This window comes from Eumetopias jubatus, unplaced genomic scaffold (genome assembly GCF_037043125.1).
Source record: "Eumetopias jubatus isolate StellerSeaLion01/CBP00866 unplaced genomic scaffold, mEumJub1_p1.0 scaffold_3, whole genome shotgun sequence".
Lineage (NCBI taxonomy): Eukaryota > Metazoa > Chordata > Mammalia > Carnivora > Otariidae > Eumetopias > Eumetopias jubatus.
The window spans coordinates 141,208,392-141,352,570 of NW_028274809.1; the positions used below are offsets into that span (position 1 = coordinate 141,208,392).

Genomic DNA, 144,179 nt, shown 5'->3' on the forward strand with positions numbered 1-144,179 from the left:
ATAGATTCACTGGTCATTCTTTATCTTCGTGTGTGTGTGTGTGTGTGTGTGTGTGTGTGAGTGTGTGTGTGTGTACAGCTGATTTGTAAAAGGTTTATGTAAAGATATTATGTTGTAAGTAATATAATTTTTATATATCTTTTAATACAGTATTATTTAACTTAGTATTGAGTTTTAAATATTTATGTATTTGGATCTCAATCTTTGTCCTTTGTGGTTTCCTCTTGGTATGATGTTGATAGTTTTTTTATTTTTAAAAATGTAACTTAATTTTTTATTTGAGTGTAGTTGACAAACAATGTCACATTAGTTTCAGGTGTACAACTGAGTGATTTGACAAGTTTATGTATTATGCTATGTTCACAAGTGTAGCTACCATCTGTCTCATTACAATGCTCTTACAGTATCACTGACTGTATGCCTCATGCTCTGCTTTTTATACCCAGTGACTTACTCTTTTATAACTAGAGGCCTATATCTCTTTCTCTGCTTCACCCATTTGCCCAACTCCATACCCCTACCCTTTGGCAACCATCAGTTTGTTCTTTATATTTATAGTTTTGATTCTGCTTTTTGTTTATTCACTTTTTAAACAAGATTTATTTATTTATTGAGAGAGAGAGTGAGGAGGGGGAGGGGCAGAGGGAGAGGGAGAGAAGCAGACTCCCCACTGAGCATGAAGTCAGACATGGGGTTTGAACCCACGACCCCGAGATCATGACCTGAGCTGAAATCAAGAGTCAGACACCCAACTGACTGAGCTACGTAGGCACCCCATTCACTTTTTTTTTAGATTCCATTTATGAGTAGAATCATATGGTATTTGTCTTTCTCAGTCTGAGTTATTTCACTTAGCATAATACCCTCTAGGTATATCCTTGCTGTCTCAAATGGCATGATCTCATTCTTTTTTATAGCTGTGTAATATCCCATAGTGTGTGTGTGTGTGGTATGCATATGTACATTTATAATATGTGTATCCCATTTGTGTGTGTGTGTGTGTGTGTGTGTGTGTATATATATACACACACACACACATCACATTTTCCTCATCCATTTGTCTATTGATGAACACAGTTTGCTTCCATGTCTTGGCTATTGTAAATAATGCTGCAATAAACATAGAGATACATATTATCTTTTAAGTTAGTGTTTCCGTTTTCCCTGGGTAAATACCCAATAATGGAATTATTGGATCATATGGTATTTCTATTTTTAATTTTTTGAGGAACCTTGATACTGTTTTTCCACAGTGGCTGCCCCAATTTACATTCTCACCAACAGTGCTTGAGGGTTTCTTTCTCTCTATGTCCTTACCAACACTTGTTTTTTCTTGTGTTTTTGATTTTAGCCATTCTAATAAGTGTGAGGTGATATCTGACTGTGGTTTTGACTTGCATTTCCCTGATGATGAGTGACGTTTAGCATCTTTTCATGTATCTGTTGGCCATCTGTATATCTACTTTGGAAAAATGTCTACTCAGGTCCTCTGCCCATTTTTACATTGGATTGCTTGGTTTTGTTTTGGTTTTGTTTTTTGTGGGGATTCTTTTTTTTTTTTTTTTTTGGTGTTGAGTTGTATAAGTTCTCTATATATTTTGGATACTAACCCCTTAGTAGATATGTCATCTGTAAATATCTTCTCTCATTCTGTAGGCTGTCTTTTTGTTTTGTTGATGGTTTCCCTTACTATGCAAAAGCTTTTTATTTTGATGTAGTCCCAATATTTTATTTTTGCTTTTGTTTCCCTTGCCTCAGAAGATATATCTAGAAAAATGTTGCTGTGGCTGATGTCAGAGAAATTACTGCCGGCGTTCTCTTCTAGAATTCTTATGGTTTCAGGTCTCTTATTTAGGTCTTTAATCCATTTTGAGTTTATTATTGTGTATGATATTAGAAGGTAGTCCAGTTTCATTCTTCTACATGTAGCTGTCCAGTTTTCACAGCACCATTTATTGAAAAGACTGTCTTTTCCCCATTATGTATTCTTGCCTCCTTTGTCAGAGACTAACTGACCATATAAATATGGGTTTATATCTGGGCTGTCTATTCTGTTCTATTAATCTATGTGTCCATTACATGCTGTTTTGATTACTATAGCTTTATAGTATATCTTGAAATCTGGAATTATGATACCTCCAGCTTTGTTCTTGTTTCTCAGTATTGCTTTGGCTATTCAGGGTCTTCTGTGGTTCCATACAAATTTCAGTATTATTTGTTCTAGTTTTGTGGAGAGATGTTGTTGGTATTTGATAGGGATTGCACTGAGTCTGTAGATTGATTTGAGTAAAATGGGCATTTTGATAATATTAATTCTTCTAATCTGTGAGCATGGGATGTCTTTCCACTTCTGTTAACTTCAATTTCTTTCATCAATGTTTTATAGTTTCCAGAGAAAAGCTCTTCCACCTCTTTGGTTAAGTTTATTCCTAGATATTTTATTCTTTTTGGTGCAATTGTAAAAAAATTTTTTTTAAATTTCTCTTTCTGCAACTTTGTTGTTAATGTATAGACATCCTATGAATTTTGGTATTAATTTTGTATCCTGCCATTCTACTGAATTTGCTTATTACTCTAGTAGTTTTTTTGTGGAATCTTTAGGATTCTATGTATAGTATCATTGTTGTCTGCAAATAGTGAGAGTTTAATTTCTTTAGCAATATGGGTGCCTCTTCTTTTTCTTGTCTGATTGCTGTGGCTGGGACTTCTAGTACTACATTAAATAAAAGTGGTCAGAGTGTACATCCTTGCCTTGTTCCTGACCTTAGAGGGAAAGCTCTCAGTTTTTCATCATTGAGGATAATATTAGTTGTGGGTTTTATATATGGCCTTCATTATGTTGAGGTATGTTACCGCTAACCCCATTTTGTTGACAGTTTTTATCATGAATGGATATTGAATTTTGTCAAATGCTTTTTCTGCATCTATTGAGATGATCATATAATTTTTATCATTTGTTTTGTTGATGTGATGTATCACGTTGATATGTGAACATGGAACCATCCTTGCACCCTAGGAATAAATCCCACCTGATCATGGTGAATGATCTTTTGAATGTATTGTTGAATGAGGTTTACTAATGTTTTGTTGAGGATTTTTGCATCTATGTTTATCAGGGATACTGGCCTGTAGTTTGTGTGTGTGTGGTGTCTTTGATTTTGGTATCGGGGTAAAGCTGGCCTCATGGAATGTATTTGGAAGCTTTCCCTCTTCTTCTACTTTCTATAATAGTTCGGGAAGAATAGGTATTAATTTTTCTTTAAATGCCTGGTAGAACTCACTTGTGAATCCATCTAGTCCTAGACTTTTATTTTTTGGTAGTTCTTTTAATTACCAGTTCAATTTTGTTACTTGTAATCAGTTTGTTCAGATTTTATATTTCTTCCTGGTTCAGTTTTGGAAGAAGATGGTATGTTTCTAGGAATTTATCCATTTCTTCCAGGTTGTCCAGTTTGTTGGCATGTAATTTTTCATAGTATTCTCATAATCCTTTGTATTTCTGTGGCATCAGTTGTTACTTCTCCTCTCTCATTTCAGATTTTATTATTTGGATCCTTTCTGTTTTTCTTCATTAGTCTGGCTAACGGTTTGTCAGTTTTATCTTTTCAAAGAACCAGCTCTTGGTTTCATTGATTTTTTTTTTTCTATTGTGTTTTTAGTCTCTACATCATTTATTTCTGCTCTGATTTTTATTATTTCTTCTACTTCCCTTGGGATTTGTTCTTATTTTTCTAGTTCCTTTAGGAGTAAGGTTAGATTCTTTAAGTTTTTCTTATTTCTTGAAGGAAGACTGTATTACTATATATGTCCCTCTTAGGATGGCTTTTGCTCTGTTCCAGAGATTTTTTTTTTTTTAAGATTTTATTTATTTATTTGACAGAGAGAGACACAGCGAGCGAGGGAACACAAGCAAGGGGAGTGGGAAAGGAAGAAGCAGGCTTCCCACTGAGCAGGGAGCCCGATGCAGGGCTGGATCCCAGGACCCTGGGATCATGACCTGAGCTGAAGGCAGACACTTAACGACTGAGCCACCCAGGTGTGCCCCTGTTCCAGAGATTTTGAACCACTCTATTTTCATTCTCATTTGTCTCCATGTATTTTTTTCTTCTTCTTTGATTGTTTCATTGACCCACTGGTTGTTTAGTATCATGTTGTTTAGTCTCCACATGTTTGTGTTTTTTCTAGTTTTTTTTCCTTGTGATTTATTTCTAGTTTCATAATGTTGTTGGAAAAGATTCATGGCATGATCTCAATCCTCTTAAATTTATTGAAGTATGTTTTATGGCATAATATGTGATCTATTCTGGAAAATGTTTCATGTGCACTTGAAAAGAATCTATATTTGGTCATTTTTGGATGGAATGTTCTGTATATATCTGTTATGTCCATCTGGGCCATTGTGTCAATCAAAGACATTGCTTCCTTATTGATTTTCTGTCTGGATGATCTATCTATTGATGTAAAAGGAGTGTTAAAGTCCCCTACTATTATTGTACTATCATCAATTTCTCTCTTTATGTCTGTTAATAATTGCTTTATGTGCTTTGTATTTAGGTGCTCCAGTGTTGGGTGCATAGATTTTACAACTGTTATAATTTCTTATTGGCTTGATCCCTTTATCATTATGTAATGCCTTTCTTTGACTCTTATTACAGTCTTTGTTTTAAAGTCTATTTTGTCTAATATAAGTATTGCTACCCTGGCTTTTTCTTTTTTCTCATATCCGCTTTCATGGTAAATGTTTTTCTATCCCTTCACTTTCAGGCTATCTGCATCTTTAGGTCAGAGGTAAGTCTCTTGTAGATACCATTTAGATGGGTCTTTTTTTTTTCTTAATCCATTCTGCCACTCTATGTCTTTTGATTGGAGCATTTAGGTCATTTACATTTAAAGTAATTATTGATAGGTATGTACTTATTGCCATTTAAAAAATTCATTTTCTGATTGTTTTTATAATTCCTCTTTGTTCCTTTCTTATTCTCTTTCTGTCTTTCTTTGTGATAGATGAGTATCTATAGTGTTTTGGTTGGCTTTGTTTTTTTGTGTGTGTGTCTCTATCACAGGTTTTGGGTTTGTGGTTACCATGAGATTTATATATAACATCCTAAGTAAATAGCAGTCCATATTAATTTGATGGTCATTTAAATTCAAACACATTCAAAAAAGAAAAAAAAAAGTAAAAATAAAGTAAAAAATCTTTTTTCTTTTCCCCTTCTCTTCCCTTTTTACTCCCTTCTTCACATTTTATGTATATGTTGTCATATTTTACATCCTTTTCCTGAATTTTCTTATGTATAATTATGGTCATTTCTTTTCCACTTAAAGAAATCCCTTTAGGGGCGCCTGGCTGGCTTGTCATTAAGCGTCTGCCTTCGGCTCAGGTCATGATCCCAGGATCCTGGGATCGAGCCCCGCATTGGGCACCCTGCTCTGAGAGAAGCCTGCTTCTCCCTCTCCCACTCTCCCTGCTTGTGTTCCCTCTCTCGCTGTGTCTCTCTCTGTCAAATAAATAAAATCTTAAAAAAAAAAGTCCCTTTAAATTTCTTATAAGACTGGTTTAGTGGTGATAAACTCCTATATCTTTTGTTTGTCTGGGAAACTCTTCTCTCCTTCAAATCTGAATGATAACCTTGCCAGGTATTCTTGGTTGTAGGTTTTTTTCCTTTCAGCACTTTGAATATATCACACCACTCTGTTCTCATTTGCAAAGTTTCTTCTGAAAAAACAGCTGATAGTCTTATAGGTTTTTCCCAGTAGGTAACTTTTTCTTTCTCTCTTGCTGCTTTTAAGATTTTCTTTTTATCTTTAACCTTTGACATTTTAATTATTATGTGCCATGGTGTGGACCTCCTTGGCTTCATCTTGTTTGGAACTCTGTGATTTTTGGACTTGGATGTCTATTTCCTTCCCTAGGTTGGGAGTTTTCAGCTATTATTTCTTCAAATAAGTTTTCTACACCATTCTCTCTCTTCTTTTTCTGAGACCCCTATAATGTGAATGTTCACTTGATGTTGTCCAAGAGATCTTTTATTATTTATTTAAAATATTTTATTTATTTGAGAGAGAGAGAGAGCGCAAGCAGGGGGAGTGGCAGAGGGAGAGGGACAGGGAGAAGCAGGCTCCTTGCTGAGCAGGGAGTCCTATGTGGGACTTGATCCCAGGATTCTGGGATCATGATCTGAGCCGAAGGCAGACGATTAACTGACTGAGCCAGCCAGGTGCGTGTCCAAGAGATCTTTTAATCTGTCCTCAATTTTTAGTGTTCCTTTTTTTCCTCTTTGCTCTTTTTTCTGTTCAGCTTGTGTGCTTTCCAATTCCCTGTCTTCCAGATCACTGACACATTCTTCTGCATCCTCTAATCTACTGTTGGTTCTTTCTAGTGTTTTTTTTTTTTTAATTTCTATTATCGTATTCAATTCTGATTTGTTCTTTTAAATGTTTTCTACCTCTTTACTGAAGGTCTCACTGAGTTCTTCCACTCTTTTCTCCAGTCCAGTATCTTTATGATTACCACTTATCAGGCATGATTGCTTATCTCTTTCATTTAGTTCCTTTTCTGAGGTTTTTTCCTTATTCTTTCTTTTGGAGTATATTACCCTGCCTCTTATTTTGCTCCACTTTCTGTATTTGGTTCTATGGACTAGGCAAAATGGCTACTTCTAATGGTGAAGGAGTGGTGGTGTGTATGATGTCCCCTGTGCAGAATGTGTGTGCTTTGTGATTTTTGCTGGCTGGCTGGAGCTGTGGCTGTATATGCTACTTATTCCTTTAAACTGTGGCTTTTTACAGAAAGAATAAAGAAAAAATAACAACAGGAAAGAAAAAAGAAAACCAACGACAAAGAGAACAAGAACAAAACCAAAAAAACCCCACCCAAACAATAAAAGACAAACTTTAAAAAGTAAAATAAAGTAAGGGAAAAATTTAAACACCCCACAAAATCACTGCTTGTTTTTTTGTGCCCTGGCATCACAGGGAGGCTGGTGTGGGCTCGTGGACCCTGGGCACGCTGAGGTCCCAAGCTCACAATGAGCTGGACCCTGCTCTGGTCTGCGCCTCTAAGGTGGGAGAGAATATTCCCACAGTTCTTCAGTCCTTTTAAACTCTGGCTTTTTTTCTAAGTTCCAGTGCAACTGGAGCCTGGTATGGGCTTGAAGACCCTGTGCTTACTAAGGTCGCCAAGCTCCCCGTGACTACTAGACCCTTTAATGATGGCATCTGAACCCGCCCTTTACAGTGGTCTCTGGCTCCAGTCTGGGCTTTTAAGGTGGGGGAAGAGGAGCACTGCTGCACTTCCTTGGCCCTTTTACACGCTGGCCTTTTCTCCTGTGCCACAGCACAATCGGGCTTGTGCGGGCCCGCACACCTTGGACTTACTGAAGACTCCCAGCTTTTTGTGAGATCGGACCTGCCAGTTATGGCGTCAAGACCCACTAATTATGGAGTCAGAGCCCGCCCCTTCTGGCATCCAGACGCTGCTTGGGTCTGGGCTTTTAAGGTGGAGGGGTTGAGAGCGTTCCAGCAGCTCCTGAGCCCTTTTAAACCCCCCGTTCTTTTTCTGTGCCCCAGCGTGACGAGGCTGGGGTGGGCTTCCACCCCCCCGGGTGCAGCGAAGTCACAAGCTCACCGAGAGGACCGGCCGCCCGTTGTGGTGTCCCCGACCCTGCTCCCGTTCTGGGCTTGTAAGGTAGGACGGGAATGTAAACGGTGTCCTTCTCCAGACCCTGTGACCTGGAGAGCTTTCCTGGGGCTCCTCCACTGCTTGGCGGAGATCTAGCTTTGTCTCTTTTCTCTGCTAGTTCTTTTAAACCCCAGCTTTTTCTTTTCCTGATCCCACCCGTACTTTCCCTCCCCACTGCCCTCCCCACTGCCGAGTGGGGATGAGGGTTCCCTTCCTTACCTGGTCTGCATCTCTCCGGCTGGGCTTTCTATGGTTGTTCAGTAGCTGTTCGGTTGGCTCTCAGTTCCGCTTCAGGACTGATTGTTCTGTCCATAGGTGTAATTTGGTGTGTTCTGTGGCGGAGGTGAGTTCAGAGTCTTCCTAGCCGCCATCTTGAACCAGAACCTAGAAGCAGGTGTCTGTGTGGATAGATTTTAAAATGTGCAAAGCAGCAGCCCATCCAGTGACTCATCGTAAGAAAATGAAAAACTGCTGGGAGTGGTTATGGACAATATGGGGCAGGTGATCTTATTCCATTCCTAGTATAGACCCGAGCACCCACATTCGTTTTATGTATTTTTACACTAGAGAAATTTTTCCTGTTTCCTGAACACTTTAAGTTGAAAAAAAAAAAACACTTTTTTTCCTTCGGATTGATTTTGTTAGATGTTATCAAAATTCTGTGAGCTTATTTTTAAGTTGAAGATTTGGTTGTCTTTCAGAAACCATCTTTGGGAAATTAATGTACGTATAGTAAATGTGGACGTATATTCCTCCAAAATAAAATTCTTGGCATTTATAAAACAACGAAGACGTTAAGTTAAAATCCAAAGTTTTAGTGACTAACTGAAAATTTGTAATTGACTTTAGTTAAACCAATAGTCACAGTGATAGCACCTATAGGCTTAATTTTAACTTCCAGGATATTAAACATGATTAGCTGGATCTATGAAAGAGACTGCCAGAGGAGGTGGCAGGCATTGTGTTAGAACTGTAATAGGTAGAAGGAAATCTTAAAGAGGCTGTGGATTTTTTGTTTTTAACCCTGTGAACTAGCGCATATAGTAGCTAGCTCTGTGCCGAAGTGCATGAAATAAGATTGGGTTGATGTGTAATACGTTTACACGAGGAAGAAAAATTATGCCTTTCAAGTTATTACAAGGATTACAGGCGAGTATGTTAGGCATTTCTTTCAGGAGGAAGCTCTGTGTGGGAATCCTTTTCTTTTTGAATAGTCCAACCTTTAACAGTGGAGCTTAAAAGGGATCAAAGAAAGATATTTTTTTCCCTCGCAGAATTATATGCTCAAAAGTGAGAGTTTTAAAGGCATATAAAGGCAGGGGCACCTGGGTGGCTCAGTTGTTAAGCGTCTGCCTTCGGCTCAGGTCATGATCCCGGGGTCCTGGGATCGAGTCCCACCCACATCGGGCTCCCTGCTCCACGGGAAGCCTGCTTCTCCCTCTCCCACTCCCCCTGCTTGTGCTCTCTCTCTCTTGCTGTACCTCTTTCTGTCAAATAAATAAATAAAATCTTAAGAAAAAAAAAGCATATAAAGGCAAATGGAGGAACATTTTTATTACATTTATTGCCACGTCATTGTGCCAATTTCTGGAGCAGAGGATACAGGGAGACTGGTGCTGCATCACTCACGCCCCCTAGCAAGCTGCTTACCACCCCTTTGCTTTGCCACTCAGAGCTGCATGCCTATGTTTGGGGCCTCCCTTGTCTTGTTCCCTGAAGAGCGCCTGCTACAGCCAACCTGTGGGAATTGTTCCGACCGTCCTCAGAGGGAAGACTCTTTCATCCTCTACAAAATGCTACATGAGTGATCAACACTGTATTATGAACTGGTTAGACATTTTAATTTTTATATTTTAGAAACCATAATGGTACTAAAGCAGAAATTGCGCTTTAGTATTGAGACAGCAGAAACAGATAAGAGGAAATTTTGAAATTGAACATTATGAATTAGGAAAAATCTGAAATCAACTTAAATACAGTATTTATATTCTAGTCTGTGGAGACATAAAGAAAAGTGGTACAATTTCTGTCCTCAGGGACCGGAGCAGTCAGGATAGACCAGGTAAACTTGCTGCTGGCACAAACCAAAGGGCTGGCAAAAAGGATGTTGTCAAAGCCTGTCCTTTAATGCCTGCTGATCACTAGCAATGCCTTCAGCTGCAGCATCTTGGAAAAGGAAGGAGAACCACTGGGTTGCTGGGAAATGTGAGAGAACAGCTCTGCTATCCACAGTAACAGTTGAGATGCTTTCTTCGTTCTTGCTCTTCTTTCTTTGAAAATGTTGGCTCTCCTGCTCCCTACTTTATCACCACTTTATAGAACACCTCTGACTGTAGAACACCATCATCTCTTGCAGGACTCAACAGTCTTCCTTTTGCTGATCCACACAGTACTTACTGGCAGGGCTTGTCAAACTTCCACAGTATCTTACCAATTGTCCCCTTTCTTTCAGTTTACAACCATCAACCTTATTCGGTCCCTTGGTATGTTGTAAAGAGACCATTGTCAGACAGAAGTACCTGGTTCTCCAGCCCCCTGCACCTCACTCCCATGGTAGCATGGAAGTGATGGGAGTCTTGTGAGGAAGTAACTGTCATTTTAGGATTTCTGCTAGCCAAGGAGGAAGAAAGCTTGGAATGCTAAGACAAGTACTCAACTTTTAGAGAAAGCAGATTTCAATGAATTCAAGAAAAGATGGTTATAATTCTACTGAAGGGGGGATTCAAAGGGATGAGTGAGCTGTCAAAATTATTGTGTATATTGAAGACAAAAAGAGAAGGCATCTAGAGCTAACATGGCAGCACTCTCTTCGAGAAACTCACATTTAAAAAGGGCATGTGCCAGAAAGTGGAAAGAGAGGCCTGTCGCCAAAGATTATGTGAAAGAGAGGCAAGGGAATAACAGAGAACAGAAAGAACAAAGGCCAGAGTGTGCTGAGGCTTTTAAGGAAAAAAAGATTAAGGGCAGATGATGGAGGGCTTTTGACTTCAGAGCAAGAACAAGAAGGAAGAGGCCGGTTGCTTCAGGCCAATGGTGTAATGTTGATGGATAATGTGAAGAAAGCAGAACTCCTGTCTTCCAGTTTCTCCTGTCTTCTCTGTTAAAGAGAGCTGTCTTTGGACTAAACAGGGTAGAATGAACATTGTTAAGAGAAGAATTGAAACCCAAGATGGGTGAAGAGATTCTGCAAAAGCATGCTTTGGCTGTAAATGAGCCCAGGGTTCTGGCTCTGAATGAATTACAGTGCAGGGCTCTGAGAAAATGTGCCAGTGAGCTTACCCACCTAAGGAGGGGGAGCTTTGAGGGTGGAGACAGGGAGAAAAGCAGGCTGGCTGGAGATAGGTAAATTCTACCACCTGGAAACTGTAGAATCCAAATTTGTAAAGGGCCTAAATATCTAGTTTAATCCATATCCAATGCATTATGACATGTACAAGTAAGTGTTTTATGGATATTCAAGGACACCTTTGATAGGCCCAGCTTATCTGTCTAGTATGTGATCCCCTTCCTTAGCACCATAATAAGCCCTTAATGTGGGCATTATTTTACAGTTGTCAAATAATCCATTCCTTTCTCCCTTTCTTTTCTCTTTCCATAAACATTTGTTGAGTGCACACTATGTTGTATTGTCTAGGGAGATCAATATGACATAGTTGCCCTATAGTTCTTACAGTTAGAGGAAAAAATAAGAATTTAGTTCGTTCTTTATTCAACAAATATTAAGTGGCCCACTGTGTGCTGGGCACTCTTCCAGGTGCTAGAGATCAGGTTTTGAATAAAACCAAAGCCCTGCCCTCATGAAGCTTATAGTAGAGGACAGATAGATGACTAGCAATAAATGTAATATTTAAATTATATAGTATACTCGAAAGTGCACATGCCGTAAGAGATGTGTCAACAGATGGGGGTGGTGATGTGTAAGGCTCTTTGTGGACAGTGGGTGCACAGAGGGAGGAGGAGTAAATTCTCCTTGGGTGCTTGAGGACCTGATCCATGAGCTTAATCTTGAAAGATGACTGCTTATGAAAATAGCTAGTTGCTTTAGGGGAGGAGTACAGCTCATATTCCAGGAAGTAGGAGATATTTAGTCAAAGAAGTGTAAATGGAAACAGTGGAATGTGTTAGGGGGACGATGTCTGAGTAATCAGCATCATTTCATTTGATACCAACAGCTAGAGGTAGGGATATTTTTTTCTTTTTCCTTTTTCCTTCTCCCTCCTCCTCCCTATTTATCCCCCTGCTCTTTCTTCTTCCTGTGATGATGAATACTGTTGACTCCTGTTGAGTTTACCATTAGCTAAAATCTTTAACCTTTCCACTCACTTTATTCCTGAGCCCTATCACCCTAATATTTATTTGTTGGAATATTTTGTATTCTCAATAACCTTGTATGAGTTTATGTTGTGTGGGTTTTATGTTTTGAAGAAGAATTGAAGTAACTAAAGTGATTAGGCTGGAGAAGTGAAAACTCCAGAAATGGATGACAGTTGCCTCCCCATATCTGAAGGTCCATCACAGGGAAGAGAGCTCCATTTTCCTTCTTTGTGGCTGTTCTTACTAGTCGGTGGGACTTTAGGGATGTAGATTTCAACTCCAAGCCAAGAAAAGCTTCTAGAAGTTGATCTGAGAATTGGCCAGGTACACTTCTCAAAGTGTGGTTTGGATCTCCAGGAATCTCTTGGAGAGATGGGGAGGTTTTGGGCAAAATACAGACTCCAGGGCCCCATCCTGGACTTTATGAACAGGGGGCAGGCATCTGCATTATAATAGGTTCCCAAAAAAGTCCTTATGTACACTGAAAACTTTAGGGAAGAGAGTTAATCTTTTCTTTGAGAGGCCTTCACATCTTGGAAGCCTTTGCTCCTAGAAGAAGACCTTAGAAAGGGGAGCCAGAGAACACTCATTTTCTTTAAAGAGCCTGATGACTCTGTAATTAGGGTGACCATAGAACTTACCATTCAAACCAGAACACCCTTGAGAGTGAAAGGAGGTACTAAAAATAACTATATATTTTTGAAATGTTTATTTAATGACTGATAAAGTAGTTTCATTATGTTGATGGACCCATAAAAGTTATATTCAAGAACTACTTAAACATAATTTTTTCCTAAAATGTATAATAACATCTATGTGTGTACATTAGAATAAACTTTAAAACTGCTTTATATTGAAAAGTGAACATTAAAAAAATTAGAATCATTATTCACTCCTTTAAATCAGTTCTTTAAAACACGTTAATCTCACATACCATGGCACTGTATTTTTCTGAAGATGTGGGCTTTTTTCTCCCATATGATCTTGCTATTTAAACTACAAAAAAAAATTACCGGAATTTTTCTTTAAAGTTGCATTTTTATGGCTAACAAATTTGAGATGAACTTTCAATTAACATTTCTGTAGACCATATTATGTTGGAGACTGTACTTTCTCTAGCATACTTAATAGGATCAGAATAAATTCCAAGTGGGTGATATTCTCAATTCTAACGTAGTTTCAAGGGTACTTTTGCTTCCTTTCTTCAGGAGGTATTTTTACGAGGCTGAGCTTGTCAAGTTAGCTGTCTCTATTTTGCCAAGTTTATATTTTGCAAAAATTTAATTCTTGATTTTATCCTAGTCTGGTACAATGAAAGATAGAAACTCTATAAAAAAATTCTTTCTACAAATTGAGATAGTCTAAATGCAATTCTGGACTTTAATAATTGAATCTTACACATCATTTGAATTGTCAGCATTTAATTTGTTCAACTCTTTTCTTGCTTTTGTGGGAACAAATTTTAGTGTCTTGCTGTTATTAAACCTTGTTACCGATAATCCCAGTTTGCTGAGATTCTGGGAAACTGAAGTTTGATCTTGCGTTCACTGAAAATGTTGATAACAAATTTTCTAAAACTGATTTGGAGAAATATGGCCCAAATTTAGAAGGCTCTTTTGTAAAGAGTTCAACACCATCATCAGACACTTAGATTGATTTACAAATTATTTTTTCAAAGCATCAAATTTTTCTAAAATCCTACTTATGGCAGCTGGCAAAAAGAGAAAATACATACTGCTTTGCATTCAGAATCAGACTTTTCACAATGTATAGTTATTCTAAGTGTATATGTATATACACACACTAATATTTGTAGACTCTTGTAGCCACTGCTATTCTTTTGAAATGAGTGCAAGTGTAAATTATGTTGCACTACACCTAATTCTGAGCACATTTATACTGCATAAGTTTTTTTTTTAGAGAAAATATAGTTTTACCATGGTACTCTGCTCCATCACATTTGTACTTGGGGTGCCTGGGTGGCTCATTCAGTGAAGCATCCGGCTTTTGGTTTACGCTCAGGTCATAATCTCATGGGTTGTGGGATCCATCCCCGTGATGGGCTTCATGCTCTGCAGGGAGACTGCTTGAGGATCCTCTCTCTCCCTCTCCTTCTGTTCCTACCCCTGTGCATGCGTGCATGCATGCGTGCGTGCTCTCTCTTAAAAAAAATTGTACTTACATTCTTATGCAAGGATAGCTTTATCTTTAGTTTGGACTAAGAACTGAATTTACAGCAGCAGTGATTCATTTAACTGAGTTTATTTTATTTATTTGAGAGAGAGAGAGAGAGAGAGAGCATGAGCAGGGGGAGGGGCAGAGGGAGTAGGGAGCCTGACATGGGGCTTGATCCCAGGACTCTGGGATCACCACCTGAGCCGAAGTCAGACACAACCAACTGAACCACCCGGGTGCCCCATTTAACTGAGTTTACAATGGCATCTCACTTTTAGTAATGTCAGATGTTCACCTTCAACAGAATAAAATCCCAAATGCTTTACTTTGGTACCATGAATTAAAATGTAAAAAAAAGGAATCATTATTGAAAATAACTGTTGTTTTTGAGTTTGTAGCATCTGATTATATTTATATAAAAGTGGCATCATTTAGGGTGCCTGGGTGGCTCAGTCGTTAAGCGTCTGCCTTCGGCTCAGGTCATGATCCCAGGGTCCTGGGATCGAGTCCCGCATCGGGCTCCCTGCTCCGCGGGAAGCCTGCTTCTCCCTCTCCCACTCCCCCTGCTTGTGTTCCTGCTCTCGCTGTCTCTCTCTGTCAAATAAATAAATAAAATCTTAAAAAAAAAAAGTGGCATCATTTAATTACTTGAAATTATTTTCTGCCAGGGGAGCCAGCACATTAATATCTATCTGCACTTTTTGTATGTGCACAAGAAAAATAGAATGAAATTAATATATTAAATTGATTAATAAATAGAAATCAATAAATTAATGATAATTAGTAGAATAAAGTTAATTTAGAACAGCAGTTATTTGATCTAAATGAAAATCTTGCTTTCCTCCATATTTTCTTGCAGCCCACTGAAAAGATGTCTCCCAACCTCACTTGTCTGCCCTATCAATATCTGGAATTGTCAGTGTGTGCTCACCCTTGGAGCACATTTTATGTCCAGGAGAATAGAGTTCTGTGATTAGTCAGACTGAAATACTGCTTTCACCATTCCCTCTTGTTATTCTACTAGATATATGTCCAACTTTTCCTCATGTTCTATGTTTCTTAATCCCTCCTGCATATTTTATATTCCTTTGTATTTGTGCTGCAGTTTGTGCAATTTCCTCAAATATATTTGGGGTTTCCTAATTTTCTCTTGAGCTGGTTGTCATCTGCTATAATTTATTCATTGAATTTTTTAATTGTAAGAAGTAAGTTTTTGAAATACAACAGCTTATTTTTTTATTTATTTTTTATTGTTATGTTAATCACCATATATTACATCATTTGTTTTGGTGTAGTGTTCCATGATTCATTGTTTGTTCATAACACCCAGTGCTCCATGCAGAATGTGCCCTCTTTAATACCCATCACCAGGCTAACCCATCCCCCTACTTGTCTCTAATACCTTTATTGTGGTTAAAAAACACATACCATGAAATCTACCCTCTTAGTAGAAAAAAATTTTTTTAAAAGATTTTATTTATTTGACACAGAGAGAGAAAGCACAAGTAGGCAGAGCGGCAGGCAGAGAGAGGGAGAAGCAGGCTCTCTACTGAGCGGGGAGCCGGACGTGGGGTTCGATCGCAGGACCTGGGGATCATGACCTGAGCTGAAGGCAGCCACTTAACCGACTGAGCCACCCAGGCGCCCCTCTTTTAGTAAAATTTTAAGTGCATAGCGCTGTATTGGCTCTTTATAGGCACAGTGTTGTATGGAAAATGCCCAAGAACTTTTTCATCTTGCATGATTGAAACTGTATAGCCATTGAACAATAACTCCCCATTTCTCCCTCCCTCAACCACTGGCAACCACCATTCTACTCTCTGCTTCCATGAGTTTGACTGTTTTAGATAACTTCTGTAAGTGCAGTATTTATCCTTCTGTGCCTGGCTTATCTCACTTAGCTTTTTGTCCTCAAAGTTCATCCATTTGAAGCATATGACAGGATTTCTTTCTCTTGAAAAGCTGAATAATATTCCATTTTTTTATATACCACGTATTCTTTATCCATTCATCTGTTCACAGACACTAGGTTTTTTCCACCTCTTTCATGTCGTGAATAATGCTGCTATGAACATGGGAGTGCAGATAGTCTCTTTGAGATGCTGATTTCAATTCTTTTGGATAAATACCCTGAAGTAGGATTGCTAGGTCCTATAGTAGTTCTATCTTTAGTGTTTTGGGGGCCCTCCCTACAGTTTTGCAGCTGCATTGTTTTACATTTCCTCTAATAGCACACAGAAGTTCCAGTTTCTCCATATCCTCACTAATGCTTGTTATTTTTTGTTCTTCTGTTTTATTTTTGAGAATGGCCATCTTAACAGGTGTGAGGTGCTCTCTCATTCTAGTTTTGACTTGCAGTCTTCTGGTGATGAGTGATGTTGAGAATCTTTTTCATATACTTTTATAATCGAATTAATGTCTTTTTTGCTAGAGTTGTAGGGGTTCCTTACATATTTTGGATTTAACCCCTGATCATATTTTTGGTTTGCAAATATTTTCTTCCATTCTGTGGGTTGCCTTTTTATTCTGTTGGTGGTTTCCTTTGCCTATTTATGTAGTCTCACTTGTCTATTTGTTCTTTGTGGTCATATCCAAGAAATCATAGCCAAGACCAATGTTACAAAGTTTTCCCCTATATTTTATTCTAGGAGTTTTATTTATAGTTTCAGGTCTTACACGTAAGTCTTTAATCCATTTTGAGTTGATTATTGTGTGTGGTATAGGATAAGAATCCAATTTTATTCTTTTGCATGTGGATATCCAGTTTTCCCAGCATCATTTGTTGAAGAGACTGTCCTTTCCCCATCGTATAGTCACGGCACCCTTGTCAAAGATCATTTGGCATTTTGTATGTGTGGGTTTATTTAGGGGCTGTTCTGTTCCACCACACTGTTTCAATTACTAGCTTTGTAGTATGTTTTGAAGTCAGGAAGGATGAGGCCTCTAGCATTGTTTTGTAGATTGTTTTGGAATAGCTATTTTTTTTTTTTAAGTTTGAAGGTAATATGTGTTTTGTTTTTGTTTTTCACTTGTCTCTTCTTTTTCCTAGTTCTCAGCTCTTCCATTTTAGTTTGGTTCTTATTTTATGATCTCTTTCAGAGTATTTTGTCAACTACCCTAGAACATGTGGTGTTAAATCTACTAATGGTTGTGTATGCTATTCTCCTTCAAGTAATTTCATTTCATGTGTGTTTTGTAAATTTTTACTGCAAGCTCCTGTTAAACTGGGATTGTTTTTCCCATATAAGTCACGTACTCCCTTGTGGCTCAATTTTTCCATTTACTTTTGCTTGGGCTTCAGGGGATCCCTAGTACTAGAGCAATTTTTATAATATTCTCTTGGTTTGAATTTATTATATTCCTTGGGCATTATAACTTCTGATACCATAGCTGGTGTTGGGTTTCAATTTCATGGAAGATTTTGTTTGTTTTCCACCCAGATTCCCAGCAATTTGTAAGCTTTTTTTCCCTTTTACCGAGCTGATGGGTGGAATTTGTCTAGTCCTCTGTCTCCAGAGAAGGAAGTCCTTCCTAGGACTTCACTCTATGCAGAATTATTTTCTTCAGTTTCCTCCCTCACATTGCCCCAGGACATTATCTCCTTTTCCCAGTGCGAGGTAAAGCCTCGGCTCTGTAGCTTCCTGGCTGGCCGTGCAGACCTAGCCTCCTGCCGGCTCTTCTCTCATCAGTGGTCACAATTACCACTTTGCTTTTGAGTTTTCTTTTCATCCTGCTCTCTTAAGGTTTCTCTCTCCTCTTTGCTCTCTTCTTTCCTTCTCTCCCCACTTCCCTTCCTTCCTTCCTTCCTTCTTCTGCATTGATTATGTATTCTATACTATTGCTCTATCCTTTTACTTGGCTTTCCTGTGTTTTCAACAGGATCAGTAGTGCCTGAGTGTGGTGGTAATGGCAGTGGAGGATGCAGCTGAATTCAGTTCATGTTGCCCAAGGATCGTGGGTGATCTTTTAAAAATGAAATAAATCTTGTAACTCCTGAGGTTAAAGCCTGCTGATGAGTTGCTATTGCATTTAGATAAATAAACTCCAAACTCCTGATTTTGGCCTAAAATATCCTATATGAGTTGATTCCTATCTCCCTTTGCAACCAGAGATCATGGTATTTCCCCTTCTCCCCTTAGTCAAACCAGCTTTCCCTCTTGCCTTAGTGTCATTGTTCCTTCTGCCTGGAATGGCTGGTCCCTAGATCTTTGCATACACATCTCCATCCGGACATCCAGATGGCAGAATTGTCACCTTCCTAAAAAGGTTTTCCTTGCTGCCTATCAAAAGTAGCATCCTTCTACATGGTTGGTGGGAATGCAAGCTGGTGCAGCCACTCTGGAAAACAGTATGGAGGTTCCTCAAAAAGTTGAAAATAGAGCTACCATATGGCCCAGCAATTGCAATACTGGGTATTTACCCCAAAGATACAAATGTAGGGATCTGAAGGGGTATGTGCACCCTGATGTTTATAGCAGCAATGTCCACAATAGCCAAACTATGGAAAGAGCTAAGATGTCCATCGACAGATGAATGGATAAAGAAGATGTGGTACATATATACAATGGAATATTATGCAGCCATCAAAAGGAATGAGATCTTGCCATTTGCAACGACGTGGATGGAACTGGAGGGTATTATGCTGAGCGAAGTAAGTCAATCAGAGAAAGACATGTATCATATGATCTCACTGATATGAGGAATTCTTAATCTCAGGAAACAGTCTGAGGGTTGCTGGAGTGGTGGGGGGTAGGAGGAATGGGGTGGCTGGGTGATAGACATTGGGGAAGGTATGTGCTATGGTGAGCGCTGTGAATTGTGTAAGACTTGAATCACAGACCTGTACCTCTGGAACAAATAATACATTATATGTTAAAGAAAAAAAAGAAGATAGCAGGAAGGGAAAAATGAAGGGGGGGAAATCGAGGGGGAGACGAACCATGAGAGACTATGGACTCTGAGAAACAAACTGAGGGTTCTGGGGGGGGGTGGGGGGATGGGTTAGCCTGGTGATGGGTATTAAAGAGGGCATGTACTGAACGGAGCACTGGGTGTTATACGCAGACAATGAATCATGGAACACTACATCAAAAACTAATGATGTAATGTATGGTGATTAGTATAATAAAAAATTGTGATAAAAAGGAATATAAAATATCTCATTGATCATACTTTGTATTAAACAGGTTGAAATGGTGATATTATGGATGTACCGAGTTACACAAAATATATTTAAAATGATTAAAAAAAAAGGACCTCCTTCCTCTCTTATTACCCTGTTTCTTAGTCTTCATGACACTTATCACTTTAATTCATATTGTTTTATGTTTTTACTTGTTTGCTGTTTATTTTGGAGACCAGCTATCTGGGATTGCTGATGGAGGAGGGAAGACATAATCAAGGATGAATCCTAGATCTGGGGCTTGAGCAAGTGAGCAGACTTCTGTAAAGAAATAAGTGTGAAATGGAAATCAAGAGATCTGTTTTCATATTTGTGCTTCCTTATGTTTGTGATTCCTAGTCTTCATCCTAATGGATAAATCAAGTGGGAAGTTAGGTATAAAAGTCTGGAACTCAAGCAAAAGTCAGAGATGGAGATATGCATTTGGGCATCATCAGCATATAGATAATATTTAAAGTCATGTGACTAAATGGTAGTACCCAGGGGAGGTGTGACGTGTCATTAGAAAAGAGAAGGTAATACGTCTTTTGAAATGATCACCAGTGTGGCATGGTCAAAGCTTCAAGGTAATACCATTGAACAAATATATGCAAGATGAGGGAGTGCCTTTTCATAAAGAAATTAAACAGCATGATCAAAACTTTATCTGATTAGCTTAACTCAGAAGTTTGATACATGGAACCACCAGTGATGGCCACTATGGATTTTCGGAGGAGGAGAAATAAACTTTCTGGACTCTCCCTCCAACATGACTTGACCTCACCAACAAATGTGCATAAAAATTTCACAAGTATGTTCTTCCATCCTTTTCCATAAGGATTGGTGTGGAGGGTCTGACAGAGATGACACGTGGGTGTTGTCCAAAATAAATAGTTATGTTAGAAATCTCTGGGGAGCTTCATCTTGGCTATATCCCCAGAGGCTATTGGGAATGGACCAGAAAAGCATTTTCTTCCCTCCTTATTTTGGGGAGACTAAGTTATGCATTTGAGCAACTTATTTGTACTTCAGAGGAACAGAGTGATATTGCTAAATTTCTTCAGACAATTTAGTCCAAGGTGGGAATTATGCTCTGATGTTTTGAAATATGTGATATGGTTGAAAAATTGTCAGCTGTGGTCCTGGTAATAGAATGAACAGGCTCTCTGCTCTGACTCCCTTGAGCTACAGATCACCATCTCGCTTTTAAATCTAACTTACTGCTCTCATTGTCTTCTAGACTTATTTAGGCTATAAAAGGTTTGCCTAGAGATATGGATTGTTTATGCAGATGGTGTGGCTGCAGCTCTGCCTTTGCTTTAGAATTTCAGTCAAAACAAAATTAAAGGCTCATAATCACCCTTGTTCAGGACGCAATGAGGAATATTTTAAAGTTCACATTTTCATCAATCTTTCATCAAGAGTAGGACCGAAGTTCCAAATGAGATGCATTTTCTATAATGCATGTGGTGCCCTGTCCTGAAATAGCAGTTGTTTTTGTCATTCTGATTTGCTGGGCAGACAGTTGGATATTAAGCAATAAAAAATAAGTTTTTGTACATGATATTTCACTTTTGGATAACCAGCAGCCCAAATTCCCAGGCATTAAGATTAGTATATTCATCTCCACAGGTGTCCAGAAATGAAATGTCACCAAAGCAGTAGACACACTTCGTTGCTATTATACCCCAAACTTCCTCCAGTAAAATATTTTATTAAAATTAAATGAAAAACCAAAATCCTCACGGTAGTTGTTCAAACAGCTTTAATGGGCTTTGGGATGGAGCACACCCCCAACCATGCTATAGTGGATATTTTATTATGCACAAGAATCTTAGACTGTTCTTTCCTCATCTTTTTGGCTGTGTGTGGAATCAATTAAATTGCAACTTATAAATTTTTGCTTAAAATCTCTGAGAAAATAGCTTTTGTTTCTATTTATAGATGCAGTATGTACTTCCTGAAAGTGTTTTCCTTCACGCTGAATCATTCTCTCCTTTCTCATCCTTTAGTTGTTCATTTAGCAAATATTTATTTATGGCTGAGTTACTGTGTTTGTTCTTAGGGTGACAATTGTGAGCAAGATAATTAAGGCCCCTAGGCCTTTATGAAGTTTATAATGCAGCCAAGTAGACAGGTAAGAGTAAAAACAACAGTAACAACGACAGCTTCTCATGTTTTCTCAGTGTTGACTGTTTGCTAGATACTGTTCTAGGTGAGGTCATGTATCACATCATGTGATCATGACAGTACAATGAGAGAAGGTTCTATGAGCTAGGTTCCATTATTATCCCTGTTGTATGGAAAAGGAAACAGATGCACAGGGAAACTTTTAAGTGACTTGCTCAAGGCCACACAGCCAGAAGTGGCACTAACAATACAAGGTGACAGTGTTTTGATATGGGAAGTTCAGAATATTGCGAAAGCCTGATTTAGAGACCCCTGACCTGGTGTCTTAGACTTCTTGGGCTGCTGTAACAAAATAGCACAGCCTGGGTGGCTTAAACAACAGACCTCTATTTTCTCGCAATTCTGGAGGCTGGCAAGTCCAAGAGCAAGGTTTCTGGGTTCCCGTTCCTGGTATGGGCTTGCTTTCTGGCTTGCAGATGGCTGCCTTCTCATTGTGTCCTCACATAGCAGAGAGTGAAAGAGCAAGCTCCATGGGGTGTCTTCTTGGGGACACTCGTCCTCTCGTGAGGGCCCCCTTCTCATGACCTCATCTAAACCTCGTTACCTCCCTATCTCCAAATACCATCACATTGAAGGTTAGGGCTTCAACATAGGAATTTTAGGGGTGGACATAATTTAGTCCACAGCAGCTGGGTTTAGAATTTTTCAGGTCAAGGATTACAGACCCCTCTCCAGATCAGAAATGATATTTAACAGCTATGAAAGAGACTCCTTACAAAATATGTATATCTCTGCTAGATCCCGACAGCATCATAATGGGTTACTATATGATGTTTAGCTTTCTGAGGCCTTTAAGCCTTGCTTTCCTATCTGTAAGTGGGGAGGAAAGTTGTGTTGCTGTCACACTTATGTATATATAACATTTGTATATGTGAATTGTGTATATTTCTATATGGGAATGTATGTGTGAATAGTGAGGTGCGCACATATGTGTGTGTGGGGGCAAGAAATCTTTCTGGCACTTCCAAATATAGAGCACTTTTTAAAGTAGATGCATATTATGTCATCTGATCATCACAGGTGAGGTGCTGTTTTTCTCATTTTTACATGTGTAGAAATTGCGGCCACTAGGTCAAGTTTCTTTTCCAAGGTCATGTAGTTGGTATGTGTATGAGCCAAGATAAAGTGTAAACAACGGACCTCCAGTCCCTGGGTCACTGCCTTACCTCTGCCCCATGACTGCCTCGAGCTAGTGCACATTCTGCCTGACACCTGGGCTCTGAAAAGGATATTCATTCTCTCTTGTATGCTCAACTGACATTTCATTTTATTTCCTTGCTATCCATGACTATACCACAGTGGTGAGTGTTTCAGTGTATTTTTGAAGCATTGATTTCCAGTTAGCCCCCATCCCAAACACTCTACCACATACCCATTTCTCCTTGCTTTGCTTCAGCTCACTGCACATCGCCATGAGGGCTCATGGTTTGTTCTCGCTCCTTACATGTAGATTTGCAGAGTTCCTCTACAGCCACCAGGCCCCAGTGCTAGGAGAACAGCTGAGTTTCACAAATGTGAGCAGATTTTGCTATTTTTTTAAAGTTAAAAACTTTCTTTATACATGTAGAAATACATTCATTTATATCATTTCATACAAATCCATGCATTGAGTCATAGCATTAATGCCTTTTTTAAAATTTAAATTCAGTTAGCCAACATGTAGAGTTCAGTTAATCCTCAGTTGCATAAAAACCCAGTGCTCAGTACGTCACGTGCCCTCCTTAATGCCCATCGCCCAGTTACCCCATCCCCCGACTCCAGCAACCCTCAGTTTGTTTCCTATAGTCAAGAGTCTCTCATGGTTTGTCTCCCTCTCTGATTTCTTCCCATTCAGTTTCCCTCCCTTCCCCTATGATCCTCTGTGCTGTTTCTTATATTACACATATGAGTGAAACAGTATGATAATTGTCTTTCTCTGATTATTTTGCTCAGCATAATACCCTCCAGTTCCATCCAAGTCATTGTAAATGGTAAGATTTCATCCTTTTTGATGGTTGAGTAATATTCCATTGTGTTTTTATACATACACACACACACACACACACACAACATCTGTTGTTTCCTGACTTGTTAATTTTAGCCATTCTGATTGGTGTGAGGTGGTATCTCATTGTGGTTTTGATTTGTATTTCCCTGATGCCAAGTGATGTGGAGCATTTTCTCATGCGTCTATTGGCCATTTGTATGTCTTCTTTGGAGAAATGTCTTTTCATGTCTTCTGCCCATTTCTTGACTGGATTATTTGCTTTTTGGTTTGATAAGTTCTTAATAGATCTTGGATGCTAGCCTTTTATCTGATAAGACATTTGCAAATATTTTCTCCCAGTCTATAGGTTGTCTTTTAGTTTTGTTGACTGTTTCCTTTGCTGTGCAGAACCTTTTTATTTTGACGAAGTCCCAATAGTTCATTTTTGTTTTTGTTTCCCTTGCCTTTGGAGACAGGTCTAGCAAGAAGTTGCTGAAGCCAAGGTCAAAGAGGTTGCTGCCTGTGTTCTCCTCTTGGAGAATCTTAATGGATTCCTGACTCATATTCAGATTTTTCATCCATTCTGAGTTTATCTTTGTGTATGGTGTAAGAAAATGGTCTAGTTTCGTTCTTCTGCATGTGGCTGTCCAGTTTTTCCAACACCATTTGTTGAAGAGACTTTTTTCCACTGGATTTTCTTTCCTGCTTTGTCCAAGATTAGTTGACCATAGAGTTGAGGGTCCATTTCTGGGTTCTCTATTCTGTTCCATTGATCCATGTGTCTGTTTTTGTGCCAGTACCATACTGTCTTGATGATGACAGCTTTATAATAGACCTTCAAGTCCAGAATTGTGATACCACCTGCTTTGGTTTTCTTTTTTCAACATTCCTCTGGCTATTCGGGGTCTTTTCTGGTTCCATACAAATTTTAGGATTATTTGTTCTAGCTCTGTAAAAAATGTTGATGGTATTTTGATAGGGATTGCATTGAATGTGTAGACTGCTCTGGGTAGCATAGACATTTTAACAATATTTGTTCTTCCAATCCAGGAGCATGGAACGTTTTTCCATTTCTTCCTCAATTTCTTTCATGAGTGTTCTGTAGTTTTCAGAGTACAGATCCTTTACCTCTTTGGTTAGGTTTATGCCTAGTTATCTTATGGTTTTTGGTGCAATTGTAAATGGAATCGATTCCTTGATTTCTCTTTCTTCTGTCTCATTGTTAGTGTATAGAAATGGAACTGACTTCTGTGCATTGATTTTATATCCTGCCATGTTGCCGAATTCCTGTATGAGTTCTAGCAATTTTGGGGTGGAGTCTTTTGGGTTTTCAACATGGAGCATCATGTCATCTCTGAAGAGTGCGAGTTTGACTTCTTCCTTGCCAATTTGGATGCCTTTTATTTCTTTTTGTCATCTGAATGCTAAGGCTAGGAGTTCTAGTACGATGTTGAGCAACAGTTCACCAAGGTCATTCTTAAATGAAATTCTTTTTTTGTTTTCTGCCAGTGCATGTGGATAAAGAATTCAGTGTCTCCTAGTGCAATTAGTGGTACTGCCTTGTTCCACACTAAGCCATCTGCAATTTCACCTACCACCACTGCTTCTGTAGCATCACTTCCAACGTCAACATAGTGAAAGAAGCAAAAGTGAAAGTAGCTTTGACCTCACAGAACACCTGAAAATGTCTCCAGATTACCAGGCACCCATGGATAATACTTTGATGTCCACTGTGTTCACATATTAATATAAAGACATGACAGTAGCACACTTGGCTTCAGGACAGAGCAAGGAGAAACAAGGGGGAGAACAAAGGGGTGGGGATCCATTTTTTAAAACACAAAGTTTCATCCCAGGCCCTAATATTCAGACATCTGGTTCTATAGTAGAGATACCTTGTATTTTTTCCTTGTCGTTAACAATTTTTAAAAAATTAGAGTATACTAGCTAATAAAAGGATATTACTATATGTTAGTTTCCAAGGGCTGATGTAACAAATGACCACTTCTGGTATTTCAAAACAACAGACTTTTATTCTCTAACAGTTCTACAGATCAGACCTCTGGAATGAAGGTGTCAGCAGGACCTTGTACCCTCTGAAAGCTCTAGGGAAGAATCCTTCCTTGTCTCTTTCTAGCTTCTGGTAGCTCCCCCAAATCCTTGGTGGTGCTTGGCTTGTAACTACATCACCCCAATCTCTGCCTCCATCTATACATGGCGTTCTCTCTGTGTATCTGTCTGTGCATCCTCTCCTTCTATAAAAACACAATCATTATATTTAGGGCCCACCCTAATTCACTAGGCCCTCATCTGAACTCAGTCACATCTGCCAAGTCCCCGTTTCCAAATAACATCACATTCATAGGTACTGGGGGTTATGACTGAACATATTTTGGGGGGGACCCAAAATAAAGGGCATGAATTGCTATTAATTTATTATCATTATGTGGTGTAATGGGTGTGTGTCCCTTAAACCCACTAGAGCGCATAATAATAATGAGTTAATACCACATAATGCTCCTCATTTGCTTTTGATCTTCAAACAAATATCAGGCAAGGAATTTTATTTTTTGAACAGCTTAATTGAGGTATGCAATAAACCACACATTTTTACAGTGTACAAATTTAATAAGTTTTGACATATGTATATCCCCAGGAAACAATCAAGATAGTATTTTATCCTCATCCTCAAAAGTTCCCCTGTGCTCCTCTTTAATTCTTCTTCTTGCCCCTCCCCATCCCCACCTCATGTCCCCAGGCAACCACTGATTCACTTTTTGTCACCATTGATAGTTTGCATTTATAGAGTTTTATATAACAGAATCATGAAGTATGTGCTCTTTTTCATCTGGCTTCTTTCACTCAACGTAATTATTTTGTGATTTGTCCATGTTGCCACATGTATCAGTGATTCCTTTCTTTTAATTCCTAAACAGTATTCCATTGTATGGATATACCACAATTTATTTATGTATTGGCCTCCTAAAATCTGGGTTGCTTCCTGATTTGGCTATTACAAATAAAGCTAAGAAAAAAAGCTTTTAAATCTCTGAAATGCAAGGCACTTCCTTTTACAATATGCTATGTACTGTATTAATTTATGGACCTAACGAAGTATTTGCTGCTCTAAGTAAAACTAAGCTTTTGTGGTTTCCAAGAAGGTTGGATTTTCCACTGGTATGGACTGGTAAGCCTTTTGTAAAGGAAGATGCATGATAAATCAAGAGCCAGAAAAAGCTAATTTTCTCCTTAGTAATCCTACTCTTAAGAACATAGCCTAAAGAAAAGATTTAAAAAAAAGAGAGAAAGAAAAGGTAAGCTGGTGAAGATATGTTCTTCAGACTTCTCTAAAATAGTAAAACTTCAGAAATGATCTAAATATGTAATAAGGAAATACTGAAACAACATGAGAGAGTGCTTCAGATATAACATCTATTTAAAAAAGCATAATATAAAATTATGTCTGGATTATGAGTGTAACCATATAAAATTCATATATGTTTGTGGATGAGGGAACTTAAAAATTATTAATGTGTGATAGTTACATAATTGTGAATTTTTTTTACTGTCTTTATTTTTGTCATAAAGCTTATATGATAATAAACTTCAGGAGGAAACAGTTGGCTGCTCTTAAATCACAAAACCTATAAGCTTCTTCTCCTTGCTGATATGCAAAGCTGTGTGTATCCATCTGACCCATTCTCTATCATCAGTGAAATAAAACAGGATGTTGTCAGAGGCCCAGTCTAATCTACCTCATATGTATTGCTACACTCAGAACCTGGAGGCTTGTACTAGCAAGTCTTCTCTACTATGGGAATCTTTTTTCAACTGAAAAGTATATACATATAAATGAAAATAATCAAGTTTTGGGGAGGTCTCACCCACCTGTTGGTGGGTGTATGATCAGTGTAGGTTCAGCTACTTTGGAAAATTATTTTGCATTATCTAATAAAGAACATACTGCATACACTGTGACCATAAATCCCCGTTCTAGGTCTATACCCAATAGAAGTGCATATGTATGTTCAGCAAAGATATGTACTAGTATGTTGATAGCAACATTATTTGTAATAGCCCCAAATTGGAAACTATTCAAATGCTCATCAACAGAGAGTAGATAAAAAAATTATGGTAGAGATACACAACAGAATCCCTTATGACAATGAGAATGAACAATTTACAATTACATATATTCATATGACTGAAAGTCACAAATGTTGAGAAATAAGCCAGATGCAAAAGTGTATATACTATACAATTCCATTTAAATAAGTACAAAGCCAGGCAAAATTAATCTATGCTTTTACAAATCAGGATAATAGTTGTCATTGGAGATAGAAGGGGAGATACTGAAAGGAGCATAAAGAGGCGTCTGGGGTGCTTATGATGTACTATTTATTGATCCAAATGCTGGTTATATTGAGTGTGTTCAGTCTGTAGAAATTCATCAAGCTGTACACTTATATGTACTTTTCTGTAATGTATATTATACTATAATAAAAGTTCTTCTGTAAAGTCAGTAAGTATTATCAAAAGCTTTAAGAGTGTTACCAGGATTTCTTTTTTATGTAGATACTGAAAAGAGGGCCAGTTGGCGGAGGTAGGATAGTGTTGTGAATTTACAATGAACTAGAAAATCAGGGTTATATAGCACAGTGCATCTGGGGAACTTTGTAACCAGCCAGGAATGGTTATTGCCAGTCACAGAGCTGAAAGCTCTCAATAAATTTTGTTTCCTCCATTGCACACTGTCTGATGATTGGCAAAGAAATAAAATATAGAATCGAGGAGGCCAGAATGCCCTCTGTGAGAATAAAATGTATTGCCAATATGACACACAGCTGCACCTCCATCCAAAGTTGTATGGAGCTGATGAGAGGTCCAAGCTGCTATATGACTTGGAGAGATAGTGTACATCCCTTTGCCAGAAGCACAGTTAGAAAAAGCAAGCAGAAAACATGCTTTCACTAAGATCCCCAAAGGAAGGAAGGAAAACTCTCCTCCAACCAAGAGAGGAGAGAAGGGAGGAAGGGTATCAGCTTCTCATCTGGCTAAAGATCAGCTTCGGGAAGCACAGGAAAAATTGTCTATCTGCTTGAAGAAATGTTATTTTCCCTTAGTCCTCACAGAATGCCCAGGAACTACTGGGTTCTTGGAAGTTTATACAGGGGAAATAAAGCTGACCACACCTGAAATTACTGATCAATTTCAGCATCCCTTAAAGTAGGCCAAGCAACGTCCTAGTCTTCCTAATGTGATGCGCCAGGAAGCAGGCAGCCACCAGCTGTTCCGTATTCTTATTCCAAGAACTGAACCAGAATCTAGTCAGTCCTTTATATTCAAGCATCTAAAAGAAACACAAGGTAGAAAAAGGTGTTAAATGATATTCTAAGGATACAATAAGCCAAATCTAGAAGGTGGGAAATCCTACAAGGAAATTAACCTTGTTTCTTCAATAAATAGAGGCATTAAAGGGGAAGGGAAAACTTGCAAATTTAAAAGAGATTTACAAGCCATATCAGGAAAATGCAATGATTGGCACTTGAATCCTCATTCAAACAAATCAACCATAAAAAAGACATCTTTGAGGAAATCAGGGAGATTGACCATAAGCTGGATATTAGGTGATTTTAACAAACTATTATAAATTTTGTTTTAAGTGATAATGGTTCTTCTGGTTATATTTTTCAAATGTCTTTAAAATACCAAAGTATTTATCTGATAAAAATAACATAAATTCTAGGTTTCCTTAAAAATATTCCAGCAAAAAATAAATGAAAATATTTTAAAGTCAGGCAGAATATATGAAATAAAATAAAGTGGCAATAATTGTTGAAGCCAGGTGGTTGGCAGTGGAGATTCATCATATTATTTTCTCCGTCTTTGTATATGTCTTAAATTTCCCATTTTTAATTTAAAAATAATAAAAGATTAAATTAGAGTTCTGACAATTGGCCTGGAGCAGTTTTCATGATTTCTTATTGAGTGAAAAGAACAAGATGAAGTAAAGTGAATATAACAATAACCCATTTTTGTAAAATGATGACCTATTTTGTAATATATGCACATAAACACTTATGTATATATGAACACATATATATGTATGTTTACATGTGACTTTTTAAGATGAGCACTGAGAATTACTTGGAAGGGCACAAGCTAGATTATAAACATGGAGTAGCTGGGGGTAGAGGCTGTTATGGGTTGGGAAAGAGTAGGTAAGGGCAGATGAAGAAAAATATTTCACTTAAAAAAAAAGGCGTTATGCAGGATTACCTTGATCCCAAAAGCAGACAAAGACCCTACCAAAAAGAAGATTACAGACCAATGGATCCAAAAATTATAAGATACTAGCCAATAGGATCCAATAGTACTTTAAAGGCATTATTCACCATGACCAACTGGGCTGCAAGGGTGGTTCAATATCTGCAAATCAATCAACGTGATATATCACATTAATAAAAGAGATGACAAGGACTGTATGATCCTCTCCATTGTTGCAGAAAAAAAGCATTTGACAAAACACAGCATCCTTTCTTGATTAAAACTCGATTAAAAATCCACAGTATAGGGATAGAGGGAACATACCTCAATATCATAAAAGCCGTCTATGAAAAGCCCACCGTGAATATCATTCTCAATGGGGAAAAACTTTTCCCCTAAGGTCAGGAACATGATAGGGACGTCCACTCTCACCACTGCTGTTCAACATAGCACTAGAAGTTCTAGCCTCAGCATTCAGACAACAGAAAGAAATCAAAGGCATCCAAATTGGCAAGGAAGAAGTCAAACTCGCACTCTTCAGAGATGACATGATGCTCCATGTTGAAAACCCAAAAGACTCCACCCCAAAATTGCTAGAACTCATACAGGAATTCGGCAACGTGGCAGGATATAAAATCAATGCACAGAAGTCAGTTCCATTTCTATACACTAACAATGAGACAGAAGAAAGAGAAATCAAGGAATCGATTCCATTTACAATTGCACCAAAAACCATAAGAAAGAGGTAAAGGATCTGTACTCTGAAAACCACAGAACACTTATGAAAGAAATTGAGGAAGACACAAAGAAATGGAAAAACGTTCCATGCTCCTGGATTGGAAGAACAAATATTGTTAAAATGTCTACACTACCCAGAGCAGTCTACACATTCAATGCAATCCCTATCAAAATACCATCAACATTTTTTACAGAGCTAGAACAAATAATCCTAAAATTTGTATGGAACCAGAAAAGACCCCGAATAGCCAGAGGAATGTTGAAAAAAGAAAACCAAAGCAGGTGGTATCACAATTCTGGACTTGAAGGTCTATTACAAAGCTGTCATCATCAAGACAGTATGGTACTGGCACAAAAACAGACACATGGATCAATGGAACAGAATAGAGAACCCAGAAATGGGCCCTCAACTCTACGGTCAACTAATCTTGGACAAAGCAGGAAAGAAAATCCAGTGGGAAAAAAGTCTCTTCAACAAATGGTGTTGGAAAAACTGGACAGCCACATATAAAGGGGGACCCTCTTACACTGCTGGTGGGAATGTAAGCTGGTATAGCGCTCTGGAAAACAGTATGGAGGTTCCTCAAGAAGTTAAAAATAGAGCTACCCTATGACCCAGCAATTGCACTACTAGGTATTTTACCCCAAAGATAAAAATGTAGTGATCTGAAGGGGTAGCTACACCCCAGTGTTTATGGCAGCAATGTCCACAATAGCCAAAATATGGAAAAAGCCCAGATGTCCATCGACAGATGAATGGATAAAGAAGATGTGGTGTGTGTATATAATGGAATACTACTCAGCCATCAAAAATACAAAATCTTGCCATTTGCAATGATGTGGTTGGAACTAGAGGGTTTTATGCTAAGTAAAGTAAGTCAATCAGATAAAGACAATTAGCATATGATTTCACTCATATGTGGAATTTAAGAAACAAAACAGATGAACATAGGGGAAGGGAGGGAAAAATAAAACAAAAGGAAATCAGAGAGGGAGATAAACCATAAGAGGCTCTTAACTATAGGAAACTGAGGGTTGCTGGGGGAGTCCGGTGGGGGGGGATGGGGTAACTGGGTGATGGGCATTAAGGATGGCACGTGATGGAAGGAGCACTGGGTGTTACTTACAACTGATGAATCACTAAACTGTACCTCTGAAACTAATAATACGCTACATGTTAATTAATTGATTTTTTTTAAAAAGAATGACTTTTGATAAAGAAGCCTATTAATCTTAATTCTTGACTACGTCTTTTTTTAGCGTTCATAAATTCATAAATTCTGTCACACACAAAATACCAAAAAAAGAAAAAAAGCACTTGTGTGTTTGAGTTGTGAGCTGAACCAGCGGCGTTTCCCAAGAACACCATTTTTATTTGGCAGACTCTTGGTTATTCAGTTTATTCAGACTTGGGTATTTGGCAGACATGCCCAGAGATTCTCCTTCAGAGACAACAATCTCAGAGATAATGTTTTCTTTATTGAGGATGACATTTTCTGTAGAAGCCTAAACACAGGTAAGGTCCAGGGAGCCATAGCAATTTACTTAAGGACACATAGCATAAAATAGCAAGTGTGAGCTTGGAAATCAGGCCCCCTTAACTTCGAGCCCTCTACCCTTCCCAGTCTGCTAAATGAGACAGGTGGCTTTCCATATTTCATGCATCCTCTCTATGAGATAGTTAGAGTTAATGCTGCAAAAGAAAGAAATGCCAGGTGGAAAAACTGACAAGTCAGATATTACATAGCCACTTAATTTTTATTTTGTAATCTTCACAATCTGAGCAACCAAGTAGAATACATAAAGAAGACACTAAAACATGGCATAATAAAATTCATTTGACCAGGAATATGGGTTTCCATGTTTTTGTCTCCAGCTCAGTATTTTTTTTTTTCATTTTTAATGTCAACTGTTTTTTTGGGTCAAGTGCTCACTTTGGCAAAAGCACTTTTAGCAGCAAATTGAGACATGGTGTATAGCTGCTATGATTAAGGAATTCAGAATCTTTACCCAATATTAGGCCCTGAGGGTAGAAAGAAATGCTGGGGGGAAAAAACCATTTCAACCTTGCCATGTACAGATAAATGCCTGAAATAAATATTAACTGTTATTTCTGCAAACTTTCCCACTGTTTTTTATATACTTCATTTCCCCCATTTGTGAGTCTACAACGTATTCTGGTAACATTATGGGTTTCTACTCATGATGAGTCTTCTCAGCGTGGGCTGGGTCAGTGTTTGTAGCTCAGCTGGCTGGTGCCAGAGTGGAGAGCTTGTCTGATTTAATTCCACCCCAGGCACTGAAGGATTTTCAAGATTTTCCTCTTAATATTTGGCTTTACTTGATAAACCTAGGGCATGCTGGGAGATCTCAGCAAGAGGAAAAATTTAGTAACCACAGGGAGGCCTTTTTGGAGGGTCGTGGGTAAGTATGAAACCTTATGAGTGTGACTACTAATGACCCTTGAATGTTCTGCTTTTCACAAGATTTTCTTTCAACAAAAAGTGTGTAGGCTTGTGACGACAGAGGGCTTGTAGAAAACTCAGCCATCCCCAGAAAGGCAAATGTATGATTGAGTCATTTCCCCAGAGAAGCCACTAGTATGTGGAACCATATGGTTCAGCATGCAATTTAGACTTTCAAAAGCAGGAGTTGGCAAAAGGTTGCCTAGGGTTTTAGCCTCTCATCTTTATCATCATTTTTCTTTCTTATTTGTTGAGTGCTGACATTGTTCTTGGCATACGCAGGATAGAAGGCATGCTGTCTGCCTCTGATCAACTTTGGAGAAAGTGATCAATTCAGAAATAGGTTCTATACAGCTGAGAAGGTGACCAAATCCCAAAGGCTTAAAGGTTTTGTGTGTGTGTGTGTGTACAAACCAGTTTCTTTCAGATTCTGTTTTTTCCTTTTTTGTTGTTTTTTGTTTTTATCCGGCCACTAAGGCTTTCTGTCTTGGAAAATATTTAATAGCCTAGAATCTCATTTTGCCTGAATGCTCCAGATGTCAGCTGGCCCTGTGGAGGAAGTAGTAGGGATGGTAGCTTTGCACTGTGCACTGGAAGAGGGAATATCACTGACTGGATGACAAGACTCTGAGGGAGTGCGTATTGAGAACTAGTTTTCTGATCATTCAGCAGTTGTGTGCAGCATCTGACAGTGGCTGATCTTGACATAGAGGGAATCTAACCAGACATAGTCTGTGTGCAGCATGTTCCAAAGAAGTATAAGCAGCCTTACCTCATGACCTTGTACAGGGATAACATACCATATCAGCTAGGATGACTCTGTGGTCCTCTATCTGCTGAAAATAACTTCACCTTAGTTTAATTGAGTTCAGTTCACTTTATTAGTTCAATGCATGAGACTTGAACATAATTAATTCTTGCGATTTAGATACAATTTTTAATTGTATCTCATTTTAAATAGTAGGAAACTGAGGCTTAGAGAGAGTAAGTGTCTTATCCAAGTTCATACAACTGGTTCTTCTCATCACATACCTTCATTTTGATGAGAGAGACAGCTTTCCTTTCTATGACAAAAATTCAATCTCATGCCCTGATTAGTGAGTCTATGACTTCTTTTTCTTTTTAAGGACTTATGTTTTTCAGAATACTTTTAAGTTCACAGCAAGATTGAGAAGAAAGTACAGAGATTTCCCATGTATACCCCCCCCGACATGCATGGTCTCCTCCATTGTCAACACCCCCTTCCAGAATGGTACATTTGTTACAGTCACTGAAGTTACACTGACACATCATAATCACTCAAAGTCCAGAGTTTACTTTAGAGTTCACTCTTGGTGGTGTACATTCTGTGGGTTTAGACAAATGTGTAATGATATGTATCCCTCTTTATGGTATCATATAGAGTATGTTTTATATAGAGTATTGCCCTAAAAATCCTCTGTGCTCTGCCTGTTCATCTCTGTCCAGTCCCACCCCTGGCAACCACTGATCTTTTTACTGTCTCCATGGGAAGACTTTTCCAGAATGTCATATAGTTGAAATCACATAGCATGTACCCTTTCCAGATTGGCTACATTTGCTTAGTAATATGCATTTAAGATTCCTCCATGTCTTCTTTTTGGGGGGGGCAATGAACAAATACATTTATCAATTAAAAAGTAATGCAGTATAAGAACAAGAAAAAAAAAAGAGGGAAGCAAACCGTAAGAGACTCCTTTTTAAAAAAGATTTTATTTATTTATTTGACAGAGAGCATGCACCAGCAAGGGGAGCAGCAGAAGGTTAGAGAGAAGCAGGCTCTCCACCAAACAGGGGTCCCAGGACGCTGGGACCATGACCTGAGCCGAAGGCAGACACCCAACCAACTGAGCCACCCAGGTGCCTCCATAAGAGACTCTTAACTATAGAGAAAAAACTGAGGGTTGATGGAAGGAGGTAGGTGGGGGATGGGCTATATGGGTGATGGATATTAAGGAGGGCACTTGTGATGAGCACTGGATGCTGTATGTAAGTGATGAATCACTAAATCCTACTCCTGAAACCAATTTTTTTTAAAGCTTTTATTTATTTGACAGAGACAGAGATAGCGAGAGAGGGAACACAAATAGGGGGAGTGGGAGAGGGAGAAGCAGGCTTCCCGCGGAGCAGGGAGCCCGATGTGGGACTCGATCCCAGGACCCTGGGATCATGACCTGAGCCGAAGGCAGATGCTTAACGACTGAGCCACCCAGGCGCCCCTCCTGAAACCAATTTTACCATATATGTTAACTAACTAGAATTTAAAGAATTTAAATCTAAGTCACCAAAACAGGATGCTGATTGTTGATGTGACTTTTCTTCTGTTGTAGGATCATCTCTACTTTGTATTAGTATAGGAAGTATGGGTGGTCTACAAGATATACCAACAGTTAAAAGTAAGCTTTTAACTAGTCTCCTCTCATCTATTCTTGTTCCATATAATTTATGCACATATTGCTATTGAAGTAATTTTGTAAAGACTCTTGAAACTTATGGATAAAGGTACAACTTCAGTAGCTTGGGTGAAAAGCTATTCCCAGTCCAGTCACAACCTGCCATTCTGATCTCACCTCCAATCCTTTATCACTACCTCTAGACACACATGTGCACACACACACACACACACACACAGTTTTAACCACAACAAGGTATTTGCTCTTTTTTTTGCATATCCTGTTCACACTGCCTGAAATACTCTTGACTCTTCTACCACTATAATCTCAGTACCCAGATTAAATATCACTTCCTCTTTGAAGTCATACTGAACCTGCCTTTCATAGTTGCTCCCTTCCCTGTGCTCCCAAAAAACACTAAATTCATCATTTTATGGAATTTACCAATCATAGTCTAGTAACCCATAAACTACAACACATTGTCATACAGGGAAAGCCCACAAAGAATTGCTGTACGGGGATTAACTTTGCTCTCCCAGATTACTCCCATTGCTCTTCTAACTCCTTACCTTGCTCCTTATTAGCTGGGGGGGGGGGGGAAGAATAGACTTGTTGGCAGTGCATCTTAGACTTAAGTAGTAATGGGGACTGTAAGAGGGGCTAGTACTAAGAAATGACAGCAAGGAGACCAGGGGGATTTCTGTGACCCCAGGGTGGTCTGTCTGGGCCTGCCATGCTCAAGTGACCATCCATATCTGGGGGATGTACAGAAAATAGGCATAAGCAAATCAAAGGTTACCAGGAAAAAGAACACATTCTGCTTACATCTAAGAAAAACTAGGATTGATTGAGCATGTGAAAAAAATAACCTTCTCCAAGTGCTGATATTTCTGTGAAATTCACATTGGTCCTACATCCTATTTTAATATAATGGTTAGACATATAAATACATGTGTATGCTGAGGTATTATAAAAATAGTTCCGTTTTTGCTTATAATATGGAAAAGTGTGATAATCTGCTAACTACATCTTTAGAAAGATGGGCTATTCAAGGCTATAGACTAGTCTGGTAATACTAGTTAACAGCTGCCATTTAATCAGTGCCTTTTATTTATTTTTTATTTATTTTTTATTTTTTTATTGTTATGTTAATCACCATATATTACATCATTAGTTTTTGGTGCAGTGTTCCATGATTCATTGTTTGTTCATAATACCCAGTGCTCCATGCAGAACGTGCCCTCCTCAATACCCATCACCAGGCTAACCCATCCCCCTCCCCCCCTCCCCTCTAGAACCCTCAGTTTGTTTTTCAGAGTCCATCATCTCTCATGGTTCGTCTCCCCCTCTGACATACTCCCCTTTTCTTCCTCTCCTGTTATCTTCTTCTTTTCCTTTTTTCTTAAAATATGTTGCGTTATTTGTTTCAGAAGTACAGAACTGTGATTCAACAGTCTTGCACAATTCACAGCGCTCACCGTAGCACATACCCTCCCCAATGTCTATCACCCAGCCACCCCATCCCTCCCACCCCCAACCACTCCAGTAACACTCAGTTTCTTTCCTGAGATTAAGAATTCCTCATATCAGTGAGGTCATGTGATACATGTCTTTCTCTGATTGACTTATTTCACTCAGCATAACACCCTCCAGTTCCATCCACGTCGTTGCAAATGGCAAGATCTCATTCCTTTTGATGGCTGCATAATATTCCATTGTGTATATATACTACCTCTTCTGTATCCATTCATCTGTCGATGGGCATCTTGGCTCTTTCCACAGTTTGGCTATGGTGGACATTGCTGCTATAAACATTGGGGTACACGTACCCCTTCGGGTCCCTACATTTGTATCTTTGTGGTAAATACCCAGTAGTGCAATTGCTGGATCGAATGGTAGCTCTAATTTCAACTGTTTGAGGAACCTCCATACTGTTTTCCAGAGGGGTTGCACCAGTTTGCATTCCCACCAACAGTGTAGGAGGGTTCCCCTTTCTCCACATCCCCGCCAACATCTGTCGTTCCCTGACTTGTTAATTTTAGCCATTCTGCCGGTGTGAGGTGGTATCTCATTGAGGTTTTGATTTGGATTTCCCTGATGCCGAGCGATGTTGAGCACTTTTTCATGTGCCTGTTGGCCATTTGGATGTCTTCTTTGGAGAAATGTCTGTTCATGTCTTCTGCCCATTTCTTGATTGGATTATTTGTTCTTTGGGTGTTGAGTTTGATAAGTTGTTTATAGATTTTGGATACTAGCCCTTTATCTGATATGTCATTTGCAAATATTTTCTCCCATTCTGTCGGTTGTCTTTTGGTTTTGTGGACTGTTTCTTTTGCTGTGCAAAAGCTTTTTATCTTGATGGAATCCCAATAGTTCATTTTTGCCCTGGCTTCCCGTGCCTTTGGCGATGTTTCTAGGAAGAAGTTGATGTGGCTAAGGTCAAAAAGGTTGCTACCTGCGTTCTCGTTTAGAATTTTGATGGACTCCTGTCTCACGTTTAGGTCTTTCAACCATTTGGAGTCTATTTTTGTGTGTGGTGTAAGGAAATGGGCCAGTTTCATTCTTCTGCATGTGGCTGTCCAATTTTCCGAACACCATTTGTTGAAGAGACTGTCTTTTTGCCATTGGACATTCTTTCCTGCTTTGTCAAAGATAAGTTGACCATAGAGTTGAGGGTCCATTTCTGGGCTCTCGATTCTGTTCCATTGATCTATGTGTCTGTTTTTGTGCCAGTACCATACTGTCTTGATGATGACAGCTTTGTAATAGAGCTGGAAGTCCGGAATTGTGATGCCGCCAGCTTTGCTTTTCTTTTTCAGTATTCCTCTGGCTATTCTGGGTCTCTTCTGGTTCCATACAAATTTTAGGATTATTTGTTCCATTCTTTGAAAAAAGTGGATGGTATTTTGATGGGGATTGCATTGAATGTGTAGATTGCTCTAGGTAGCATTGACATCTTCACAATGTTTGTTCTTCCAATCCATGAGCATGGAACGTTTTTCCATTTCTTTGTGTCTTCTTCAATTTCTTTCATGAGTATTTTATAGTTTTCTGAGTACAGATCCTTTGCCTCTTTGGTTAGATTTATTCCTAGGTATCTAATGGTTTTGGGTGCAATTGTAAATGGGATCGACTCCTTGATTTGTCTCTCTTCTGTCTTGTTGTTGGTGTATAGGAATGCCACTGATTTCTGTGCATTGATTTTATATCCTGCTACTTTACTGAATTCCTGTATGAGTTCTAGCAGTTTTGGGGTGGAGTCTTTTGGGTTTTCCACATACAGTATCATATCATCTGCAAAGAGTGAGAGTTTGACTTCCTCTTTGCCGATTTGGATGCCTTTGATTTCTTTTTGTTGTCTGATTGCTGTGGCTAGGACTTCTAATACTATGTTGAATAGCAGTGGTGAGAGTGGACATCCCTGCCGCGTTCCTGACCTTAGGGGAAAAGCTCTCAGCCTTTCCCCATTGAGAATGATATTCGCTGTAGCTTTTTCATAGATGGCTTTTATGATATTGAGGTATGTACCCTCTATCCCTATACTCTGAAGAGTTTTGATCAAGAAAGGATGCTGTACTTTGTCAAATGCTTTTTCTGCATCTATTGAGAGGATCATATGATTCTTGCTCTTTCTTCTGTTAATGTATTGTATCACGTTGATTGATTTGCGGATGTTGAACCAGCCTTGCAGCCCAGGAATAAATCCCACTTGGTCCTGGTGAATAATCCTTTTAATGTACTGTTGGATCCTATTGGCTAGTATTTTGGTGAGAATTTTTGCATCCATGTTCATCAAGGATATTGGTCTGTAATTCTCTTTTTTGATGGGGTCTTTGTCTGGTTTTGGGATCAAGGTAATGCTGGCCTCATAAAATGAGTTTGGAAGTTTCCCTTCCATTTCTATTTTTTGGAACAGTTTCAGGAGAATAGGTATTAATTCTTCTTGAAATGTCTGATAGAATTCCCCTGGGAAGCCATCTGGCCCTGGGCTTTTGTTTCTTGGGAGATTTTTGATGACTGTTTCAATTTCCTTAGTGGTTATAGGTCTGTTCAGGTTTTCTATTTCTTCCTGGTTCAATTTTGGTAGTTGATACATCTCTAGGAATGCACCCATTTCTTCCAGGTTATCTAATTTGCTGGCATAGAGTTGCTCATAATATGTTCTTATCATTGTTTGTATTTCTTTGGTGTTGGTTGTGATCTCTCCTCTTTCATTCATGATTTTGTTGATTTGGGTCATTTCTCTTTTCTTTTTGATCAGTCTGGCCAGGGGTTTATCAATCTTGTTAATTCTTTCAAAGAACCAGCTCCTAGTTTCGTTGATCTGTTCTACTGTTCCTTTGGTTTCTAGTTCATTGATTTCTGCTCTGATCTTTATGATTTCTTTTCTCCTGCTGGGTTTAGGCTTTATTTGCTGTTCTTTCTCCAGCTCCTTTAGGTGTAGGGTTAGGTTGTGTATTTGAGACCTTTCTTGTTTCTTGAGAAAGGCTTGTATTGCTATGTACTTTCCTCTCAGGACTGCCTTTGCTGTATCCCAAAGATTTTGAACCGTTGTGTTTTCATTTTCATTGGTTTCCATGAATTTTTTTAATTCTTCTTTAATTTCTTGGTTGACCCATTCATTCTTTAGTAGGATGCTCTTTAGCCTCCATGTATCTGAGTTCTTTCCGACTTTCCTCTTGTGGTTGAGTTCTAGTTTCAAAGCATTGTGGTCTGAAAATATGCAGGGAATGATCCCAATCTTTTGGTACCGATTGAGACCTGATTTGTGACCTAGGATGTGATCAATTCTGGAGAATGTTCCATGGGCCCTAGAGAAGAATGTGTATTCCTTTGCTTTGGGATGGAATGTTCTGAATATGTCTGTGAAGTCCATTTGGTCCAGTGTGTCATTTAAAGTCTTTATTTCCTTGTTGATCTTTTGCTTAGATGATCTGTCCATTTCAGTCAGGGGGGTGTTAAAGTCCCCCACTATTATTGTATTGTTGTCAATGTGTTTCTTTGCTTTTGTTATTAATTGCCTTATATAATTGGCTGCTCCCATGTTAGGGGCATAGATATTTACAATTGTTAGATCTTCTTGTTGGATAGACCCTTTAAGTAGGATATAGTGTCCTTCCTCATCTCTTATTACAGTCTTTGTTTTAAAATCTAATTTGTCTGATATAAGGATTGCCACCCCAGCTTTCTTTTGGTGTCCATGAGCATGGTAAATGGTTTTCCACCCCCTCACTTTCAATCTGGGGGTGTCTTTGGGTCTAAAATGAGTCTCTTGCAGACAGCATATTGATGGGTCTTGTTTTTTAATCCAATCTGATAGCCTGTGTCTTTTGATTGGGGCATTGAGCCCATTTACATTCAGGGTAAGTATTGAAAGGTATGAATTTAGTGCCATTGTATTACCTGTAAGGTGACTGTTAACTGTCTGTTGTCTGTGTTCGTTTCTGCTCTTTGCTGCTTTTAGATTCTCTCTTTGCTTAGAGGACCCCTCTCAATATTTCTTGGAGGGCTGGTTTCGTGTTTGCAAATTCCTTTAGTTTTTGTTTGTTCTGGAAGCTTTTTATCTCTCCTATTTTCAATGATAGCCTAGCTGGATATAGTATTCTTGGCTGCATATTTTTCTCGTTTAGTGCTCTGAAGAGCTCATGCCAGTCCTTTCTGGCCTGCCAGGTCTCTGTGGATAGGTCTGTTGCCAATCTAATGTTTCTACCATTGTAGGTTACATATCTCTTCTCCCGAGCTGCTTTCAGGATTTTCTCTTTGTCTCTGAGACTCGTAAGTTTTACTATTAGATGTCGGGGTGTTGACCTATTATTATTGATTTTGAGAGGGGTTCTCTGTGCCTCCTGGATTTTAATGCCTGTTTCCTTCCTCACATTAGGGAAGTTCTCTGCTATAATTTGCTCCAATATACCTTCTGCCCCTCTCTCTCTCTCTTCTTCTTCTGGGATCCCAATTATTCTAATGTTGTTTCGTCTTATCGTATCACTTATCTCTCGAATTCTACCCTCGTGATCCTGTAGTTGTTTCTCTCTCTTTTTCTCAGCCTCTTTATTTTCCATCACTTGGTCTTCTATATTGCTGATTCTCTCTTCTGCCTCATTTATCCTAGCATTTAGTGCCCCCATTTTTGATTGCACCTCATCAATAGCCTTTTTGATTTCGATTTGGTTAGATTTTAGTTCTTTTATTTCTCCAGAAAGGGTTTCTCTAATAACTTCCACGCTTTTTTCAAGCCCAGCTAGTATCTTTAAAGTCATGATTCTGAACTCTAGGTCCGACATCGTACTAATGTCCGTATTGAGTAGGTCCCTGGCAGACGGTACTACCTCTTGTTCTTTTTGCTGAGGTGATTTCTCTCGTCTTCTCATTTTGTCCAGAGGAGAATAGATGAATGAGAGAACAAAATGCTAACAGGTTTACAATGTCCCCAGCAAATATACTGTATACAAATCAGAAAAGACCTGAAACCAGGGGAAAAGAAAGGGAAAGAAAGAAAAAAGAAAGAGAAAAAGAAAAAAAAAGATAAAAAAAAAGATAAAAATAAAAACAAAACAATACAAAAAAGGCAGAATATGATCAAATATGATCAGGCTAGTGCATAGATCAGTTCCACACACTAGATTTTGGGCGTATTTTGGTCTGTTAGAAAAAAGTGCCTCCTAAAATTTTAAAAGAAGAAAGACATATATGTTCAAAATAAGGGTTGATACAATGAAGGGATGGAAGATGACTGTAAAGATGAAAATTATAAAAGATTTTATAAAAGGACTTGGTAAGATGTTTGAAAAAAGAAAGAAGATTTAAGAAAAAAAAAAAAAGGAAAAAGGGAGAGAATGTGATCAGGCAGGAGACTAGAACAAAGCCATACACTAGTGATTTAGGGTATATTTTGATCTGTTAGAAGAAACTGTACCTCAAAATTTTAAAGAGAGAACAACTTATATATATATGCCAAAAATAAGGGTAACTACTATGAAGGGATAAAATATGACTCTCAAAATGAAAAATAAAAAATGTTTTTTTTTTTTTAAAAAGGGATTTATAAGATGTTGGTTGAAAAAGGGAAAAATAAAAATAAAAAAAAAAGTTTAAAAAATTAACTTTGATGAAATAATGAATCATGGTAAAAAAAAAAAAAAAAAGGCCATGAATCTATGTGCAGTATTCCCCTAGCGCTGGAGTTCTCTTATTCTCCTTGATCGATCAACTTGGTCTTGGCTTGCTGGCTGTTTGTGCTGATCTTCTGGGGGAGGGGCCTGTTGCCGTGGTTCCCAAATGTCTTTGCCGGAGGCGGAATTGCCCCGCCCTTGTTGGTCCGGGCTAAGGAAGCTGCTCCGGTTTGCTCTCAGGAGCTTTTGTTCCCTGCAAGCTCTCGGTACAGCTTTGGAGGACCAGGGCAGAAATGGTGGCCTCCCAATCTCCACCCGGAGGAGCTGAGAACTCGGGGCCCTGCTCCTCAGTGTGCCCCCAGAGAAAAGCAGTCACTCCCGTCTCCCCGGTCTCCGGCCGCACTCCGTGCTCACCCGGCCTGTGATCGAGCGTTGCTATCTCTGGCACCCGACCCCGCGCGGAGTCTCCAAACCCAGCAGATCCCTGCAGTGCGTTCCCGCACCACTCCTCCCCGGGAAGGAAGGGGAGTCTCCCCGGCTCTGCCGCTTGTTGGGTCCCTGCTGGGGGAGCCGTGCCCCGACTGGGCCGCAGATCACAGTTTATGGCAACCCCGAGCTGAGAGCCTGCGACTCTGCTCCGTATCTGCAGCCGACTTCCCTGCTCTGATACCTGGGAGCTCTGGCGCACTCAGGCACCCCCGGTCTTTCTGTGACCCCTAGGGTCCTGAGACCACACTGTCCCGGGAGGATTCCACCCCCACTTAGCCACTGCAGCGACGTCCCTCCTCCGAGCCAACTTCTAAAAGGTCCGATTTTGTGCTCCGCGGCTCTAGCACTTGCCAGAAGCGGCCCACGGAGGCCCCTCCCCCGCCGTCTCTCCTCCCGAATATCCTCTCGGATTCACTTCTCCGCACGCCCTACCTTCCAGTAAGTGGTCGCTTCTCTGTTCAGAGAGTTGTTGCTACTCTCCTGTTCGATCTCTTGTTGAGTTCGTAGGTGTTCAGAATGGTTTGATCCCTATTCAGCTGAATTCCTGAGACCAGACGAAATCTAGGTCTCCTACTCCTCCGCCATCTTGCTCCGCCTCTCCTACTCAGTGCCTTTTAAATCCCAAGCACTGTGAGGGATGCCTCACAACTATATTTTACTTTCACATATTTTATTTAATTTAATCCACACAAAATACTTGCAGGCTTAGGTGCAATCATCTCCATTTTATAAAATAGACAACTGATGCCCCAGGAGGTTGAAGAACTTGATCAGTGTCACCCACTTTGTGAGTAGAGTCTGAATTAGAATTGCAGGCTTTTTGCCTCCAAAGCACATAGTCTTTCTGTCATACGAGGCTGCCTCACAAAGTAGCTTTTTTTTTTAAAGATTTTATTTATTTATTTGAGAGAGAGATTGAGATAGAGAGAGAGAGAGCATGAGAGGGGGGAGGGTCAGAGGGAGACGCAGACTCCCCGCCGAGCAGGGAGCCTGATGCTGGACTCGATCCTGGCACTCCAGGATCATGACCTGAGCCAAAGGCAGTCGCTTAACCAACTGAGCCACCCAGGCGCCCACAAAGTAGTTTTTGAGAAATAACATCTATGAAGAAATAAAGAGCTTCTCAAAAACTGGACTTGCAAACTAACACCTATAACTCAGTAGCAAGCCATTTCACGAGTTAAGAGAAATATATATAAGAAATCAATTTGACGTTCAAAAAAACATGCCTAGCACACCCAGTGACTACAAAAATACTCAAAATAAACGATTAGATGTAGTTATCTCTTGAGGGTTTTCCTTCACTGTCCAGCCCAACATGAGACCTTCTGACAAGATCTCCATGGACACCATGTAAAAGCCCTGACCTACGACCCTGTCTGTCCATCGCCCTGTCCCTGACCTACGACCCTGTCTGTCCATCGCCCTGTCCCTGACCTATGACCCTGTCTGTCCATCGCCCTGTCCCACACTCGTTCTTCCCTCTGTTTTTCTTGACTCTCCTCCTCACTGTATTCTCTGCCTTACACAGCGTTCTAGTTCCTCTGGGCACAGCCTTAGTGATTCTCTTGACCAAGTTTTGGGCTCTGTTGGCAGTGTAGACCCAGATGGCCTGGACAGATACCTCTAGGATGGTGTTTATCTGGGAGTGGTTTGAAGACGACTTCTATACAGATTACATTGGGAGGAGGCTTGTAGAATATCTGAGTTGACTGAATCAGGACCTCTGGGGAGTGGGTCCTGCAGTCTGCACTTTAATAGCCTCTCTCGTTCATTCTTTTGTGACCAATACTTTACAAGTACTGCCCTACATTTCGTGTGACCACTAGGCATCCCTACCCTTTCTGTCATCCTCTGTAGTGACTCTCTCACATGTGAGAGCTCACTGGTGTGACCTGAATATACGATTACTTTGTTCCATTTGTGTGTTTAACTGGGGGCTCCTTATATTGCCTGGACCTTTTAGGAAATCATATACTGAGAGTGACTGCCTGCCCTTTGCAATCACACATGTAATGTTCTCTTTGCTTCACATATAACCTAAGTTTCCCCAAAGCCTCATTCGTTTATGAGTACAAATAAAGCCGCTTAATGTTTATAACCCAAGTTTCACTGACTCATGCCTGTACCTACATAATACGAAACCTCAATTCCCTGCAAAATTCTCCCCCCGTATTTCTGGGAGCTGCCTCTCAGGTGCTGTCAGCCCTGCTGCTCTGTACTGTGCTGCTGGTTGATGTGTGTTGCTTTTGGAGTCATTTAGGCTATGCCTCTCCATGACTCCAAGACTGGTGCCCCACCCCGCAGATGCTGATCCGCATGACTAGGACTGGGTGCTCTCTCTCTGTGCTCTCATAGCCGCAAATCCTCAAGGAGCTGAGTGGTGCCTTGTTCCCAGGCATCCTAATGGGGATGGAGCCACTCTGTGCTAGACATACAAGCGGGGAGGGTGCTGTTTGCTCTGACTCTGTGTTGTATTTTTTTCCATCTAAGTAACACTGTTACTTCCCTGGGTCCCCAAAGTCCCTTGTGGAACTATTTCATTTAATTTGTGCATGCAGCCCTCCTCTCTCCCATATCCCAAACACTAGCCTGTATTTCCATCCACTTCTCCTGGGTGCCCACAAATAAACCATATACCCCCCACAAAACCTCTGTGAAAAATCTATTCCTTATAGACACTTCCACCTGTTCATCACGCATGCTCAGCCACAAGTCTGAATCTCTGAAGCTCCTTTAAACTTAGGTTGATACTCTTCTTCTCCCGACCCATAGCACACATGCGGTAAGTTTCTGATTCCAGTGAACCCAGTTTGAGAGCTACTAATGAGAATCTCTTGGTAAGAGACTTAAACTTTAGAGTGTGAGATAGGCTGTCAAGAGTGAGAGAGCCCAGAGAGTACTGATCTGGAAAATTTATTTCTTTTTCCTTTAAAAGAGAACATCTGATACATAGTTGTAGAATATGAAAGCAAGGGGAGAAGCAGAGACCTGAACCACATGCAGGATTCAGCATTCTGAATGGAACACATTCTTCCCTACCTTCCTCCTCCTTTACCATATAGTGCCAACTGTCATCAGAAGCTGTTTCCAAACAAGTTACCATTTCTTTATCCAAAAGGAGGATAAAATCTTAAAGGAACAGATGATTGTGTGCCATTGGTTCTTCTGACTCTGGAACTGCTTTAGAAAGGAAGTTACATCTTTGCAGAATTATTATTATCAATCAGCCTTTATTGCTTCAACCTTCTTTATTGCATTCTAACACACAAAGTAATGAAAACATATAATAAAGAGAATAAAACACGTAATGCATCACTGTGCAGATATTGCAATCATAGCAAATCCAATGTAAATGCCCTATGGGGAATATTTGAGCCTTCCAATACATTGCTAACAGTTTGCATGATACTACATCACATTATTTATCTACTAAACCTGTCATGCTCTGCTAAATATTGTGCCAGCATCACCCCAAATAGTAGTACTCTTTCCCATCCTCCAAACGGAAGGCATATTTCTTTGCTGTCACTGGTTTTAATGTTTGCAAAGAGTAGCTCCAGCTCCTGAATAATTAATGCGTAACGATTACTAAGCCACCGGTAGTTTACTATTCTAGCCCCTCTGGTCTTTGCAATCTTGCTTGCTTTAATATGCACTTCGAATTGGAACCAAGAGGTAGTAAAAGTCATTAAGACGGCATGAAGCTAAGTCAATAATGATTTACAGAGTTTGGATGCATTCCTGGGTTTTTCATTCTTGGCTCTCAGGCCCCATCTGCTGCTCATGTTCTGACTTGGTCTTCCTTTTGCAAATGCCTCTCTGATGACAGGGTTTCTTCCACTCTGTTTATACTTACTTAAAAGAGTCTACTCTCAAGAGTTCAGGTCAAGTACACACTTCCTCTGTGGTATTTTCAACTCTAGAAGAATACTGACCATGACTAAATACATTGGGAATACGTGTGTCAAATATGCGCATGTCAAGAAACTTCATGATCCCAAATGGTATGGGCACCTAGTAAATACGAAATAATAATACTTGCAAGGGTGATTCACCTTTTAGAAGGGTCTTGAAAGCTAGATAGGAGGACTTTAAAAAGAAGGAGTAGCACCTTGCTCATGGTGGGATTTGCAGAGTACTAATGTGAAAACTAACTCTTCTATGTGCTGCTTGTGGTTTCTGCTCAATGACATTCCTACAGATCAACTCAGGTTTTTGTAATTTCAGGGTGTGTAAGCTGTTCCATCTCAAAGGGCAGACATGGATCATTTTAGTGGACTTGCCACAAATATCTAATGAGAAGACTCGACTATGGCAGGGAAAATTCCCCTTGGGTAAGCATTAGGAAGAGAACTGGTTGCTTCTAGAATGCCAATGACTCAAAGTTTGTTCTTCCTGATGCTTGGTCTGGGGCTAAACATATAATATACTATAGAAATTTGGCCAAAATATTTGTGGGGTGGCTGTGAAGAGAAGAATGTGTTTTCAACACCGTGCCACATTAACCAAATGGAGGGCCACTTACAGCTTGGTGGCTCAGTGTTTTCCTTTTGTAGACTATTATGCCATTTCCCTTTCTTTTGGAGTGCCTCAAATGTCCCCATCAAATGACAGTTTTTTTTGACATTTTAGAAATAAATGTATACATGACTTGAGACTGGTTCTATAGATTGAAAAAATATCAGAATTTGCTTATGGTAGACTATATCGTTAATTTTTTTGTCATGGTTTAGAAAATGTCTTTGACTAAATGGACGCTGGTGACCTATGTGTTAGCTTAAGTCTAAAAGGGTCAAACTTGCTATTTCCTCCTCACCCAGCCAACCAAGCCTTATGTACTGTAATTGGTGCTTTGCCCTTTCTAGCTGTTAAGTTGTTGCTAGGTCTAGCACTAGGGTAAATGGATGGGACTCTTATCGTTGGTAGAGTAAATAGAAGTGAGGCTCAATGTGTGCATTGCTTTGTGACGGCAACTGGTTTGCTAATGAATCATTTGTTAGAGAAGAATGAGGTGGAAGAGAGATATCTGCAGGATGACCAAAGAAACTCCCGCAGTATGATGTATGATTAAATAACAGATTGAATATCACAATCTCTAAATACTTTGGAGAAATAGAAGATACAGAGTACAAATCAACATCACTTTCCATGACAGATTCCCAGTAGAAGAACCCTATTGAGTCAGGCTCCTCCACAGCTGATGATATGCAATGGGACCGTTGGATGCATTCTTGGTCTAGTTGGTTTGTTGCTGACTGCCATAGTGAAAGGGGGAGGTGGTGAGAGGAGTCAGAGAACCCCATGGAGTCCACAAAATGCTCTGATGCAGTCCTAGGGACTCTCCTTACCCCATCGCCCTATCCCTCTGGATGTCAGAGCCCCATCTTCCTTTCCATGCGCTTGTGGTTCCTTGTGTGAGTGACCCAAGCCATTGAAGGTGAGGGGAAGTGACTGTCCATATCAGGTGAGTTGAATGGAACTGCCCAAAGGCCATGTGAGCTTCACTCCTGCTTGTCAGTTGGTGGGTCACACCCAGACTGCCTTGGTCTGAGCACAGGCTCTGCCACCATGAAGCTCCTAGGTGTTAACTCTGAGTAGCTTCTCAGTGGTCCACTATTCCTGTTCATGAGATCTCTCCTCTCTCCATCTTGCCAGCCATGAAATCATTTCCTGGACTGAATGACACGGGGGCACCAAAGATCCTATTTTTCCAAATTTGTACCATCTTGTACCTGCACTTCAGCTTGTCAAACACGAGTAAAATATTTGACTCCATTGTTCTCTCCTGCTTTTGTGAGTAATTCATAATGTCTCAGTTGAGTTGGGGGAGACACCTTGTAGAACATATGAAGAAATTCCAAGGAGGGAGAAAGTGGATGTGGGAAGGAGATTGAACATGATTAAAACTTAGAAAAATATTATCCTGCCATTATTTATTTTTAGAAATGCAAATAATTTCTTAAAGAGTATGGGACTTTGGGTAAGTAATTTAACCTTTCTGTGGCTCCATTTTTTCATTTTTAACAGGTATAAAAATTGCACATAATTCCTAAAGTTGAGAGAATTGAAGGACGTAATGCATATGAAGTACTTCATCTAGTACTGGGCATGCCACATAAAGATATGTTCAATGTGAAGGAGTAAGCCACTTTTACCACTCTAGAAGGCTGAAAAGCTAATACAGCTTCCAAAAGCTCCTTGCCATAGCCAGGGATTGGGTCATGTTCTCAGCATCGTGGCTATGTGAAACAGGGAAACAGATTTGGGATTTAAAGTCAGAGGACCTGGATTCGAATTCTGGATGAACCTCTTATTACTATTTGACTTTAGGCCTATTACTCAATGTAGTGGTTTCCTGTGCTGAACAAATTACCACACACTCTGTGGCTTAAAATAACAGAAATTTATTCTATAGTTCTGGAAGCTAGAAGTCCAAAATTGGTTCCACTGGCCCCAAATCAAGGTGTCAACCGGCCGCTCTCCTCTGGAGGCTCTAGGGGACAATCCATTCCTTATCTCTTTCAGCTTCTGGTGGCTGCTAGTACTTCTTGGTTTGTGGTTGCATCACACCAATTTCCGCCTCTGTGGTCACGTTGCTTCCGTGTGTGTGTGTGTGTGTGTGTGTGTGTGTGTGTGTGTGTGTGTGTGGTGTGTGTGAAATCTCCCTCCAGAGACCTCCCTATAAGGATGCTTATTGATTACATTTAGGGCTCACTGGATAATCCAGGATAATCTTTCCATCTCAAAATCCTTAGTTTAATCCCATCTGCAAAGATCCTTTCTCCTTATAAGGTAGTATTTATAGGTTCCAGCGATTAAGACCTGATATTTTTGAGAGGTCATTATTCTGCCTGTTACCCCTGACTTCTCTTAGCCTTAGTTTTTTCACCTGTAAAATGGGAATAATAGCACCAACGTCACAGGTTATTGTGCAGATTAATCCAATAACATGTGAAAATGCCTTATTAGTGCTAATACGTTATACAGTAGTTGGTGACAGATCTTCAAACATCCATTTGGACTCTCACAGCTGCAATATGCATCCTGCGGTCCTGTGGCAAGATGGAGCATGCAGCCTGTGTTTTATGAAATGCTGTTAGGATCATCTGAAATTGAAAATCATAGGAAGTTGTCAGTTTTTGTTCAGTTCAAACATTACAGGCCTGCTCTTTGCTGGACACTCTTCTGAAGACAAGAATTACAAGGAAGAGAAGCTGTGATCTTGAAGAATTCTATTCCTGATCTATTCCATTTGGGGTGCACAGACACACAAGTTTGGGGACACAGTGGTGGGTGGCACGACAGCATGGCGTGAGAGTGCTGTGGTTTGGAGGGGAGTGGAGGAGGCGGGCTGCTTATCTTCGCGGGAGGGGGCACTGGGGGTAGACCTCCCCCCATCTGCAAGTCCGACCCGCCTCAGTAGCTTTGTTGTTGCAAGTTGAACAGATTGTTCCTGTGCCCTTTGACTCCCGAATCTGGGGATGGAATAAGTGACAACATTGTAGAATGAGATAAAAACACAGGCTTTGCTGCTTGACTCTTCTCCAAAGCTTGAAGGTCACGGAGAGCTCTATCAAGGGGATGCTATCAATTTAGCACAAAGAGCCCAGGAAGGCTCTTGGTTCTTTTCTCCCACTTCCCAATTTAAACACGCCTGAATCCTCAATAATCAAACCAAATAAATTATGAAATACCCAGTGACAGCTGGTGGGTTTGATGGAGCTGGCCCTGGAAATAGATTTGTAATTCTGTCGTGTTGATGGGAAAGAAGATGTTGATCAGCATGTTCCTCATTTATTATCATGCTAGCAAGGTCTGCTGCCTCGCGATTTCCTATCAGATCTCTTGTTGAGCCTGCAATGGGAGGGAGATGTGGGAATGTGTCATTCATACCTATTGGGAATAAATGTTGTTTTCTCTTCCAAAGGTATTGTTCCAGCACTCTAAGTAATTATTATATGAGAGCTAACAATTGTAGTTCCAGTTTCAGAGGACTGATAATTTATGGGGATCCTATTTGGAGAGACAGAGCATACTTATCAAAAGATAACAATTCCTAGTAGCGTCTTCCAAAGTAGCAAATGAGTGGCTCAGACGAGGAATTCTAAAGACATTTGGAAGAGAGTGGTGTTTGGGGAAGACTCCACTGAAGAGGTGGGCCCAGAGCTGAGCTTTAAAGTGTTGGCAGGAGGCAGTTAGGAAAGGCTTCTGGGGACACAGGCAGGGATGTGCTGATGTGCTTTGGGGACAGAATTTATATCCATGTTGATGAAGTAGTGTGATTAGAGCCATATGATTGTATAATAAGCTTGAATAGAGAATTGAAGTCCAGATTCATTCATTCATTCATTCATTCATTCATCAGCTACTTACTTTTTTTCTTTTTTTTTAATTTAAATTCAATTAGCCTTTGTAGAGTACATCATTAGTTTTTGGTATAATGTTCAATGATTCATTAGTTGCAAATAACACCCAGTGCTCATCACATCATGTGCCCTTCTTAATGCCCATCACCCAGTTATCCCATCCCCCCACCCACCTCCCTTTTTGCAACCCTCAAAACCTAATGATGTACTATATGTTGGCTAATTGAACATAATTTAAAAAACAGGGTAGCTTTCATCAGCTACTTATTAAAAGCATACTATGTGCTGGCCTTGACCCTAAGGTATAGACACTTAATCATGTTGGCATTGAGAAACCAAGGAAGCTTTTGAGTGTTGGAGTAAAGTAAAATCATGTAAAATCATGAAGTAAACTAAAAATCATGATTTGGGAAGGTTCATTTAGCTGCCTTGCATACAAACAGTGGATTAGATTGGGGAGATAGTGAGAGTAGAGAGATGAGCTAGGGAAGAATTGCAGCTGAGGGACTGGATAAGAGTGGTAGCAGAAGGAGTGGATGCAGGAGATATTATTGGAGGAGAAGTGGCTATTCTTCTTTTCCCCTAATACTTAGTAGGATGTGTTGTTTGCTTACATGTCTGTTTCCCCACCAGACTGTGAGCGCCTCAAAGACAAAGACCGCCCCTGATTTACTGTGTCTCCACAGCCCAGGCTCTGTGCCCGGCACACTGTAAGTCTTCCACAAGTGTCTGTTGACCTTCTGATTATTCAGAATGGATTGGATGTGAAAGATGAGGAGAAAGAAGAGTCCAAGGAGGCTCAAGTTCTCAAACCTGGGAACAGGGGAAAGTTACTTGTTATCAACAGGAAAAACTGGTTACAGCGACACTGCTACTTAGACATGTTCTGCTGCTCTTATTGGTCAGGCATTTGTGACACGGAGGTGATAGTGAGACACTAGAACAGACTTAAGTTTCTAGGTTATATTTAAGAAGAGAAACAGGGGCGCCTGGGTGGCTCAGTCGGTTAAGCATCTGTCTTTGGCTCAGGTCATGATCCCAGGGTCCTGGGATCGGGACGCACATGGGGCTCCCTGCTCAGCGGGAAGCCTGCTTCTCCCTCTACCTGCCACCCCCCTGCTTGTGCTCTCTCTCTCTCTTTCTGATAAATAAATAAATAAAATCTTTTAAAAAAAATAAGAGAAACAAAGGGGCAGAGTTCTAAGAGATTATTTCAAAATCTTGGCTAGGCGGGGGACGGGGAGTAAGTATAGTCTGTAAAAGCATAGTCTTTACTCTCACATCTGATTTTATACTTGGGAACAATACAGATTACAGAAAGGGACTTAAAAATCTTATCAACAGGCAAATGAATTTCAAAAGATTAATATACTTTGATAAAAAGTCTAGCCAGATACTTTTCCTAACACCTTTAAAATCATACCTCATAGATCTGGACCATCCTCTTAGAAGATGGCTTGGCAGGCAGGGATAAGAGGAATCTTTTACCCCAGTTTTAGGTTTTTACATACAAAAAACTTGAATAACTTGGTGCCTATTGTGAATAATTCAGTCAAGTAATTCAAACAACGAACTCATATGGAACAGAAAAGTTCAAGTCTCCTTCACAGCCTCCCATATAATTTGGGGCACCTGGGTGGCTCAGTAGGTTAAGCGACCAACTTTTTAAAAAATTTTTTTTTAAGTTTCATTTTATTTGTTTGAGAGAGAGAGAGAGCACAAGAGGGAGTAGGATCAGAGGGAGAAGCAGACTCCCTGCTGAGTGGGGAGCCGGACGTGGGACTCGATCCAGGGACTCCGGGATCATGACCCAAGCCGAGGGCAGTCGTTTAACCAACTGAGCCACCCAGGTCCCCCCAGCGACCAACTCTTGATTTCAGCTCAGGTCATGATCTCAGGGTCTGAGATCAAGTCCTGGTGTTGGCTCAGTGTTGGTTCTGTGCTGGGTGTGGAGCCTGGTTGGGATTCTCTCTCTTCCTCTCCCTCTGTTTCCCCCTTCTCCCGCATGCATTTGCGTGTGTGCGTTCTCTCTCAAAAAAAAAATTAATTTTCATTATAGCTAGCTATGGATAAAAGTCTGGTTTGTTTTTTCTCACATATTTTAACCTGTACACACACACACACACACACACACACACACACACACACAGGGATTTTTTTTTTTTTACACGTAAGCGAGGTCATACTATACATATTTGTTTTGGGATGTCTTTTTTCTTTAACATCTAGGATCTTTGATGTCCATTCATGTAAATCAGCCTTGTGCTTTTAATAGTTGTATAGCATTCCACTGTATTAATAGCAGTTAATATTATTTAGGCATTTGCTGTGAGTCAGCATCTATGCTAAGCATTTAATATTATAATCTCATTTATACTTATGCCGATCCTTAGGGGTGGGTATTTTTATTATCTTCATTTTGGAGATGAGAAAAATATGAGATTGGGTAGATTTCCCAAGACCACGAAGTCAGCAAGTATCAGAGACAGAATTTTATTCCAGGCAACCTGATTTTAAAGTTTTTATTCTATATTGCCCTTTTATGGATCTACCATAATTTATTTAAATAATCACCATTAATGGACTCTTAACGATGTTTTCATTTTTCAATTTGTTCATTCATTCAGTGAGCAAGTATTTTTTGAGTGCCCACTACCTACCACACTTTAGTTAAGACACTAGGGATTCAACAGTGGAAAGCTAAACAAAAATTCCTCCCCTCATGGAACCTGCTGGAGAAAATAGACAAAACAAATATGTAAATATATATAATATAATAAAGAAAAAATATAGCAGTGAGGAGAGATATGAACTGTTGTGGGTAGAGAGCTAGAATTTTAGATAGAATGTTCAGGTTAGGCCTTTTTGAGAAAATAACATTTGAGCAAAGACCTGAAGGAAGAAGGAGCACCAGTCTTGTCAGTATCTGGGGGAAGAACATTCAAGGCAGAGGGAACAGCATGAACAAAGGCTTTGAGAAACAACAAGGAGGCCAATGTGGCCAGAGTGCAGTGAACAAGGGGAATCGTGGTAGAAGACAATGTTAAAGAGGCATAGGTACCAGATTATGTCGTTCTTCCAGGTCTTCTGGTACAGATTTTGGCTTTAACTCTGGGTGAGTTGGAAAGTTAATAAAATTTTGAGCAGAGAAGGGACAGAATTTCACATTTTAATAGCATCAAACTACTGAGTATAGACTGAGGGAGATAAAGGCAGACACAAGAGCTCTTGCCAACATGGCTTGGAGAGTGGTCGAATTCTGGGAACTTTTTCAAAGTAGAACCTATGAGATCAGATGTAGCATGTGAGCATAGAAGAATTAAGGGTGACTCCATTGTTCTTTACCTAAAGCAATGAGATATATTAAATGTGAAAAATCTGTTATAGGTCCACAGGGAGATAGCAAGTAGAGAGTTGCCTATAGAGTTCTGGAATTCATAGAAGCCCAGACTGGATTATAAATTTAGGAGTTGTCAACATAAAAATGATGTTTTAAAGCTAGGTTCCCAAGTAAAATCACCTAGGGAGTAAGCAAAGAGGGTCAAGAATAAAATCCTGGATCATGTGAATCTTACAAAAAGGCTGCAATCAACATTCTTATACGTGTTCTTTGCATATATATGAAGTTATTTCATTCAAGATGTTTCTGTAGAAGGATCAAAGGACATTTTTTTTTCTTTTTAAATTTGGTAGTTGCTCGTAAACTGACCTGTGTATCAATCTGTATTCTCAGTTGGAAGCAACAAAAGTCCAGACCACCTGAAGCAAATAGTTTTCTTATACATTTCCTTCCACTGAGGAAGTGTAGGGGTCAGTACTGACCAGCGGCTTGAGTAGTAGGCTTCAAAAATGAATGAAAACCAAGGGAGCTCTATGGACTGAGCAGCAGGAAAAGGTTCATCAAGATAGTACTGTAGCCACTGTCAACACTGCAGACAGATGTGCTGAATGTGGCTTTGACCATTGCAACATTGGCACTGCAGCTGCCATCCCTGCATGAAATTGAACCTTGCCACCATAAATCAGAAGTCAGCAACAACTCCCCTTGTCAAATCCAGCTTTCCACACATTTTCGTAAGTAAAGTTTTACTGGAACAAGTGCCACCTGTTCATTTACATATTGCTTATGGATTCATTTACATATTGCTTATGGAAACTTGCACATTACAGTGGCAGAGTTAAGTTATGGCAATGGAGAATCAATGGAACACAAAGCCAAAATTACTTACTCTCTAGCCCTGGACAGAAGCTTGCTGACCTGTGCAGTAAGTGAAATTCAACACTCAGTTTGCTAGGGCTGCCATAAGAAGGCACCACAGACTGGGTGGCTTAACCAACAAAATTATTTTCTCACAGTTCTGGAGTTTAGAAGTCCAAGATCAAGGTGTCAACAGGAATTTGTTTTCCTGAGCCCTCTCTCCTTGACTTGTAGATGGCTGCCTTCTCACTATGTAAATCACATGGTCCTTCCTCTGTGCATGTCTGTGTCCTAATTTTCTCAGAAGAACACCGGTTAAATAGAGGGTTGCTGGAGGGGGGGTGCTGGAGGGATGTGGTAATTGGGTGATGGACAATGGGGAGGGCATGTGTTGTAATGAGCACTGGGTATTATATAAGACTGATGAATCACAGACCTGTACCCCTGAAACAAATAATATATTATATGTTAATTAATTGAATTTAAATTAAAAAAAAGAAGAACACCAGTTATATTAGATTATGACCCATTCCAGTGACCTCATTTTAACTTGATTACCTCTTTAAAGACCCTACCCCCAAATATAGGTACATTCTGAGGGAAGCACTTTGTTTCAAAAGCACTTTCTTGGCTGTCCCTTTTTTTCCCTCAAATAAACATTCAAGTAACATATTAAATTCTCTTTGTAATGCTGTCTGGGATTTTTATTGGGATTGCATGGAATTTATAGATTAATTTGGGGAGAATAGATGCCATCATCATATTGAATTGTCTCAGTGAGGAGCATTGGATGTCTCTTAATTTATTCAAGAATTCTTTTATATTCTTTAGTAAAGTTTTATCTTTTTTTAATATGGGTTTATATACTTTTGTAACGTTCATTTCTGAGTATATTATAGAACCAGTTGCTATTATGAATGGGATATTTCCATTACATTTTCTAATTGGTTATTGTTTCTATATGGGAAAACTACTAATTTTTGTAAGTTTATCTTTTATTTGGATAATTTACTGACTTTCATACTTCCAATTAAGTTGTTGATTTTTTTTTTTGGACTTTCTAGTTGAAAATAGTATTAACTGCAAATAAAATGGTTTAATTTCTTTATTACACATACACATACATATATATTACATGTACATAAATATGTACATATGAAGAAGGAGAGATACAGAGTGAAAGAGGGCAAGAACTTATTTCTTTTTCTTGTCTTTTTGCATTGACTTGGGCCATGTAATACTAGTTTTGTCATTGTGAAAATATCTTTTGTCTCCAAACATTGATGTATCTTTCTTCCGTTTCATACTTCAGAGAAATACAGACAGGGAACAACAAATATAAAAAGATGAAATGCCTACATTTGAGTATGTTGCTATCTGCAGTTCTGGCAAACAATAAAAACTGACATAGAAAACCAGGCAACCAGTGCCCCAAATAGATGTGTGATAAGTTAGTATTTATTATGGTCTGGATCAGGACTGTCTAGTAGAAATTGAAAATACTTTCACATAAAATAGTCCATCCTTTACTAGACCACACAAAAATGAATGGATACACTTCAAATGAATTGTTGCTGATTAAGGGAGGAAGGAAAATGGGAATGGGGAATGAATATTCAGAGGAATAAATAAATAAATAATAAATAAATAGAAAAATTTTGAAAGACTGCAAAAAAGAATAGGAGTAGTCTCCAAACAGCCATGCCAACTCTTGTACATGTTTATTTAATATAATCTTTAACAAGCTTGGGATATACTAATGCAAAGCTAAGTTTCCTGAATACCTGTCAATACTGAATTATCAAGAGTCTCTTCCTTAGTAAACTCAAGTGACCAGAGAATTATTGCTTTGTGGTTTTGGTAACTCCTTAGCGGGTGTAGCTAAATTATGAATATCAGAGAGCAATAGAAGAAGGAGTCAAGTTGGTTTACTTTTATAGCAAACCACTCTGGCAGGGGGGCGGGGGGATGTCTTCACTCCAAGATAATGTGGTGACACCTCTTTGCCCATATGTTCTCTCCAATCTCTCCACCAGCCATTTCTTTCTGATACCTGGGAGCGAGGATGTTTCTCTGTTTTGAGAGAGATGATATACTATTGGCAAAATCTTTCCTAGGGAGTCTTCTAGGTAGGGTTTAAGCAAACCATAAGAGACTCTTAACTAGAGGGAACAAACAGCATTGCTGGAGGGGAGGGGGATGAGGGAAGGGGGTAACTGGGTGATGGGCATTAAGGAGGGCACGTGATGTAATGAGCACTGGGTGTTATATGCAACTGATGAATCACTAAATTCTATCCCTGAAATTAGTAATACACTATCTGTTAACTAACTTGAATTTAAATAAAATCTTAAAAAATATTCAAATGGAAGTGGAGGAAAGAGCTCTGTGTTGGGTGGTCGCTATGAGGAAGCCAAGTTTTTTTTTTTTTTTTTTCTTTCCTAGTTGTATTCCTTTAAACAGCCTGCACTGTTTTTAATCATTCCTCATAGTGTTCTAGGCAGGAGTAACTGTCAAATAGCAGAAGATGAACTCAACAGGGTGCAATCATAAAATAACTTTATGTTTCCTCCTGTGGCCCTTTCAAACCAACTCAGTGTGCTTGTTTAAGTCCCATGGATTTTCCAGTAACTCTTAGATTATAAAAAGTCCTCAATCGCTTCAAGTCACAAGAATAAGTCTCAGTTCAGCAATTTAAGGATGCAGCCCAGTTTAATAATAAAACTCTGAACTTCATTTGGAGTTTGAGATTCTCCCCTCCCGCAGCTTGATACGACTACTTTGAGCTGAGAATCTAAGACTAGGAGAGGTTGGCAGTATCAGTTTCTGTCTGTTCTACTGACATGTGCTTTGTCTTCACAGGCACCCTTCACTCTACCCCACTTTGCTGACTCTGCCTCCACCAGGGTTGAAGCCATGGGCAGGAGAAAGAGGTAAGGAAAAGGGAAATTCCTCCTTCATTGAAAAAGATGTTATCTGGCATTGCAGATAATTCCTCTGCAATTTCTACTTTTTTTAAAAAATTTTTTATTGTTATCTTAATCACCCTACATTACATCATTAGTTTTGGATGTAGTGTTCCATGATTCATTGTTTGTGCATAACGCCCAGTGCTCCACGCAGAATGTGCCCTCCATAATACCCATCACCAGGCTAACCCATCCCCCACCCTCCTCCCCTCTAGAACGCTCAGTTTGTTTTTCAGAGTCCATCGTCTCTTATGGTTTGTCTCCCCCTCCGACTTACTCCCCTTCATTCTTCCCTTCCTGCTATTTTCTTCTTTTTCTTTTTTCTTAACATATGTTGACACTATTTGTTTCAGAAGTACAGATCTGTGATTCAACAGTCTTACACAATTCACAGCGCTCACCATAGCACATACCGTCCCCAATGCCTATCACCCAGCCACCCCATCCCTCCCAACCCCCACCACTCCAGCAACCCTCACTTTGTTTCCTGAGATTAAGAATTCCTCATATCAGTGAGGTCATATGATACATGTCTTTCTCTGATTGACTTATTCCACTCAGCATAACACCCTCCAGTTCCATCCACATCGTTGCAAAAGGCAAGATCTCATTCCTTTTGATGGCTGCATAATATTCCATTGTGTATATATACCACCTCTTCTTTATCCATTCATCTGTCGATGGACATCTTGGCTCTTTCCACAGTTTGGCTATTGTGGACATTGCTGCTATAAACATCGGGGTGCACGTACCCCTTCGCATCCCTACATTTGTATCTTTGTGGTAAATACCCAGTAGTGCAATTGCTGGATCGTATGGTAGCTCTATTTTCAACTGTTTGAGGAACCTCCATACTGTTTTCCAGAGTGGTTGCACCAACTTGCATTCCCATCAACAGTGTAGGAGGGTTCCCCTTTCTCCGCATCCCCGCCAACATCTGTCGTTTCCTGACTTGTTAATTTTAGCCATTCTGACTGGTGTGAGGTGGTATCTCATTGAGGTTTTGATTTGGATTTCCGTGATGCCAAGCAATGTTGAGCACTTTTTCAAGTGTCTGTTGGCCATTTGGATGTCTTCTTTGGAAAAATGTCTGTTCATGTCTTCTGCCCATTTCTTGATTGGATTATTTGTTCTTTGGGTGTTGAGTTTGATAAGTTCTTTATATATTTTGGATACTAGCCCTTTATATGATACGTCATTTGCAAATACTTTCTCCCATTCTGTTGGTTGTCTTTTGGTTTTGTAGACTGTTTCTTTTGCTGTGCAAAAGCTTTTTATCTTGATGAAATCCCAATAGTTCATTTTTGCCCTTGCTTCCCTTGCCTTTGGCGATGTTTCTAGGAAGAAGTTGCTGCGGCTGAGGTCAAAGAGGTTGCTACCTGTGTTCTCCTTTAGGATTTTGATGGACTCCTGTCTCACTTTGGGTCTTTCAACCATTTGGAGTCTATTTTTGTGTGTGGTGTAAGGAAATGGGCCAGTTTCATTCTTCTCATGTAGCTGTCCAATTTTCCCAACACCATTTGTTGAAGAGACTGTCTTTTTTCCATTGGACATTCTTTCCTGCTTTGTCAAAGATGAATTGACCATAGAGTTGAGGGTCCATTTCTGGGCTCTCTATTCTGTTCCATTGATCTATGTGTCTGTTTTTGTGCCAGTACCATACTGTCTTGATGATGACAGCTTCGTAATAGAGCTGGAAGTCCGGAATTGTGATGCTGCCAGCTTTGCTTTTCTTTTTCAATATTCCTCTGGCTATTTGGGGTCTCTTCTGGTTCCATACAAATTTTAGGATTATTTGTTCCATTTCTTTGAAAAAAGTGGATGGTATTTTGATGGGGATTGCATTGAATGTGTAGATTGCTCTAGGTAGCACTGACATCTTCACAATGTTTGTTCTTCCAATCCATGAGCATGGAACATTTTTCCATTTCTTTGTGTCTTCTTCAATTTCTTTCATGAGTATTTTATAGTTTTCTGAGTACAGATCCTTTGCCTCTTTGGTTAAATTTATTCCTAGGTATCTTATGGTTTTGGCTGCAATTGTAAATGGGATCGACTCCTTGATTTGTCTCTCTTCTGTCTTGTTGTTGGTGTATAAGAATGCCACTGAGTTCTGTGCATTGATTTTATATCCTGCCACTTTACTGAATTCCTGTATGAGTTCTAGCAGTTTTGGGGTGGAGTCTTTTGGGTTTTCCACATACAGTATCATATCATCTGCAAAGAGTGAGAGTTTGACTTCCTCTTTGCCGATTTGGATGCCTTTGATTTCTTTTTGTTGTCTGATTGCTGTGGCTAGGACTTCTAATACTATGTTGAATAGCAGTGGTGATAGTGGACATCCCTGCCACCTTCCTGACCTTAGGGGAAAAGCTCTCAGCTTTTCCCCATTGAGAATGATATTCGCTGTAGCTTTTTCATAGATGGCTTTTATGATATTGAGGTATGTACCCTCTATCCCTATACTCTGAAGAGTTTTGATCAAGAAAGGATGCTGTACTTTGTCAAATGCTTTTTCTGCATCTATTGAGAGGATCATATGATTCTTGCTCTTTCTTTTGTTAATGTATTGTATCACGTTGATTGATTTGCGGATGTTGAACCAACCTTGCAGCCCAGGGATAAATCCCACTTGGTCATGGTGAATAATCCTTTTAATGTACTGTTGGATTCTGTTGGCTAGTAATTTGGTGCGAATTTTTGCATCCGTGTTCATCAGAGATATTGGTCTGTAATTCTCCTTTTTGATGGGGTCTTTGTCTGGTTTTGGGATCAAGGTAATGGTGGCCTCATAAAATGAATTTGGCAGTTTTCCTTCCATTTCTATTTTTTGGAACAGTTTCAGGAGAATAGGTATTAATTCTTCTTTAAATGTCTGATAGAATTCCCCTGGGAAGCCATCTGGCCCTGGGCTTTTGTTTGTTGGGAGATTTTTTGATGACTGCTTCAATTTCCTTAGTGGTTATAGGTCTGTTCAGGTTTTCTATTTCTTCCTGGTTAAATTTTGGTAGTTGATACATCCCTAGGAATGCACCCATTTCTTCCAGGTTATCTAATTTGCTGGCATAGAGTTGCTCATAATATGTTCTTATCATTGTTTGTATTTCTTTGGTGTTGGTTGTGATCTCTCCTCTTTCATTCATGATTTTGTTGATTTGGGTCGTTTCTCTTTTCTTTTTGATAAGTCTGGCCAGGGGTTTATCAATCTTGTTAATTCTTTCAAAGAACCAGCTCCTAGTTTCATTGATCTGTTCTACTGTTCTTTTGGTTTCTCTTTCATTGATTTCTGCTCTGATCTTTATTATTTCTCTTCTCCTGCTGGGTTTAGGCTTTCTTTGCTGTTCTTTCTCCAGCTCCTTTAGGTGTAGGGTTAGGTTGTGTATTTGAGACCTTTCTTGTTTCTTGAGAAAGGCTTGTATTGCTATGTACTTTCCTCTCAGGACTGCCTTTGCTGTATCCCAAAGATTTTGAACAGTTGTGTTTTCATTTTCATTGGTTTCCATGAATTTTTTAAATTCTGTAATTTCCCAGTTGACCCATTCATTCTTTAGTAGGATGCTCTTTAGCCTCCATGTATTTGAGTTCTTTCCGACTTTCCTCTTGTGATTGAGTTCTAGTTTCAAAGCATTGTGGTCTGAAAATATGCAGGGAATGATCCCCATCTTTTGGTACCAGTTGAGACCTGATTTGTGACCTAGGATGTGATCAATTCTGGAGAATGTTCCATGGGCACTAGAGAAGAGTGTGTATTCCGTTGCTTTGGGATGGAATGTTCTGAATATGTCTGTGAAGTCCATCTGGTCCAGTGTGTCATTTAAAGTCTTTATTTCCTTGTTGATCTTTTGCTTAGGTGATCTTTCCATTTCAGTCGGTGGGGGGGGTTTAAAGTTCCCCACTATTACTGTATTGTTGTCAATGTGTTTCTTTGCTTTTGTTATTAATTGCCTTATATAATTGGCTGCTCCTATGTTAGGGGCATAGATATTTACAATTGTTAGATCTTCTTGTTGGATAGACCCCTTTAAGTAGGATATAGTGTCCTTCTTCATCTCTTATTACAGTCTTTGTTTTAAAATCTAATTTGTCTGATATAAGGATTGCCACCCCAGCTTTCTTTTGGTGTCCATGAGCATGGTAAATGGTTTTCCACCCCCTCACTTTCAATGTGGGGGTGTCCTTGGGTCTATAATGAGTCTCTTGCAGACAGCATATGGATGGGTCTTGTTTTTTAGTCCAATCTGATAGCCTGTGTCTTTTGATTGGGGCATTGAGCCCATTTACATTCAGGGTAACTACTGAAAGATATGAATTTAGTGCCATTGTATGGCCTGTAAGGTGACTGTGACTGTATATTGTCTGTGTTCCTTTCTGATCTATGCTGCTTTTAGGCTCTCTCTTTGCTTAGAGGACCCCTTTCAATATTTCTTGTAGAGCTGGTTTCGTGTTTGCAGATTCCTTTAGTTTTTGCTTGTCCTGGAAACTTTTTATATCTCCTTCTATTTTCAATGACAGCCTAGCTGGAGATAGTATTCTTGGCTGCATATTTTTCTCGTTTAGTGCTCCAAAGATATCATGCCAGGCCTTTCTGGCCTGCCAGGTCTCTGTGGATAGGTCTGTTGCCAATCTAATATTTCTACCATTGTAGGTTACATATCTCTTCTCCCGAGTTGTTTTCAGGATTTTCTCTTTGTCTCTGAGACTCGTAAGTTTTACTATTAGATGTCGGGGTGTTGACCTATTTTCATTGATTTTGAGAGGGGTTCTCTGTGCCTCCTGGATTTTAATGCCTGTTTCCTTCCACACATTAGGGAAGTTCTCTGCTATTATTTGCTCCAATATCCCTTCTGCCCCTCTCTCTCTTTCTTCTTCTTTCTGGGATCCCAATTATTCTGATGTTGTTTCGTCTTATCGTATCGCTTATCTCTCAAATTCTGCCCTCATGATCCTGTAGTTGTTTCTCTCTCTTTTTCTCAGCCTCTTTATTTTCCATCATTTGGTCTTCTATATCGCTGATATTCTCTTCTGCCTCATTTATCCTAGCAGTTAGTGCCCCCATTTTTGATTGCACCTCATCAATAGCCTTTTTGATTTCGACTTGGTTAGATTTTAGTTCTTTTATTTCTCCAGAAAGGGTTTCTCTAATAACTTCCACGCTTTTCTCAAGCCCAGCTAGTATCTTTAAGGTCATGATTCTGAACTCTAGGTCCAGCATCGAACTAATGTCCGTATTGAGTAGGTCCCTGGCAGACGGTACTACCTCTTGTTCTTTTTGCTGAGGTGATTTTTTTCGTCTTGTCATTTTTGTCCAGAGGAGAATAGATGAATGAGAGAACAAAATGCTAACAGGGTAACAATGTCCCCGGGAAATATACTCTATACAAATCAGAAAAGACCTGAAACCAGGGGAAAAGAAAGGGAAAGAAAGAAAAAAGAGGGAAAAAAAATAAGATAAAACCAAAAACAGAACAATACAAAAAAAACAGAATATGATCAAATATGATCAGGCTAGTGCATAGATCAGTGCCACACACTAGATTTTGGGCGTATTTTGGTCTGTTAGAAAAAAGTGCCCCCTAAAATTTTAAAGGAAGAAAGACTTATATATGTACAAAATAAGGGTTGATACAATGAAGGGATGGAAGATGACTGTAAAAATGAAAATTATAAAAGATTTTATAAAAGGAATTGATAAGATAAGAAGTTGTTTGAAAAAAGAAAGAAGATTTAAAAAAAAAGAAAAAAGAGAGAATGTGATCAGGCAGGAGACTAGAACAAAGCCATACACTAGTGATTTAGGGTATATTGTGATCTGTTAGAAGAAACTGTATCTCAAAATTTTAAAGAGAGAACAACTTATATATATATGCCAAAAATAAGGGTAACTACTATGAAGGGATAAAATATGGCTCTACAAATGAAAAATAAAAAATGTTTTTTTAAAAAGGGATTGATAAGATGGTTGAAAAAGTGAAAAAGAAAAATTAAAAAAAAAGCAGTTAAAAAATTAACTTTGAAAAACTGATGAATCATGGTAAAAAAAAAGCCATGAATTCTATGTGCAGTATTCCCCTAGCGCTGGAGTTCTCCCGTTCTCCTTGATTGGTAAACTTGGTCTTGGCTTGCGCGCTGTTCGTGCTGATCTTCTGGGGGAGGGGCCTGTTGCCGTGGTTCCCAAATGTCTTTGCCGGAGGCGGAATTGCCCCGCCCTTGTCCGTCCGGGCTAAGCAAGCTGCTCGGGTTTGATCTCAGGAGCTTTTGTTCCCTGCAAGCTCTCTGTACAGCCTTGGAGGACCGGGGCAAAAATGGTGGCCTCCCAATCTCCGCCCGGAGGAGCTGAGAACTCGGGGCCCCGCTCCTCAGTGCGCCCCCAGAGAAAAGCAGTCACTCCCTTGTCCCTGGTCTCCGGCCGCTCTCCGTGCTCACCCGGCCTGTGACCGAGCGTTTATATCTCTGGCACCCGACCCCGTGTGGAGTCTCCAAACCCAGCAGATCCCTGCGGTGCGTTCCCGTGCCGCTCCTCCCCGGGAAGGAAGGGGAGTCTCCCCGGATCTGCTGCTTGTTGGTTTCTGCTGGAGGAGAAGTGGGCCAACTGTTACCGATCACAGTTTATGGCAACCCCGAGCCGAGAGCCCGCGCCTCGGCTCCGTCTCTGCAGCCGGCTTCCCCGCTCCAATACCTGGCAGCTCTGCGGCACTCAGGCACCCCCGGTTTTTCTGTGACCCCAAGGGTCCTGAGACCACACTGTCCCACAAGGGTTCCACCCCCCCGCTTAGCCCCCAGAGCGACATCCCTCAGCAGAGCCGACTTCTAAAAGGTCCAATTTTGTGCTCCGAGGCTCTAGCACTTGCCAGAAGTGGCCGACGGAGGCCCCCTCCCCCGCCGTCTATCCTCCCGAATATCGCCTCGGATTCACTTCTCCGCACGTCCTACCTTCCAGAAAGTGGTCGCTTCTCTGTTCAGAGGGTTGTTGCTACTCTCCTCTTCGATCTCCTGTTGAGTTTGTAGGTGTTCAGAATGGTTTGATCCCTATTCACCTAAATTCCTGAGACCAGATGAAATCCAGGTCTCCTACTGCTCCGCCATCTTGCTCCCGGGCCTGCAATTTCTACTTTTACAATGATAGAAAAATAAATTCTTCCAAAGATTTTTTTTTTATGAAGTGAACATAACATTGTCACCAAATACTGAAAAAGTTGACACAAACATAAAGTCGCAAATTTTCATTTAGATAGTAAGACAGTTATCCTAAATTAAAAGAAATGAAGCAGAATTAAATAGTACTTTAGAAGATAACACAGCCTGACCATGTAATATGTATTTGAGTGATATGCAGCTGGTTTGCACAAGAACATACATCATATTTCATTATCATATTAATAGATGTACATTGGGGAAATACTGTAATAATATAGATACAAAATACCAAATAACATAGCTAATAATATAGATACCAAACAAGCATTTGATAAAGTTTGACATCCATTCTTGATTTAAAAATTCAATTAAGTAAGAATTTATATAGATCCTTCTTTAACATAATTTCTAAAAATGCCCATCTCCATCAACAAAATAGCATCATGTCTAGTGGAAAAACTGTAGAAACATTTCCACTAAAGTCAGAAATAAAAGAATATCCACTAACACCACTATTATTTAACATTGTTTAGACTGAGGTACTAGATGATATAAGTAGGCAAGAGAAAAGCACATTGGAATTGAGGTAAAATCTTTGCATATGATGTGAGTTTTAAACCTGTGAAAGCAAAGATCAATTGAGAAACTACTATAAACGATAAGATAATTCAGGGAGATGACAGCTGCAAAATTAATATACATAAACAATTAACATATATATGATCATCTACCAGATAATAATGGAAGACCCCATTTAAAATTGCAGTAACACACTGTGCAGAACCAGATCCCAATGTCAAGGAGCACGTGCTCAGTGTTTCATCATATCTGTGAATTGCAATAAATATGTGACACACCTTAAAATGTAAAATAAATAAATAAAATGAAATTGCAATAAAAAGATGAATTTCTTAGAATGAACTCAAGAAGAAATGTACAATGTATCTATAAAGAAAACTTCATAAGACCCATAAGAGACATGAAAATGATGACTTGAACAAATGAAAAGGTATGCGATAATCTTGGAGAGGGAAAAGCTATCTCATAAATAATATTTGTCAAGTTAAATTATACATTTAATACAATTCCAGTGAAATACTAATAGGGAATCATTGATAGACTAGCTTATGTTTCTCCACTTAAGTTTTGTTTTTGTGAGATATATATATATATATATATATATATATATATATATATATATAAATTCTTTTTAAAGATTTTATTAGAGAGAGAGAGAATGAGCCAGGGGGAGGGGCAGAGGGAGAGGGAGAAGCAGACTCCCCACTGAATAGGAAGCCCAATACAAGGTTGGATCCCAGGAACCCAAGATCATGACTTGAGCAGAAGGTAGATGCTTAACTGACTGAGCCACTCAGGTGCCCTTTTATATATATATATATATGTATTTTAAGTGGGCTCCACATAGGGCTTGAACTCAAGACCCTGAGATTAAGACCTAAACTGAGATTAAGAGTTGGATGCTTAATCAACTGTGCCACCCAGGCCAACATTTCTTTCGTATGTAGAACGTTCATCTAGGATCATGTTCTTTCTTCCTAAGTATAATTTTCAAAATTGCTTTTATTCAGAGTTTTTTGGTCATAAATTCTCTCCATGTCTCTCTCTTTCAATTTTTAGAGTCCTGGAAATGATTTATTTTGATTGTGTTAATGTTTGCTTAGCTAGGTACTGTATTTGGCTGATGGATTTTTATTTTGGTTTTTCAATGGTATTACCCTACGGTCTTTTGATTTCCATTCTTGCTATTGAGAATTCACTTGTCAGATCAATTGTTGCTCTTACGTAGATGATTTGTATTTTCCCTTTGACTACTTTTAAAAATGTTCCCTTTGTCTTTTCTTTTTTTTTAAAGATTTGTTTATTAGAGAGCGCGCGAGCACGAGGGGGCAGGGGCAGAGGGAGAAGGGAGAGAGTCTTAAACAGAGTCTACACTGAGCATGGAGCCCGAGGTGGGGCTCCATCTCACAACCCTGAGATCTCGACCTGAGCAGAAACCAAGAGTCTGGCACTTAGCCAACTGAGCCACCAAGGCATCTACATATTCCCTTTGTCTTTGATAATCTGCTATTTTACTCTGATGAATCTAGGTGTAGATATCTTTTTTCCTATCTTGTATAGGACCAGTTATCTTTCCTGAATCTAAGGATCCATATCTTTCATAAATTCTAGAAAGTTCTCATCCATTATTTCTTCAACTATTGCCTCTTTCAAATTCTTTTTGCTTTTTTTGGAATGTCAGATCTTTTGTAGACATTTTTTCAATCTATCCTCTATCCTCCACATCTCTAATCCTCTTTTCTCTCTTTTTCTCGATGTGCTACATTCTAAAAAAATTTTTTCTGTTCTATATCAAGCACCTTACTTACCTCTAATCAGCCAAGTCTGATCTACTCTTTGGGATGTTATTGGCTTTTTAAATTTTAGTAATTATAATTTTGGGGGGAGATATATTTGGCTAGTTTTCAGCTCTTTCTTTTCAATACCATGCAATTGCTAGCTCATGTTTTTTCTTTAGTTTTTATCTCCCTAAATATTTTAAACACATGTATTTTTTTTATTCTTCATTTGATTCTACTATATGAAACAGGTATGGGTCTGATAGAGCTGTTTATTATTTATGCTTACTCTTGTTCATGGTAGCTTATTTCCTCATATTTAGTAGCTCCTAATCTGTGAAAACGCAAAGAGGTCCAGTTTGAGGGTAGTTGGGCATTGCCTACCTGTGACCTTTCCAAGTTACTTGTCTCCATGCTTCATTCTATTCCTCCTTGACTTATCCTCCAATTCACTGATTCTTTCTCAAAATGTGTAATCTTCTGTTAAACCTATGCAGAATTAATTTCAGTTGTATTTTCCAGCTCTAGAATTCTCATGTTTTTCTCCCAGCGTTCCTGGTTTTTATTCCCCCACAACCGTGAAAAATGTTTCCTCTGTACTTTTTTGCTTTTAAATATAACAGAAATAACTTAAAGAAATCATATTACATAACGAACAAATAGATCACAGACTGTTTCTGTAATAAGCTTCTTGGGGGTTCTTGATACAAAGATCGCCTCAGTTTCTGCAGGGAGAGCACAGTGCTGATTACAGGTGCTCATCATCTACCTGTCCGTTATCAGCCAGCTCAGTCTGCTTCCCTGTTTTTATTATGATGTCTATGATAAGTTTTTAAAATGAACTTACAATTAGATGATGACTATTTATTTTGCATCTGTATGGACTTTTACCTCCTAAGCATTATTCTTTGTGTACCATCTATTCCCATTTTTTTGTGGTTATTTTAAATGACAAGTACGATTTTCAATTATAATTCTCCTCTCCATGTTGCTGGTTGCCCTAGTTCCTGAATCTAACTATTTTAAGGGAAAGGGGAAGTTTTCATTTCAAAAGCCAGGTTCAAACTATTCTTGTTTATTGGCACAAAGTCTAATAAAGAAAAAATACGCTCTGCATGTTCCTTCTTTAAACCACCAGCTCCAGAACTCTTGAACAGAGAGAATAATTCAGTCTCAAGAGTTCATTTAAAAAAAAGGGGGGGGCTAATTTATAACCAGTATTCTAAGATTTTATGGTAATGGGTTTGATTTTGTTATCAAGAGCAATTTCTATTAATTCTTTTTTATTTATTTATTTATTTATTTTTATTATTATGTTAATCACCATACATTACATCATTAGTTTTTTTAAATTTTTTATTGTTATGTTCATCACCATACATTACATCATTAGTTTTTGATATAGTGTTCCATGATTCATTGTGTATAACACCCAGTGCTCCATGCAGAACATGCCCTCTTTAATACCCATCACGAGGCTAACCCATCCCCCCACCCCCCTCCCCTCTAGAACCCTCAGTTTGTTTCTCAGAGTCCAAAGTCTCTCATGGTTCGTCTCCTCCTCTGATTTCCCCCCCTTCATTCTTTCCCTCCTGCTATCTTCTTTTTTTTTTTAACATATAATGTATTATTTGTTTCCAAGGTAATTTCTATTAATTCTAAAACACTCTCCTAATACAATTGAGATTGTTCCTCAATCTGCCTCATACTAATACTAACTAAAGACTGACAGACAACTGGAGAGGGTACAGCCATGTAATACTAGAAGCGCACACCGATGGACCTCTGGCTGGGCAGAAAGTTCTCTTAGAAGATGACCATTCCATGCAAACCGCTCATGGATAGCCGCTGGAAAGTATGGGTCAAATCATATGTCGTTAAGCAAAACCCATCCACATTAGGACGTGGTTTATCATCGCTAGGAAAGCTTTATTATCTTGTAACTGAATATCAGTTAAGTGCAACATCATTTTATAAGAAAGGATGTCAAAATCTGTTGCTTTCCAGATTACATGATTGAAAAATTCACCTATTTTTGTCTTTTTGGTAATAACGATTAATTACCTGCCACCAGATGGATTGTGTCCAGTATACCGAATATTGGTCTTGTAACGGCTGAAGGAGGAATATCTTTCTTGACTGACAGGGTAACTTCTGTGGACATGCGGTTGATGGCAAGTACGTCATCCACTCCATCATCACAGGCTTCCACATACTCAAGTCAAAAAGTGGGCAGAAGACATGAACAGACATTTCTCCAAAGAAGACATACAAATGGCTAACAGACACATGAAAAAATGTTCATCATCATTAGCCATCAGGGAAATTCCAATCAAAACCACACTGAGATACCACCTTACACCAGTTAGAATGGCAAAAATTGACAAGGCAAGAAACAACAAATGTTGGAGAGGTTGTGGAGAAAGGGGAACCCTCTTACACTGTTGGTGGGAATGCAGGTTGGTACAGCCACTTTGGAAAACAGTGTGGAGGTGCCTCAGAAAGTTAAAAATAGAGCTACCCAGTGACCCAGCAATTGCATGACTGGGTATTTACCCCAAAGACACAGATGTAGTGAAAAGAAGGGCCATATGCACCCCAATGTTCATAGCAGCAATGTCCGCAATAGCCCAACTGTGGAAAGAGCCGAGATGCCCTTCAACGGATGAATGGATAAAGAAGATGTGGTCCATATATACAATGGAATATCACTCAGCCATCAGAAAAGATGAATACTCAACTTTTGCATCCACGTGGTTGGGACTGGAGGAGATTATGCTAAGTGAAATAAGTCAAGCAGAGAAAGTCAATTATCATATGGTTTCACTTATTTGTGGAACATAAGGAATAGTATGGAGGACATTAGGAGAAGGAAGGGAAAAATGAAGGGGGGGAGGTCGGAGGGGGAGACGAACCATGAGAGACGATGGACTCTGAGAAACAGAGTTCTAGAGGGGAGGGGGTGGGGGGATGGGTTAGCCTGGTGATGGGTATTAAGGAGGGCACGTACTGCATGGAGCACTGGGTGTTATACGCAGACAATGAATCATGGAACACTACATCAAAAACTAATGATGTACTGTATGGTGACTAACATAACATAATAAAAAATAATAAAAAAATAAAATCTTTCAGGTGTGACATGCAGCTTCAGCTGCTCGTAGGTTGTCACCGCTGTTGTGCACCACTAGCTCCTTCTTCCTCTTTCAGCCTGCCCTGCCCCGTGCCACCACCTCGGCCCTAGAATTCTCATTTTTTAAAGTGTTTGGCATGTTCTGCATGGAGCACTGGGTGTTATACACAGACAATGAATCAGGGAACACTACATCAAAAACTAATGATGTAATGTATGGTGATTAACATAACATAATAATAAAAAAATGTTTCAGCTCTTTATTGAAATTCTCAATCTTATCTTTTCTTGAACACATTAGGTAAAATTATTTTTAAGTATCTGGTAACTTTTATTATTCCCTATTGATCTGCTTATATTACGTATTATTTCCCTTTAAGTTTGTTCACATTATCTTATCTTTGTGTATGACTGATTATTTTCGGTGGAGCACTAATCTTTACTCATGAAAAAATATAGGAATAATTTGAGGCATAGGATAATTTTATCTTCCTCTGGAGAGGATCTACTTTTGTTTCTGGCAAGAGACCCGGGGCTTTAGCCATCCCAGACTACCTTGATTCAGTTTCAGGGATTGAGGTGGATCAGTGTTGGGCTTCAGTCTCTGTAAGGTCCAGTTTATTCCTAAGTCATCTTTACTCTTAGGGTATATTCCTTTTGTGAATATTGAAATCCTTGGGCTCTAATAATTGTCTCTTTACTCCACAAGGCTGTCAAACTGCTTATTATCTTCTCAGCTGTATCTTTCAATAGTAACAGACACCCCTAGAAGGAAAGCGTCTCCAGATGTGTGTCTCACTTAATGGAGTTTTCTGTTTTCCACAGGTCTGGTCCTCTAATTCCTCATTATTTTGTTAGTTCTCCAGATACTTTGAGTATGTATCTGTTATATGTTTCCAGCTTTTCAAGTTGTCCTCAGTGGGAGGGTATTTCTAATGACATACTACTCTACCATTGTCAGAAGGAGAAGTTCTTTTTTTTTTTTTCTGTTAAAAATCTTTTCTGTGTTTTGTAGCAGTTCTCCATCGATATTTGTGGCCATCTGCCATTGCTTATCTACTTTGTCTGCTTATGTCTGGCTACTGTTTCCCTTAAGTGCATATTTTTCTGCTTTTCTATGTATAATATATATTATCATATATATGATATATATATCTCATATATATATTCAACCTCAACAGTTGAATCAGACTCTGAGCGTCTTTGTAGAGTTTACAACTAGCAGAAAGGTAGTGGAAGGCAGAGCAGGGCTACTGTCAGCAGTAATCCAACGGTAAACAAACCAGAGAAAATCTTTAACCTTCTGCTGAAGCTTGGAGAGGAAGCTTTTTGCTGCCAGGTCTCCTCTGATCACAGTCATAAAGATTTTCAAGATTCCCTTTTAGTTGTACTGGGATGGGAAGGATGTAACTCCATGAGCAATAGGTAGTGATTCTCCCCAAAAGGATTCACAGGATTCTGCCAGCTAACCTACCTCAGAGAACCATGAGATCTCAGACTTAGATCCTGATATATGAAAGAAAAGTAAGTCCTTGATTCTATGGTTACTTCCTTAGCTCTTAGCAGGCCCTTCGGGAGGTGGCATTTATCGCTAGCTTTTTTCCCTGACTCTCTGGGAGAATCCTTGGCCTCAGTGGCACCATAGGCTGCCAGCACTCTGCCCTGGCTTCTCTCTTACTCCAGAGAGGGAGTTGTTCTGAAGTCCCTTTCTTCTCAGAGCCCTTCTCCCCTTTGTAGAGTCTACTTTTATGGGTCCAGCTCTTTATCTCATGATGAAATATTAAGAACACTGGACTGGATTCTTTTAGAAGAAGAAGATGCTAATGATGGTGATGCTGATGATGGGGACAGCACTGATAATGACAATAATAGCTGGAATGATTTATTGAGCACCTATTAAGTGATAGCCACACCACTGTATGCTTTATGTGTGCAGCTTCATTTAACTTTTTTCAAGAACATCATATAAAAATGTTTTATTTTCCTTTACAACTGAAAATTGAGGCTTAGAAAGATGAGCCACTTGGGGCACCTGGGTGTCTCAGTCGGTTAAGCGTCTGCCTTCAGCCCAAGTCATGATCTCAGGGTACTGGGATTGAGCCCCACATCCACATCCAGCTCCCTACCTAGCGGGGAGTCTGCTTTTCCTTCTGCCCCTCCTCCTACTCATGCTCTTTTTCATTTTCTCTCTCAAAGAAAAAGGAAGAAAGAAAGAAAGAAAGAAAGGAAGGGAGGGAGGGAGGGAGGGAGGGAGGGAGGAAAGAAAGAAGAAAGAAAGAAAGAAGGAAGGAAGGAAGGAAGGAAGGAAGAAAGAAAGAAAGAAGAAAGGAAAGAAAGAAAGAAAGAAAGATGAGCCACTTTCCTATGGCTCATATAGTTAGTAGCGATGCCAGGATTTTAACACATAGAAGACTCCTCTTTTGATAACTCTGGTACATTTTCTTTTTTTTTTTTAATTTTTTATTGTTATGTTCATCACCATACATTACATCATTAGTTTTTGATGTGGTGTTCCATGATTCATTGTTTGTGCATAACACCCAGTGCTCCATGCAGAATGTGCCCTCTTTAATACCCATTACCAGGCTAACCCATCCCCCCACCCCCCTCCCCTCTAGAACCCTCAGTTTGTTTTTCAGAGTCCATCGTCTCTCATGGTTCGTTTCCCCCTCCAATTTCCCCCCCTTCATTCTTCCCCTCCTGCTATTTTCTTCTTCTTTTTTTTTTTCTTAACATATATTGCATTATTTGTTTCAGAGGTACAGATCTGTGATTCAACAGTCTTGCACAATTCACAGCACTCACCATAGCACATACCCTCCCCAGTGTCTATCAACCAGCCACCCCATCCCTCCCACCCCCCACCACTCCAGCAACCCTCACTTTGTTTCCTGAGATTAAGAATTCCTCATATCAGTGAGGTCATATGATACATGTCTTTCTCTGATTGACTTATTTCGCTCAGCATAACACCCTCCAGTTCCATCCACATTGTTGCAAATGGCAAGATCTCATTCCTTTTGATGGCTGCATAATATTCCGTTGTATATATATACCACATCTTCTTTATCCATTCATCTGTCGATGGACATCTTGGCTCTTTCCACAGTTTGGCTATTGTCGACATTGCTGCTATAAATATCGGGGTGCACGTACCCCTTCAGATCCCTACATTTGTATCTTTGGGGTAAATACCCAGTAGTGCAATTGCTGGATCATATGGTAGCTCCATTTTCAACTGTTTGAGGAACCTCCATACGGTTTTCCAGAGTGGTTGCACCAGCTTGCACTCCCACCAATGGTGTAGGAGGGTTCCCCTTTCTCCGCATCCCCGCCAACATCTGTCGTTTCCTGACTTGTTAATTTTAGCCATTCTGACTGGTGTGAGGTGGTATCTCATTGAGGTTTTGATTCTGGTACATTTTCTAAATGCAAATTATGTCCATGTGCTGTGATAAATAATTCTTCATTTATATACTTACTTTTGTAATAGTCCTGTAAGGACATTTGTAAAATGTATTACAAACAAACACATTTAGTATATATTTAACTAGCCATTTAAAGACTCCAAGTCTGAAATGTAAAGATAATCTTAAAAATTTGGCATCTGTTATTGCAGACTTTTCATTTCTTCTCTCCCACTACCTAGCTGTAGAAATATGGGAGAATTGCATGACATTTCTATAGGTCTGCTTCTCAACTGTATAATGAAAAAGGGGAGCTTAAATTATCTCTAACTCCTTGAATTCAAAAACTTTTTTTTTTTACATTCTTAAAAATATATAAATCAAATGACTTTAAAAACAATTTAAGACAGCTATTTTGTAAACTCTTTAGTCAAGTAGAATTTCCCCCTTTATTTTTAAATCAAATTGTCATATGTTGTATATATGTGGTTTGCTTTAAACAAGATATAAATTTTCTTAGGTAGATTTTAGATGTTGGGAAAAATGTATGTGGCAGACACTATTAGCAGCTTTTCTTCTATCTGCCCATTCTATCTCATTAATAGAAGCTAATTTGTTTAACTTATAATTGAGATATAATTGACATAAAACTGTAAGGTTAAGGTGTACAGTGTGTTGATCTGATAAACTTACAGGTCACAATATGATTACTACCATAGTGAGAGCTAACAGCTCCATCACATTACATAATTATCCTCTGTGTGTCTGTGTGATCCTCAGAATTCATTCATTTTCTAACTGAAGTTTGTACTCTTTGGCCACCATCTCCCCAGTTCCTCTATCCTGCAGCCCCTGGTAACCACCATTCTACTCTCTGCTAATAGAAACTAATTTAGTTCAGCATGGCAGTGTGCCCAGCTATAAATTCTAGCTTCATCATCACATGAAATGAATGAACATGTGGCACAGTACTACTGGCCAATGAAATATAAAGTATAACGTTGTGATAACTTTGTATAGTAACAGATGGTAACTAGACTTATCATTAGGGATCATTTTGAAATATGTAAAAATATAGAATCACTTTGATGTATACCTGAAACAAATAGGATATTGTATGTCAATTATACTTCAACTAAAAAAATAATAAATAATAAATTGCCCATCTCTAGTCAATACATACATACATATATACATAAAGTGACAGTTTCTGGGAAGTGTTGGCTTTCCGGATTTAGATACCCCCCTTCTTTCTTGCCCCTCTTCCTTCCTACCTGGAACGCCAACAGAAGCTTACAGGAGAAGTAGCTGTCTTGCAACAAACTATAGATAAAAGCCATATGCTAAGGGTGGCAGGGCAGAAAGAAAGCAACTTGGTCTCTGATGGCCCTAGGGACCATCTGAATGGTCGACCTTCAAATTTTTCTTTACATGAGTGAATAAAGCACCATATTTTAAGTCACCAGTAGTAGGGTTTTGCTGCCAAAGGAGTTCATAGCTGGTAAAGCAGGTATTGATTTTAGTCTACAATAGTAGAATGAGATATAAGGCACACAACCCTTTTTGTTCTCAAATTTAATCTGCTCTGAGTGTCCAGTTACGTGGTTGGTGGGAAATTCATCCTCAGTCATTTTTGCAATTCCTGTTCTGTCCTCTCAAGAATGCCAGACTTGAGAAACACAAAAACAGGGAAAATGACAGATCCTTAGTCCACAGTGGCTATATTCACTGAACATTTATTTACCTATTTTCCAGGCAATGTAGGAAGAAAGATAATACACAATGAAAACACCTGTAGCTACAAATGTGTTGCTGGGCACTCAGCTCCAGGCAGACTTGGGGACACCCACCATGTCCAAGATTTGCCTGTGAGATGTTTGGTCCCTGGTCTCCTGACCAAGGTACAGAGCCCTGGGTTCAGGTATCGTTCAGTCTCCCAGGGCACTACCTGGTCGCGCCCACTAGGGGAAATGTGTACAACCCTACCCCTATATTCCGTCTTAGGACTCTAAACCTTCTAAGCGTCCAAAAGCTTCTGCTTTGTCCACTTCAAACATTTCCTGCAACTCCTCCCTCTATAGAAGGAACCCAGCTTAATTTTCAAGTTAATAGAAAACACTGTTGTGTTCTCCCAGTTGTACAGACAAGGACACTGAGGCACCGAGGCCAAGGCTAAAGTCACCCAGCTAACAAGTAGCAGAGAGAAAATGTGGGTGCAGATGGCCTGGTTTCCATCCCTGCCTCTAACCATGTATTGGGCTTCTCTCTGCCTGTAACAACGAAGGCTTCTCACTTCTGCTCAACCCCGGGTATGGGTAAACATGTTCCAATTGTTAGAAATATAATGCTGATCTTCATTTCCTGGGTGTGATGAAGGAAGCGGTATTAACTCTCAGTACTTTTCTTAATAACTCACTCTGTTATATAGCCAATGAAAAAGAATATGTTGCCTTAAAAAATGCATTAGCTTAAGCTCACTGTGTCTTAGTTTTCTCATAATAAGTTGGGGATAGTCATTCAACTACAACTTCGCCTCTATATTTTACCTCATCAAGATTCAGTGATAGGATAAAGAAGGTATTGTCTAAGAAGGTGTTTGAAATCTTCAGGGAAAAAAGTGATATTATAACTAGAAAATTGATACAACAGCAGGTACCGTAACTAGTAAAATGAATTTTAGGTTGGTATCCCTAGATGCTCCCTATTCAATTCTTAGTAAAATATATTTCAATCTAGAAGAAAATAGGGACCCTGCCAACTGTTATTAATGCTCGTTGCCTTTTAATTGAAGCGCACTCTTGGAAAATGTTGTATGTATCTGGGGAAATATAATGCATTCAGCATAAGAATAAATCTTTTTTTGAGTGAGTTACATCCAGGGGATTTTTTTTTTTTTCACTTTTCAGTCATTCCACAATCTCTCTCCTTTATCAACTCCTTTTTTTTTGCTAAGCGGTGATGGTAATGCATACATTTGCCTTTTCCAGTAAATCATCCTTTTGTAATTTGGCTTTCTTTCAATCTCAGATTTCCATCAGAAGGATTTTACCTCGAGGCATATTGCAACCAATTTCCCTCGTAATTAATGCCATATCTGCCTCAGAGTCCATTTCAGCTCCCAAATGAAAATTGATGAGGCAGCCAACCACAAATAAAGATCACATACCACTGATTAAACTATCAGTCTAGTTTCCAGACTGTCACCTGCATCATAACCAGAGGGGGAGTTTTCTGGTCTTTTGCAATGTATATTGCTCATAGTAAGTGTCCATAAATTGCCATTAGCAGATGAGGAGAGGGATTGGATATGACCCCTATCAAATTCTACCAGAAAGACTAATGATTAAAGAGGTTGGTGTTACAGGGACCGAGACGCCACAGCACATGAAAAAAAAAAACAAAACAACTGTCTAGGTTTGATAAAACGAGCCACAAACTGTGAGAAAAATCTCTAGGAAGAGAAAAACTACTCACATAGGTGTTTTTTCTCATCCAGTTGGAATGTGGATGGTTGAGCTGCTCCATGCTGCCTAGGGAACATGGAGACCAAATCCTCTACCCACCGGCCTTCAACTCCAGACTTCAGGGTGGGAGTGGGATTGGAGACTGGTGTTTGAGGTGAGTATTCACCACATGGTCAGAGCAAGAATGCACGCTCTCATTCATTCCATTTATTCATTCATTCATTCACTCACTCAGTGTTTTCCAGGGATTGTGAAAAGCATGGGAACACATAATGAAAAAGATACCAGGTCTGTTCTGGTGGAGCTGATACTCTAAGGATGGGTAGATGGAGGGGATAAATAACCAGATCATTCAGTCCAGGGGATTAAATGCCAAAGGGAAATAAGCATGAGGTACTAGTCAAGTATGCAGGTGTGTGTGTGTGTGTGTGTGTGTGTGTGTGTGTGTGAAGGCTTCCTGGAAGGGGTCACTAGAACTCTCAACAGATGAGGATAGTTAGCCAGGTGAAGAATAGGGACAGGGTGGGGCATTCAAGGTAGTGGAAACAATTTGAGCCAAGTATGGGATGGACAGACAGTATGGCTTGTTTGGTAGCTTTGAAAAGTTAACCATAGGTGGAACAAAGGTGTGAGGAGAATTTTGTGGAGAAAAAGAAGACTAGAGGAAGGTTGGCAAATGTTCTCCTCTGAAAAACCCCACTGAGCATCAGGTGGATAAAGGAGCATTATGAAAATATATGTATGTATGTAAATAAAGCTATGTAAATTTATCTATAAATGCATTACTTATTCAATCAGTGTGTGTACTTGTTGTTTGGGTATCATTTTGAAATATTTTTGAGAAAGTCATTTAAAAAATTCAGGACAATGGTAGTTATGAACCCCATTCCCAAGAGATTGTCTTTGACACTCTCAAGCAGATACTTTATGTCCCAATTTTGGGACATAATTTGAGTGACCTGACTTTGGTTTATCTCACTAATATCCATAGCCACCCCTAAAGTAATGGCAAGTGTCTTCTGAGATAAGAAATTCCAGAGCTTTTTCCTATTACAGAACAACCTGTATCAGTGGGGACCTAAATCACCTTGACTTACTGAATTAAAAAGGTTGACCTGTCCACTTTTCAAAGGCTCAGCTACCCCGTGCAATTTTCTAGCTGCCTGTGACCACTGAGTAGCACAGTGTGTAGAAGGCTGTCACGGCAGTCCAAGGGAGGGAACCATGTGGCCTGCTTGTCAGGTACGTCCCGCAGATTCAGCAGATATTCAAATAAGTGCCCTGGTTCAAAAAAATAAATCGAAAACAAAAATACACATTGAAAAATGGCTTCATACTATTGGCTATGCTTGCATTTTTTAAAAAGCTGTTTTGGTTTTACCAATTTATTTTAGGCCACAAACATGTCTCAAAAATGATAAGCTAATTTGTAACTATTATAATTCTTTAAAACATGATGATGATGATGGTAGTTACTTGTACAGTCACCTGCCCAAGACAAATCTCAAGAGAAGAATACAAACGGAATCAACCAGAGAGATTTGTCTTTGCCCAAGTTCTTCTGAACTAGAAATTTCTAAAGGTGTTTCGTGTGGCATGCTGCACTGTGTGCAGTTTTTAGCTTTTAAACTTCAGGGACATCAAAGTATTGGAAGAGATTCAAAGAAAGATAATAAAACTCTTCTGAGGCTGCCTTACAGAATTGGGCTAACTGCCCGAGAGAGAACAGTGCTGTTGAATCAGCCCTTGCTGAGGAAGCTGCCACCCTGGGCCTCTGAGAGCCCTCTGTCTCCTCCATGGGACAAGGGCTGAGACCGTTATTCACTGCCTGGCTGGCCTCAAGGCAGCTGGCACATGTCCGAAGAAGAGTAAGGGCAGCACATGCTCAGAGCTCAGAGCCATGCTGGGGGGTTGCCTCAAAGAGGGTTTAACTGCAGGTTTGCCAAGGAGTCCTCAAACAATTACCAGAGGGGGGGAAGTCTCAGGATCTAGATTCTGATCTGAGACTAGATTAATGAGTGCTATGACTGCTTCAGAACAATGCGTGCCTTCTCAGACACACTGGATTCCCACACCACCTGCCATTAGTTCTGCAATGTAAAGAAGTGTCCTTAGTTCCATTCTCGAGAGCAGTCTCCGCCCAGGAGGGGGTATAGACCTTGACACTAGCTTTAGCCCCTCACACAGATGATGTGAAAGTGAAGAGGAGGCAGATGGGAAGGGAACCTAGGTTCACTGAGTTTCCATGACATGCCAGGCACTGAGCTCAAGGTCCTGTGCCTCTTCCTTTATTCAGTCCTTGGAGGTATTCTATGACCTGTACTTTAGTAACCCCTTGCTGGCTCATCCTGCTAAGGTGATAGGCCTAAGGCCACCCAGGGAGTAAATGGTGGACCTCAGGTCACACACGCCTGGATCTATCTTGCTCCTAAGCCCATGGTACTTCCATTATGTCACACTTCTTTTCAAGAACATAGACTATTATGGAAACAAACATCAAAGACTTACCTGTGTTCGATATCCAAAAAGTACTAAACCTTCTTGGGTGGCCCCTGCCTTATTTACTGATTTGTAAATCAGTAAATAAAGGATGATGACCAGAAAAATGAGCAAACAGAAACTTCCAGGTTCTACTTCATGCCTATTTTTCTTAAATATCTCAGTCACGAGAAAAGGATCTATTTAAAAATCTTATTCTAACTAGTTTCTGTCTGAGGACAGGTTATTCAGAAGTTTTCTGGATTTCCAGCGTTTCTACATTTTGTTCATTAGATTGTATGGATATTTTATGATTTTGTGATTACCAGTAAACTCTTAATAAAAATGAACCTGTCACCTAATGGAGCCCTTTGATGTACCCAAGACTAGATTTCAGAGGCCAACTGGCAGTCTCAGTAAATCCCTGTTTTCTCCCATTTTAACAAGGAAAAAGAACTTAGAGTTGGTTCAAACATGACTAAGATCCATTGACTCAATATTCCCATCAGGAATTTCAGATACTTCAGTTGCCCTTGTTAGTTTCCCATGTCTCTTTAATACTGCACCACCTAAAAAGTTTAGGATTAGAGCACATAGAGATAGAGACCAAGGACAGAGGATGTCAAGTCCCTCAGGTACTTGAGGTTAGAATTCTTTCTTAACTCCTGCCCCGTGATCCCCTATGTGGAGAAATGTCATAGCAGAGGTAGCTGGAAGGTTATCCCATGGGTTACACAGCCACGGTTACATATATATATTCAGGATCTCTCAACCCATCAGAACAATGGCAAACTAGGGAGGAAAAGGAGGTAAGAGATAAAGATACAAAGGCTGAATAATAAAATGGATGAGTCAGTTAGTCAAGCAGAAGAAAAGAGCATTGTCGTAGGCTGGCAAAGGTTATAATTATCAAGCTCCGTGAGTGTCAGTTCCAACAAGTACCGGGAAAGCAGACCTAGGGGAGAGAATAGCAGAGGGCAAGGTTAAGGTGGGAGTGACATGGACAAGGGAAAGGGAAATGAGGCCAAGTCATTAGGGATGAATCAAAAGAAACAGAACCTGTGACAGCAGAGAACAGAGATCAGGAGCAGCAAGACTGCAACAAAATGAGAAAAGGAATGCATTGTATGTGAACATGGAGTTTAGGGGCAAACCAGACATAAATCCCAATGGCTCCTGAGGTTGACATCACTGGATTATAGCAGAGTACCTATGTCATTGATGCTTAGAATGATGAGGCTGCGCGATTGAAAACTTTTTTTTTTTTTTTAAGTGGTTTCCATGCCCAGCGTGGAGCCCAGTGTGGGGCCTGAACTTACAATCCTGAGATCAAGACCTGAGCTGACACCAAGAGTCAGACGCGTAAGGGACTGAGCCACCCAGGCACCCCTACTGAGAACATATTAAAATATGAACGTATTTTATGGAAGACTGCAGAGACATATAATAAATTTTAGAAGGATTTTCATAAAATATAGTTGAATTTAAGTTTTATCAGTGAATGCATAAACAATTTAACTATTTGCAAGTATAACCAGTTCCTAACCATCCTAGGTAAACTAAAGCATAGACAAAGAGATCACTTGCCCCATTTCTAAAAGCACAGAAATGGAAAGAAAATGGATTCCTGTTGCTAGATCATGGCATCCATGAGGGAAGGTTGGGGAGGTGGTGTGGAATTGCAAGATCCGGGAGGTGTCTGAGCGTGCCAGGATATTTTAGCAATAATGTTCTGGCAGGATACTCCGGAACTTGCATTGGGAGAAGACCTGGAGTAAGGCAAGTCCAACACTTATCTCAAATACAAAATTTAGGGGATACGGACACATCCAATAATCAAGATAAATAATATTTTGATGGAATATTTTTACACATCAAAATTAGTGCAAAAATCCCATGATGAACAAAATATCAAACTTTTAAACGAAGACAGAATCAGCAGTGACATTGAAAACATCCAGGACAGGCTGGGTGAACCAGAGAGATAGATGTTTAGGAGGAAGGACAAGTGGCTGATGCAGTGTGCTGAAAGAGTGAGACAGGGGAGTCAAGGACAAAGCCCAAGTTTATGACTCATGTGGCATGTCAGTCACTGACTTAGGCATTTCAGAGAAGGAGTACATTTGGGGGAGGGTGATGATGAGTTCCGCTATGAGTTTGTCACATATGAGGTGTGTACAGGGGCCATCACATGGAGGAAATGCAGCCAATGACTGGAAATATGGGCTGGTACTTGGCAGAGGAGTCTGGGCTGGCTATAGAGAAAGAGGCTTTCTCACATGTAGACGCTACTGGAAGCCGGTGCATAGGTGAGCCTGCCCAGGGAGCAGGTGTATAGACAGAAGAGACCGATGAATGCACTGAACGTAATAATAAAAAGCAATAGTAACATTTATTGAGGTTTACTATGTGCTTGCCACTCTTCTGAGTTGTTTACAAGCAATATCTAATCAAATCCTCTCAACAACTCTAAAAGATCTATGATATTATTATTCTCACTTTACTGATGAGGAAATGGATACTTAGAGAAGTTAAGTAAGCCAGGATTTGAGCTCAGCAAGTAAATGGCAAAGCCAAGATTTAAACTCAGGAAGTCCGAAGGAAAGCGGTATGGGGCGGGAGGAGGGCAACCTGGAGTGAAGAACAGGGACTAGGGTTTGAATTCTGGCTTTGTGCTTTATGGGCTGTGTGATCTCGGCCAGAGCTCATCCCCCTGCAGTCTCTGGTTCTTCATCTGTAAAATGGGGATAACAAAAGCTACCTCGTAGGGTTGATGGTAAGATGGGATGGGACATGTTAAATGTGTGATGCATAGTAGGTGCACAGCAGAAGCTAGTTAACTGTTGCAATCAATAGAAACATACCAGGGTCATGGCAAACATTTCAGGGACCTTCGTGAAGAGGATATAGAGGAGAATAATGGAGAGGGAAAAGCAGAGCCAGGAGAGATGAGATCAAAGGGAGGAAGCACACACGGGTGTTTGGTTGGTTTGCCAGCCATTGATGTCCTTAGCAGAAGCAGTCAATTTAGTGAAGTGGTGATGGGCGGGGAGCATTAAATGACACTGAGGAAGGAGAGCTAATGAATGTGAACAGTGCTTCCTGAAAGCATGGCTCTGAAAGGAAGGAAAAGGTGAGATGTTCATTAAGGGAGACACAGAGGTCAGAGGAACACTCTCCCATCCAACATATATCCCATGGTGGGGGAGAAGTTAGAGCAGTCGTGGAAAACAAAAGAAAACATCAGGCCTGAAAATAGTGATGACTTTCTACTTAAACTTGAACAGTAGTTGAACACATTCAAAAATGCTTTTATATCCGATGTGACGTGGAGCCTTCCGAACAATCCTGTGGAGTAGATTAGGTGGGTAGAATCCCCAATTTATAGATATCAAAATGAAGATGTGCAAGATTAGAGATAAATTAAAAGATTATCAATGCGGAACGATTAAGAGACTTCCTCTTCATCCTAGCTGGTGTGCAGAATGGAGGTAATGGGCTGATTCTCTCACATCGCCACTAGAGGGGCTGGAGGAATTGCAGGAGAGGGCTACTAGCAGAAGGGGTGCTCTCTGGGTAGGCGAAAATGCATGGGAGGGAGGAAATGAGTGAGACAGAAGAGACCTTTAGCTCCCCCCGCCACACACACACAAAGTCTAGACCTTGAGAGAAAGGTCTGAAAAGGATTGTTAAGTTTAACTTTGCATTAAGAATATACTAAGACTTTTTTGGAATTGTCTTAAGACATTGAGAAAATATTGAAATTGTTTGCAGTGGTTTTTTTTTTTTTTTTTTTTTTTTGAAGCCCTGGGCCCATGGAGCATGGTAATATTTCTTTTGTAGAAAAGAAGAAAGAACAAAGATGGAAAGAAGAGAAAGTGAGTGGAAAGATAAGGGTTTTAGGGGAGGTTGAGGTTTCAGAGAAGAGACTTAGAATTTAGAGAAACTGGTTGAAAGTGAATAGAGATGGGCTGAGGTCAAATTCTGGGAGAGAAAATCTACACTGAATTTAAAAATTTTTTTTTATTATTATGTTCAATTAGCCAGCATATAGTACATCAGTAGTTTTTTTTTAAAGATTTTATTTATTTGAGAGAGAGAGAATGAGAGATAGAGAGCACCAGAGGGAAGAGTGTCAGAGGGAGAAGCAGACTCCCTGCTGAGCAGGGAGCCCGATGCGGGACTCGATCCCGGGACTCCAGGATCATGCCCTGAGCCAAAGGCCATCGCTTAACCAACTGAGCCACCCAGGCGCCCTCTACACTGAATTTAAAGGAAAAGAGACATGGACAGAAGCTGGGGAAAATAGGATATTAGACTGAGTGCTTGAACAGTGACCCAAATAAAAGGGGTATGAAAAAGGTGAAAGGTTTTATTTCTCTCACACAAAAGTCTGGGTTGAAGGCAGTCTGGGAGGCTAGAGGTGCTCTGTGAGGTTGAAAAGGGGGCCCAGATTCCTTCTATCTTGTTGCTCCCATCGGTGTTGTCCTTATCTGTGCGACCAGAGTTGGCCCTCTGCATTCATATTCCAACCCAGTGGAGGAGGGAAAGAGGAAGTGGGAGTTCTGAGTTTTCCTGGAAGGGCAGACACTCTGAACCATGCCCGTCACTCTGGTCACACTCCATTTGCCAGAACATTGTCACATGGCCCTACTCAGTTGCATAGGAGGTGAGGCAGTGTGGTCTCTAGGTGGGCAGTCCTGTGCCCAGCCAAAACTCGGGGGAATGTGTTACTGAAGGAAAGACGGGAGGACTTGTAAACTGAGAACAATTAGTCCCTGTACTTGCAGTTAGATACCATAGTTAGAAAATCAGAAGATCCCAAATGAGGAAGCTTGAGTAGGTTATGCAGAGTGTGTGCACTAATCTGAGTTCAGATTGCAGAAGTGAGGTGTGTGGGGTTTTGAGGGGAGTAAGAGAATAGTAAAGTGTGGAGGGGTACTCTGTGTATGGGATGTGACTGAGATTGTACTACAGCAGGACACACTCCCAGGCCCGTGACTCTGGCCTATAAATATGCCTCTAGTTCAGGAGTCAGCAAACATTTTCTGTAAAGGGATAGATAGTAAATATTTCAGCCTTTGTGGGCCATGCAGTCTCGGTCAAATCTATTCAACTCTGCCGTTGGAGCATGAAAGCAGCCTAAGCAGTGTAAGCAAATAGGTGTGGTGGTTTCCCAATAAAATGTTATTCATAAAAACAGGCTCTGGGCCAGATTTGACCTGTGGCCATAGTTTGCGGACTTCTGCTCTAGTCTGTTGTTCTGAAAGTACAGTCCTCTGAACCTAGAATCTAACCCTATCAAGCATAACAAGTCCATCTACTGTTCACTAATCTATTTATTTAACCGGGTGTGTTCTATGCTAGGCTCCAGGATATGAAGGAAAGTGAGACAGTGCCTGAACATATAGGAAAGTTATTGTCTAAGGAGACAAGTCCTTCCTATTTTCCTTCCTTCCTTCCTTCTTTTCTTTTCTTTTCTTTTCTTTCTTCTTTTTAACTGAAGGATAACACACAGTGTTCATCAGTTTCAGGTATACAATATAATGATTCAGTAATTCTGTATACATTTTTCAGCGCTCATCGAGATGAGTGATCCCCTTTATTTTACCCCTCCCCCCACTCACTTCCCTGGCAACTACCAGTTTGTTCACTGTACTGAAGAGTCTGTTTTGTTTTGTTTTGTTTTTTAAATATTTTATTTATTCGACAGAGACAGACACAGCGAGAGAGGGAACACAAGCAGGGGGAGTGGGAGAGGGAGAAGCAGGCCTCCAGCGGAGCAGGGAGCCCGATGCCGGGGCTCGATCCCAGGACCCCGGGACCATGACCTGAGCCGAAGGCAGACGCTTAACGACTGAGCCACCCAGGCGCCCCTGAAGAGTCTGGTTTTTTGTCTCTTTTTTGTTGTTGTTGTTCATTTGTTTTGTTTCTTAAATTCCACATATGAAATGAAATCATATACTGGTAATTTCTATAATAGGTGTGTGGGTCAGATTCAGTAGGAACGCAAGGGAGAGTGCCAAAGTTTGCCTGGAGGTCAGGGAAGGCTTCTCAAGGGCTAAGCTTGAGTTGGGGCTGGAGGAAGAAGGGAAAAATCTTGGCTCACCAAAGAGGGAAGGGAATTTCACTGTGTGTGTGTGTGTGTGTGTGTGTGTGTGTGTGTACAGTATGTGTACAAAAATAGCAAATGAGAGAGTTTGGCATGTTTGCAGCACCCCAAGCATTCAAGGAACAGAGAGTTGAATGTTAGATTATAAAAGGCCATTTATATGTTCCAAGGAATTTTGTTTTATCTTGTAGGTAATGGGGAGCCATTGAGAAAGAAAATTCACTGGGCAATGACGTTAGCAGATCTGAGTGTTAGAGAGCTCCCTCCTGTGGGTGGATGTGCCATGGGTGGAAGGGGAGCAAGACCAGAGCGGGGAAACCAGTAACTATGACTGATTATCCTATGTTTGGGCGAAGGTCAAGGAGAGCCTGAAATTAGTTGTCGGTGGGAAGGGAAAGAAAGAATGGACTCAAGAGATTTTTAGGAGTTAAGGTGATATGAATATGAGCAAATTATGGAGGGAGAAGGAAGAATTCAGTGTGACCCCCAGGATTCTGGCTTGGGTAACCAACTTCGTGGTAGCACTTATCAAAACAGTAGGGATTATAGAGGACTAGGTTTGGGGAATTAGAAATGCTTCTGATACGCATTTGACATGGCTGGGAAAATCCAGGCGGACTCCACTGTGCAGATGGATGTTTATGTCTCTTCTTGGGAGAGAGTCTGGACTAGAACTACAGACCTAATCAGTTAAGATGCTTCAGTTTTAGGGTGTAATTACTCACACTTTGTTACATTCTGGAAAACAGTGTTGCAAGACTAAAATGGATAAATATAGGAGTCCGGGGAAATTAAAAAATGAGTATGAGATATAGAAGCAAACCAGAATCTGCCTACACTAAGAGTAGCCTTCAAATTTTGCACTGAAATTCCCTGTGGCCAATACAAAGAATGAGGCCGTTGCTTGAATCATGGTATCTGTAGGATAAACAATCAATTATTTAGGAGAAGCCAGTTGGTCTTGGTCTTGGAAATTTAAGTTTCCCATGTGATCTGGTGAGCAATTTCTCCAACAACATCTCTATAAAAAATAAAATGATTTCACTGGGTTCTTTCTTCTCTGGTTCTCAAAGGGTCACATTAAAGCAAAGTTGTGCAAGAAAGTTGTCATTCTCAACTCACCTGTCATCTTCATAAAGTCCCTAGATCAATAACTCTCTGAGGGTTGTGCCAGAGAGAGATCTGAACCAGCTGGAACCTATATGACATTCTGGTTGCTACAGTGGACAATATCAAATCAACAATGGCCTTACAGACTTGTCTTTAAAAAGACAAATTTCTTCTATTTTCATGAATTTTATTAACTATTCTTTTATATACATTTAAGAGATTTCTCTGAAAGAGGTCAACATTTTAGGGCGAGTATTTTCAAGGTCACTAAGTTTAGGCCAAAAAAATCTTTCTTGTTCAGAATGTTACAAATAGATCAACAGAATATGGCCACTATGAGCCATTATCTGAAACATGGGAATGACTTGTCCTGGACCTTTATTATCCGGGACTGTTTCCTGCCTCTAAAAAAAAGTGAGCTGAGTAAAGGTGGAGTCTGAAATAGAAGAGGAGCAGATTATCTCAATTAGGACATAGGTTTGTCAATTTTCTTCCCAAAAGAGCATCTCTCAAGAGTATGTTTCCTCATCTTGACTATCCAGGTTTTATTCTTTACATTTAAGAATCAGATTGCTTATGTACACTGTGAGAATATCCTGAGTGTGCTGTGGCAGTCTGCATTTATTTATAATTATCCTTCAAACTTTTACGACTGGGAGATGCTGGGAATTGAGTTGGTAAAAGGAACAAAGGAGTTATAGGGATATGTGCAGAGAATGATGCTAAGGGTGGGGCACGTGAATATAACAATTCCACTCACATCTAGCTTAGCTTCCCAGTATCTTTCCTTATAAAATTTTTACTTCAATTTATTAAAAAATTCTAAACTTACATCTTGGATTAAAGTCTTTGATCAAAAAATGAATATGGTATTACAAGTTGTTATTGAGCACTTAAATAACCATCACACAGGCCAAATGATAAGATACTGACAGAATTCCAGAAGCATCCGCTATAACCAACATATCCCTTTCTGTCACCAGCTCTTCCATCCATAATAGTCATGACCCCCAAAGTGATGGTAGTCACTACGCATCCCTAAATACTAATTTTTTATACATTCTATAAATGGAATCATATCACATATATATTTTTGTCTGGTTTCTTTCACTCAATGTTATGTTTTTGTTTTTTTTTTTAACATTTATTTGCTAGAGAGAGAGAGAGAGCACAAGCAGGGGGAGTGGCAGGCAGAGGGAGAGGGAGAAGCAGGCTCCCCACTGAGCAGGGAGCCCGACAGGGGGCTCAATCCCAGGACCCCGGGATCATGACCTGAGCTGAAGGCAGACGCTTAACCGACTGAGCCACCCAGGCGCCCCTCAATGTTACGTTTTTATAATTCACCCATGGTGGTATGTGCTATGATTCACTCATTGTCATTGCTGTGTAATATTCTACTGTCTGAATAAACTCCAATTACTTATCTATTGTGTTATTGATAGAATTGGGTTGTTTCCAATTTGGAGCTTACCCCCGCTCCCAATTTTTCCAGTCACCCCTACTGCTCTCCTCTTGTCATATATTTTCCAAAATATAACAGGATTAGAAACAGGAGACAATGAGACTTATCTACTAACAGTCATTATAAACTTTTTCTGGAAAATTATCTTCAACAAACTCATTTGACCAGACTTACCCTGTGAGACCTACAGAGGTGCCAAGTAAATGGTAAAACACTAAAAATAATGAGTATGAGTTCTCTTACCACAATTATTACACTTCTAGAACCAATGTAATTAGTTAGCTAACATTAATATGCACACAGTGTCAGGTATTAGGTGCTAATCCTCCCCAAGCTCATCAGAGTAGGAGCTCTTATCACCATTTTACAGATGGTGACACTGAGGCACAGAGGAACAGGCCCTTACATGCCATCACACAGCTGTTAAATGAGAGATCTAGAATGCAACCCAGATGATCAGACTCCATAACTGCTCTCACCTGTTGTACTACATACTTTAACTAAAGGCAAACATGGGGAGAAAAGGTAGAACTTATATTTAAGGTCAGGTTCTGTTTTCAAGATCACATGACACAGACTTCTGATAGAAAACAATCATGTCAGTGCAGCCGCGATAACCTGTGTTGAGGCAGAAGAAGGATTTGTAGGTGGCTAACATGTTAGGGCTCTTCATTTGCAGCTGGTCCTGCAGGGGCAGAGGGGCTCTGGCAGTGACCTTATGGAGCGCCCACACAGAAGCCGACACCGCAATCTACAGCCACAATTCCCCAGCATCTGTGCAGAAGGTCCCCTGGGGCTGGGTCACAGCCCGAGGTTAGACAGTCGGTGTCACAAGGCTGTGTAAGGTAAACAGCAAAGACAACCTAGGCAGCGGCATTTCATTCCATACAAAATCTTCAGTGTCTTCTCCAGAACTGCCTTCTCACCAGCCATCAGGGAGTGTCTGGTGAATGATCTAGAAGAAAAAAATATGAAACTGGTTTGACCGGCTTTATGAAACTGCATCCTTCTGCTGTTAGAATAATTAGGATGGCATTCTGAACAAAGCTCTGATTCCCCATGCTTTCCTCCTCCCTGGAAATATTTTATTCTTCAGAACCTGCTATGGGCATGCTCATAAACAGAGCTGCACATGGCCTTCCCTGCCAAAGCGTCTGTTTGTGGCGGCCCAGATACTGTCGGGAGCGTGCGACATTGTCTTCCTGCAACCAAAAGCAAGGGCAGACAATTAAAACCCTGATTTATTTATACGTCTCCTCTCTTTCCTTCAATTGAATATCTTCTTCAGAAGAATTCTGTTAATATGATTTATCACAATAAACAGCAGGGTTCCTGCTTTAATTGATTTATCTTTTACTCCATATAAAATTTTTCCTGTAACTCTATCCTGCATCAACTTCTGTTGTCTTTTTTACACTCCCCCGTATCTTTGCTGACTTTGATAATTTCTACAGAGACTAGATTTTTTTTATACAGTCTGCATCTTAAATCATTCATTTTCTCATTTTTAAAGTGCTGATTATAATCATCCCTTAAATTTACTGAAAATTAGCATGAGTTTTAAACCATTAGTCAAAAAAGAAGAGGCTTTTTAAAAGAAAGCTCCCTGCTGTTCTTTGTGGATGAAACAGTTGACATTTTGTTAAGAGATTTTTATCCGACTTTAATTCTCTAGCTTTAATGTATTCTTCAGTTATAAATGGAATGGTTTGTCCTAAATGGAAGTGTATCTATTTAAGCATAGTTATATCCAGTCTTTAAAATGGATCATTTCATTTCACACATGCTATAGAATCTTGAATTTCACCTTTACTCATCTCAATTTCTTTACTAAAAACGACTCTGTTGCTCCAAATTCCTATATCAATGGGTTGGATATATCAAATTGTGGTAGTAATTGTTCATAAGTACATATTTTATAAGATGTACTAATGGAGTAATAAAATATATTGCAATAACAATATGCTCTGCCTGATAGAATTTCATCATGAGACTCCATTAACACATTCGGCTGATACCAGCTTTTGAAAAAGCCTTCCATTGTGGTGGTAGGGAACTACTCTACATAAATGAACAGAGAAAATGGGATTCAAATAGGAATTTCTAGGAAGGCTGAGTGGAATGAAAAAAAAATACAGAAACATGAATGAATGCTGACCAAGCGTTTTTGACATTGCTTGAAACTGGATCGATCCTGTGGCTCCCTGGACTCTTGTAACACCCCAACCTTCCACGACTTCCAGGCCAGGCTCTGCCCTTGTGCCTGAATGACACTGCTTTGCCGAGGTCACCAAGGGGTTCCTAACTGGCAACCCCAATGGCCAGATCTTAGTCTTCATCTTCCTCAGAAAGGCATTAGCCCTTCCTTTTTCTAATTTCCCTTTTCCCTGGACTTTGTGCAGGGCTGGCCCTGCCACCTGCCTGAAGGATCCCCTTCAAGCATACCAGTTGCTAGGGCTCCATGCTGCACACCCTGCCTGTTCCCTGGGTTCCATCTCTGCTCTCCTGCTGCTCCCCTGCCCCAGGGATCTCTCCTCCTCTTGCCTCTTCACCACTCCCAGGGCTGACTTTTCAACCCCATGCCAATGCCTGTGAAATGCACTGAATCCAAGTCAACTTGTCGCAAACCAGACACTTTCACTGTTCTTCAAACCAGGTCTTCCGGGGGCCATTAGCCCTGTGCGGCTTCCTCGGGGCTCCTTGTGATCCTGAGTTGTTTCCCTGATTCCTTCCTCGTCTTCTCTGATTCATCCTGCTCAGTATTAGAAATTAGTTCTCAGGCCAAGTTCCTACTAAAAACAACTCCAGTGATTCCTTACCATTTGCCAATTAAAGTTTATTAAAGTTTCTTCATGACCAAGCTGTAATTTCTTCCTAGAGTTATTTCCCACTGTAATGTATATATGTTCTCTGCACTGCTGCCAAACTTAATTGCTTGTAAACATTATGGTTAATAAATATTATTTCCACTAGCTCTCAGGTTCTGTAAATATGTGAACATACAAATGACTAAACAGCATAAGAAAGATGACTTAATATAGCCCTCTCACCGTGAGATACGTAAACATAAAATTATAATTTTGAAATAATATGTAAAGTTCAAAAAAATTCTTGTTTCAGTTATGTAGATTATCTTAAGAATTATGCTAAAATCTAAAATAACTTCCTTTTTTGTGTGTATACCCTTCTCCTGTTTTTGTAGGAAACAATCTGATAGCTTAACACCTGACTTTCTCTTCCCAATTAAAGTTCGTTTAACTCACATAGATTATACATAAACTTTTTTGATCTTAATTAACTCTTTGTCTGATTTCATGTGTTTCTTGACTAACATTTCTATCATCCCGGTCACAATCCATTTGACATACCTCTCAGCAAAAAGCTGGCCCTTCAGTTAGGAAATAGAGCCACAATTTTACACCTATTCCCAGCCTTAAACATACCATCTGACCCCTCAGCAGCTGCCCTGCCCTCTATCCACAACCCCTTCCTTTCCAGTTTTGTGCTTCAAACAGACCCCTGGACTTATGGGACTTTGCCTTCTGATCTTTCCTTATTTACGTAAATACACAATGCAATGCATACTGGAATAGTTTATTGAATTTAAATAGGTAATATATTTACAGTGGTGTGTGTATTTTTTTTTTCCTTCTACAAGGCTGGGCTTCTGCAATGTCATTGACTTTCTTTTGTCAAACCATCTTGATCATCCTTCTGGGCTCATTATATTAAAGTAGAAAGTGTATTTCACTAGAACCCTCTGTTCATAAACAGCTACTCATTCCCCCTCAGGGAGCCACACCCCATGGGCCAGGAGGATGCTGGGAACTCACACCATACAGCTGAGTGTTTGGCTTAGTTACAATCGGGTAATTGCCTCTGACCCTGTTCCTAAGCTGTGATTTCCAATAGCTACAGGGATTTCCTCTACTTCCGACCTGACTGAACCCATTGTGTAACTGGCATGGTATGATAGCCCTAATGTGGAGAAGAATGAACAATTCTCTGGAGGCAGACAAGGGATTGATTTCGAACACAGGGACTGATTACATTTCAGGCAACAGGACTGTAATTTAAGGGGTAAAGCAGAGTCAATGAGGCCAATATAATGGTTTCCTCTACAAGCACTGATGCAATTAGCAACTAATTTTAATTGAAAAGGTGCAGGAACTCTTGGCCCTGTTCCTCTGGCCATCAGAAAATAGGAAATGGGAGGGAAAACCAAGTCAAGTGTTCATTTTGGTGGAATGGTAATGCATATTTAGTAATACCAAATCTAAAAAACAGAAATCACTTTAATAGATTCAAGTTCTGTTATATTATGCCATTGGTTTGACCTGGTTTGAATAAGAATAATTGGCATTTCATTTATACGCATTATTGAAGGTTATTAAGGAGATACTTTCTCTATCCCCAAAGCCACTCTTTCTTTTTAAATTTAAATTCAGTTAATTAACATATAATGTATTATTTGTTTCAGGGGTATAAGTCCGTCCCAAAGCCACTCTTATCATGTAGTCTGTGCCTCTAAATTTTCACCAAATTTGCCAAACAGAAATTCGGTTTATTATATTAGGCCTAAAGCATTCTGGCTCCTGAGGTCCCTTCTTACATGCTATTATACTTCAGTAAACGTCAGGAACACCTGGGATACCATGTCTCTGATTCTGATCCACTGGGCCTAGGATAGGACCCAAGAACTTATATTTTCCTTAAGCATATTCAGTGAATCTCGTATATGAATTGCATTTTGATAAATACTGCTCTACATCTAGAGATTACATATGAACTAGGTATCAATTATCAAATGTCTTAGGCTTATCTGAAATAATTTTTTCTTCAACAGCATGTTGGAATATTGGAACACGAATCAGCTCAGCTTCAAGAGAGGGTCATGGCAAGAAGAAAGCACGCAGCGTGGGCTGGTTGCCTGAAAACACAGGCTCAGACTGGGTGTCTGGGCAGGGAGCCCTGAGTGGGTGATCCGAAGCCTGCATATGTATGTGTGTTGGGTGCATGTGGCCAGCAGCAGGGTGAAGATTGAAGTTGGATCGGTATCTGAGGGGGATTACCTGGGATTCACTCTTGGCGTCATGTAAGAATAAGTGTTTCCATTTTGCACCCTGGGCACCTCATTCACCTCACCCTAGTCCTGGCTTTGGCAGATAGCCTCTGAAACGGCTGCCAATGATCCTACCTTCAGGGATTCACGCCCTTGTGTAATCTGCGACTCGTGTGTGGACTGAACCTAATAACTTGTGTCTAATGAGTAGAATAGAGCAAAGGTGATGGGATGCCACTTCTAAGAGGAGGTTATAAGAGACTGTGACTTCTACCTTATACCCCCCACCGCCCATCTTTTGTTTTTTAACTCTGATGAAACAAGTTGCCATTTGTGACTGTTGAGGCTTATTGGCATTTCTGCCTTATTGGGAGACCTATGTGGCAGGGAACTGAGGGTGACCTCCAGACAACAGCCAGTGGGTCCTTCCCTGGTTGAACCTTCATAGAAGACCACAGCCTCCGTGGACACCTTGATTGTAATCTGCGGGAGACTCTGAACCCGAAGCTCCGGCTAAGCCTTGCCCAGATTCCTGACCACAGAAACTGTGAGATTGTCAATACTGTTGTTTTAAGTCACTGTGTCTTAGAGTAATGTTTTATGCAGCAATAAACAACTAACATAGTGCGGAAAGATCCTGGTGGTGGTGGTGGTGGAGTGTTGGTTGTTGAACCCAAAGAACAACATAAACAAGGAAAAGTGAGAAGGTACTGAGGACACACTGAACCCAGTTTTGTGTATTTTAGACAGTTTGGGCCAGGGATGGTTCTTCCTATGGGGTTGCTTCTTTTTCTTCTTTTTTACCTCCTCCAACCCTTTGCTTCCTTAAGAGGGGGGGAAAAAAGCTGGAGAGTTGCTTTATCAGTGTTAAAACTGCTAAACTTTGAAATTTCTTCTATTAAATGTCCAAGATTATTGCCATCACCACCTCCTTGTCTATCATAAACTCCTTCCCTGAAATTTGCCATGGTTCCCAGTAAGAAGGTGACTGTATTTAATAGTGATAATGTCTTCAGCCAGCAGCCACAGCCACTAGAATACAAAAATTAAAATGTCTGACACTGCAAGGATGTAGAACAACTTGAACTTTGTATACATTGCTGGTGGGAATGCAAAATGGGGTGGTCACTTAGGAAAACACCATGACACTACCTTATAGAGTTAAACCTAAATCTACCATGTGACCCAGTAATTATACTCCTAGATAGCTATCCAAGAGAAATAAAAACTTCTGTGTACACAAAGGCTTACGTTAAAATATTTATAGCATTTTACTTGTAATAGTCCAAAGCTAGAAACAATCCCCAAATACTCATCAACTAGTGAATAGATAAGCAAAACTGGCCTTACAGATTGTCCTCTGTTCCCCTTTGTCTTTCTCAGGGTCCTCTCAGGTGAGCGCCTTTCTTCTAACACCATAAATAGTCATATTCCTCCTAGGCTTTGGGTTTGGGGCTCAAGAGGGAGGGCATTACCTTTTTGATGGGAGAGCTAACAAGTGGGACCTTCTACACTAACTTAGATTTGTCCTTTTTGTGGGCCTCTGACATTCACTTGCCAATTAGCTCTTAGAAGCCTCTATTGGAAATAAGGTGCTTCTGAGATTTTTGATGCAGGGATGCAGCTCAGAATTATAAGTGGCCTCCTTAATATTCTGCATCACTAGCTAAGGCTTACACAGCAAATATCCATGCCCATCAAAAAAAAAGTCTAAGGTAAAAGTGCATGCCTAGCATAATGTTAGAGCCGTCGAATCACTATGTTGTACACCTGAAACTAATGTAACGTTGTGTGTCAACTATACTTCAATTTAAAAAAGTACATGCAAGAGGTTCATAGGAATAAAAGGGCCATTATGGAAGCAATGGAAGAACTAGTATAGGCCAAGTGAAATCTGCCACGAACTTCAGTCCCTCAAGAGGAATACCCTGTAGCTCACTGTAGTTCTATTATTTTTTTCTCTTTTTAAGCCTACCTAATGATTCTTAACTTAGAACTGACAAGCTACATAGAGTACATGAGTCAGGACCAGGACCTGCAGAGGTCAAGAAACTTTATTCTTTATGAATGATTGCAGAGAAAAGATAAACATCATCATCAATGGGGTATATTTTTTTCTTGTAACGGTATAGCATCTTCCTTCCAGATCGATGTCAGCACATCCTTTGTCAAGTAAGTCTATAATTCCATCTCAGGCAACTCCTTTTATGGGCATGACAAAGTCATTGGCTGATTTAAATGAAGGAAGGGGGCTGAACATTTAGAATAAAGATGAAAAAAATTTTGAATTTTTATGAGCACTGATGACTAACTTTCCACACACACAAAATCACTAGTGATGAAAATAACTATTAAATATAACTAATATCACACTATACCAGTATATGTGGTTTTGACTCATTATCCCCCCTTTTTCTTTCTCATATTTGTCTAGTCTTATGTGCTTGCTTAAAACCAATGAGGCCATGGCAAGGTTAGAGTTGAGACCAGTTCTTTAAGGGCTATTTCTTGTTCTGCTGAGAGTGTATCTTCAGTTGCCAGGGGAAGACGTGTGCATGAATTCTCTTGCCTGGGTTAAGGTCATCTATAGCCGTGTAGAATGAACCCAGCTGTGGCAAGTTGGTAAGTCCAAGTTTCAAGATGACACAAAGGGATTGAGTCAGGCAAGAACCAGAAGATTTGGGGCCAAGTTAAATGCTATTGCTTAATGGGAAAGAGGAGAGGAAGGAGGACATGGAAATGCACAGGCCAGTTTCTGCTGAGATGATATGCCTCTGGAAACCCTGCATGCTTAGTGTTAACTTGGTGTTGGTTTGTGTATTTTCAAAATCTGCAGTGGGTGGCTTCCACAGTCACCCTGTGACTGGGAACCTGGCACCCTTTGATGACTTTCACCCTTTCAGTGTTCTTGAGACTTGTCTGAGAGGTTCTAATTCAAAGGAAGCTTTTACTTTGAAAGCTTCAAAAGTCATTTCTCTCTACAGATTATATGTGGAGTGAAAGGCGTGTTTACACTTAGCTCCAATTGCTCTTAAATCCCTCAACTTGTTCTTGCTGGTAAAATTTATGCGAGTGGGAAAGAGATTATTTCTAGGTATGGAGTGTGTGTTAGAAGTTATTTTTTTTTTCATCCTCATTCAACAAATATACACTAAGCACCTGCTAGATTTTGGGGTACATGGGCAAAGTGCCTGTTTCAGAGCTTGTGCAAAGTCTCAATTCCTGAGGGATCCAGGCCCTGCTCTTTGAGCCCTGGGTCGAACCACAGACACAGGTAGTGCTGACAGCCATGTTCTTGTCATGGCTGAAGGCTTCTGGGGGATGGATCTTTGAGGAGCTACCTTAGCTGAGGCTCTCTTGGTTGAATCTCTAAGTACAGTTGCACAAGCCAAAGCTTCCTGTTGTGTAATGTAGCCTAAGGGGAGAGAAATGAGAGAAAGTTCAAAGTCAACAGTCTTACAAAACAAATAAGCAAACAACCCTGCAAATATTTACGGATTCATAAAATGTCTTCTACTTTGCAGGGTAGAGACAGTTGTGTTTAGCACACCAAGACTGTATGATTTTTGAGGATATGAAGTAGACTTTTCTTCTTTTGCATTTCTTGTTCAGTAAGTTAATACATAGTCATTGATTAACATGACAAATCGCTTGGAGAGGAAGCTAGGCCTTGAGTAATCTGAGCATGCATTGCATATCTTTATTTTCAAAACTTTCTTCAAACCAGAAACAGAGATATCCAATCTCTGTCAGGGTTTTTAAAGTGTAGTCTGCAGACCACCCACTACAGAATCATCAGGCTGAGACCACATTTAATAATGCTTTTTAAAAATTCAGATTTCTGGCTCTATTCCAAAGACTTTCCTGATCAGAAACTCAGAGAGCTACAACATCACTCGGCATCAGGGAAATCCAAATCGAAACCTCAATGAGATACCACCTCACACCAGTCAGAATGGCTAAAATTAACAAGTCAGGAAACGACAGATGTTGGCAGGGATGCGGAGAAAGGGGAACCCTCCTACACTGTTGGTGGGAATGCAAGGTGGTGCAACCACTCTGGAAAACCATATGGAGGTTCCTCAAACAGTTGAAAATGGAGCTACCATATGATCCAGCAATTGCACTACTGGGTATTTACCCCAAAGATACAAATGTAGGGATGGGAAGGGGTACGTGCACCCCAATGTTTATAGCAGCAATGTCCACAATAGCCAAACTGTGGAAAGAGCCAAGATGTCCATCGACAGATGAATGGATAAAGAAGAGGTGGTATATATATACAACGGAATATTATGCAGCCATCAAAAGGAATGAGATCTTGCCATTTGCAATGATGTGGATGGAACTGGAGGGTGTTATGCTGAGTGAAATAAGTCAATCAGAGAAAGACATGTATCATATGACCTCACTGATATGAGGAATTCTTAATGTCAGGAAACAAACTGAGGGTTGCTGGAGTGGTGGGGGGTGGGAGGGATGGGATGGCTGGTTGATAGACATTGGGGAGGGTATGTGCTATGGTGAGCACTGTGAATTGTGCAAGACTGTTGAATCACAGATCTGTACTTCTGAAACAAATAATGCAATATATGTTAAGAAAAAAAAAAGAAGATAGCAGGAGGGGAAGAATGAAGGGGGGGAAATCGGAGGGGGAGACGAACCATGAGAGACGATGGACTCTGAAAAACAAACTGAGGGTTCTAGAGGGGAGGGCGATGGGGGGATGGGTTAGCCTGGTGATGGGTATTAAAGAGGGCACATTCTGCGTGGAGCACTGGGTGTTATGCCCAAACAATGAATCATGGAACACTACATCCAAAACTAATGATGTAATGTATGGTGATTAACATAACAATAAAAAATTTAAAAAAAAAGAAACTCAGCTAGGCCTGGAAATCTGCATGCTGATAACATAACGCAGGTAGATTTTATGTGCACTAAATACTGAATATCCGTGCTCTGGTTTCACTGGCCTCTATGCAGTTTTGCTCTACAAACAAAGCTAGTAGGTGATGATTCTGCAGGAATGCAGGCAATCATGGGGAGCAGGCTGCATCCTGGCTCTGACATTTACTAGTTGCATGACCCTGGTCAAATGATTTCTTATCCACGCCTCAATTTTCTCTTCTGTAAAATGTGAGTTGTAAAGGCACCTACCATCTAGAGGTGTCTGAGTTTCAAATAAGACAATATATGCAAAGTGCCTAGAACTGTGCTAGGCACAAAGGGAAGCCTAATAACAGATAACTATTGTTACTGTTCTTGTTACTCAGTCGTTGGCAAAAACCATGTCTTCCTTTTGTGCGAATGCAGGAACAGCAATATAAGGTAGACGTGCTAATGTGAAGTGAGCTGCTTAAAAAAGAAAGCTCTGCCAGAGTCAGGAGAAGAGTGTAATAGAGGCCAGCTGGAGACTGAAAACATTTCCTAGAAGAAGAGGGACTTAACAACAATCACACCTCCAAAGGTTGTACTTAAAAGTCCGTGAAGGTCTTTTGCAACCATTATTTCATTTGTGCTTCATAAAATCCCACGAGGTTTCGACAAGAGAGATGTCAGAGCATGGGGGTGAAAATGTATGCTCTTTGCCGGCAAGGCCGTGACATTCGCTAGGCGTATGTCTGTCTTGATCAGGTTATATAATCTGTCTGAGCTGCAGTTTCCCACAGCTGTAAAGTGGGGAGAAAATGAGATGTTGTGTGTAGATCTCCTAGCACAATGTCTGGAACATGGTAAATGCCTAATAAGTGTAACTGTTATTGTGGTGAGTAAACTGAGCCTCTGAATTTGCATATCTAGCAAGGGGCTGAGCAGTGGTTTGAGCCTAGACCATCTGCCTAAGCCCATCGCCGTTTCTACTAGATCAAGTTCCTCTAAATCTCAGACAGTTGTTGACACTTCATAGCAATCCGTACTCTGATTTCTTGAAACCCTCTTAATTTACCCATAAAACCTTGCTTTCCATTGTCAGGGATAATCATTTTTAAACATGGCCTGCCAATTGTGTTATATTATAGCACACTGGCAGAGGCCATTCTACTTGAATTATTTATCTGGAAACTTGACTTCCGGCTCCAGCACACAAGTCCCTCCCAAGGGTGCCTGGTTTAGGTCAGGTAGTTAAAACTCACCAAGCAGCTGCTGGTGCTGAAGGCTGTGAATATAGCGGTTCTGCAGGGCCTCCCACTGGGGTCTGGAATTGTAAATCCTCATGATGCTATAAAAGTAGCGTTGCTGCCCTTGGGTTAGGTCCTGTCAAAGCAGAGCAGGTGATTTTGATGAGTTGGTGGAGTTCTATAGGACTAAGAGTGTGATGTATTCAAAGCTGACTTCTTTGGAAATAAGATATATATGTATACATATACATATATATGTATAACAATTTTCTATATATACATTTCACAATTGGAAAACAACAATTGGGTCGTGTCTTCCCCTAGTTTACTTAAACAACTTCCATTGGCCTGTGTGATAGTGAAACTGGGTAAATAAAAGATTCTAGGTAAGTAGGTCAAGGTATTGGGCTGAGAGGGATCTAAGGATTTCCAACACTTTATAATTTTTTATAATTTTATTCCTGTATTATGATCCTTGTTGAAGAAGGTAGGCTGTGAGAATCTACACAGGGCCTGATGTAGGCCAGGCCAGTGAATGGGGACAAGAGAACTTTCCACCAAGAGTTGTCAGTAAGCAGGGGAGATAGCTAGATGAGTAGATGGGTAATGGGATAAAGGCTCAACATTATTACTTTAAAGATGCTACAAAAACAGAGAAGAAAACAAAGTCTGTGCAGCAATCAAGGAAGGCTTTTTCAATGAGGTGACCAAAACATCTGAGTCTTAGAGTGAGGAGGAATTTCCCAAGGAACTAGAATACTGGTTCTCAAAGGGCATCGACATCACCTGGGAATGTGTTAGAAATGCGAATTCTCAGGCCCCATCCTCGATCTACAGAATCCTAAACTCCAGGGAGTGGGGCATGGCACTCTGGGTTTTAACAAGCTCTCTAGGTGATTGTGTTACAAGGACACCAAAATTTGAGAACCACTGTGCTAGAAGAAAAAGAAAAGCTAATTAGTGGGAGAAAGTGGTATAAATTTTCCTGTGGGACACAAAATGTCTGGATATAGTAGGAACCAGACTTTTTTTTTTTTTTTTTTTCACTTCAGGCAGAATATAGAGTCTGAGCTGGGGAAGGCTGTAGAGTTAGGCAGGGGGAGATCATAGAAGCCTTATAGTCAGTGTTCACATTCAAATTTAAAAAATAAGAATTAAAAAAAAGAGTTGAAAGATTACCTTTAATATGAGGAGCCACTGAAGGTCTTTATTTAAGTAAAGTGGTTCTCAACGGGAGTGATTTTGACCACTAAGGACATTTGGCAATGTGGGAAGACATTTTTGCTTGGCATAAATGGTGGAATGGAGGATGGATGCTACCGGCTGTTGGCAGATAGAGGCCAGGAGCGCTGCTGAACATCCCACAGTGCACGCGACAGCCTCCCAGTCCCTCACAACAGAGAATGATCCAACCCGAAATGTCATACTTGAAAGATCACTTTGGCCCCGCCGTGGAGAATGAGCTTATGGGAGGACAGGCCATTGGAAGGGAGAGCATTTAGAAGGCTGCCATGTAGTGCAAAGGGAGGAACAAGAAGGACCTAGACTACAGTTAACTGTCCTCTACCTAATCTGTTGTCAGTGCTTACCATGATGCCTCAACATTCTAGAAAAACCAAGGTGCAATAAGTTCACCCTAGGCCACAAAAGGCAAAACAGTGATTGAAGCTTCAAAAGTAGTTGATAACCATTGTAATGGAAACTAAATTTAAGTTAATTATATATAACAGTAAAGTGGCTTTTATCTGTTAGAAATTTTGTGTGGAGTTGAAACCTCTGAGTCAGATTTTTTTTTTTTTTTTTTTTTGCTGTCTAGAGACCTTAAACTTGATACCAAAAATATATCCAGAGTGAAAGTAGCAAAGCCAAGTACTTCACAATTTGAGGCATCATGTGAACTTTACAGTTTCTGAATTAGATGTTTTAAAAAAGAATATCTTTGAAGAAGATAATTGATTCCTAATTAAGACTTTGCAATGATGGAGAACAATATAATATGAAAATAGCAGCCAGTTTCGAGAGCAAGGCTCCAAAGGGCAATGAGAGTTTCCGTTATATAAGATAAAATCTTAAAAGTTATGGTTTTATTTTACAGGGGGGGAAAAAAAGTCTATGTCTTTTCCTTAGCAGAGGTCTAAACTTCCTAAATAATAGTCCTAATATTCTTACCCTGTTGTTTATCCTTCTTGGGGGGATAGAAGAGAACTGAAATTTTTGCAAAAAGTATTAATGACTGGGTGTTGTACGAAAACAATGAATCGTGGATCACTGCATCAAATACTGGTTATGTTTTGTATGGTGACTAACATAACATAATAAAATAAAATTTAAAAAAGTATTAATGAGAATGGCTTTAAATAACTGTGATTGAAAGGAGCTACCATAGCTCTCTAGCAGGGAGCCACAGCGTGGTCAGCTGTGAGCTGCCCATTACTGGGAGTGCTTCAGCAATGAGGATGTGACTATCTACAGAGCTCCTGAAATGGGATGGGTGTAGGACCAGACCGTGCAATTGCTCATTCATTCACCATGCACACCATTAACATGCACTGAGTGCCTATGTTGAGCCCGATGTTACCTAAAGCTGGATAAACAAAGACAGGAGAAAAAGTCCTCAAGCCTTGAGGCAGAGACAGGCAAGTTCCATCCATTAGTGAATGATACACTATACCTTCATTAAGGGAGTGTTGTGGGTGTAGGCAGAGGAAGGGACCCGAATGCAAGGAATCCGTGGAACATTCCAAAGCTTTTGTCGTCTTTTCTGTTTTTCTCCCATTCTTTATCCTGTACCTCCAGGGAACAACAAAGCATAGCATGAAATTTCATTTTGTTCAACCTGTTTTGGGAATGGACCTAAGTAAATAAGTAAGCAAGCAAGCAAGTAAATAAATAAACAAATAAATAAATGTCATTTATGTCAAGGGATAAAAAGTTTTCTCACATGTTTCTAAGTAATTGGATCTCAGCAGACCGCTTAGTTCTGTACTTTGCCCTATTCTCCCTGCCCCTCCGGTTGTGGAAAGAATAATTCAGAGTTCTTTGTCTTTTGGCTTCATCTTGTGTTTGCAATAGGTGGACTGTAGAACCACATCACGTCACAAGTTATTTCTTGATCATTTTAAGTAATAGTTATTACCTTATTTGATTGTAAAAGTAACATATGTCATTTTTGAAAATTTGAAAAAAATCTAAAAATTGAAGAAGAAAATATGATTATCCATAATCTAACTGTCCATAACTGTTGGTGGCATTTGATTGATTTCCTTTTACTCTTTTTTTTTCCTGGGTACATTTTGATTTTAGAAAAGAGAGACCATACTCTATATGTTGTGCACTTTCCCAGCTCATGGAATATCCCTTAAAAAATATGATTTTTAGTCAAAGTATAGTATTCCTTTACATTATTCTCCATTTCTTGCACCTTTTGATTTGCAATTTTACAGCAGTGTACTATAAAAGAAACTGTCAAACTTAGCTGTATTTCTTGCCACTTGCCTGACAAAATGAAGGAGCCACACCTGCTATGAGTAAGTCTTTTTTCTTTACCATATATTTTAGGGTTTGGAATCTGAGATGTCTATGAGTGTAAAAAAAATTAATCCGGGGTAGTGGATAGATTAGAATAGGGTTGCCAAGGCATAGACTGAGAATCCCAAGCGTTTTCCCCTCTGCTCACACCTTTGTCCTTGCCAAACCTGCCCCGTTGGGTTGTTTGCTTAGCTGAGATCATGGCTATGGAAAGCTCTCATCCTTTTTTCTCTTCTCTCCCCATATTATACGTTCTCACGTACGTGCACACGCAAAAGCACCCACATGTACACACTGAAGAAGTATTTTAACATGTGAGGAATCTCTGCTTCTGAGTTCACAAAGCGAAGGCTCAGATCTTCCAGAAGAGAAATTTATTAGGAAAACATCGGTCAGCATCTCTGTGTGTCCTGTTTCCACGATAAAACTTATAAATTAAACTCTAAATATTTTATTTAATACTGCTTTCCCTCATCGTGCGCTTCAGAAACCATACCAACTGAGATATACTCTTTTAATATTCTCTGTGTTAGAAGCCAACATTCTACCCTGTACTCAGATCATCTCAGTATCCCTCCTCGCGTTTTCCAGGTCTGTAGAGCAGAGCATAAATATTCTTCAAAGCTAGAAAGGTTTCTTCTTTCCTCAAATAGCATAAGGAAATGACTAACGATCTTTCTTGTGGCAACAATTCATGTGCGCTTTTCTCGGGCTATTGCTGAGGAAATCCATCTTAGCTATTCAAGTGGACTATACCTGGTAAAGTTTGATTAAAATGCTTGGAGAATTCAAGGAGGACAAATCTACCAAATATCTTATGCCCGAACCAAAAAGGACAAATTTGCTTAAAAGACTTACCCTGTATTATGATCTCCCCCTTTTTAGAAGCTCATACTCATATTCAGTGTAGTTTCCTTGCAGGGTCTCTTTCTTCATGTGAAGGTGGCAGTAGAAATTCAGTCTGTTGATAAGCTGATATCCAAGCAACATCACGTGATGACATAAGGAGCTGGGGGAATTTGGCCGCATGCCTTTCCCTGCTTCTGGGCAACATTCAACTGCATAGTTTATCTGTTTTCTTTCAAATTTTGTGTCTCATCAAGTGCCAACTTCTAAATCTACCATATCTGCATTATGTGCAGACATGAGAAAATAAAGTGCATGGAGACAGAGAGGCTGAATATTAAAGGTCAAGAAGTCCACCAGGGCAATGGGTCATTACATGAGTATTTCCCACATTTGGAGTCAGTACCCCCCACCCGCATTGCTCAGAATGTTGAAGGAAGAGTTTCTAAATATAGAGGTACAGGTACTGTGGTAACCTATGGAATTGTCCCGTTGCTCAAGATAATAGTCCTTTCTTAATTTTTGGAGGAGTAAGATATTCTCATTTTTGACCTTGGATAGAGGCTGTGTATGATGATACTGAACCTGTGGCACAAGGATCTTTCCCACACTGATGTCATCAGCGTAAGGCTTACATTTTAACCTGACTCATGAAAGCAATCTTATCCCTTCCTCTGGGCTAGCATTATTACCACAGACTTCCTTTTTTCCCTGAGAATCCTCCTTCTGAATGTCAGATTATCTGTAAAAATGAAGACTTCCTAGAGAAAATGGAAGAGAAGTACCAAAAGAAAACTACAAATTCAAAATTCTTAGGCGTGTAAGGGGAAGAAAAAACCAGGGAGATAAGAGTGATGAATTGTGTAGCTTAAGGAAGAAAGGGAAGGGACTTACCAGACACAGGAAGTTTGTATTTTCTTCAATAATTTAAATACAGACCTTCTGGGGAAGAAACATGGCAGAAATAAGAGTCTATAAAAGTCTGTGAATACCACAAACCTCTCACGGGATCTGAGAGTTTGGCGATTCTCTACTGAGAGATAAAGAACAGTTGCATGCAGAGCTGACATCGTCAATTGTCAATTGAGTCTTCCTTGAATGTTTTCCCAGCATATGATGAAATGGCTTCTAGGGCACACCACATCTGCTGACTGTTACACACACGGGCTGATTCATAGTAGTGTGCATCAGTCCCTGCATAACCAGGAAAACAGACACAGATCTAGGTGTTTGACAAAGAGGGAATTTAATGTAAGGAATCTGTTACAGAAGTATTGGAGTGAGCTGGGGGACAAAACAAGAAAGGTCAACTTGCGCAAAGATTGGCAATTACACTCAACCACTCTCAGACCTAGAGCTGGCGGACAACAGGTAAAATGATTTACCCAGAGTCCATAAACACTGTGCCTTTGGGGCTGCTTCTGTAGGAACATGGTCCGAGTAGCACCTTCAAGACCTGACGCTCAGCCAGTGCCCTCGCTTCTATGTGCTGTCCTTAATGTTACAGTTGCTGTAACAACTGTTACACCATCACTGTCCCCGCTGCTGATGTCCCTGACATGGTTGTGGATGCTGCCACTCCCACAGACGCAAGCAGAAACCGTGAAAGCGACGTTTCCTCCCCCTCACCCCACTTTCCATCTTCTTTATCTCCCATTGGATGCCAGTTGGTGAGGGATTCTGCAAAATGTATTTTGCAGTCTTCCCACTACTTTGGTAAAGAGAAGGGTATAGAAGGGCAAGTACAAAGCTGAGAGATACTGAACACTATCTGAACACATGGAGATACATACCATCAGTGAAAATCTAAGAGATACCTCTTGTTTCTATGATGTCAGGTGGGAGGCTGAAACACTTAGATATACAGTCAGTGTTTGCCTATTGCCACTAAAGTTTGGAGTTTTTAAAGAAAAAACAAAAGATAATTAACTAGCTCTGTAGTTAGTGTCAAGGAATGAGAGAGGAGTTTTTGGTCAATAACTCAACATTTAAGAATTATGAAACCATGTATATTGTCAATTTTAATCAAAGAAATTATTTTCCAAGGACTAACTAGACTTTTCAAAAGGAATTAAAACTGGCTACAAAAAAGAAAAAATAGAAAAAACCAAAAACTAATTACTATAAGGAGTATAATGTTGACTCTTGGTAGAAAAGATACATGCTATTTCATGGCTGAAACATTGGTACAGCAGTGGGACACAATGATTAACATGGTGGTGTACCTACACAACAATTCTTAGAACATGGGTAGAAATGTGTTTTCATAGACTAGCAGGGTAAATGTGATCTCATGGGCATTACCAAGTGAGGAAGAGAGACCCATGACTGGAATCCAAGATGAGGTTAAACCCTAATTCAAAGAATCCAGTCTGCTAGAACAAGAGGCAGAGCATAACTATTTTATTGAGATAAGTACTTCCCTGGAAAACCATGAAGCCAAAATGAAATTACCTGCTCATATCTTTCTACTCTTGCTCCTTCTCCAGGATGTTCTTAGCTGCAGATCTCTCCGTGGGGATAGCTCTGCTAGGCACGGATATCCTCCCTCTGTTACCCCAAGCCCTCAGAGGACCTCAGTGCACCATAAGGAAATGAAGGAACTGTCCCCTCCCCACTCTGAGCTTCTGTTTATCACCTGGACTTTTGGATGTCTCCACCCAAGAGTCTTACACAGACTTTGTTAGACACCGTTGCTCATAGGACTACCTAGCCCGCTGGCTTCAATCTTGTTTGGTGGGGGCTGGAGTGGGTGTCAGTTATCCATCCCTCTCCTATTTTGTTTTATTTCTCTGATCTCTTCACATAAAACCCCCACTTCTCCAAGACCCCAAACCAAGGCTCTCACACATACCAACACCTTAGGAGTCACTGGTCTCAAAAACAAGAAAACTTGAGTCCCAGTTTGGACTCTAAGAGCTACTTTTAGTGAGTTAAAACTACTTTGAACACTTAAAGGCAGTGATTATCAGGAAAGGAAAAGCTGGGTATGGTCATCTATATGCTAAGGACTTTGGGAAAACAGATTTAAGAAGCACTGGACAAAAATCTAAAGTGGAATATAGCTCAAGAACAAAATTGTCTATGGATTTAATTTTGATTCTATAATCCCAAGTAAATGCTATGGAAGAAAGAGGTATAATGTCAAAAGGAACTAGAATAGGTGTACTGGGAGTTTGTAGATAATTCTAGATTCAAGACCATGATTTTTTTTTTAATTGTAGGAATTTATAAGAAAGTCTTTCTCATTAGGGACTAGCAGTGGTCCTTTAAAAACAGATCTTCTGGCATAGTTATTAAGCTGTAGAGCCAGGACTCAAACCCATGGTTACCCGAGGTCTATGATTTCTGCCCTTGGCCTCTGGAAATAAAAGGGAATTTGAGCAACACACACATTGCTATAATAGGAAACTATCCCTCCTATTGAGCCATTTCCCGCAGACAAAATTCATGCATCTTGATTCTTTCTCTCCTTGGGTGTGTTCTGTTCCCATCTGCAGTATTGCTTTGTTGAATAAGGGGAGGCTTCGGCTTCACAACGACTTGTGGTCATAATTCTGGAGCAGGATAGTCTTGTTATTATCAAGTCGTCGACTTTCTAATAAGCCTCCAGGGAAGGCTTCACACAAATAGGTATCCAGCAGGCCAGTCCCATCAGTCCTCAAACTTGCCCAGGCATTTCTACATTCACAGTGGAGATGGGTGTGAAGCTTAGCTCCTTGCCCACAGAAACACTCTCCATATGTGTTCTAATTTTCTAAAAAGTGGAGTGAATAAAAATGCCCATCTACCACTCGACAGTAGATTGGCAAAGCAACTGTATAAACATTTAAAAGATCAGTACTGACAGCTGTGTTTTCAGACAATGTCATTTCCTTTTTTTTTTTTTTTTTTATGTTTGTTGTTAATAGGGAGAGGGCTCTGGGACTTTTAGGTGTTGAGACCTGGTACACTACATCAAAAACTAATGATCTAATGTATGGTGATTAACATAACATAATAAAATTTTAAAAATGTAAAAAAAAAATGTTTAGACCTGGTATTTCTGCCTTTGACAGGGTGCCTTGTGCAGTCCTCATGGACAGATAAGTACAATTTGAAACATGTTAAAAACTTACGCTGAAGTGTGCTAATTAATGAGTCCATGACAATCTGGATAGGTTTTTGGTGGCATGCTCTGATCTACTCCACAGTTTTACAAGCTTATTAAGTTTTCAGATAATGAAGATCTAGTTTCTAGAGGACAGAGATCTAGGTGGGATGGAAAACAGAGCAGATGGCAGATGACAAAAGAATCTCACAACAAGCTAAAGTGATGGACTACACCTAATAGGATGAAATAATAAAGACAATATTCTGTATCAGGGCTTCATTTCTAGCCAGACAAATACAGAAAGAAAATGTGATGCTTAGTAGCAGTTCTGGCATAGGGAAAGAAAATGCAACATGAGTTAATGAGGCTGCCAGAGGGATTCGTGAGTGTGTAGGCTATATCAACAGAAGTATTATTTCTAAAACAAGGGAGGAGCTGGAACTGCCCTGGTGTGCTTTGTGCTACAGTGTGTTGTGTGCATACGAGGGACATAGGCAAACTGGACTGTGTGGTGAAAATAGAGGTGCTTTGTCACAGGATGAACTGACATGCAAATAAGAGCTACTGAATCTGGAAAAGACCTATGGCAGAAGGGAGTGGGCTGGGTAACAGTGCTTCACGAAATATTTGAAGAGCTCATACATTTGAAGTTAGACTTACTCTGTATATTCCAAAAGAGAAAAAATTAGGGTCCATAAGTAGAAGCCACCAGGATACAAATTTCTGATGAAAGGAACCACCTCAGGAAAGAATGCACTCCCCATCCCAGATGTTTTAAAAATAGACAGTCTTGATGAGAATGTGGTAAAGGGCATTTCCATGTAATACCGGGTCACTGACACTATAATTCTGTAATTCCAAAAGCCATGTATGAGCCAGAATGTCCCATCTCCCCAGCTCCCCCATCGTGCTACCCTGCACCTTCTTGATACTATCTGTCCTCCATGAGCTTCAGCATTCTATGCTTTGACTGAAGTAACAAAATCGGCCAATTCTTACGTAACCGTGGCTCACTATTCACCATCCTAAGCATCTTAGTTGCATTAACCTGGTTAAGCCTTATAACAATACTATTAGCATGCACTATGCCTAGCTCCATTTTGCTTATGAGGAGATGGAGGCGAAGAGGGGTTCCATAACCTGGCCATGTTTCCCACAACCGAGAAGTGGCAGAACTGTCACTGAGCTCAGGCATCTCTCCGGCACCCGGCCTTGAGTGGCACCAGCCTAGCTCTGAAATGAGGAATCAGCGGACAGGGCTTGTCTCACCTCCTCTCCCCTTTTGCATGGGAATCCCACTTACATATTTCTTAGGTCCAGGTGTGCTAAGGAGACAGGGAGAGGCACGAGAGCCCTTGGGAGGTAGCCAAATCAAAGTTTCGAGAAGTAACTTTTGCTAAACATGGGACATCTGAAACTGGGGAGAAGGCGCACGCTGAAAGGGAAGGGAGGTTCTCTGAAAGGAATGCAGCTCTGTACCCATCTGTGTGGTTATGGGGAACACGGTTCCCCGGGGCACATCCTAAATGTTGGGTGTCCAGTGATGAGCAGGAAATGCTGACTGAATGAGCCTGTGAAATCACAAATAATGACAGTACATGACATCTGGTCACAAACCAGAAATAATTCTGGGTGTTGTCAAATACATTAGCTTAGGTCATAAACACTAGAATTCTTAAGTAGTTCCAGGGTTCAATATTGACATGTATCACTTAGGATATATTCAGCTGCAGATAACAGAGATGCCAGACAAATCCGGGTTTAAACAGATAGGATTTATTCTTGTCACTTTACACGAAATGCAGAAGATGGTTGGTGGTATGGGTTTGTGATTCTGGGCCGGTGTCTGTGATTCTCTTCAGGTTTTCTCTTCATGGTCAGAAGCTGACTAGTTCAATCAAACTCAAGATGTGGCGCTGAGCAGAGAGTTCATCTTCATGCGCTTTTTTCTTATCACAGAGGAAAACTATTTTCCAGAAGCTTCCCATCCAATTTTATCTAATGTCTCATAAACAGAGGTGGCTCTGCTTTAGGCTGCAAGTTGGCAGGTTGGCTGGGACAACTGCCCCTTGTGTCTCTCTCCTTCTTAGAGACCTGGGCTACTCAGGGTGTATCTCCTCCAGTCAGAAGCTCCCTAAGAGGCAAACTTTGGCTTGGAATTGGTTCACTCTAGTTCTGCTGCATTCCAAATCCAAAGTCAATGGGGCAGGAAGGGATACTCTTCTCAAGGAGGTCATGGGGAAGGAGTGAATGTTTACTTAAAGGTAATATGATCTTCCATGAAAGGACTAGATTTAGGCCAAGTCCTAGATGGGGCACTGGGCTGACTTTCCCAGAAACTGAAGGATATTTATCCAACCTTAAATGTGGAAGGCTGCTATCCAGGAAGAAAGAGGTAAATGGCTTTTTTTTTTTTTAAATATTTTATTTACTTGAGAGAGAGAGAGAGAGCACAAGATGGGGGAAGGTCAGAGGGAGAAGCAGACTCCCTGCTGAGCAGGGGGGCCCAGTGCGGGACTCGATCCCAGGACTCCAGGATCATGACTGAGCCGAAGGCAGTCGTTTAACCAGCTGAGCCACCTAGGCGCCCCAAGGTCAATGGCTTTTAAGTAGGTAAGGAACAGACAGTGTCAACAGGGTTTGCCTTAATCCAGAAGGAATTTTTTAGTTTTATCCACTTCTTAAGCTATTAGGCATTAAGATGTAGTGTGTCTAAGTAGATAATTATCTTTTTCTGCTTCACACCTCCAGGGACAGGAAAGAAGATGAGGAAGGGAACAACCGTTTATTATGTGTCTAATAAATGCCAGAAACTGTGCTAGGAACTTAAGATAGACTATTTTATTTATTTCTCATGATGCTTTAAGATAAATATTATTATTATAGTTTTATGGAGGAAAAATTGAGGCTTTGAGAAGTTACTTGACAATTTATATCATCATACAAGGGAGGGGCAGGATTTATGCCCAGGTTTGCCTGGCACTGGGGCTTTATTCTTTCTGTTATACTATGTTACCTTTTCTATATTTTGTTCAATTTATTTAAGAGCTATTTCTAGAACATTCTATGTAGAGTCTCCTAGAAGAAACAATTATCCTCAAACAGGATAGTTTTTTATATGTGTGAAATCAATAATTCTGTCTAAGCCATTGTCTCCACAGATTAAAAGTAGTCAGTTTTTTTTTAACAATTCCTTTTATTGTATGTATAAGCTTATAATAGTCCCATTTTTCAGAAGGCCCCCAGGTTGTCAGATGTAGAAGAACTCTTAACTAAAATGATCTGGACTAATAGCTGGCTGATTACTCTTGTCATCAGTCTATGTAATATTTAATTAAAGCATGCAATTCCTAAACAGCTCACCTGGTAAATTTGACCTAGAAATCTTATGATGTCTCGTCTTACGGTTTTTTCTCCCACTTCTTTCCAGCATGCTGATCCTTAATCCTGTGCACTGTCATCAGAACTCTAGCCTGCCACTCCTAATATTGGACATTGGACTTTGTGGGCATCATCTACAACCCTTTCAAAACCCCACAGGTAATATTGTCACCTGTAGTGTGGCGGTTTCCTCACAGTTGTAAGCTGGGCTCACTGGTTCTTTTGAGATCATATTAGAGACAGTAAAGCCCAGAGGTTAAAATCTCAGATGCTTTTGTCAGAAAAATCTGAGTTTGCAGAATGATTATATAGTATTCTGCCTGCATAGCTTTGGACAGGTTTCTCAGCCTCTCAAAGTTTTAGCTTCCTCATCTGTAGGAAAAGTTCTTTCAATAGTTCCCCTATAGTAGGGTTGTTCTGAACATTAAATCAGACAATAATGCTTGAGATACAGCAAATGCTTCATCCATGGGAAACTCGCATAGTGCTTCTGTGTCAGAGTCTGAGAACTTTACATATATTATCTTATTTAATCCTCACATAAGCCCCACAAGCTAAGTACTACTAGTACAGTATGATAGATAAGAAATCTGGGGCTCAAAGAGTTTTAACAGCTCAGTCAGCTATATAGCTGTTAAGTGGAAGTCCCAGGATTTGAACTCAGGTTGGCTGGTTCCAGAGTGGGCCCTGCAGATCACTCTGTCCTGCTGTCTCTATGTTGGTAGCTCTTACTATCAACATTACTGCCCAGACCTGCATCACCTTGACAGAGTGAGGAATGGAGAAAGACTGAGGCTCCCTTTTTTGCATGAGGTCATTTTTCCTGCTTTCTTTCACCACCAACTTACACTCCCCTTTTATCCTTCCTGTACAGAAAAGAAATTTATAGCCTCTTCTGTCTGCTTTGCCACCTGTGCCCAACAACATTCCTCCCCACCTCACTAGGACACCTGATAAGGCATGAACTCACAAGTTTCTAGGTCATGGCTAATTAGAGCCAGTCTCCACATTAGAAATTTCTGTAACTCTTCCTGTGCGCTTAGGAACTACTGTACTTTGTCAATGGCTTTCCAAAACATTTCTCTTGAACTAGACAGCATGTAAATGACCAGAGCAGACTCAGATGAATCTAATTACTTCCTATGATCTAGATATTGTACTCCTTTTTAATCTTCCCTAGAGAGTGTTGATTCCCTTGGAAGTCACATCCGGATTAGCATGTGGAATCCTACTAAATTTATAATCAAGTAAACTATCGAATAGAATTTTCCAAGGATGATCATCCTCTTCCTACAATGATAAAATTGTAGGAAGTTCTAAATTTTATCTTCGTAATTTTACACTTATATTCAATCCTGTCAAAGTAATTTTTTATTATGCATCGTTACTTTCCATATTAGTTACTTCCAAATGTTTGTGTAACCGGAAAATGGTATATGTGTGATGTTGGTTCTTAGCAAAATCTAGACTTTCATGGCAAACACCTAAGCTATGAACATTTATAAAATAAGACAGTGATCACTCAGGACCAGATTGTGTTGTGCTAACCTCATTTCCTTTCGGTTAGCGTCATTATTTAGTTAGAGCAAAGCCATACACAAATTGTACTTGACAAAAATCTCTGATTCTGGTGCTGTGAATAAAGGTGAGCTATGATCTTTGGGATGGTACATGCTAGGGGAATTCATAGCTCAATGAATTACTGAATCCAAGAATCTAAAAAATACTTATGAATGACTTTAGGTCAACCTAGATAACATCTCTATAAGAGCACATAACTTAGTGCAGGGCCTTGTCTTATTTATTTAACTTTTATATCAAAAACTCGCACCATATTATGCTTGATGCTATGTACTCCATTCTTATTTCCATTTGAAAATTAGGATACTTTTAAAATTTCTCCTGCATTTTCTGTTGTTCAAGAGCACCTACAGTGTTTCTGAAGTTGATCAAATGTACATTTAGTACCTGAAACATCGGTTGCCTGGGTCTGGAGGTGTGAGCACATACAAAGTGTGTACTCTGAATTGCAATTCCCTCTTTATATCATTGGCTCAGTTCCACTATGCAAGTTTGAATTTCTTTTCCTTATTGGGCAAGACAGAAGCAAAATAGGAGTGGAGTAATTTTGCTCCCTGCCATCTGTTGACTTGTCCTCAACATTCCCTAACCCTCTGTGTGCTTTTCTGGTTCTTATTCCTGCCTCTTATTGTTTAAAAATCACTTTCTGTTGTTCTGACATTGTTTTCAATTTTTAGCACATCCTGAAATTTTGCCTGTCTGACACCACTGTTACAGGTCTGGGACATTTATGCAACGAATTTATGAAGCGCGCATTCTAATGGAGGAAGAAAGACAATAAGCATCATAAAGAGACGAAATGTGTCAAGGATTATAAGGTAAGCATAGTGGAAAATATACAGGAGAGCAGAGATTTGGAGTTTTGGGAAGGGGGATGAGTTTTAATTTTAAACAGGGTGGCCGAGGTGGCTCGGTGAGCCAACATCCTTTGAGCAAAGACCTGAAGGAGATGAGCAGAGGGTTAGCCTTTTGTGACTGAAATGAATTGCATGCTTCTTCCTCTCTTGCTTATACATAGGCTCATATATTCCAAATCAGTTGTAGAAAAAGAGCATTACATTAATTGCCCCTCCAATTTTCCATTAATACCATCCCCCACCTTCTCTCACCTTTTTTGGGACTAAAGGGCTGAATCTACAGACCAGTGCTATATCCAATTCTTAATATCAGCTGTGAACTAATCCTTTCTTGGCATATAGTAGACACTTAGCAAATATTTATTAAATAAATGAATAAAGAGCAAATGCCACTAGCTAATTATAGAAGGTGGCAACTTCTATAGAAGAGCAGATTTTTGGAACTTCTAGGAATATATTTCCTTGAATGGAATCCTTTGAAGATGCAAGACCTGAAGGCAGACCAGAGGAACAGCAAGTGGTAGATTTGTAGTTTGGGACCGGAACCCTTTCTATACAACTCCTTGAGGAAGACCTTTAGTGAGGTGGGCATAGAAGCTCACTCCATGAGCTGCCCCTGAACTTGGGAACTGTACACTCAGACATTGATTCTGTGAGAATAGGAAGTGGGAATATCACCCAGGAGATATTTTTCCATTCAGTTTTTAATCTTTTGAGTGATCTTTGCTGCTCTCCACCACAAAACAAACATCAAGCAGTTTTTCCCAGGGTCCCACATCTTGGGCGGGCTGAACGCAGAAGGCCCTTGCCAAATGTCCTTGCAGAGTGTGCTGTTTGTAAGGAAAGAAAACAGAAATTCACAAACCATTGAGTTCTGACACACCATGTAGGAAAACTTCCTGGGATGTAGTTTTTCCTTTGGCTTGAAATATGCAAACTGTGGAAATCTGATGTGTTCCATATTCTGTGAATATAGATAATGAGCCAAAGAAACTTAAAATATGGGTAACCATCGAGCTTATTGTCCTAACTGGAACACTTTTGAGAGTGAAATGGTCGCTGTTAATCATCACATTGGGGAAACAGGCATAAGCCAAGATTTGACTTTCTTAGGCAAACCAGAATATGTGGTGACCCTAAGTAGAGGAAAAGGACTGTGAAAAAGAGTGTACAGAGAAGTATAGGTAAAATGTAATATTTTTTTCCTTTGCTGCCCATTTTACCTTTGACACTACCGTCCCTATCATAGAATCACCAAATCATAGAATTTTTAGGCTCAAAGTGTACTTACAGATCATGCACCCTTCTATTCAAAAGATGGTCCATGGCTGGCAGCACTGGCGTCATCTAGAAGAAATGCAGAATCTCTGGCCCTACACCAGACCTATTGAATCAGACTCTGTGTTATAACAAGATCCTCAGGAGATTTGTATGAGTATTAAAGTTTGAGAAGCACTGATTTAAGCCACTTAACAAATAAAGAAACTGAGTTTCACAGGGAGGTACAAGGATTCATCTAAGTCTCATATCTCCTAAAGCTAGTTTTCCTTCCATAGGCAATGGTTCTCCCCTGTCTCTCTATACCTTAAAGCCTGAAGGTGGCAGAACAGACCTGAATTCTAGTCCTGGTTTCACCTCAGGGTCAGCAAAGTCACTGCATCCAGTCTCCTCGTCAGTAAAATGAGGAAATTTGACTACCTTGTCCACTAAGTTTCCCTTCAAGGTCTAAAGTTCCATAATTTTATCAATTTTATGAATTCAGGCACCTTGGAAGCCTGAAGCTAAATAAGAAGAGTCCCAAAAAATATGGTGTAGGACAAGTGTCTTGATTAATGCTTTTCATGAGGAAGACATGTTGTTTGTAACAAGAAACAGGAAGGGCATTCTAGGAGCTGGAATGGCAGAAGCAAATGTTGATCACAGGAAAGAGTATTTGGGACAATGGAGAAAGGTGGTATGGGATGTTTAAGAAATGGAAAAAAATAGGGGCACCTGGGTGGCTCAGTTGGTTAAGCATCTGCCTTCAGCTCTGGTCATGATCCCGGGGTCCTGGGATTGAGCCCCGTGTCAGGCTCCCTGCTCAGCAGGGAGTCTACTTCTTCCTCTCCCTCTCCCCCTGCTTGTGCTCTCTTTCTCTCTCTCTCTCTCTCTCTGTCAGATAAATAAATAAATAAAGTCTTAAAAAATATCAGGTGGCTTTAAGCATGTTCCTAGTAATTTTAGATCATGGCATACAAAATAGCCTCTAAGTTAAAAAAAATTTTTTCCTTTGTTGGAGGTAGTTTATATATACACTGCTTCTGAGACTTCCCCTTCCAACCTTGGGCATCTGTCACTATGGGCAGTGTGGTGGTTAATTTTAAGTATCAACTTGGCTGGGTTTTGGTGCCCAGTTGTTTGGTCAAATACTAGTATAAATATTGCTACCCAAGTGTTTTTTAGAAGTGATTAACATTTACAATCAGTAGACTTTAAGCAAAGCAGATTATCCTCCATGATATGGATGGCCTCTTCCAATCAGTTGAAAGCCTTAAAAACAAAGACTGAGGCTTTCTGAAGAAGGAATTTTGCCTAAGACTGCAGTATAGAAGCCTTGCCTGAGTTTCCAGACTGCTAGCCTGCCCTGTGGATTTGGGACTCAAGAATGCAACATCAACTCTTAGCTGAATTTCCAGCCTGCCAGCCTGCTCTACCAATGTCAGACCTGCCAGTACCCATAATTGCATGAGCCTATTCCTTAAAATAAATCTCTGTCTTTCTCCACACACACACATGTGGTTCTGTTTCTCTGGAAAACCCTGTCTAATATAAGCAGCATTCACAGATCTTTCTCCATTCTTATTTAACCAGACATTAAGTGGCAGACAGACTTTGGGTGATCTACTGATAAATGCAGAAAGTAGAAAAGTCTTTGTTGCTAAGTTCTGCATGAAGAAGGCAGGGTTCATTTCTGACTCAATTTATCCTCATTGTCTACCTAAGACTGTGCCTGGCACAGGGAGAGAAGAGGTACTCAATAAATGTTTGTGAGTGAATTCACATGAGAATAATACTTAGCTGGGACTTTTGAGGGCTTGGGAGAGGGAAATGGAGTAGCCAAGTCCACTCTCAGTATCAGTTTATCATGATGATTAAGAACACAGACTTGGTTGCAAGGTCTAATCCCAGCTCTGACATTCGGTATTCATATGACCTTGGGAAAGTTACTTAAACTCTCTTAATATCAATGTATCCATCCAAAACATGGGTGTAATGATGTGCCTGCAACAAGGGGTTTACATGGGGCTTAAGTGAGTTAATACAAATAAAATACTCAGAACAGTTCCTGGTATCCAGTAGGCACAATAGAAGTGTTCACTGTTATTACTCTTGTCTTCTCACATCCAATAATGAACACTCACGTCTGCAACTGTACTAAATTGCTGGATAGGGGAAAAACAAAAACAAAAGGTAAGACAAAATGGCAGCCTTGGAGGAGATCAGTCAGAAAAAACAGCTACATACAATGTGATGAATGTGCAGAAGGCCTATGGAAAGTGCTCGGGAATACAGACAGCAGCTGATTATCTAAACCAAGTAGGCTGTGAGGCCTTTATGAAGGAGGGAAAATTGAAGCTAAATCTTGAAAAATGAGTAAGAGTTCTCAAGACAAAGAAGTGAGAAGGGCATTTCTTGTGGAAGAATCAACACTAAGAAAAGCATAAAAGCATGGTTTTGGGACATGATGAATTCTGTATTGAGCCTGAGTAACGTTCAAGAAGAAATGTTCGGTCGGCAAGAGAGTCTAGGGCTTGGGAGGAGGTAAAGGCTGGAAGGATAAATCTGGAAGTCATGGTGTTAGCAAATTTGTCACACCATTTCTGAGCTGTGTACAAGAATGAGCATGTGGGTGAGAAAATTTGAGGGTCATCAAGGTCCACAGTGGTTTAAGGAGCATTGGCAGGGGTGGTACACTTGAAACAGAATTAGAGAGGTAGCAAGGAGACCCAGAAGAGAATAGTACCATGGAAGCCAAGAAAGAACATTCCAAGAATGAAGGAACGCTGATCTCTCTGTCACTATGGATTTGCCTTTCATGTAAATGGAATAATACATGGTCTTTTGTGTCTGGTTTCTTTCTCTTAGCATAATGTTGTAGCAAGTATCAGTACTTCATTTTCTTTTCTGTGGCTGAATAATTTCCCAAAGCCACATTTTGTTTATTCATTCACCAGTTAATGATCAATTACTTTTGTTTCCACTTTTTGTTTATTATGAGTAACACTGCTATGAATATTCATATACAAATTTTTGTGTGAACATATGTTCTTAATTCTCTTGAGTCCAGCAATTAGAGATGCGCTAAAGAATATAATAAATTACCATGTAAGCATCCCAAAGAATGATATAGGGTTATATAGGCTCATATGGACAGAATCATTAAATGAAAATACAAGGTACGATGTGTATTGAAAAAAACCCATTTTACGATTATAGACAACTAAATGAATAAATATGCAAAAAAAGAATGAAGAGATACTAGGAGGAAAGTAATTATTTCAAGTCTTTCCTTTCCCCTAATACAAACTCCATTATGCAGATGCCTTTAGAACATTCAAAAGGGGATGCACCAGTGTGCTTGTGTTAAGAAGAAAACAACAGCCAAAAAACCCTCACTAATTACATAACTTAAAGGTAATCTTATTTCACCTCTTTGGTAAGGTTTCCATGAATGTGCAATTAAGATAATTGCCAGTAACTGTGAATTTAGTCAAAGCAGGAAGTATGCTGTTCTAAAACTTGTGTGAGTACAATTAAAAAATAAAAAATGAAAACATCTGTTAATGCTCTTGAAGAACTTCCAGTGCTTTCAGTCCTAGGATAATGCTCTTGAAGAACTTCCAGTGCTTTCAGTCCTAGGATATCACCCCCCAAAATGCCATAAATCTTAGCTTTGTACCCACACAGCCACTGATTCCCAGGGGAGGGGGGTTCTCCCAATTACCTATTTTTCTTTTGTTTTGTGGAAATCTTTCCCAAGCAGATGCTGCTCTACCCCGTTACATTGGTGGCCTCTAGTGAGCCTTGCTTCTAGTGTTCACACCTTGGGGTGTCCTCTCCCCTGGATTCTGGATTGGCCTGTGACTCCCAATAGCCAGTAGTGTGGCCACCATGAAAGAGATACCAAGCCAGTTCTGTGTCTAACCCTTAAGAAGGTCTGGCAGCTTCCCCCTTTTGTGCTCTCCAGAGTCCTAAGCCACCACGTAAGAAGTCTGGGAACTCTGCTGGAGAGACCACATGGAGAGGCCATGGGGAGAGGACACATGAAGAGAGAGAGGTCCTGAGAGCCCAGAGAGCCCAGCATCCTTCTAGACCCGGTGATTAAGTGTAGCTGAGTGGCCACTGAAAAGCCCAGCAGGGGAGCCACCCAGCTGAACCCCCACCCAGTTATTGAATCCTGGGAAAAAAAAAAAAAACTGGTTATTGTGTCTTAAGCCAAAAGTTTTGGGATGATTTGCTAGGCAGCAATAGGTGACCAAAAGGAAAAACTTGTTCTTTTTCGGGAGAGGTGTATGAAATTTTGAAGGAATTTAAATAACCTTACCCTGAAGGGTTAAGAACTAGCTTTGTCATGTTGCAAGTGGGCTCTTCCTGAATCAACCCCCTCGTATCACTGGTAGAGAGACGGAGAGGGTTAAAAGCTAGGGCAACCAAGAGCTTAAAGAGAATTCATTTCCTTCAGCCCACACCTTTTCATCACAGCAGCATCCCCTTTCCATTAAGGCAGCAGATCTCAGGTTTTTCTCTCCATCTGCTGTGTTTGTGTGTGTGCGCGCCTGCTAAGTATACTCAAGCATGCATTCATTCCCTAGGAAATTCCTTTACCTACCTTTCCAGCTGGACTATTCCCCTGGAACCTACTGTCCTGAGTGTTGCCTCTCATTTTCTTTTTACCTTCTCCATCCCGTGGACCATCACAGCCCCTGTTTCTCTTTGAACACCTGTTCTCAAAGCGTACCTGAGGGGCCAGCAGCACCAGCAACGCCTGGGGATTTATTAGAAATGCAATTTCAGATTCCACCTCAGACCTACTGAAGCAGAAACTCCGGAGATGGGGCTTGTGATCCGTTTTAACAAGTTCTCTAGGTGATTTCTAATGTACACTAATGTTTGAAAACCACCGCTCTAGAACACAGGCCAGCCTCTTTTTCTGTAAAGAGCCAGATAGTAAATATTTTAGACTTTGGAAGCTATATGGTCTCTGTTGCAGCCGTTCCCAACTCTGCTATAATAATATGAAAGCAGGCACAAACAACATGTAAATGAACAAGGAGGACTGTGTTCTAATACAATAATCACTTATAGTTCGGTTTCATACAGTTTTCATGTGTCACAAAATACTGTTACTCTTTTAATTCTTTTCAACTACTTAAAAAATGGGAAAATTATTCCTAGATCGAAAAGCAGGCCATGGGCTGAGTATAGCCCGCAAGCCTCCGTTTGCAAACGCCTCCATTAGGCAAAATGGCCCTAGAACATCTCTGGTTTGCTCTTACTCAGGGCACCTTTGGCTGACGCATCCATCTTTAGCTCAGCAATCTTTTCTTTCTGAGGCCCCCGGGTGATCTCCTATACTCTAGGCCATTGATCTTCCCTGAAGCCATGTCTTGAGGAAATGGTTCCATTTGGGCCATTGGGTCTGATTAAGAAGAGGTCATCTGTATATGGCTCCTAGCCAGGGCCTTCCTTTACCATGCGAACTTAGCCTCAGGTCAGCCTGAATGGGAGTGGATTCAGGGCACTCTGCTCCCAGCCAACCGACAGTATAGTCCATTATGAGCTAGGCCCCCCCACTGACCCCAATAAACCAGAAGTATGGAGTAGAGATGACCCCTCCAGAGCCATTCCAGGCAGGGATGATCTTGGACTGGGCCACGTGCCTGTAGCTACTTCCCTCTGGAGCTATGCTCCCAGGACTGAGTGCTCGCTGGGGGCTGGAATCAGGGTTGTTCGTTTAGTGCTTCTCCAAATCACACCTCCCTCCCGTGTGGGCTAGGAGAGGAGAAATGTGTGTGTCTTGTGTGTGTGTGTGTGTGTGTGTGTCTTGGCACAGTTGAGAGAGGGCGCACAGGGAGCAGTGTGCTGGGAAGGTAGCACACATTAGAGTCTTCTAATTTTATTTATTTTATTTGTTTGTTTCCTTTTTTAAAAAATTTATTCATTTGAGAGAGAGAGAGCGCGCGCGCACAAGCGAGGAGTGGGAGAGGGAGAAACAGGCCTCCTGCGGAGCAGGGAGCCTGATGCGGGGCTGGTTCCCGGAACCCTGGGGTCATGACCTGAGCCGAACGCAGACACTCAACCGTCTGAGCCACCCAGGCGCCCGAGTCTTCTAATTTTGAAAGAGAAAATAGTAACTCTGAGTCCTGCAGCTGTCTGGAGTGTTGACCTCCTCCCTCGCCCCTTCTCTTGCCCTCCTCAGGGAAAGCACAGCTACCTTAAGGGCAAGTGGTTTTGACTTTCCCAGGCGGCGTGCGCGCGCGCGCGCGCGCACACACACACACACGCGCGCGCGCGCGCGCGCGCGCGCGCACGCAGCTTCCTCCTCCCTCGAGGCTCTGGGAATTGCAGTGCTGCCAGACTCCGGCGTTAAATGGCAAGCAGATGGAAAGATTTTTTTTTTTTTGGTACTATTAAAAGAGGCAAAAACATTTCAGGGGTTCTTGTTTCTGGCAGAGCTGATGATTTTGTTGTTGTCGTTGTTGCCATCTACATAAAGCAGAAAGGTGTCAAATCGGTGAACTTCTTTTCCTGCTTCGGAATCGGAACAGAATCCCTCTCCTGAAAAAGATCGGGAACACGGTGCATTTATCACTGTATACAAGCTTCCCCAGATGGAGCTCAGCAGGAGGCCCCCAGTGTCAGTCGGTTGGGGCTGCAGCCCGAGCAGAAAGGGAAAAGGGGCTCCTCACCTCCTCACGGGTGACTGCTGCGTCCCACACGGCATGGGAGAAGAGTAGGGACGGGCTGCTAGAAGGACTGGGACAATTGCCATCATTAGCATGAATGGGGCACTCCACACAAGAGATGGTGAAGTAGAGGCCCAGAGAGATCAGGTAGCTTGCACAAGGTCACCCAGTTAAGTGGCTGAAACTGATGGCAGTTCCAGGTGTATTTGGTCCCTTGTCCTTCAAGCACTCCTTGGTACCCGCCCAGCATCCACGAGTCCTAATTAGCCCTTGTTCTAATACTAGCACTTCAGGGTGCTCCCTGCCACATGTTGTTCTAAGCACCGCATGTAATTAACTCACTGAATCCTCATCGTTATATCGTAGACACCATTATTGTCCAAATTTACATAAGAGGCAACTGAACTCTGAAGCTAGCAAGGAGCTCAGTCACCATCAGAACCCAAGCCCACCGGCATTGGACACTTGCTCTCAGCCACTGCACTAAGGCTCTGGATTGAGACAGAAGGTTAGAATCCTTGGTTAGCTGTATGATCTTTGCCAGGTTATGTAATATCTCTGAAAGCCAGCTGTTTTATTTATAACATGGGCCCAACAGCATTAACAGCAAGAAGTACGGGAACTGTCCCCTAACAGCTTACTTGCCAGGCAGGTGGTAGAGACTTAAGTGGAGGTTTATTGATTTTTTTTTTTTTTTTTAGAGTCCATCCAGGCTAAGGGGAGGGAAACACAGACTTTTAAAACTTTCTTAGTAATTTTTTTCTTACTCAAAAATACATGTACATTATAGAAAATGCAGATGAGGATGAAGGCAACAGTCTCAAAATCCCAGCAGTATGAGATTATTATTGTTTTGATATATAGTCTTCTGATTTTCTTCTATGCATATAAATGCAATTATTTCTATAAGGTTGAGATTATATTGTCCATTATGTAGTACACTAAATTGTGTATTATGAACATATTTCTACATCATTAGATCTTCTACAGTGTCATTTTGAAAAACATATACAGTTTGTACTGAGTGGTTACACCGTAACTTTTACAATCAATTCTCTCTTGTCGGACATCCAGGTTGCTTTCAATTTTTCCCTATTTTATAAAGTACAGCTTTGATGAAAATTCTTGAGTTAAATGTAAGAACACAGACTTTCATGTCGTTTGATATTTAAGCATCCCATTTGAGACCTGCATCTGTGTCCCTTTCTGGCCACATATTTACCTTTAACCTTACCGAGTTACCCTTTATGAGTTTTAGTTTTTCCGTTGGTGAAGGAGGACAACAGTACTAATAACCACCTCACAAAATGACTAGAAGCATTAAATTGAGTGACTCAGCGTAGATCCTCATTGTGTGTCAGGTCAAATGATATGCGTATTTTCAAGACATAGGATAAAATTGCTCTATTACCTTCTAGAAAGGCTGAGCTATTTATATCCTTGCCAGCAGTGTAAGACAGTACCCATTTCCTTAGGAACTTGATAGCATTGAGTATTAACATAAAAAAAAACTTTGCTAATTTGATTGGCAAAAAACATTTTCAGTGCTGTTTTAATTTGCATTTCTGATCATGTGGATTTTTAAATAGACGTGTACTTATGTGAGTCATGTGGTTCTACTGACTGAGGAAAGAGAATGCTGACAAGTGAACAAAAATACTCAAAATGAAGGATGGCAAAGAGGCATAAGATATGCAGCTGGAGGGGAGAGACCAGACTTGGGAGAATAACACTTCATACTCATATAAACTGTGCCTCCAGAGACCTGACTTTTATTTATAGGGAGCACTTTCCATGGGGTTGTCTGGAAATTTGAGGCACCCAAAGTCCAACCTTTAGAATCTAAGTCTCCGTTGGAGGACAGATGAGGGAGACGAACCTGTTCTCCCCAGCTGGTTTGCCACGTGGCTCCAGACCTGGCCCTGCTCCGTGTGTGGCAGAGACATCAGCTCCAACAGCCTGTTTCTGGTCCCCTCTGCCTTCCGTGGCCACAGTCATGGGGTGAAGGAGGAACAGGACAAGACGGCCATCAGCTTGATGATGCAATTGCTCTGGAAGCTGCGATGAGAGAGGGCAAGCCCACTTCTGCCAATTAAGGAGCAGTAAAACCCTGGGAGTTAGTCCTTGGCTCTTCTTCAATGCTTTAAAGATTCCAGCTCAGAGGAAAATAAGCAGGATAGGGAAAGAGGGCTGTATCCAGCCGTCAGGAATCGAGGTCGCCAGACTTCTAGGGTGTCACGCACACCCACACACAAACATTAATGAAAGGTACTTTCAATTTCACCACGTTCACCTACTGATTAGTTTATTGCCTGAGGTCTTTCGCAGTGCACTTGTTACTCTGACCTAGAACTAAAACTGCATTGATTCATTCAATCATGCTTGACGCTATGGATGCAGAGATACACAAAATATGGTCATGTCCTGAAGATGCTCTTTTTTAAAAACAGGTTTATTTATTTGAGAGAGAGAGAGCGCGCGGGGTGAGAGGGGGAAGAGTAGAGGGAGAGAATCTTCAAGCAGACTCCCCGCTGAGCTCAGAGCCCAACACGGGGCTGTATCTCAGGACCCATGAGATGATGACCTGAGCTGACACCAGGAGTCAGACACTTAACCAACTAAGCTACCCCTGAAGATGCTGTTAATAACCTGGGGGAAATCCTCATCTACTTGCAAATGTTTCCAGCTCAGTGCCTTAGGAAACTTGTAGGTACATTTTTAGAAATGTATCTAATTGTTAACAGGTGCCAAGGAGCTTCCGGTGGCTCCTCTCTCTTGAAGGACAATGTGAGTACAGGGCTAGGTGGAGAAGGGACGTTCTTGCTCTGAGAGCCGCAAACCAGCCTGTGACCTTCCTCTGCCATGTGTTGTCCGCTCCAAACACTTCCAGTGGTCAACTCTCAGACCCCAGGGTGCTGCTCTGTTACATGTTCCTCTGCCTTACTGGTGGACAGGCCCCAATATCCTCATAGCCAGCCTTCTTTCCGTCTCCTAGGACACTCCAGCCCTTCCTAAGCACCACTTTTTGGCAGAAGAAGCCAATAAATGTCCTTTAAATGACAGATTCCCCTTCTTTGCTTTTCTTTATTGTTCTCAAGGAAAAATCTTGTGTTATCTTTCCCCTGACCAATTCCTCAGGTCATTGACCTCATTTGTCACATTTGTTTGTCTTGCCATCTTCTCGTTCACCTCTGGTAGCCAGTTTATCCTTATGCCTTTCTGATTTTGCCTCCTCAAGTCTGCTCACCTCTGATCATCTTCAGCACTGTCACCTTCTGTCAGGCTACCATCATCGCTCCCCAGGACTCCTGAAACTTTGGTTTCCACATTTTTAGTCTTCTCTTCAGTTCATTCTCCCCACCAAGCCTGGGAGATCTTAAAATACTTAAACGTCTTCCCATTGCTTTTAGGAAAGTTACAAGTCTTTAACAGTAGTCCCTGTGCACATCTTTCACTTCACCTCACAGCCTGATTCCTTGGGCGTCTCCACCCTGGCCACGGTCATCTTTCAGTTTCTTGAACCATCCCTGTGCCCTTCTGCCTCTGAGCCTCTGCACTTATACTTTTCTCAGTCTGGACCACTTTCCCCCATTCCCCATTGAAATCCTGTGAATCCTTCATCTCTCTGACCAGAGGTCACTTCTTCATAGAAGTTCTTCCTCACTTCCCTGACCAAGTCAAACCCCATTCATGTTCTTAGCTCTCTATGTAATTTGTCTGTCATGGGCTCTTTCACAATTCGTAAATGTGTATTTGTGTAATTATTTAACTTACGTCTGTAGTCAATTAGACTCTAAAATAGATGAAGGAAGAAACATGGTGTTCCCACTACTGTATTCCTAGCACACATTTGGTATATAGTAAATAATCAGTAAATTTTTTATTAAAATAAGAGTGAAGAAATAATTTAACAAGGACCAGTTTGTTTTCTCAAGAAACTCTAAGATTTTGCCTTAGAAATAGAACATACTCATCTATGTATGTAGGAATCTTCTTGGTTTTGTCACAATGGGGAACTTTGGGTAATAGGATCAAGGAGGCATTTATCTTTGGGGTCCCATGAATAGGGAGAATCACCTCAGAGTTTCTATTCTTTTGTGCCAATTTTGTACATTATCTTGATGATTTAGGATGGACACAGTATAGGGTAATACAGTACATGTGTTTGATTAAATTACTTCTCCTCCAATACCTCCGACTCTTGACCTACTCACCAGCCCTTGTCACAGATTGATGCAGGGACCCTTTCAGCACTACAGGGACATGCTCTTCTTGCTGCCCCAGTCATGTGATCATTAAAAAGGAGTTTCTGTCTTTGTCATTACTTTGATGGTTCTCAGGAGTACTGGTCAGGCAGTCCATAGAATGCTCCTCAATATGTGTTTGTCCGGTATTTTTTTTCTTTAATTGAAATATATTTAATATATAATATTCTGTAAGTTTAAGGTGTACAACATGTTGATTTAATACCTTTATATATTACAATATGATTGCCATTGTCGTTTTAGCTGGATAAAGGGTATAGAGGAACCTCCCTAATACTTTTGCAACTTTCTAACAAATATAAAATTATTATATTAAAATGTATGTTAAAATTAAAGGTTTCTTTTTTTTTCATTTGTAATAATTCTTTTCCCTATACATGGGTAAGAATTGAGCATATGTATGTGTAAGAACTGTGTATCATATTTTCTCCAAGTTCTCTGCCTGGAATATGAGCCTTTTCCCATCCATCTATCCTAAATTTTACTTAAATTTTTAGGTCCAGCTAAAGTTCCATAAGAATAATTTTCCCCTTTCTTGAGTAATTGCCATGTGCCAAACAATGTGCTGAGCTTATGCATGTGGTGGAATGGGTATTTTTTTCTCTATTTTTAAAATAAGTAAGTGAAAGAACCAAAGCGTAGACTCTGAATAACTCAATCAGTGTCATCTAGCTGACTCCAAAATCACACATTTAACCTCTGTGTATGTAGGACTGTGCCCTTCTGCCTCCATTTATTCCCAGAAGCAGTTCCTGGTCAGTGTCAGTCTTACTTACCCTCTCTTCTTCTGAGTTGCTCTAGTTCCTTCTGGCTGACACTCGGCTCCAGACTTGATTATGCTCTATGCTAAGTTGTTGGGCTTCCACGTAGATTCCCCGTATCTCCCCACTTGTTCTTGTGCAGTAGAAAAGGGATGGCTACCATCTCTGTTCCTCCGTACGTTGGGCTAAGGTGGGTCTGCATCAGGCACCCTTCAGAGTTGGTTACCCCACACCATGGATGGAGCAGTGGAAAAAAATGGAGCAGGAGTTCATTGAGGGAACAGACTACATGAGGAGGAAGGCTGAGGGAACGTCCTGTAAACGCGGGGTGCCCAGTGAGTCAGTCAAGCCTTTGGAGGTATTACAGTAGTTTTGTTCATATTTGCACATGTCCCAAGCAGATGAATAATCATAAAAGGCAGTATTGCATCCATGGAAAAGGCAAGCAATAGGCCCCTTTGAAAACAAACAGTGTACATCTTATCTATGGGACGGCATTTGGCAAAATAGAAAAACATATGCCGTGGTGGTGAGTGTTAAAATAACAAACCATAGCCCAAACCAAGCATAACAAACCAAGCAGTTTGGTTTTTCTTAATTACAAGTTGTTATAGCTCTTTTCCTTTCTCGACTGGGAGCCTCTATCCTAATTGCCTCACAGACTTGCAGAGAGGAGACTCTTCAGCCTGTATTTACATCATTACCCGTGCACCATCATATTGTGTTGCTAACCAGTTTTCCCTGCATGTGCTTGCTGGGTTTGGTCTGGTTTTGTTTTTTTAATTGTATATTCTGTTGCTTAACTACTTTTTCTTCATATTCAACCCAAATTCCCCCTACCTCTGCTTCTGGTCACGAAGCCCCCCCCCCCCCTCAAATCCTTTAGGTCACAATAATCAGGCTAAGTTGCTTTTTGCTCTCAGGCATTTTGAATGAGACTCACTCCTCCGAGTCCATTTTCAGAAAAGCAGGTCATAGTCATAAAGAATAGACTTCCTGAATGGTGACTTTCTGGCTCATCATTCATCACTTCTTCATGAACAATAGGAACATAAATTTCATGTGACTCCAGGCAGGTATCAAGCAAGATCCTCTGTTGAGTCCTGTGAGGATATAGGCACTTTTATGGAACTGGGGGAAAAAAATAAGTTTTCTGTTTCTCAAACCTGAGATTTCTCCTTTCATTTTAAAATCTCAGTTGCTTCCATTTTTATCATGTCGGTAAATCCTGGGAGATGATTCTGAGGAGTTTATTTATATAGTTTGAGACAGAAGAGTGCTCCAGTGAGTAAGGGACATAAAGGGGTGTTCCCCCCACCCCCCCAATCCAACAGTAGGCACGGTCTTGAATTTATTAAACCAGAGGTTATGGTACAGGAAGAGGTAATGAGCCATGTGGACCCTTTAGTTCTAAATTGCTTTTACCTAATTGTGACTCAGCTCCACAGGATGAAAAATCATTTGGCTACAGCCCATAATCAAGAGATATTCATACTACAAAAGAAAATCTCTAAAGAGTGACCCTGGACTTGACTGTAATTATTACCGCAAGGCGTTTGAAAGCTCTGGCAGAGATTTTGACTTAAAATTAGTTGAAGAGATGGAAAAATTCATCCTCTACCCTTCAAGGTCTTCCGCCTGGACTAAGAATTAAATTTACATGAGACAGATTAACAGGAATAAAAAACAAAGTTTTATGACGTGCGTACGGAGGCCCAATAGTGAAACTGAGTCCTAAAGGAATGACCAAGGCAGACAGTTTTTATACATTTTAGACAAAGAGACAATAAATCTGTGAGGACTGATGAGACAAAGAAAAGTTAACATTGGGAGCTTCAACTGCTAAGGAATTCCAAACAGAATTTGGGCTGGGGTCATCAATTAGTAAAAAGTAACAAAGGTTTCTTATCCAGCATTCCGGGTTTTAAATTCCCTGTCTCTGGTGGTAAGGTTGATTCTTTACCTCCTGGTACAGGGAGGGTACCTTTCCCATGGGAGGTTTATGTGCGGCTTCCTGGGGGACAGAGGAGGGTCTGAGTGTCCTGCTTGCACTTGCTGTCTCTTGAGTAACTTGCATTTAAAATAATCAGTATGCCAAAGTGGCCCATTTGGGGGCAGCCTGCCCTTGCCCCTACACAGTCTGGTATTTTTTCTTGGTAGACTGGGCAACTGTCCTATGTCTTTGAGGACTAGTGAACTTAGAATTAAGGTGGAAGACACTACCCTTGATTTGGCATGTGGGATTTCAGACAGGGCTGAGAGAGAGGAGCGTTCTGGAGGTCCCCCTTCTAGGTGGTAGCACAACTATTAGTAGATGAAGATCAACAGCCTAACTGTGCATGTCTCTGTCAGAAGTCTGGCCCCTAGGACTGAGCCACCAACAGGAACACCTGCAAAACTGTCAGAACAGCTACTGAGTGAGCAAAGGAGTCTATCTGTGTTCCCTCTCTGGAGAAACCCTGGCTCAAAACACGGCCTTCCCAGTCACCTCCTTACACACAATAAAACAGCATTATCCAGTTCTTCAAGAATAAGCATAAAGCATGGGGCACCATAGACAAAATATGCCTATTTTATTGTACTTGAGAAGCCCATTGCAAGAAGAAATTCTGAATAGTTCAAATATGATCCAGGCCAAAACCTAAGGAGAAGGGGGGAAAGGAGCTATGCTAATTTTTTTTCCAAAGTCTAATTTGAAAATGTTGCCTTACTTTTCATCTGTGCTCAGCTTCATTCATTCATTGATTCATTCACTGATTCATTCATTCACTCATTCACCAGCCGGGAGCCAGGGCCTGGGCGGGGCCTGGGAGATAGAATGGTGAAGGAGGCATGAGATTCACAGGTGAAAGAGCGACCGGCAGGAACAGCCTCGTTATTGAAACTGCTTGCTCCTGAAGATTTCTTTAAAATAATATCACTGCAGTTGCTGAAGTTTTCTGGATGTAGCTTGTTAACTGAATGAAGATGTTGTTGTTACTTTGGGGACTCAAGTTCAGTGGTGACACACCCCGAACAAGTGTCATGCCCAGGACTTGCCCCAATAGTTGGGGGGGTGCTCAATTGCGGGCAGCTGTTTTTTGGGGAAGAGCCTTGATAGAAATCTCTGCAGGCTTAGTTCCTGGCATCGATGGGGGTGGGGTGGGGCTGGTGGTCCGACCTACTTTTATGTCCACAGGAATCCTTAGGGAATTCACCACCGCCCTCTGTGACTGGTGCGTGGATAAAAGGAGTAGAAAACCAGTTGGCAAGGCTATGGGTGCTCTATCAAACCAGGCAGCAGGGTATCTTGCAAGTCTCAGAACTTCTCTCGCTGTGTAACGGATGCAAAGGACATTGACATTGACGAAACAAGGGGCCCAAAAAGGGTGTCTCTTTGACGGTTGTGTGACGGAGGTGGGGGCGGCCGCGTTGGATGATGGAAACCCGAGGCTTGGAGAGAACGAAGGGTAGATGTTTGTGATTGTAACATCGTACCTTAAAATCAGCATTTCACTACTTAGTTTTCTTGGTGAAAATGATGTGACATGTTAGATCTATAAGAAGAGATGACCAGAAATGTGATAAAGCTAAGGAAATTGCATCAAATGACACTCCTGTGGCAAGTCCTCCCCAAAATGCCACGTTCTGTGTTTTTACAAAGCCCTCACCCAAACACACGGCCAAAGACAAGGTTTTTGTCAAAAGTTTCTGCTCTAAGTGAGAATGTGGGGTTGGACGAATATGTACAACGATATGATTCTCTCAGCCATAGTCTTTGGTTAGGATATTGAATTAAACTTCAACAGGCACCACTGTTTGTTTTAACGTGGTTGAGGAAGATGGAAAATCACAGCCATCTCTTCTTACAAAAGGTTTCTGGAAGGTTACTGGTAATGACTTCCTTTGTCTGAGAGAAAGCTTTGAAGGGAGTCTAGGGAAGTGTAATTGAAGGAGCTGTGTGAGCTCTATAAGGGAGTTCAATATTCCTTTCCTACAAACCCTCACTACATGAGTGCTCTGGGAACTATGTAATCTTTCCCTCTCTTCCCTTTAGGAGTCGGTCACAGATAGAGAAGAGATATTGGCACCTTCTGTGAGACAAGCTCTATATAGGTTTGCTATTTTGTAGGCATGTTCTGGGATGTGAAATGTTCTGGACCTCATTTTTTTTTTTATTTTATTTTATTAAGATATGTTAGTCACCATGCATTACATCATTAGTTTTGGATGTAGTGTTCCATGATTCATTGTTTGCGTATAACAAACACCCAGTGCTCCATGCAGTACGCGCCCTCCTTAAATACCCGTCACCGGGCTAATCCATCCCCCCATCCTCCACCCCTCTAGAACCCTCAGTTTGTTACTCAGAGCTCATAGCTGGACCTCATTTTTTGCTCATCTCACAAATATACTTAAAAAATTCAGATGAGACTCCTAACTCATAGATGGTGACCTTTTTGAGCTCCTGTCTCAGGGCTCACACCCTGACAGAGTCACCCCAAACCTCACCGTTTACATGTACTCACAGATTCTGCTTTGATCACCTTCTCCAAGTGCAGGTACACACAGCACTCCATGACCAGCCCAGCCCCGACTCCAGGAGTGAAAGTCCCCACCACCCATGCTGATGGCAGTGGGTGCCCTGGGGTGGCTTGACAGGGCTCTGGCACCTTCTACTTGGGAAATCCTCAAATCCTCCTTCCCAGCTGTGTGAAAATAGAAACTTAAGAGGCTGAGAGAGTTAACTTCATTCAGAGTTTTTCTTTCCTCTGAATCCTTTCTCTTACCATGGCCTGAGTCTGTAGGACCGGCAAAAGCCACAGAGAACCATGAGCAGTCCCTGGGGAGCAAGTTGGAGGGCGCAGCTCCATCGTGAAAGGCCTTTGCCCTGTCAAAGGACCCGGGATCCTCTTCAGTTTAGAGGCCACATCAGCGGCTTTAGCATCTTTCCCCATGTCGGGCAAAATGAGGTGTGACAGCAGGGTAGGCTGTCTCATTTTCCCTCCATACCCAGGAGAGTGTTTGGTCCTTGCTACATACAAAGGAGATTAAGACCATCGGATTAAGAGCTTTCAAAATTTAAGAGCCTTGGAGATTATTTAGTCTAGTAGTTTTCAAATGCTCTTTAGCTATGAAACACTTTGTTTGGGGAAACCATTGTGGAAGCACATTCCTGGAAACAGAGAAAGACAGACATGTTCTGATTGAAGCAGGAGTAGGGTAAATCCTGGACCCTGCCTATTTAGATCCCAACTCAGAGCCTTTAAGAGTTGCATGGCCCAATATGGCAGCCACTCACCACATGGAGCTATGTAAATTAAAATTAATTTAAAAAATTGAAAATTCAGTTTCTCAGTCACACTAGCCATATATCAAGCACTCAGTAGCCATTAGGGGTGAGTGACTACCAATTAAACAGCATGGGTAGAACATTTCCGTACATAGCAGAACATAGCAGAAAGTTCTATTGAACAAAAGTTCAATTGGACAGCAATGCTCTAGAATCAAGGATATCCCTAAGGGGGACTCTAGAACATCTAAGACTCTGAGAAACCCAGGTAGAAAACCACTGTTAATCTAACACCTGAGCAAGAAGAGAAGTCCAAAGAGGTGGTGTGGTTTGCCAGCCACATGGCTGCTTATTAGAGAGCCAGAGTCTTACCTCACATCTCCTGCTCCAGTTCTTCCTTTTCCCAGAGTCTTACCCCCCTAGTCTCTGTTGCCTCTCCAGGGTTCACCAGGCCCTCTAAGCCTTTCTCAAACAACCCTACTATTGAAAGGCAGGGAACTCAGGTCCCAGGCATCTCTGAGGTTTAGAAAGGGATTTTAAATTTTATACATGTCCGATCAGCTTTAGGCATTTACATAGAGACATTTAAACTCACATCAGACCCAAGCAGATGTGGAGGGAAATACTGTCAATTAGCGAGAAGCTAATTAATCTTTCTTTGCCACATACACTCTGGCAACATCTAGAAAGTGCTGTTTTGCTCAGAGCTGTGGGATCCTTTGCTATGGAAACAATGCATGATTATAATGTTGATTTCTTGAATTTGTTCCGAAGCTGGAGGTGGAGGGCAGATTTTTGCCAGCAGTCACCCCTGCAGTTAGAAAGGAAAGGAATTAGGAAATAGAAAGATCCTGTCATTAGTGAAGCAGGGCATTTTGGATTCCCTGCTTTTCATAGAATAAGCATAGTTTACATAGCATCTTCCAGTTCAGGTATTTCAAAGTGCTTTCCTAAACACATCTTGTTATTTCTCAATCTAAGTGTTATTGTTAATTTTGCAACACAGAGGCTTGGATGAGGAAACTGTTACAGATGAGGCTTTTCAAGGGCAGAGGCATCCTGCACGACCTGAGAACAGGCTTTTTTGCAGGGGCTCAGAACTTAGTTGCCTGGTTCTTCCACGTGCTTGATAACTTCTTCCTTCCTGCCCAAATCCCACTTGTGGCTGCTACTCCGATATGTTTACTTACAGGGATATGTCCTTAAAAGGGCCAAGCCAGCAATGGCATCTCCATGTATCATCTAGCCAGCCAACAGTCTTGGTAGCCACCTAAGTGGCCCAAAGTTAGGGAAGGTGAACTTCATGTCAGGCACAGTGCTGGGCATAAAGGCAGTTATGTAAATGAAGAGAACAGTTGCTAGTCATGGAGACGGACTTCTGAATTCGTATTTACAACATGGCGTGGTGTTTGTGATAGAAGCATTTGCGAAGAGTGTTGGGAACTGTAAGGAAGCCTCCTCCCTATGTAGCTCCCATCACTACAGTGAAATTGTTCCAATATCATGCCACTAATCTTCTGTATGTGTTACTTCCTTGGCTTCTTTGCCTGTCTAGATAATTTTCATTCATCCATCAAAGTTCAGTTGAGGTCGCCTTTATCTGTGAATCCTCTTTGACCACACTACCTTCCCGAATGGTAGGCAGAGTTGGGTGCATTATCCTCACTGTCCTTAGGGTGGCCCATAAATTTCTCTATTCAGTATACACATTGTTTTGTAATTATTTGTTTGTGTTTCTATTACCCCTTTAGAATATGAGCTTAACCCCTCCGAGACCCAGTTTCTTCATCTATAAAATGGAAGTGTAAGGAGAGTACAGAAGTTTTCAAATGAATGGTAACTAATATTACTATATGAATGAATGGAAGGATGGATGAATGATGTGGAGGATGTAATATTAAGTTGGCTCGTGAAAAATTAAAAGAAATTGTCAGGTGGAGATGATATCTTAATTTTAGTAATATTCTCCCTAAAGTTTGCAGTATATCTAAAACTGGGAACTAGTTTGTTGAAAGTTCAGTATTAACATCACCAGCGTACCTTTTTTTCATTTATTTATTCATTTGTTTAAAAAGTATTGTTGGCCAGGATGGAACTAGGATTGGACTGTTTGTGGGAATGCAAACCGGTGCAGCCACTCTGGAGAACAGTATGGAGATTCCTCAAAAAGTTAAAAATAGAGCTACCCTAGGACCCAACAATTGCACTGCCAGGTATTTGCCCAAAGGATACAAAAACACTAATTCAAAGGGATACATGCACCCCTATGTTTATAATGTTTATAGCAGCATTATTTACAATAGCCAAATTATGGAAGCAGGCCAAGTGTCCATCAATAGATGAATGGATAAAGAAGAGCTGGTGTACATACACACACACACAGACACACGCACAGGAATATTGCTCAGCCATCAAAATGAATAAAATCCTGCTATTTGCAATGACATGGGTGGAGGTAGAGGGTATAGTGCTAAGCAAAATAAGTCAGTCAGAGAAAGACAAATACCATATAGTTTCACTCACATGTGGAATTTAAGAAACAAAACAAATAAGCAAAGAAAAAAAAAGAGAGAGAGAGAGAGAGAGAGAGAGAAACCAAGAAACAGACTCTTACTCTTAACTATAGAGAACAAACTGAAGGTTACCAGAGGGGAGGTGGGGGGGAGAATGGGTTAAATAGGTGATGGGGATTAAGGAGTGCTTTTGTCATGGTGATCACTGACTGAGTGATATATGGAATTGTTGAATCACTATATAGTATACCTGAAACTAATATAACACTGTATGTTAACTATATTGGAATTAAAATAAAATTTTAAAAAATTAAAAAAAATAAAATAAAAAGTATCATACACATATAGATGGGATTTGGGGGAATTTTTGGCAGAGGAAGGACACAGAACAGAACCCTCTTTGGAAGAATTTAAGGTTAAAGATACATGAAATGGCTAATCCTGCTGACGTATAACTAGTGAATGCAAAAATGAAAATAATATACAAAGATACATAAAGGACATGTATGATGAAAGCAACAGGTGTTCAGAGGGTGCAGATTTTGTTCTGATTTTGGATTGAGGAAATTTTCATGAAAGAGGTGTCTTGACTGGGCCTTTTAAGATAGGTACCATTTGGAAGGGGTGGTTGGTTTTCCAGCACTAGTAGACCAGGAGCATGGACAGGGTGGACTCAGAAGCACAAGACCTGGAGCATGGGTAGCGTAGACGCAGGAGATAGCAGGTAACCCATCCACCTAGAGCAGAGGTCTTACACTGAGGAATTGTAAGAACCAAGATTCATCCATTTATACAGCAGACTCTTACTGAATTCCTGTTATGTGCCAGACACTCTTCTAGGCATGGGAAGTATAATAATAAACAAGATGGAGTCCTGATTACAAGGAATTTGTGTTCTAGGGGGCAAGATAGGCAATTAAAACATAGAAACATGAATATATGATAATGTCAGGAAGTGGTGAGTGCCATGAAGAAAAATAAAGTAGGAAAAGGGGAAAGATAGAAATTTCTGGGCTGCTCTAATAAGAACCCCTCTTTGGGGGGACAATATCAACAAAGTCTTCCCTGATGATGTAGCATTTAAAAGCAGACCTGGATGGAGTGATGGAAAAAGCCACACAAATATCTGGGTAAAGTCATTCCAAGTGGAAGAAACATAAGTGCTAAGACTCTGAAGTAGCAGTGTGCTTGCCAAATTTGAAGAAAACAAGGGGTCCAGCCAGGCATGATGAGCAAAGGGAAAAGCAATAGAATATGATATCAGAGAGGTAAGCAGGGGCTAGCTCAAACAGAACTGGATAAGCCATAATAAAGGCTTTGGATTTCATTCTAAGTGTGCATGGGAATCATCTGGGGTCTTGGACTATGAATGGCATAATTATGCTTCAAAAGGATCCCTCTGACTGATGTACAAAGTACAAGTAGTAAGGGAATCTTAAGTAGAAACAGAGATAATAATTACTAGGCTATTGTGACGACAATGATGGTGATGATGATGATGATAACAGATAGAGTACTAAATACTATTTTAAATGCTTCACGTATATTAGCTTATCTAACCCCAGCAAAGTTCCATGAGTAATTTACTATGATAATCCCCAACTTAAGGATGAAGAAATGGAAACACATAGAGGTAGAGCATATGTGGCAAAGCTGGGCTTTGAGTTCATGCAATACCCACTTCCCCAAACTAATTTCCTCCTAGATTTGTACTAAGTGTATCAGTGGGGATGTGAGGAAGAGGTTGAATCTCGGGTATATTGATTCAAACGTATTCACTGTTTCACTGTTTGAAGAAAAACGAAGGAAGGAGAACCAATAAACGAAAAATCAATTCAAGAGGCTCCTGGTGACAGAAATGTCTGCACCTCCACAGGTTCTTCTTTGGGTGTTACTTGACCAAACGATGAGTCATTTTCTGGTTTCTTCCGAATCCACAAATTGATTACACTAAGATGAGGCATAGCTACCTTACATCTCCTTCTAGTGCCATATAAGTTAAATTCAGTGACACTGGGTTATATATTATTTATATATCAGCCTTCTGGCTACCATTGAGAAAAAAAGTCCTTAATCACCATGGTTTCTTTGGTTCACCCTTATGTCTTTACTCCATGAGACACACGGGGAAGAGCTGACCAGATTGCTCCATGCTTGGAACTAAGCTACAAAGTCCTTGCCACCCCTTTCACCTTGGAGTTGAAACTTGCTTTGTTCTTGAAGATGAAACTGACTTCTGTGTTTTGGGGTCCTGCCTCTCTAATGAACATGTCATATTTGTGAATTTCAGTGAACTGAAGTTTGGTCTTAAATCCTAATGGAGTTGATATCTACTGTAGTGTTTTCTATCTCAGGCTCTAACCGGTTGAAGTTTACAGAGAAACACATTAAAACAGAGGACTGTTGATGGGCTATAGATAATTTATTGAAAAATTTTAAATGTGATTTAAATTATTCATATATATTTATTCAAAATATACTTCTATTTGTAAATCACTGGGTAAGTGTCATCATGTGCATTTCTATAGAGGAAAATTCACAAGCATAAAGTATAAATATTTCATGTTGCATATTGACATTACACTGTTCTGTTTTGATTATTGATTTCCATCTTTAGGTCTCTGGACTCTGAAGGACTGTTGAAAATAATCACATGTATTGTCCATTGAATAAAAGTGAAGACCAGGTTGTTAGGCCAGTTTTAGCTTTTCTTATTGGGTTTTCAAGTGATTGCTGGACAGTTGAGGGCAGGAAAGAGAATCATTTGTAATGGGCTGTATAGGCCAAGCCTTCTGGGCTTCCGTGATACAGGCACATGTCGCCATCTGGGAGAAGAAGTGGCTTTAGAGGGGAAAGCTTCCTATATCTCACATGGTTATTTTCAGTGCTAAAACAGACCAATGTTTAGTAAGGACTCAGTATAACAACTTATTCAACAGAGATTTATTTTGTATGTACTGTGTACCAACAGTGATAAGGCAGATTCCTACTCTCTAGAGCTATAATCTAGTGAGGAAAGCCATACAATAAATAAATAAGCAAATGGATTATTCCAGTGTGAGAAGTGCTAGAAAGAAAACAAGCAGCATCACATAAATGAGTATAACTGGGGTTTTGAGGAAATGGGGAAGTGCTAGTTTAAATAAGATCATCAAAAATATCTATATAAATAAATAAGATAATTAAGGAGGGTCTCTCTGAGAAGATGGCGAGTGAGCTCACATCTGAAGGTGAGAGGTGTGGCCACATGAAGAGCCAGAGAAAGAGCATTCCAGAGGTAAAGGCAACAAGTGCAGAGTGCTTAACTCCAGAACCAACATTAGGAGCTGAGAGGGCAAGGGTCTAGCCAGTAAACTAGAGCAAGTGGGGCCTTGTATCCCACAATAAGAAATCTGGATTTTATTTTAAGTCATTGAGAAGCTATTGAGAAGTTTTTAAAAAAATTAAGTAAAATTAACTGATTTGCCTTTTAATATGATCTCTCTGCCAAATGTGTATAGAAAATAAATTTTAGTATTACAGTCATGAAATTGAGGTGACTAGGAGTCCAAGGAAGAGGTGATAGATATTAGGCTAGGGTAGTAGCAGTGGGAATAGACAGAAGTGACAGATTTGAGATACATTTTAGAAGTGAAGTCAACATGGGTTGAGGGAAAGGTTCAGTTGACTTCTGGGTCTTGGGAGAGACTAGGGAAGATTGGGCAATAAATGCATTTTGGGGGGCAAAATCCCAAATGGTTTAAGACATGTTGAGTTTGAGATGCTATAAGATAGGCAAATGGTATGTTAAGCAGGCAGCTGGCTGCACAGAACTGGGGTTCAGGGGAAAGGTCAAGGATGACAATAGGAATTTGGATGCCATGTGTATTCAAGGGCTATTCAAATCCATGGAATGGATGAGATCAGTTAGGGAGAGAATGTAGATGGAGAAAAGAAGGTGGCCTGGGACCAGACCCTAGACTATTTCAAGAATGAGAGGCTGAATAAGGGGAAAGAGCCAGCAAAGGATCTGGTGATGAGTCTCTAGAATGGTAGGTGAAAACTCCAGAGAAGATAGCTCTTCAAGACAAAGACGTTCTTCAAAATATATTGCTCTTCAAAACATATTCAATGTTGCAAAGAGGTGATGTGAAGTAAGAGCAGAGAGGGGACTATTAGATTTGGCAATTTGGGAGCCAGGGGTAAATTCTAGTAAGTGCAGTCTTGGGTGTAATGGGGGTGGCGTGTGGTACCAGACACTTCCATGCAGCCTAGGCATTAGGAAAGGCCCTTCCACTGCAAAAGAGCTGGATATAGCTTAGCATTGCAAACCTTGCACAAAAAATGAGAGAAATATTCAGAAGCCAGTAGGATACTAACACCACAACTGACCTACTGGCAAATCTAGAAAAGAGAAACAATTCCTCTAGAATTTGCAGAATAATGCCTGGTTTTTTACTTGGAACAGACAGTTAGCTTGACCTTGAGCCTAGACAGGATGAGGAGAGGTGAAGCACAGGTCAATTCATAAGACAGGTGTCTTTAGTGGGTGGCTTAGGAAAAAGATTGGCCTGCTTTCGACAAGGGGAGCCACTTGACGTGGCTCCAGGTGGAAAGTTGAAAGGAGAAAATTCATGATCATCATCATCATCTTTTTTTCACCACAGTCTTACCTTCAAGTGGGACTGAAGTTCAAATTTACATTATCTGTACCATCAGGGAATGCACAAATCAAGAGCGTTAAATCAAACTAATTCCAGGTTAGTAGCAACCTTTGGTACCCAGCAAGTTCAATTTCATAAGTATGTTTAGAATTCTGCATATCAAAATTAGAGAACACAGATTCCTTTCAGGCACATATGCAATAATTACAAAAATTTACCACATACTGTTCATATATACAATGGAATATTACTCAGCCATCAGAAAGGATGAATACCCACCATTCCCATCGACATGGATGGAACTGGAGGGGATTATGCTAAGTGAAGTAAGTCAAGCAGAGAAAGACAATCATCATATGGTTTCACTCATATGTGGAACATAAGCAAATAGCAGGGAGGACCATAGGGGAAGGGAGGGAAATCTGAAGGGGGAGAAATCAGAGAGGGAGACAAACCATGAAGAGACTATGGAGCCCAGGAAACAAACTGAAGGTATCAGAAGGGAGGGGGGGTAGGGGGAGGGTCTAACAGAGTGATGGGCATTAAGGAGGGCACGTGCTGTGATGAGCACTGGGTGTTATATGTAACAAATGAATCACTGAACACTACATCAAAAACTAAGGATGTACTATACAATGGCTAACTGAACATAATAAAAAATAATAATAAAAATTTACCACATACTGGACCATAAAGGAAGTCTCAAAAAATTTTTAAAAAGTTATAAAATTAAGTTGTAACTCAATCACAAAATAAATCAATTATGATAATGTAAACAATTTTGAAAATACACTTTGAATTTTAAAATATATTTTCTATATAACTCAGGTATAACAGAGTAAGTCATAATTGAAATGTTAAAATAGTGAGAATTTAATGAAAATACTGCACTTCAAAACGTGTGAATACAATGAAACAAAACTTTGAGGGAAAATTATAATCTTAAATGCTAATATTAGAAAAGAGAAATGGCTGGAAATGTGAGCTAAGTGTCCAACTTACTATTTTTAAAAAAGAAAAATAAACACAAAAAAACCCCAGAAGGAATGGGATGATAAGAATAAAAGAAAAAATAATGAAATAGAAAAATAACTATAGAGAAGACAAAACCAAAAAGTGATCCTATGGAAAAATTAATAAAATTGACAAATTTCTGGAAAATTGAATCAAAAGACTGTGAACATAATTAAAAATATTAAGAAGGGAAAAGGGGGACACAGCTAAAAATGCAGCAGAGAATAAAATATATTAAATAAATATATTAAGAAAAACTATGAAGAAACATGCTAACATTTGAAAACTTAGATAAAACAAAATTCCTAGAAAAATATGGTTTACTCGAGCTAGCTCATGAAAAATTGAATTTTGAATAGCCATAGAACCATTAAAAAATTAAGTCAGTTAACAATATTTTATAAAGAAAACCCTAGGCTTGGACAGTTTGATAAGAATTATACCAAACTTTCGGGGCACCTGGGTGGCTCAGTCATTAAGCGTCTGCCTTCGGCTCAGGTCATGATCCCAGGGTCCTGGGATCGAGCCCCGCATCGGGCTCCCTGCTCCGCGGGAAGCCTGCTTCTCCCTCTCCCACTCCCCCTGCTTGTGTTCCCTCTCTCGCTGTCTCTCTCTCTGTCAAATAAATAAAATCCTTAAAACAAACAAACAAACAAACTTTCAAGGAATAATTTATTCCAATATCATATCAATTATTTCAGAAAATCAAAAAAGAAAAAAGAACAAGAAAAAATAAAAAGTCCTTAGCAAATATTTTGACATAAATATAACCATGATACAAAAGCCACATAAAGGCAAAGACAGGAAAATTATTTATTCATGAATATAGGTACAAAAATCTTAAATAAAAAAATTCAACAACATACGAAAAATGTGTCATAATCAATTGTGGTTCACCCAGGAATGCACCAGGCATTTTACATTTGAAAATCTCATTTAATTCATCAGATTAACAGATTAAATGGTCATCTGAACAGTACTAAATAAACTTCAATCATATGTGGTCCCCCACCTCTCCAAAAACCTCTCACTAAAATGAAGAATAGAAGTTCTAATGGGGGTACCTGAGTGGCTCAGTCGTTTAAGTGTCCAACTCTTGATCTCTGCTCAGGTCTTGATCTCAGGATTGTGAGTTCAAGCCCTGTGCTGGGCTCCACACTACTTAAAAAAAAAAAAAAAAGAAAAGAAAGAAGCAATAAATTACTGGTTCCTAATACCTGTGTTGGAGAGTAGAGAGCAAGGGGAGATAGAGATAGACTATGTATCTGTTCATATATATGCATCCTCTAGAGTGATAGAGAAAGTAACAATGGTTGCAATCGAGGAAGGCAGCTGGAAATTTGGGGAACAAGGTGGAAGGGAGATTTCTTTCAGTGTACTTCTTTGTTCATTTAAAATCTTGATTTACATACATGGATTACATACCCAAAAATCAATTTTTTAAAAAGCCAAAGCTGAAGTTATGAAATATTACCAGTCTGTCATTAGTGAAAAACTACAGTGTTATTTCAGCAACAGATAAATAGTGAGATATGAGTACTCCAAGGGTCCCCGTTGAACAAACATAACAGGACATTTGAGGACCATAAAACACTCCACATTAGCTGTCTATGTGTCCTGAGTGAAACATATATATTCCCTAGAGGAAGCTAACAAAACAGCTTGAAGACTTAGAGACAAAAAAAAAAAAAAAAAAAAGAAAGAAAAGAAAAATCCTTCTTCTTATATAGGTAGTTTTCCTGGTAGAATATGGTAGTGATCTAATTACCTACTAGAACATTTTGAGTACCCACGATGTACTGAGCACTATTAGAGTATGTGTGTTTGTGTGTGTGTGTGTGTGTGTGTGTGTGTGTGTGTGTGTGTGTGTGTTTTGGGGGGAGGGAGATGAGTTAGAAAGGCGAGTAAGACATAATCCCTGTCCTTAATGAACCTATAATCTATTTAGGAAGACAAGTCCAGCATATAGGAAACACTATTTTTCTATCTGCAAATAATTCAATTTATGTGATCTACAACCACTTCCAACTTTATTTTTTAATTTTAATTAGCAAGCCATAAAAGACTGTACAGTTGGGTTTTTTTTTTAAAAGATCTTAATTTTGAGTAATCTCTACACGCAACATGGGGCTCAAACTCATAACCCTGAGATCAAGAGTCACACACTCTACCAACTGAGCCAGGCAGGTGCTTCAGTTTTTATTATTTTATTTTATTATTTTATGTTTCAAGTTTTTATTTAATGCTAGTTAGTTAATATATAGCATAATATTGGTTTTAGGAGTATAATTTATTGACCATCACTTATATACAACACCCGGTGCTCATCACAAGTGCCCTCCTTAACACCTATCACCCATTTAGCCCATCCCCCCACTCACCTACCCTCCATCAACCATCAGTTTGTTCTCTATCATTAAGAGTCTCTTATGGTTGGGGCACCTGGGTGGCTCAGATGGTTAAGCGACTGCCTTCGGCTCAGGTCATGATCCCGGAGTCCTGGGTTCGAGTCCCACATTGGGCTCCTTGCTAAGCAGGGAGTCTGCTTCTCCCTCTGACCCTCTTCCCTCTCATGCTCTCTATCTCTCATTCTCTCTCTCTCAAATAAATAAATAAAATCTTTAAAATAAAAAAAAAGAGTCTCTTATGGTTTGCTTCCCTCTCTTATTTTTTCTTCATTAATGTTCATCTGTTTTGTTTCTTAAATTCCACATATGAGTGAAATCATATGGTATTCGTCTTTCTCTGACTGACTTATTGCTCTTAGCATAATACACTCTAGCTACATCCCCGTCATTGCAAATGGCAAGATTTCATTCTTTCTGATGGCTGAGTAATATTCTATTGTGTATATATACCACATCTTCTTTATCCATTCATCTGTTAGTGGACACTTGGGCTGCTTCCATAAGTTGACAATTGTTTATGCTGCTACACATATCGGGGTGCATGTGCCCCTTCAAATCAGTATTTTTGTATCCTTTGGGTAAATACCTAGTAGTGCAATTGCTGGGTCATAGGGTAGTTCTATTTTTAACTTATTGAGGAAACTCCATACTGTTTTCCAGAGTGGCTGCACCAGTTTGCATTCCCACCACCAGTGCAAGAAGGTTCCCCTTTCTCTGCATCTTCACCA

The 144,179-nt window shown here is 40.2% G+C and overlaps 2 protein-coding genes across 8 annotated transcripts; one reads left to right on the forward strand and one right to left on the reverse strand.

Annotated features, from left to right (window-relative positions):
• Positions 1–6,103: 6,103 nt before the first annotated feature.
• LOC148164759 (uncharacterized) lies at positions 6,104–116,790 on the forward strand. Of its 7 annotated transcripts, XR_015767906.1 has the most exons (7): positions 6,104–7,687; positions 34,707–34,835; positions 58,399–58,469; positions 78,033–78,154; positions 94,009–94,771; positions 112,241–112,350; positions 114,490–116,790. XR_015767906.1 is itself a non-coding variant. In XM_088021848.1 (4 exons), exons 1-3 carry the CDS (start codon positions 7,418–7,420, stop codon positions 78,049–78,051), a joined length of 360 nt encoding a protein of 119 aa, XP_087877974.1. In that variant the 5' UTR covers positions 6,104–7,417; the 3' UTR covers positions 78,052–78,154; positions 94,009–95,085. The 7 variants fall into 7 exon arrangements, 1 of the variants encoding a protein (XP_087877974.1); XR_015767908.1 differs by lacking the exons at positions 112,241–112,350; positions 114,490–116,790 and having other exon boundaries at positions 6,104–6,911; positions 7,570–7,687; positions 94,009–95,085; XR_015767905.1 differs by lacking the exons at positions 112,241–112,350; positions 114,490–116,790 and having other exon boundaries at positions 94,009–95,085.
• FAM216B (family with sequence similarity 216 member B) lies at positions 97,440–103,119 on the reverse strand. Its single transcript, XM_028105065.1, has 3 exons — positions 103,015–103,119; positions 100,359–100,479; positions 97,440–97,639 (listed from the first exon to the last, which is right to left on the reverse strand). Exons 1-3 carry the CDS (start codon positions 103,117–103,119, stop codon positions 97,440–97,442), a joined length of 426 nt encoding a protein of 141 aa, XP_027960866.1.
• Positions 116,791–144,179: the final 27,389 nt, after the last annotated feature.

Coding starts and splice junctions, on each gene's coding strand:
- FAM216B (XM_028105065.1), bottom strand. CDS start 103,119: ATGGGAGAAAAACAGAAAAGACGACAAAAGCTTTGGAATGTTCCACGG. Junction 100,480..103,014: donor ACAACACTCCCTTAATGAAG/GTATAGTGTATC, acceptor CTGCTTTGACAG/GACCTAACCCAAGGGCAGCA. Junction 97,640..100,358: donor TCAGCACCAGCAGCTGCTTG/GTGAGTTTTAAC, acceptor CTCTCCCCTTAG/GCTACATTACACAACAGGAA.
- LOC148164759 (XM_088021848.1), top strand. CDS start 7,418: ATGGCGTCAAGACCCACTAATTATGGAGTCAGAGCCCGCCCCTTCTGG. Junction 7,688..58,398: donor TCCCGTTCTGGGCTTGTAAG/GTAGGACGGGAA, acceptor TTGTCTTCACAG/GCACCCTTCACTCTACCCCA.